This window comes from Lutra lutra, chromosome 4 (genome assembly GCF_902655055.1).
Source record: "Lutra lutra chromosome 4, mLutLut1.2, whole genome shotgun sequence".
Classification (NCBI taxonomy): Eukaryota; Metazoa; Chordata; class Mammalia; order Carnivora; family Mustelidae; genus Lutra; species Lutra lutra.
In genome coordinates this window covers 39,585,953-39,707,551 of record NC_062281.1, presented here as the reverse complement: position 1 = coordinate 39,707,551, position 121,599 = coordinate 39,585,953, and the positions used below count along the sequence as shown (strand labels likewise).

General features: G+C 43.7%; 1 protein-coding gene, 1 non-coding gene and 1 pseudogene across 2 annotated transcripts; all 3 read left to right on the top strand.

The window, feature by feature from the left end:
* The first annotated feature begins 41,154 nt into the window (after positions 1-41,154).
* LAPTM4B (lysosomal protein transmembrane 4 beta) lies at positions 41,155-119,527 on the top strand. The gene is made up of 7 exons (XM_047725852.1): positions 41,155-41,403; positions 71,313-71,424; positions 90,957-91,030; positions 91,369-91,491; positions 94,404-94,502; positions 99,003-99,098; positions 118,400-119,527. The coding sequence occupies exons 1-7, from the start codon at positions 41,305-41,307 to the stop codon at positions 118,475-118,477; spliced, it is 681 nt and encodes a 226-aa protein (XP_047581808.1). The 5' UTR covers positions 41,155-41,304; the 3' UTR covers positions 118,478-119,527.
* On the top strand, positions 84,752-84,885 carry LOC125099539 (small nucleolar RNA SNORA70). The gene has a single exon (XR_007127252.1). It is a non-coding gene; the product is annotated as a small nucleolar RNA SNORA70 (small nucleolar RNA).
* Positions 84,786-85,288, top strand: LOC125097807 (60S ribosomal protein L10-like; annotated as a pseudogene).
* Positions 119,528-121,599: the final 2,072 nt, after the last annotated feature.

The window sequence follows — 121,599 nt, the reverse complement described above, 5'->3', positions numbered from 1 at the left end:
ACCCAGGCGTCCTTTCTGAGGTCAGGTTTTAGTGTTCCCAACAAAGCAGAAATTTTGAAATCTCAAGATGGTGCTCAAGAGCAGCAGTGAGGAATGTTCAGACTTACATGTGATACAGCCTTCTGGAAGAAATCCCTGCCATCCCATGGACTGTTTTAAACTAGAGACAGGCTGACAGAAACTCAGTAGCCTGCTATCATGCCTGTACTGCAAGTATCGGTTACAAGTTTCCATAGAAAAATTGCCCTACGGTATAATCTTAAAAAAATAAAAAAGCCTTACGATTCTTTCTAAATGCTCTAATAGGAGAAGGATTTCTAACTTCAGCATCAAGACAGGAAGTACATTGTGACATGTTTGCTGACTATTAATAGTTACAGTACAGAGATTATGAATAGGCTAACTGAAGAAAAATTACAGCAGATTCAAGGTCTTCCCCATGATAATGGCATTCTTACTTGTATATGTATGCTTTTTTAATTTATTGTATCAAAGCATTCAAAATGAATATATGTAACATGTACATAAGTTATAAAGCATAATAAAATGAACACCTCTGAAACCACCATTCTGGTTAAGAACTAGAACCTTACCAGCAGAGGGGATATCGGGGGTGAGCCTGACTTTTGCTGTTGTTCACTTAATAGGGTCAAGGGTGGGGGGTGGGCAAGACAAGGCATTGATGAAGATGGGCGCTCTCCGGTGCCCTAAGCTGGCCCTGGTCCTTTCTCGTGCCCAAACTAGCTGCGGGTGCAGGTAACTTCTAGCCTGTCTGGGAAGGGAGTCACGGCCTCGCTGGCGCCCCTTCCTCAAGTAGTTCCGCAGCCATCTGCTGGGAAATTGTAAATACATGCAGGCACAATGACTGTGAATGGCTCCCCCAGAGCTGCGTTGTGCGCATGCTCCACAGCAGCCTTCCATGAGGAAGGAGGGTAGCCGGGCTCTAGCTAGCAGGAGCTCCTCCTCCCCACCCCACCCCGGAAGTCAGAAGAGCAGCCTGTGGCCCCATTCAGAGCGCAGATTCCTTATGAAGTTTCTTGAGGCGCTGCCGATTCTGACAAAAACCACAAAAGGGGTTTCTGGCAAAACAGCAGGAGCTGTGAGTAACTTAAGATAGTGTAATTATGAATGATTTGTCTTTGAAACTGTATAATAACTTACTAAAATACAGGATTACCTGGAGATACTGCAACTATTCCCGTTTCTCATCAAAGTTGAAATGATCACAGTAACATAAGATGGAAGAAAACCCACCTTAGTACTGGAAGTGGAAAGGGGGACACCCAAATGCCAAAACCTTGGGGGCATTTCTGTTACTAGCAAACAAAAGCCAATAATTTATCAACAGAATGAAACACTGCTAGTGTGTGAAAGATGCCAGGTGTGGGCTGATATCAGGAAATCCAGTAACACATTTCATTCCATCACAAACCTAGAGCAGAAAAAGCCTATGATCATGACACTGCTGAAGAAATACTTTCACAAAATCCAGTAGCCATTCCCAAATTAGATTTAAAAAACAAAAGGGAAATACTAAAGTCCTCTCAATTGAAATCAGAGCAAAGCAGGGTTACCTGCTAGCCAAGATTGTCTGAGCGGTATTAACAGATTATTAACAAAATTATTTTTTAATATTATTTATTTATTTGACAGAGATCACAAGTGGGCGGGGGGGGGGGGGGCGGGCAGAGAGTGGGGGCGGGGGCAGGCTCCCTGCTGAGCAGAGAGCCCGATGTGGGCCTCAATCCCAGGACTCTGGGATTATGATCTGAGCCGAAGGCAGAGGCTCAACCCACTGAGCCACCCAGGTGTCACTATTAACAAAATTATTAACAGAAAATTTTAAAACTGCCCTAATGTCAGAAGAGAAAAAGTATTTATTCCTGATTGTACACCAGCAGAGCTCAAGAGATTTTTTTTTTTTTTTTGACAGACAAAGATCACAAGCAGGCAGAGAGAGAGAGAGAAGGAGGCAGTCCTCCCACTGAGCAGAGAGCCCGATGTGGGGCTCGATCTCAGGACCCTGGGATCACGACCCGAGCTGAAGGCAGAGGCTTTAACCCACTGAGCCACCCAGGTGCCCCAGCTCAAGAGATTTTAATAAAAAGCTATAACCACTAGGAAAAGAGTACACTCAAAAGGCAGATATACAAAAACCAATAGAATTTTCTGTACTAGACTAAGCATCTAGAGAAGAAAGAGGGGAAAAATTCAATTACATCACATCTAGAAGCATCATATTTAATAAAATTTTCAAGAAAGGTATAAGACCAAATGGAAACTATAAAGTCTTTCAAAACAGGACAGATAATCTAACAAATGAAAAGCATAGTATTAAATGCGTCTGAAGGAAAAAGGAAGGTGGGCCCAGCAAGGCTTCGATGTGCCAGCAGAATTTGTTCTAGAACAGTACTGAATAAGACCATGTCCGGTTAGTTCACTGGGATTCCTGGAACTACAACAAGCCTGACTTGGCTGCTCAAAAAAATATTTGTTCAATGACCACGTGAATAAACGGATCCGTATTTAGCGTGTTGCCTATTTTCTAAAGAAGGTGGGCTGAACTGAAGATTGTCGCCGTGTGTCCCTGTGCTCCCGCGAACAGTGAAGAAGCAGCACTTTCCTCCTGTGGCACAAAGTGTCTCCAAGGCTCAGGGTCCTGTGTTAGGAACAGGGATGCCACAGTCACCTGAGCTTCGAGACAGATAATTGCTCGTCCCAACCTGGATGACAAACAACAGGCAGGTGATGGTGGGCAAGGGGACAGCGGCCCCCACCGGAGAAGCGCAGAGTGCCAGGGGAGCCAACAGTAAGCCCAGGTTTAGTTTGAAAAGAAACCGCGAAATCCTTTTCCAGAGTGTCTGTACCATTTTACATTCCCACAGTAGCAGAGGGAGCAGCAGGCGGAGGGAGATGCCAGACCCCCCTGAGCAAGGAGCTCGATGCAGGACTCTATCCCAGGACCTGTGCTAAAGGCAAAACTTTAACGGACTTAGCCACCCTGGCGTCCCAGCAACACCATTTGATAGTGTCATTTTTTTTTTTTAAGATTTTATTTATTTATTATTTGACAGAGAGAGATCACAAGTAGATGGAGAGGCAGGCAGAGAGAGAGAGAGAGGGAAGCAGGATCTCTGCCGAGCAGAGAACCCGATGCGGGACTCGATCCCAGGACCCTGAGATCATGACCTGAGCCAAAGGCAGCGGCCTAACCCACTGAGCCACCCAGGCTCCCCGATAGTGTCATTTTTTTACACATTGTAATAAGGCTGTGGTAATACCCCATCGTAGTTTTAATTTGCATTTCCCTGATGGCTAATAATATTGAACATCTTTTCTCCTGCTCATTGGCCATCCATCTTCTTTGGTGAAATGTCTGTTGATTTGCTCATTTTCTCGTTGGGTGGTATGTTTTGACTACTGGATTTTATTTTATTTTTTTTTTGACAGGGAGAGATACAAGTAGGCAGAGAAGCAGGCAGAGAGAGAGAGAGCAGGGAAGCAGTCTCCCTGCTGAATAACTTTATTTATTTATTAAAGATTTTTATATTTGACAGAGAGAGAGGCAGAGAAGGAACATAAGCAGGGGGACTGGGAGAGAGAGAAGCAGGCTCCCTGCTGAGCAGAGAGCTCAAGATACGGGGCTTGATCCCAGGACCCCAGGATCATGACCTGAGCCAAAGGAAGACACTTAAGCTTAATGACTGAGCCACCCAGGCACCCCCAAGTCCTCTGTATTTAATGTGCACATGAATAGACAATGCAAACCACTGCTCATCCCATGCACAGGAATAAACCCCAACGGATCAACAATCCAAACATAAGACACCAGACTGTTCAAGTACTAAGGAAAACATGGACAAATTCCTATATGATGTGGCTATAGGGAAGGACTTCTAAAAGTCTTTTTTTTTTTTTTAAGATTTCATTTATTTATTCGACAGAGAGATCACAAGCAGGCAGAGAGGCAGGCAGAGAGAGGGGAAGCAGGCTCCCTGCTGAGCAGAGAGCCCGATGCGGGCCTCAATCCCAGGACCCTGAGATCATGACCTGAGCTGAAGGCAGAGGCTTTAACCCACTGAGCCACCCAGGCGCCCTAAAAGTCTTTTAAAGTAAATTACAAATAGCATCATGTATCAACTCAAAGTACTTATAAGTGTGATTTGGGGGATATGAAGAATAAAAAGTGTCCTGAGAACTGCAGAGTGGGACCAAGACAGTGTCCTCTCATCTTGTTAGAAGGGGGGCGTCTTATGTGCCTTCACGGCAGGAAGCAAAGGGAAATCCAACTGAGGACGATGCAGGAGAGAAAAGCCAAAGACACACTTCGGCTGAGACGCTAAGCTCCAATATGGGCCACGCTATCCCTTTGCTGGGCTTGAATGCAAACCCAGAGCTGTGGGCAGTCTTTTTAAGGCCGTGAGGGGCAGGTGGGATATCACGTCCAACCTAAGAGCTAAAGAAGATGATGGTGCTGACAGATACCGAGGACATCTTTGACTCCAAGCAATTTTGCTGGTAAGTGCTCATGACTGACCTCCTGTCCTCCGGCCCTGGCTGTCGGCCACTGCCCACCTCATGGCAGATTGATTGATTGATTGATTGATTGATTTTTAAGATTTTATTTATTTGACAGAGATCACAAGCAGGCAGAGAGGCAGGCAGAGAAGGAGTGGGGGAAAGCAAGCTCCCCACTGAGCAGAGAGCCCAATGCGGGGTTCGATTCCAGGACCCTGAGATCATGACCTGAGGTGAAGGCAGAGGCTTTAAAACCCACTAAGCCACCCAGTCGCCCCATCAGGGCAGATTTAAAAACCTTCAGGAGGAGGGGCCTTTGGCTCAGGTCATTATCCCAGGGTCCTGGTATTGAGCCCCGCATCAGGCTCCCTGCTGGGGTCGGGGGAGTCTGTTTCTCCCTCTCCCCTCCCGCTGCTTGTGTTCCCTCTCCCACTCTCTGTCAAATAAATAAATAAAATCTTAAAAAAACAAAAAAACCTTCAGAAGGAATCTGAAACCACCACAAGATGGCGGTTTGAACACAGGGCATTCTCGACCCCCACCCCACCCCTGCTATTTTCCAAATGAGAAAGGGCTAGAGAAGTGGGTTCTAGGCTGGCCCCCAGGCGCCACCCTTGGAAGCACCAGGTTCAAGAGGACAATGCCAAAAATACAAAGTATCTTCTACATTAAGCATTTGCTGGTAGCAGTGAGACTCTGGAATCAGCCCAGGTCCCCATCAAGAGGTGCTCCTGGAGTAAACCACGCTCAGGGGTGGAGTTCTACACAGCTGTGGGAAAGAATGACAGTCCCAATCTACGGGTGTGATCACCAGGATCTATTTGTCAAACGAAGAAAGAGAGGTACTGCTCTTCGTACCCCTGAACGTGCCCTCAGGTCTTTCAGAAATGGATTCCAATTTCCCCTCCCCCTATTACCTCAGACTGCTGTACTATCCTCCCGCCCTTCTGCCTCTTTTCGCTGCCTCCTCCCCTGAGTTGCCTTCCCATCTCCACATAGCCAAATTCGAGGCAGGCACAGCCCTCCAGAATTTCCTCAGTGACAGAAATGTCCTATATCTATGTTGTCACACACAGGAGCCACAAGCCCCATGGGGCTGATGAGCACTGAACAGGGGGCCATTGCTGCTGAGGAACTAAATTTCTAATTCAATTGTGTTGTGTTGTGTTTCAAGATCTGCACAGGCAATCACTTCAAGGTCATTTTTTAAAGAAATATTTTTATTTATTTATTTGACAGAAATGGAGATCACAAGCAGGCAGAGAGGCGGTGGGGCGGTGGGAAGCAGGCTCCCTGCTGAGCAGAGGGCCTGACGCAGGGCTCGATCCCATGACCCTGAGATCATAACCTGAGCCAAAGACAGAGGCTTAACCCACTGAGCCACCCAGGCGCTCCTCAAGGTCAGTTTAAATACCGTCTCCAGTAATCCTTCCCTTGTCTCCTTAGTCCTCATCTCTAACTCTCTTCCTCTCTCACGCGTGCGAGTGCATGCGCACGCGCGCGCACACACACACACACACACCCCACAACCCCCTCTACACAGCCCTGGACTGCGTCTCTACCTGTCCAGAGGTGTTCTCATTACGCTCCTTATCACGCTGCCCTATCTCCCTCAGTGGATTCCTGTAAATTCCTGGAGACTTCCTCGTCCACCATCTTTCAGCTTCACCCCCCACCCCCAGCAGTGCCTTCCACACTGCAGGAATGGAAGAACCATCCATTGCATAGACTGTTTTTAAATGGCAAGAATACTGGTTAATGCCCAAACATTGAGACTGGCCGATGTGCCATTTCAAGTCTGGATCTGCTCAAGTACAGAGTCCCATTCTGAGCTTAAAGAGTAAGAAAGGTAATTGAGAAGTTCATCTTTGGAATTCATTGAGAATTTCTTGAGGTTACTCTCATCTCTTGCTGTTCTTCTCCTTGCACTGACTTCTAGAGGAGACTGATACCAAATTGCTTTTGAGGTAACAGAAGTGACTTCTGACTTTCTGACACCTATGGTTCTGTTCTGCAATGCATGCTGTTCCTCAGGAAGAACAGAGGAAAACTTTTCCTTGCCCTGTAACGGTCTATCAGATTTAAGGGATTGCTTTCCCTGCACTATCTTCAACAATAAGCAAAGGCTTTTTTCAATTAAACTTCTTTACTGTGAGACAAATGTAGATTTGTATGCAGTCCTAAGAAATCATACGGAACCCTTGATCCAGTCTCCCTCCAAGAGAGCATCTTGCAGAAAAACTATAGTGACAATATTGCAAACAGGAAACGGACACTGATACACTCCACCATCTTATTCTGATTCCCTCGGTGTTAGGCACCCTTCTTGGTGGGTATTTATGATGGTGCAAGTTTATCCTGTGTAAGATCCATGAAATCAGCAGCAGTCAAGGTACACAATAGCCCCTCACCATGCTCCCCCCACTTATAACCACACCCTCTTTCCCAGCCCCACCCCTGTCCCTCACCCATGGCAACACGGGCTCTGTTCTTTATAATGTTGTCATTTGAAAAATGTTATATAAATGGAATCACATGGTATGTACCTTTGGGGAGTAGCCTTTTCCACCCCGCATAATTCACTTAGGATCGATCCAAATTATTGTATCAAAAATAGCCCATTCCTGGGGTCCCTGCGTGGCCCAGTCGGTTAAGCATCTGCGTTTGGCTCAGGTCATGATCCCAGGATCCTGGGATCCAGTCTCTCATCCGGCTCTCTGCTCAGCAGGGAGCCTGCTTCTCCTGCCATGGTATATACGTACCAAGGTCCTTTAACCGTTCGTCCATTGAGGAACAGTTGGATTGTTTCTAGATTCTGGCTATTACGAATAAGCTGCAATAAACATTTGTGTCCATATTTTTGTGTGAACATAGGTTTCCATTCCTCTACACTAAACACTCAGGAGCGAAATTGCTAACTATATTACACGGTAATTGCTTGTTTCGTTTTATTAAGAAACTGTTCAACTCTTTTTCCAAAGTAGAGGTCCCATATTACATTTCCCAACAGCAAAGCTTTCAAAACAAAGGCCAATCTGAAAGTAAGTTCAAGTTCTGTTGACAATCAGGTGTCTTATTCAAGTAAATTCGACCAAGGTAAGGCTTTAGACTACGGTAAGCTCCGGTTTCCACATTAGATTCTGCTGCTGCATAACAGACCATAAAATCCCCCCAGGGACAATTGGTTGGTTTGTTATCACCTAAAGATGGATTGTGTCATAATAACTGAAGTGAATGTTACATTCTGAATATTCATCTCCTTAGGCAACCTACAGGTCACTGATAAAAAATGTGATGAGGCCAGGCGGTTCTGGGCTGACAGTGGGCATTGGAGATATATTAGCAAAATAAGAAAGGTATTTTTCAGGCAGAAATGTTAAGTACTATTGAATTTAATGCTGCCCACCCCAGAACGGCAAATACTGCATGATTCCACTTACAGAAGATACATAAAAGGGTCAGACTCCTAGATAGAAACAGAGAGCAGAAAGGTAGTTGCCAGGGGCTGGGGGAAGGGAGAAATGGCTATTCAATGAGTACACAGGTTTAGTTATGCCAAACAAGTAAGTTCTATAGATCCACTGTACAATGTTGTGCCTATAATCCACAATACTGTACTGTGTACTTAAAAATTCAGGGATGCCTAGGTGGTTCAGTCATTAAGCATCTGCCTTCAGCTCAGGTCATGATCTCAGGGTCTTCGAATCCAGCCCCGCATTGGTCTCTCTGCTCAGCGGGGAGCCTGCTTCTCCCTTTCCCTCTGCTGCTCCCCCTGCTTGTATTTCCTCTCTTGTTGTCTCTCTCTCTGTCAAATAAATATACAAAATCTTAAAAAAATAAAAATAATAAAAAATAAAAATTTGTTCAGAGGGTAGGGGTGCCTGGCTGGCTCAGTCAGGGGGGCGTGCGGCTCTTGATCTTGGGGTGGTGATTTCGAGCCTCATGTTGGGCGTAGAGATTACTTAAAAATAAAATGTTTAAAAATTCTGTTAGGAGGGTAGATCTCATGTTGTATTCTTACCACAATAATAAATAAATATATCTTTAAGACAACCTTGATGAAAACTGAGATCATGAGATTGTCTCTGACAGAGTCTGAGAGAATGAGAAACTTAGAATCCTGAACAGAAAGTACAGTCCCGGCCGTTGCCTTTTCTTGCACAAGGAGGATAAGAGGCTGGAGGATATGACAAGTCACATGCCTTGAAGACATCAAGGATAAAAGCAGTAGTCAGTTGGGGGTAAAAGTCTTTCCTGGAAAACGTATAGTACTCTGTATACTATCCTCAAAAATGTAAATATTTTATGGACAAGGAGCTCTCTTTCTGAGAACTTTAATGATTAAATGTTATAAAGCTTTTAACTTCGATGCTGTGTAATACAGTAATAACGGATGTGTGGACTCCAAATATTTCATCACATAAATCATATAAAATATGAGGTGACGGTACTTTTGCAAACTAACAAAAAAACACTAGTTTTCAGCCAATCTGTATACATCAAAGAGCACAAAAGTAAAGATAATGGGACCTTCACATATCTGACCAAAGCCTGGGCTGAGGTTTTGAATGACAGAAGAGGAGAGATCCCCTTCAGAGCCCCCTCTTGCCCCTGAGAGGGGGGCTGAGCCGAGGATGGGGACAATGTAATTGTATCCCAACCCCTCTTATCTCTGGACATGTCCTGTCACCTTCACCTGTTTGTTTGTTGTAGGAAATCGTATTTACTCATTGCATGTTTGTAGTAGGAAATCAAGTTTTCTAACAGTTAACTCATTCTCTGTGACTTCACTGATCTCTTTAAAGTTAACCTGAGGGGCGCCTGGGTGGCTCAGTAGGTTGAGCCTCTGCCTGCGGCTCCGGTCATGATCTCGGGGTCCTGGAATCAAGCCCCACATCGGACTCCCTGTTCAGCAGGGAGCCTGCTTCTCCCTCTCTCTGCCTACCTCTGCCTGCTTGTGATCTCTTGTCTGTCAAACAAATAAATAAATAGGTTTAAAAATAAGTAAGTAAATAAATAAATAAACCCCGCCTTTCTGGGTCCTTGGGAGGCATGGTTGGTAGGGCTTCTGGCTCAGGTTGGGATCTCAAGGTTGTGGGGTTGAGCCCCTGGTCAGACTCTGTACTCAGTTCAGAGTCTGCTTGAGATTCTCTCTCCCTGACCCTCTGCCCCTCCAATTTATTCAAATAAATAAATTTGAAAATAAATAAAGTTAACCTGGCCAGTATAAAAACTGTCCAGAGCTTGGAGTTAGGAAAAATGCTCTGATTTCCTCCATGTAACCAGTTTTAAAACGGAGAAAAATAAAGAGTGATGATAGCAGAGATGTGATTAACACACAATTCAAGGGTGCCTGGATGGCGCAGCGGGTTGAGCAGCCAACTCTTGGTTTCGACTCGGTCATGATCCCTGGGGATTCGTGAGAATGAGCTGACCTTGGGCTCCATGCTCAGTGGGGAGTCAGCTTGAGGATTCTCTCCCTCTGCTCCAAGCCCAACTCACGCATTCTCTCTCTCTCCCTCTCTCTCAAATAAATAAATCTTAAAAAGAAAACAAAAAACCCACAGTTCATAATTTAGACCCCTTAAGAGTACATCACACATTTGGGGTGCCTGGGTGGCTCAGTGGGTTAAAGCCTCTTCTTCAGCTCAGGTCACGATCTCAGGGTCCAGGGATTGAGCCCCGCATCAGGCTCTCTGCTCAGCAGGGAGCCTGCTTCCCCCACCCTCTATCTACCTCTCTGACTATTTGTGATCTCTGTCAAATAAATAAATCTTAAAAAAAAAAAAAGAGTACATCACACATTCAATTGTTCTTACAACAAAAGAGTCATTGGTGAAATACACCTATTGATGGTAGGACGGGTTATGAGTTGATCCCATACCCATGAACACCAGATCTTATTCACAGTAATAGCTATCACTTAGGGAACACTGGTTCTCTGGTATGCGCTTTGTACTTTGTCCTCAGATGCTCACAAATCTCAGGAAGTCGAGTAATTAGTCCCAAATCCCAGAGAGGCTGCACGTTGGAAAGGAGCAAGGAGAGCCAGGGTCTCAGCTGCCTCACTAACTCCCTATTTCCCAACCCGGTATCCTGTGAAACGCTTCTGGGAGTTATTACTAGTTAAGTCTCAAAGTTGAGTTCCAGAGTGAAGGTTCAGGAATTCCAGCATGTTGTTTCCTCTTGAAGGAGCTTACCATTCACATCAACGTGGTGAAGCTTCAGAGAAGCCTTGTGTTAAAGTGTTTAACTCTATTTCAGTTAGTTACCCCAAATATATATTGAGAACTTGGAACTTTTTTTTCAAGGAATGCCTGGTAGCATATCCTGAAAACTTACTGTAACAGAAGCTGAGCTGAAGTTTTCCCATTGTCCTGGAACTGACCGCTGAGGTCTATAGCTGAGGACTGAGGAGCACCAAGAACCCCACATTCTGGGGTGGCTGGGTGGCTCAGTTGGTTAAGCGTCTGACTTTGGCTCGGGTCACGATCCCTGGATTCTGAAATCAAGTCCACCATCTCTGGCTCCTTGTTCAGCAGGGAGCCTGCTTCTCCCTCTACCTGCTGCTCCCCCTACTTGTGCTCTCTCTCTCTGACAAATAAATACATAAAATCTTAAAACAACAACAACAACAACAACAACAAAACACATTCTGAAGAGAACTGCTACCACTGGGCACCATTCTGATCCATGCCCTCCCATCTTGTCAATACTCGATTTCCACCCAAAAAGACTGTGGAGGGGAGATGGGAAGAGAGTCACAAGATTGGAACGTTGTCGGCTTCAAGCAGTGCACTGTGGCTTTCCTTCCCTTCTCGGTGAGGTGGAAGGAGGAGGCGTTCTCCGCCACCACCCCAGCCAAAGAAAGAGGTATTCCAAGAGAAACTCTTCTGAAGATTAGGGTGCCTGCACTACACACAGAAGCCATTGGCACAGACCAGTTGGGTTGGCAGAGAAGCAGAGAAAACCCTTCTTAGGATTCTCCAAAGAGATGGAACCAATAAAATGTGTGTGCTTGCACAACACACACACACATTCACACAATGTGGGTGGGCTCGTCCAATCAGTTGAAGGTCCTAAGAGGAAACACACACATATACGAGATTTTAAAATGATTTTGAGGGGCACCTGGGTGGCTCAGTGGGTTAAAACCTCTGCCTTCGGCTCAGGTCATGATCCCAGGATCCTGGGATCGAGCCCCACATCGAGCTCTCTGCTCGGCAGGGCGCTTGCATCGCCCTCTCTCTCTCCCTGCCTTTCTGCCTACTTGTGATTTCTATCTGTCAAATAAACAAAAAAATCTTTAAAAATTAAAAAAAAATGATTTTGAAACAGACTTTTTTTTTTTACAGCAGTTTTTGGTTCACAGCAAAATTGAGCAGAAGTTATAGAAATGTCCCATCTACTTATGCCCACACATGTACGGACTCCCCTATTATCTCCCACCAGGACGGTATGCTTGGTGGGGGAGGACAAGGGACACATGATCATCATCTGAAAGTCCTTAGCTCACCTTCGGGTTCACTCTAGCCATGGACCTTATATGTTTTCGGACAAATGTATAGTGACATGTACCTATCATCATGGTTTCACGCAGATTATTTTCACTGCCCTAAAAATCCTCTGTCCTCCACCTACCTGTTCGTCTCTCCCTTCACCCCAAACCCTGACAACCACCAATCCTTTCACTGTCTCCATAGTTTTGCCTTTTTCAGAATGTCATATTGTAGGAATCATACAATATGTAGCCTTTTCTGATTGGTTTCTTTCACTTAGTGATACGCATTTAAGTTCCTCCATGTCTTTTCCTGGCTCGATAGCTCATTTCTGAGAGAGAGATTTATTTTAAGGAACTGGCTCATGCGGTGGTGGGAGGTGGCAAGTCTGAAATGTGCGTGGCAGGCGGGCGGGTGGGCGGCCTGGAAATCCCAGCAGGAATCAGCAGGAATCAGTGTTGCCGTCTTGAGTCCAAAGACGGTCTGGAAGCACAATTCCTTCTCTTGTGGGGATCTGGGCTTTTCTCTTAAGGCCTTCAACTGATGAGATGAGGCCAATCCACGTGATGGAGAATAATCTCCTTTACTCAAAATCTGCTGATTTAAATTAATCACATCTTTAAAAATGCCATCACAGCAACATCTAGACTTGTGTCTGGCCAAAGAACCAGGCGCTGTAGCCCAGGCGAGTGTCCTGGGTTCATTTTAATTAACCATCACAGCCCCCAAGAGAAGATCAGCAGACGGAAAAAGGCTCAGAGCCTGTCTTTCCTCACAGCTGACACCCTAACACATTGGAGAAAACTGGAGTATGGTTGGTGGGGAGGTCCCAAGCTCGATCACAAGCCCCCTCTTCCCCTCCAGGAGGGAGCAAGAAAGAAAGAAAAGCAGAGACAAGCTCTGTCTACCTCCGTACCCCTGAGCCGTTGTTAGCCTGCTGAGGGCAGGAAAGGGGAAGAGGGAGTGGGATGAAGTTTAAATTGGAGCTATACAGGGACTAAGCTTTAAGGACTGGAAATGGCTGGGAAATGATGGAATCTTCTGGATGTCTCTACAGGACAGAAAAGCAAGAAGCAACAGAAAACAGATGACAGAAGGCACAGATGGAACGAATGAAACCACTTTGTGTTTAGAACCTATGGCCCTATTATTAATTAATTAAAATGGTGTTATCTTGTTTGGGAGACCCTATTTCATGTTATATGCCCCATTGCACAGACACTAATAAACTAGTGACATATTGTTTGAGAGACCTTCAAGTTAGGACATAGTTCTTTAATTCATTTCTATCACCACCACTGTAAGAAAGGCAGGTGAACAAAGATTTAAGAAATATATATGTGGGGGCACCTGGGTGGCTCAGTGGGTTAAAGCCTCTGCCTTAGGCTCAGGTAATGATCTCAGGGTCCTGGGATGGAGTCCCACATCCAGCTCCCTGCTCAGCGGGATGTCTGCTTCTCTCTCTCCCTCTGCCTGTGGCATGCTTGTGCTCTTTGTTAAAAAAAAAAAAAAAAAGTAAGTAAATAAATAAATAAATGAAATCTTTTAAAAAAAGATTCTCTCTCCCTCTAGCCTTCCCCTCTGCCCCCTCTCCCCTCCCTGCCCCAAGCACTCTCACACTCAAGAAGAAAGAAAAAGAATCTGTATAGAGAGATGATGGTAGCTGGGGGCTTTCCCGCCACACCAGACCTTAAACATAAGAACCTGGCACTGGGAAAGATAACACCATGTGACACCGTGGGGCTCAGCTCACTTCAAAAACCTCCATCAATTTCTACAATATTACAGTTCAAAGGAAAACAGTACAGAGTGTTACAAAGACACATTCCAGGAAAGGGAATTAGAATTTATATCTAGCCCTTATTATCCAATTGTTCATTCCTTTGGGGCTATAAAACTTAAAAGGGAAGAATGACGGAGTAATTTTTAAGGAGAAATTGGGATGATAATGAGAACATTAAAAATCTCCCACTCTGTCCTTCTTGTTCCAACTGGCGGCTCCATTGAGATTTATTGAATACTTACCATAAAAAGCACAGCGTTAAACATGTCTGAAGGGAAAAGGAAGGTGGGCCCTGCAAGGCTTCGATGTGCCGGCAGAATTTGTTCTAGACACGGCACTGAGTAAGAGACCGTGTCTAGTTAGCTCACTTGGGCTCCTGGAACTACAACAAGCCTGACTCTGCGGCTCAAAAAAATATTTGTTCAATGACCACATGAATAAACAGATCCGTGTTCAGCGTGTTGCCCATTTTCTAAAGAAGGTCGGCTGAACTGAACAGTGTCGCCGTGTCCCCTGTGCTCCGGAGCAAACAGTCAAGAAGTGGCTGAAGCTAGTGTCATGGGAAGCATCAGCCACAGCCTTGATCATGTCCTCTGAGGGCCAGGCAAGCTTGGGATTGGAGAGTTGGAATAATTCCAGCTGCCTCTGGGGCAGAGGAGCTGTCCCTGGTTGTATGGTCCCTGGCCCTGGGGTGATCTAGGTCAGGGGCTCCGCCAGCCTGGTGTGCGACTGTCAGGTAAAGGAGACAGTTCAGGGAATGGGCCCTGGATGGCTGGGAGATGCCAATGACCTTGGCTGTTAGTTTGGTCTTAGGATGAATAGCTGCCAGTAGGGCAAATACAGAATCTCAAACAGAATCTCAGCCTGGCCCACGAGGTGCTCCAGGCTAGGATAGAGGTGTGGAGACGAAGGAGCCTGGGTCCCCAGGGACCGCACGCTTCCAAACGGCCCTGGGCCGTCCAGCTCCGCGTCCATTCCACATGTGAGAGAAATCGGATTTCCACCCTGTAAAGCCACAGTGATCGCGGTTCTGTCATGGGGAGCCCACATCATGCCAATGGATAGAGGCACCTAACGAAATTAGGGTAAGTCAGAGAAGACTGGCCTGGGGAGGCGACAGCAGGGTGAGACCTGGGCAGACGGATCACCGTAGTGAAGAAGAGCATTTGGTTAGAGGGACCCGCGTGAATGAAGAAGGCCTGGGGACGAGAAGGGTGCCTCAAGCATGGGCCAAAGAACATTTGTATGGCGGAAGCCCACAGTGCAGCTTGCTGGTGGGGTGGGGGTGAGGGTGGGGGGTCCGACAGGTGGGAAGACGAAGAGTGTCCATGAGTGATGGAGCCAGGGGACAGCAGGGACTGAATCATAGGAACCTTGTATGCCCTGTGAAGTGACTTAGCTTTAAAAACGCTAGGAGGGGGCGCCTGGGTGGCTCAGTGGGTTAAGCCGCTGCCTTCGGCTCAGGTCATGATCTCAGGGTCCTGGGATCAAGTCCCGCATCAGGCTCTCTGCTCAGCAGGGAGCCTGCTTCCCTCTCTCTCTCTCTGCCTGCCTCTCCGTCTACTTGTAATCTCTCTCTGTCAAATAAATTAAAAAAATAAAATAAAATAAAATAAAAATGCTAGGAGGCCCTCTAAGGGTTTCCAGCAGGGGGGCGACACGACCAGATTTGTTTGAATTCCAGCCATTCTGTGGTCAATGGATCAGAGAAAGGAACCAGAGGAATGGCAAGGACACAGGTAAGAGGCTGCTCCGGGTGACCAACTCCTCCACATTGCCCAAGACTTTCTTAGGCTTCGCGTTGGAAGTTCTGCATGCTGGGACCTCCCCGTTATCCTCCAACCCTGAGTAGCAGCAAACAGGAACAGCTGGTCACCCTAAGGCCGCTGTAGCACTCCAGGTGAGAGGGATGGCAGCAGATGAAGGGCGCAGAGAAGGCTCCAGGGTATTTCATGGGGAGACAAACACCAACTGTCTGCTAGGGTGGACAGAACTCCCTCAGGCAGAAATGACACCAGGGAAAATTTTAGGGGTAGGCCAGAACTTCAGAGCCACTGAACTCCAGGAGAGGAATAAATCATGATAGTCAATGTCTAAGAAACGTCTTTTCTCAAAAAAAAATAAAATAATAATAATAATAATAATAACATTTTGCTTGGATGCAAACAATCCCATTGTCCGTCTCCATGATTCTTCTTGCTACCATTATCCTCGTTTGATGATGGACATCAATTGACCTACTCACGGATGGGACACTGAGCACCAAAAGAAGCACAGGAGAATTCTGACCTCTTATTCTGTAGAATACCACAAGGATGGGCCATCTTTTAAATAAGACAAATGTGGGGGCACGTGGGTGGCTCAGTGGGTTAAAGCCTCTGCCTTCGGCTCAGGTCATGATCCCAGAGTCCTGGGATGAAGCCCCACATCAGGCTCTCTGCTCAGCGGGGAGACTGCTTCGCTCCCCGCTGCCTGCCTCTCTGCCTACTTGTGATCTCTGTCTAATAAATAAATAAAATCTTTTAAAAATAAATAAATAAGACAAATGTGGACACATTTGCTTCAAACACTTAGGAATTCTGTCTGGCTTCTGTTGCTGCTTGTCTCACTCTTCTCTCTTATCTAAACAATCCTTCTCTGGAGTTGTCTGGACTTCTTGAGGAAAACTGTATTAAGATGAACAGTTTTTAATTATTACTTTTATTGCAAGTTGTGTACATTCCCTGGAATATATAAGAACAGTAACTGCAGGGGCGCCTGGGTGGCTCAGTGGGCTAAGCCTCTGCATTCGGCTCAGGTCATGATCTCAGAGTCCTGGGATCGAGCCCTGCATCAGGCTCTCTGCTCAGCAGGGAGACTGCTTCCTCCTCTCTCTAACTGCCTTTCTGCCTACTTGTGATCTCTGTCGAATAAATAAATAAAATCTTTAAAAAAAAATGGTCCCCTGTCAAGTCACTAAGCATATTAGTCATAGTGCAGAAGAAATGTTTAAAACAAGATTGGACGGACTTCAAGATAAACTGTGTTGGAATTGTGTTGTTAGAAACAAAACAGATAATGGAAGGGATAGTTGACTTAATAGGAGATAAATGATACTTAGGAATTTTATTTCAATCATCACTCAGTTGGACAAACAAACTCTCAAAACGTATTTTGGAGGGAATTTAGTATGAAAAGTGCTAACTGACTTTTAATAATCTCACCAACAGCTACGCAAGAGATCTCTTCTAAGTGTTAGCCTCTTGAAATCACAGAATTACACACACACAGATCACCCACCAAGTATTTGTTTAAAAGCTACTACAGTGCTCCATGAGCAGGCATTTTTAAACTGAAATTTTTTATTTTATTTATTTATTTATTTATTTTTTGGTCAGAGAAGAAAGGAAGTGGAGGCTTGCATAGGGCATGTTTATGCATAGGTCCTAGAAGAAGAATGCCACTTTCATCCATATTCCATGCTCTAAACTCAGACATAGAGCCTCACATAGCTGAAGGAAACCTGAGGAATATGATCTACCCATGTAGTAGAGTACCCATGAAGTAGAGTGCCCGGCAGGACTGAAGACCCAGTAACTGTTGAAGGTCCCAGAGATGATGCTACTCTTAGAATTCCAGCTTCCTCCTGCTGGGCCATGCTGTGAGACCGAAGGGCCATATTGGCATGGATAACGTCAGTGTGGAGGGTTTTCCTCATCTGCCCAGTGAGGTTATCTCTTAATCTCTGTATACCTGGGAGAAATCGTCCCTTTGCCCCCAGGGACTCTTACCACGGTCCCTGGACCTAAAAGGAACATGAGCTGTTCTCCACTACTCATCTTCAGAACAATAATGGAGACAGCTACTAGCTGCTTCAAGCTGGGTGTGTGTTTCATTTTTTTTTTTTTTAGATTTTTATTTATTTATTTGATGGAAAGAGATCACAAGTAGGCAGAGAGGCAGGCAGAGAGAGAGAGAGAGGAGGAAGCAGGCTCCCCACAGAGCAGAGAGCCCGATGCGGGGCTCGATCCCAGGACCCTGGGATCATGACCTGAGCCGAAGGCAGAGGCTTAACCCACTGAGCCACCCAGGCGCCCCTGGGTGTGCATTTCTTATTGGAACATAGAAAAGAAATATTTACTCAGTTACCTGTTTCTTTTTTTTTTTTTAAGATTTTATTTATTTATTTGACAGAGGGAGAGAGATCACAAGTAGGCAGAGCAGCTGGCAGAGAGAGAGGAGGAAGCAGGCTCCCCACTGAGCAGAGAGCCCGATGTGGGGCTTGATCCCGGGACCCCGAGATCATGACCTGAGCCGAAGGCAGAGGCTTAACCCACTGAGCCACCCAGGTGCCCCTCGATTCTGAGTTTCTGAAATATCTTGTGATATCCTCCAACCTTGCACGTTGTGTCGGGTCTTGAAAGAGCACAATGAAGAATGTATTGATGTAAATAATTGATGTAAATAATCTTTTAAGTGGGGAGTGGCAGGCAAATTGTTGCCCAAAAACAATCCCAAGAAAACCGTAAAATAAAATGAACTGCAAAATAAAAACTGTCACACAACGGGCACTTTATCAGAATAATAGAGGCTTGGTGAAAAGTTAAATGGGCTAACTCTTAATGAACATTTAAGTCAAAAATGGCATATTTTTTTGCTTTAAATCCTTTAGCCAATAAAAAAAAAAGCTACCAGGCTTTCAAAGGGGGCATTTACACAGTGATAAGCAAAATGTACTTTGAGGAACATTATAGATTCATTTAGTTCATTTAAATGTTTGTCATATTTTCATTAAGTCGCAAAACATCCTTTTCTCCCTCTGTAAGGAGCATGTTAAGACTATAAGTGGTGTCAAAAAAAAAAAAAAGACTATAAGTGGTGTCAAAGCAAATTTAGAGTTCTTCAAAAATTTCTGTTTTCAAAAAAACTGAGTATTTAAGAATTTTGTCTAATACTGTTTTTTTTTTAACTTTTTTTTTTTTTTTAAGTAATCTCTACACCCAAAGTGGGGCTTGCACTTATGATCCCAAGATCAGGAGTCACACGCTCTACTGACCAAGATAGCCAGGCCCCTTCTCGAATACTGTTTTACCATCGTTTCCTCCTTTCCTCATTACTGCCCAATTCACCTTTTTGTCTTTCTTTAAATGCACTTTATTTTTTTTAAATTTTTTTAAAGGATTTTATTTATTTATTTGACAGACAGAGATCACAAGTAGGCAGAGAGGCAGGCAGAGAGAGAGGAGGAAGCAGGCTCCCTGCTGAGCAGAGAGCCTGATGCGGGGCTCGATCCCAGGACCCTGAGATCATAACCTGAGCTGAAGGCAGAGGCTTAAACCCACTGAGCCACCCAGGCGCCCCTAATTTTTTTAAATTAACACATAATGTGTTATTTGCCCCGGGCATACAGTTCTGTGAATCATCAGGATTACACATTTCACAGCATTCACTATCATAGCACATACCCTCCTCAATGTCCATAACCCAGCCACCCTATCCCTTCCCACCCACAACCCGCCAGCAACCCTTGGTTTTTTTTTCCCTGAGATTAAGAGTCTTTTATGGTTTGCCTCCCTCCCAGATCCCATCTTGTTTCATTTTTTCTTTCTCTACGCCCTACAACCCCCTCCCCACCCTGTCTCTCAAATTCCTCATATCAGAGAGATCATATGATAATTGTCTTTCTCTGATTGACTTATTTCATTCAGCATAATACCCTCTAGTTCCATCCACGTTGTTGCAAATGGCAAGATTTCATTTCTTTTGATGGCTGCATAGTATTCCACTGCATATATATACCACATTTTCTTTATCCATTCATCTGTTGATGGACATCTAGGTTCTTTCCACAGTTTGGCTGTTGTGGACATTGCAATGCACTTTGTTTTTTTAGGATAGTTTAAATCTGCAGAACAATGGTGACTATAATACAGAAGTCCCCATATACCCATCCTCACTTTCCCCCATTAGCACCTTCCGTTAGCACAGTACATTTGTCTTAATTAATGAACCAGAATTGATTCATTCTTATTAAGTAAGATACAGACTTTATTCAGATGTCCTTAGCTTTCTTCTGACAACCTTTTTCTGTTCCAAGATCCCATCCAGGATATCACATTACGTTTACTCGTTACATCTCCTTAGGCTCCTCTTGACTGTGACAGTTTCCCATTTTCCTCATGTTTGATGACCTTGACGGTTTGGACTACTTGTCAGATGTTATGGAGAATGTTCCTCAAGTGGGATTCGTTAATATTTTTCTCATCACGAGACCGGGGTTAAAAGATCATAGAGACAAAATGCCATTTTCCTCACACCGTATCAAGGGTATGTGCCATCCCCAGGATTCAATCACTGTTGCTGTTGACCTTGACTACCTGGCCAAGGTTTGTCAGGTTTCCATGTTACTCTTTGCCCCACTTTCCATACTGTGCTCTTTGGAAGAAAGCCACTGTGCACAGCCCACACTCACAGAGTGTGAAGTTATGCTCTATCTCCTCACAGATGAAGTATCTACATAAATTATCTGGGATTTTCCCATACCAAGGGATGTATCTCTCCTTTCCTACTTATTTATTTATTCAATCATTTATTTATTTCAGTATGGACTCAGGGGTACGAGCACAGTTCATTTTTCAAGATGCAAATTTCTCCCCACAGGGAAAACAAGAGAGGATGCCAAACATTTGCAGAAACAAAATGCCCTCAGCCTTTTCTCCAGCACATCCCCGGAATGCGTTAAATCCTCTCTGCAGCAAGGGACTTGGCACAGGTAAAGAGGGATTGCTCTCGGTCATCAAAAATGGCTGACTCACTAAATTAAAATACCCTTGCGAAAACTTCCCTGGTATTTGCTTAATCTAAATCCGCCATTTCAGGGAGGAAAGGAAATTTAAATGCACTCTTTATTTCTGAGTATTACTTAAATCACAGCAAAATATAAACAATCAATGAAAAATAAAAAGACAGGAAACCTCCCTCAGACTACTAAGACAAAACTAAAACACACCAACAATAGCAATGCCAGTCGATGATTTGGTCAGACTTCGTGGCCAGGAGCCTTCGGAATCTTGTGGCCCCAAGAACTTAGTTTCACTACGGGTCTCACCAAGTCCTAAGGCCAGCTCAAGGTAGCTTCCAGTGAAGCTCCTGCCTGTCAGGGGGACCCCCACAGGTAGCACTCACCTTCAGAAAAGCACTGCAGACCATGGTCTTGGGTAGTTACTAGGCATTTCCTGACTTGCGAAGGTGTCCGTGCCCTACTGAAAGACTAGTCCTCTCCACAGAAGTGCCCTGCTTTCTTTCCATGCCATCACCTTCAACACCTCAGGAACTTTCTCCTCACACCTGCTATAGCTGCCCTGTACTTCACACAGACGGACAGGCGGCCGTCCCCTCTGGGTCTTTTCCTTATCAGTTTTGGGAGGTCCCACCTTGTGAGGACAGAGCTCATTCTGAGGCAAATTGTCTGCTCTGTCTCTCTGGGCCTCAGGTTCTCTAGTGTGAAATAAAGGTACTGATTCAATTGACTCCAATGCTTTCCAGCTCTGAAATGTTACTATCTTGTTTAATCTTTAAGACCTGAAGTAATACTATTTCCCAATTCTTCCTGAGAATAACTGGACAAAACAGTAATGTGGTCATTAAAGAGTGTCTTATCTTTCCCTCAGTTCCTTCGTCTGACTGATTGGCGTTTTTGATGATTGTGTGATGTCTATACCTGGATATAATAAATTGTGCTTCTTCTTCTTTCTTTCTTTCTTTTTTTTTTTCCCAAAAATGTGCTTCTCAATTTTGCCTTCAAAATGATATATTTTTTCCCAAAGTGGGATTTTTATTTTGATAGTTCCTAGCCTTTTTCAATGACTAATATACTAAGGTATAAATGTGGACTTTTTAAAGGAGGGAATAAAATCCGGCAGGGGTGTGCAGAAAGTTTGAACTTATTGTATTTGTAATACTTAGTTCCTTAAAAAAAAAAAAAAATGGGAGCAAAGCCAGCAGAATTTGAAGATGTGATGAAATCTGAGCGACGGTTCTATCAAGTGTTTGTTCTATTACCGTGACTATCATTTTTTTTTTCAAAATTTGTGTTTTTTTGTTTTTTTTTTTAATTTATTTGACAGACAGAGATCACAAGTAGGCAGAGAGGCAGGCAGAGAGAGAGGAGGAAGCAGGCTCCCCGCTGAGCAGAGAGCCCGATGATGCAGGCAGAGGCTTTAACCCACTGAGCCACCCAGGCACCCCTACTGTGACTATTATTGACTTTACTCATATCATCTTCTTAAGAATAAAACTTGACATCTCATATCCCTATTTTTCCTTTTGTTGACCATTTAATTGTCTGGTATTTGAACACACAGAGCCAGACATTAAAATAGGACAGGGAAGAGGCAGCCCCATCGTCTAGGGCCTTTTTGTTTTACTTTTTTTTTTTAAAGATTTTATTTATTTATTTGACAGACAGAGATCACAAGTAGGCAGAAGCAGGCAGAGAGAGAGGGAAGCAGGCTCCCTGCTGAGCAGAGAGCCCGACGCGGGGCTCGATCCCAGGACCCTGAGAGCATGACCTGAGCCTATGGCAGAGGCTTTAACCCACTGAGCCACCCAGGCACCCCAAGGACCTTTTTCTTTGAAACTCCCATTAGGCTCTAGCTCTTCTGTGAGGCTTTTCTTTTGGCCTTGATCTCCTGCGGAAAATTTGTTAGTCAACTTCCCTGGTGTCTTTTGCTATAGAGACCCCTTTGAGGCACTTAATCCCTACTTAGGAACTCTGGGCTTGTCCAACAAGCCACATTTTCCTGTATGGGACACTGACATTCTGTACCCTCAGGAGGGGCGAGGTCACTCCCCGCTAACAAACAACCCCACGGTCATTTCTTGCCCACACTCCATGTCCAAAATAGGTTGGCTGTGGCTCCCACCCAGTGGTCTTCACTCTGAGACTGTGGATGGCACAGTCTGACCTGTCACACTGCCTGTCTCCAGGTAGAGGAGGAAAGAGCCCTATAAGCCACATATGATTACTAAAACTTCCACCCACACATTTTCAGACCATATTATTGGACATAATAATGCAGTTGGGTGGGGATCTCCAATCTTACTGGTGGGAAGGGCACCAGGGAGCAGGAATCTGATCATTTGAGGAATATATAGTGACACAGTCTTCCACACGCTCTTGGGAAATGTTTCCTCTGCTGGATTGTGGACTTTCATCTTTCAGCTAACAACCAACCGTCCTGTGAGCTCACCAGCTGATGCTGCCAGTATCAGCAGTGTTGTCCTCTTAAGGAACTATTCGTACAAGCATTTAAATATTTTATTGCATTTTAGCCCTTATTAATTTATAACCATGGATGGAAAATGGAAAATTAAAGTGCCGATATGAGTCATAAGAAACATAGGTCTCAGAAATTGAAAACACTTGCGAGGAGACCTTGGGTGTGCCTTAGGCTGTGATACCCCAGAGGTTTCCTGCCCAATCTAGACTCCTCATTAGAGAAGCAAATATATTAAGAAACTTGTAAAAAGCTAGAGCAATATCATCAAAGCTAGTGTTTAAAGGTTGGGGCATAGGGGCACCTGGATGGCTCAGCAGTTAAGTATCGCCTTCAGCTCAGGTCATGATCCTGGGGTCCTGGGGTCCTGGGATCGAGCTCCGCATCAGGTTCCCTGCTCAGCAGAGAGAGCCTCTTTCTTCCTCTCCCTCCGCTGCTGCCCGTGCTTGTGCTCTCTCTTTGTCTGCCTGTCTCTGTGTCAAGTCAAAAAATAAAATCTATATAAAGAATAAAAGAGGTTTTAACTCTCTAGGAACAGAAATTATTGCATCAAATTGGGACATCTTATTTATGGGACATCTTATTTATGGGACATAAATTATTATTGGGAGATCTTATATATCCTTATTTTCAGGAACACCTTATATAGGAGCTCTCGGTACTGGCTGACTTTTTTACTTAGTGCTTTATACATGTGCTTTGTTTTTTCAGATTCAAAATCCCTGGGGAGAGGCTCTAAGTGGCAGAATGGAGAATGCACTCAAGTTCTGTGAGACCATCCCAGATCCAAATCCTGGCCCGGACACCGCTTTGCAGTGAGACACTTAAAGTCCTTCAGCCTCAATTTCTCATCTGAAAAATGGGCGGCTTAATCCCTAGCTCTCAGGTTTGTTGTGAGCCTTACCTAATAAATGTAAAACACCAGCAGGTGCTCCACAATGTTAATTTGTCTAAGGCTACCATTTACTACACTTTCTCTGTGCAAAACATCTAACATGCTTTGCTCTGTGATAACCTCCCAACAACCATAAATGTAGGACTAGCAGTCCCATTTTAGAAAAGTCTGAGAGTTTAAGCGATTCCCCCAAAGACACAACCATTGGCAACTTATGTCTTGAACTCATGCCCATTTATTATGAGATGCTACAGACTGAGAAAGGGGAGATTAACTGGTCTTTCTGCCTCGGAAAATAAGTCATTGCAAGATTCTGCCTTTCTAAATCATCAACGAAAATAAATTGTACTTGATAACATTTCAGGGTTAGATTCACATTGCCTAGATAACTTGCCTGCTTGTTCTCAATGCATCTCCCTCCCTCCCCCTGCTCTTTTGAGTTGTGTGGTAAAATGCGCACAACACAAAAGTTAGTCTTTTAACCATTTTTGAACTTAACAATTCTGTGGCATTATGTACATGTATGTGTTGTGTGACCATTACCCTTACCCATTTGCAGAACATTTTTATCATCCCACAATTCTGTACCCATGAAACACTAACTCTCCATCCCCACATCCCCCAACCATGGGTAACCTCCGATCTATGTTCTGTCTCTATGAATGTGCCTATTCTCGGTACCTCATATGAATGGAATCTTACAGTATTAGTCCTTTATGACTGGTTTATTTCACAGGGCATGTCTTCCAGTTTCATTCGTATGAGAGTATATATCAGAATTTCATTTCTTTGTAGAATTTAAACAAAAATTGAAATAAAAAAGAATTTCATTTCTTTTTTTTTTTTAAAGATTTTATTTATATGACAGACAGAGATCACAAGTAGACAGAGAGGCAGGCAGAGAGAGAGAGAGGAGGAAGCAGGCTCCCTGCTGAGCAGAGAGCCCGATGCGGGACTCGATCCCAGGACCCTGAGATCATGACCTGAGCCGAAGGCAGCGGCCTAACCCACTGAGCCACCCAGGCGCCCCAAGAATTTCATTTCTTTTAAAAGTTTTGTTATGGGCCACCTGGGTGGCTCAGTTGGGTGGGTGACTGCCTTCCACTCAGGTCATGGTCCCAGGGTCCTGGGATTGAGTCCCATATTGGGATTGCCCTGCTTCTCCCTGTCCCTCTGCCTGCCGCACCCCCTGCTTTTGCTCTCTCTGTCAAATAAATAAACAAAAATTTTTTTTAAAATATTTTATTTATTTATTTGACACAGAGAGATCACAGGTAGGCAGAGAGGCAGAGAGAGAGGGGGAAGCAGGCTCCCTGCTGAGCAGAAAGCCCGATGCGGGGCTCGATCCCAGGACCCTGAGATCATGACCTGAGCCAAAGGCAGCGGCTTAACCCATTGAGCCACCCAGGCGCCCCACAAAATCTTTCTTAAAAAACGTTTTATTATGGCAAAAAAAACACATAACATGAAATCTACCATCTTAACCATGTTTAAGTGTACTGTTCTGTAGCTTTAAGTATATTCATGTTGCTGTGAAACAGATCTCCAGAACTTTCTCATCTTGCAAATCTGAAACTCTATACCCATTGAACAACAATTTCCCATTTCCTCCTCCCCACTGGCCCCTGGCAAACACTGTTCTACTATCTAAGAATTTCGCTATGTTCAATAACTTTTTTTTTAAATTTATTATTATTTTTTTTAATTTTATTTTTTATAAACATATAATATATTTTTATCCCCAGGGGTACAGGTCTGTGAATCGCCAGGTTTACACACTTCACAGCACTCACCATAGCACATACCTTCCCCAATGTCCATAACCCCACCCCCCCTCTCCGAACCCTCCTCTCCCCATCAGCCCTCAGTTTGTTTTGTGAGATTAAGAGTCACTTATGGTTTGTCTCCCTCCCAATCCCATCTTGTTTCATTTACTCTTCTCCTACCCCCTTAACCCCCCATGTTGCATCTCCTCTCCCTCATATCAGGGAGATCATATGATAGTTGTCTTTCTCCGATTGACTTATTTCACTAAGCATGATACCCTCTAGTTCCATCCACATCGTCGCAAATGGCAAAATTTCATTTCTTGTGATGGCTGCATAGTATTCCATTGTGTATATATACCACATCTTCTTTATCCATTCGTCTGTTGATGGACATCTAGGTTCTTTCCATAGTTTGGCTATTGTAGACATTGCTGCTATAAACATTCGGGTGCACGTGCCCCTTCGGATCACTACGTTTGTATCTTTAGGGTAAATACCCAGCAGTGCAATTGCTGGGTCATAGGGTAGTTCTATTTTCAACATTTTGAGGAACCTCCATGCTGTTTTCCAGGGTGGTTGCACCAGCTTGCATTCCCACCAACAGTGTAGGAGGGTTCCCCTTTCTCCGCATCCTCGCCAGCATCTGTCATTTCCTGACTTGTTCATTTTAGCCATTCTGACTGGTGTGAGGTGATATCTCATTGTGGTTTTGATTTGTATTTCCCTGATGCCGAGTGATATGGAGCACTTTTTTATGTGTCTGTTGGCCATCTGGATGTCTCTTTGCAGAAATGTCTGTTCATGTCCTCTGCCCATTTCTTGATTGGATTATTTGTTCTTTGGGTGTTGAGTTTGCTAAGTTCTTTATAGATTTTGGACACTAGCCCTTTATCTGATATGTCATTTGCGAATATCTTCTCCCATTCTGTCAGTTGTCTTTTGGTTTTGTTCACTGTTTCCTTTGCTGTGCAAAAGCTTTTGATCTTGATAAAATCCCAATAGTTCATTTTTGCCCTTGCTTCCCTTGCCTTTGGTGATGCTCCTAGGAAGATGTTGCTGCAGCTGAGGTCGAAGAGGTTGCTGCCTGTGTTCTCCTCAAGGATTTTGATGGATTCCTTTCTCACATTGAGATCCTTCATCCATTTTGAGTCTATTTTCGTGTGTGGTGTAAGGAAATGATCCAATTTCATTTTTCTGCATGTGGCTGTCCAATTTTCCCAACACCATTTGTTGAAGAGGCTGTCTTTTTTCCATTGGACATTCTTTCCTGCTTTGTCGAAAATTAGTTGACCATAGAGTTGGGGGTCTATTTCTGGGCTCTCTATTCTGTTCCATTGATCTATGTGTCTGTTTTTGTGCCAGTACCATGCTGTCTTGATGATGACAGCTTTTGTAATAGAGCTTGAAGTCCGGAATTGTGATGCCACCGACTTTGGCTTTCTTTTTCAATATTCCTTTGGCTATTCGAGGTCTTTTCTGGTTCCATATAAATTTTAGGATTATTTGTTCCATTTCTTTGAAAAAAATGGATGGTACTTTGATAGGAATTGCATTAAATGTGTAGATTGCTTTAGGTAGCATAGACATTTTCACAATATTTATTCTTCCAATCCAGAAGCATGGAACATTTTTCCATTTCTTTGTGTCTTCCTCAATTTCTTTCATGAGTACTTTATAGTTTTCTGTGTATAGATTCTTAGTCTCTTTGGTTAGGTTTATTCCTAGGTATCTTATAGTTTTGGGTGCAGTTGTAAATGGGATTGACTCCTTAATTTCTCTTTCTTCTGTCTTGTTGTTGGTGTAGAGAAATGCAACTGATTTCTGTGCATTGATTTTATATCCTGACACTTTACTGAATTCCTGTACAAGTTCTAGCAGTTTTGGAGTGGAGTCTTTTGGGTTTTCCACATATAGTATCATATCATCTGCAAAGAGTGATAGTTTGACTTCTTCTTTGCCGATTTGGATGCCTTTAATTTCCTTTTGTTGTCTGATTGCTGAGGCTAGGACTTCTAGTACTATGTTGAATAGCAGTGGTGATAACGGACATCCCTGCCGTGTTCCTGACCTTAGCGGAAAAGCTTTCATTTTTTCTCCATTGAGAATGATATTTGCGGTGGGTTTTTCATAGATGGCTTTGATAATATTGAGGTATGTGCCCTCTATCCCTACTCTTTGAAGAGTTTTGATCAGAAAGGGATGCTGTACTTTGTCAAATGCTTTTTCAGCATCTATGGAGAGTATCATATGGTTCTTGTTCTTTCTTTTATTAATGTGTTATATCACATTGATTGATTTGCAGATGTTGAACCAACCTTGCAGCCCTGGAATAAATCCCACTTGGTCATGGTGAATAATCCTTTTAATGTACTGTTGAATCCTATTGGCTAGTATTTTGGCGAGAATTTTTGCATCTGTGTTCATCAAGGATATTGGTCTGTAGTTCTCTTTTTTGATGGGATCCTTGTCTGGTTTTGGGATCAAGGTGATGCTGGCCTCATAAAATGAGTTTGGAAGTTTTCCTTCTATTTCTATTTTTTTTTTTAAAGATTTTATTTATTTATTTGACAGACAGAAATCACAAGTAGGCAGAGAGGCAGGCAGAGAGAGAGGGGGAAGCAGGCTCCCTGCTGAGCAGAGAGCCTGATGCGGGGCTTGATCCCAGGACCCTGAGATCATGACCTGAGCTGAAGGCAGAGGCCTTAACCCACTGAGCCACCCAGGTGCCCCTATTTCTATTTTTTGGAACAGTTTCAGGAGAATAGGAATTAGTTCTTCTTTAAATGTTTGGTAGAATTCCCCGGGAAGCCATCTGGCCCTGGGCTTTTGTTTGTTTGGAGATTTTTGATGACTGTTTCGATCTCCTTACTGGTTATGGGTCTGTTCAGGCTTTCCATTTCTTCCTGGTTCAGTTGTGGTAGTTTATATGTCTCTAGGAATGCATCCATTTCTTCCAGATTGTCAAATTTGTTGGCGTAGAGTTGCTCATAGTATGTTTTTATAATTGTCTGTATTTCTTTGGTGTTTGTTGTGATCTCTCCTCTTTCATTCATGATTTTATTTATTTGGGTCCTTTCTCTTTTCTTTTTGATAAGTCTGGCCAGGGGTTTATCAATCTTATTAATTCTTTCAAAGAACCAGCTCCTAGTTTCGTTGATTTGTTCTATTGTTTTTTTGGTTTCTATTTCATTGATTTCTGCTCTGATCTTTATGATTTCTCTTCTCCTGCTGGGTTTAGGGTTTCTTTCTTGTTCTTTCTCCAACTCCTTTAGGTGTAGGGTTAGGTTGTGTACCTGAGACCTTTCTTGTTTCTTGAGAAAGGCTTGTACTGCTATATATTTTCCTCTCAGGACAGCCTTTGTTGTGTCCCACAGATTCTGAACTGTTGTGTTTTCATTATCATTTGTTTCCATGAATTTTTTCAATTCTTCTTTAATTTCCTGGTTGACCCATTCATTCTTTAGAAGGATGCTGTTTAGTCTCCATGTATTTGGGTTCTTTCCAAATTTCCTCTTGTGATTGAGTTCTAGCTTCAGAGCATTGTGGTCTGAAAATATGCAGGGAATGATCCCAATCTTTTGATACCGGTTGAGGCCTGATTAGGACCAAGAATGTGATCTATTCTGGAGAATGTTCCATGTGCACTAGAGAAGAATGTGTATTCTGTTGCTTTGGGATGAAATGTTCTGAATAGATCTGTGATGTCCATCTGGTCCAGTGTGTCATTTAAGGCCTTTATTTCCTTGTTGATCTTTTGCTTGGATGATCTGTCCATTTCAGTGAGAGGAGTGTTAAAATCCCCTACTATTATTGTATTATTGTCGATGTGTTTCTTTGATTTTGTTATTAATTGGTTTATATAGTTGGTTGCTCCCATGTTAGGGGCATAGATATTTAAAATTGTTAGATCTTCTTGTTGGGCAGTTCCTTTGAGTATGATATAGTGTCCTTCCTCATCTCTTATTATAGTCTTTGGCTTAAAATCTAATTGATCTGATATAAGGATTGCCACTCCTGCTTTCTTCTGATGTCCATTAGCATGGTAAATTCTTTTCCACCCCCTCACTTTAAACCTGGAGGTGTCTTCGGGTTTAAGATGAGTTTCTTGTAGGCAACATATAGATGGGTTTTGTTTTTTTATCCATTCTGATACCCTGTGTCTTTTGATTGGGGCATTTAGCCCATTAACATTCAGGGTAAGTATTGAGAGATATGAATTTCGTGCCATTGTATTGCCTGTAAGGTGACTGTTATTGTATATTGTCTCTGTTTCTTTCTGATCTACTACTTTTAGGGTCTCTCTTTGCTTAGAGGATCCCTTTCAATATTTCCTGTAGAGCTGGTTTGGTATTTGCAAATTCTTTCAGTTTTTGTTTGTCCTGGAAGCTTTTAATCTCTCCTCCTATTTTCAATGATAGCCTAGCTGGATATAGTATTCTTGGCTGCATGTTTTTCTCGTTTAGTACTCTGAATATATCATGCCAGCTCTTTCTGGCCTGCCAGGTCTCTGTGGATAAGTCTGCTGTCAATCTAATATTTTTACCATTGTACATTACAGACTTCTTTTCCTGGGCTGCTTTCAGGATCTTTTCTTTGTCACTAAGACTTGTAAATTTTACTATTAGGTGACGGGGTGTGGACCTATTCTTATTGATTTTGAGGGGGGTTCTCTGAACCTCCTGGATTTTGATGCTTGTTCCCTTTGCCATATTGGGGAAATTCTCTCCAATATACCTTCTGCTCCCCTCTCTGTTTCCTCTTCTTCTGGAATCCCAATTATTCTAATGTTGTTTCATCTTATGGTGTCACTTATCTCTCGAATTCTCCCCTCATGGTCCAGTAGCTGTTTGTCCCTCTTTTGCTCAGCTTCTTTATTCTCTGTCATTTGGTCTTCTATATCGCTAATTCTTTCTTCTGCCTCATTTATCCTAGAAGTGAGAGCCTCCATTTTTGATTGCACCTCATTAATAGCTTTTTTTATTTCAACTTGGTTAGATTTTAGTTCTTTTATTTCTCCAGAAAGGGCTTTTATATCTCCCGAGAGGGCTGCTTTAATATCTTCCATGCCTTTTTCAAGCCCGGCTAGAACCTTGAGAATCGTCATTCTGAACTCTAGATCTGACATATTACCAATGTCTGTATTGATTAGGTCCCTAGCCTTTGGTACTGCTTCTTGTTCTTTTTTTTGTGGTGAATTTTTCCGCCTTGTCATTTTGTCCAGATAAGAGTATATGAAGGAGCAAGTAAAATACTAAAAGAGTGGCAACAACCCCAGGAAAATATGCTTTAGGCAAATCAGAAGAGATCCCAAATTGTGAGGGGGGAGAAAGGGGATAAAAAGAGGTTCAGAAAGAAAAAAAAAAAAGAAACAATTAAAAAAAGAAAACCGATAAAGAAAAAATATAAAAAGGAAAATATATATATATATATATATATTAGATAAACTATTTAAAAAACGTTAAAAAAGAAAACGGTAAAAGTTAAAAAAAAATTAGCAGAAGAAGAGAAAAAAAAACTGAAAAAGAAAAAAAAATTAAATTAACTACAAGGCTAAAGAATCATGGGGAGAAAGCCATGAGTTCCGTGCTTTGCTTTCTCCTCCTCTGGAATTCCGCCGCTCTCCTTGGTATTGAAACTGCACTCCTTGGTAGGTGAACTTGGTCCTGGCTGGGTTTCTCGTTGATCTTCTGGGGGAGGGGCCTGTTGTAGTGATTCTCAAGTGTCTTTGCCGCAGGCGGAGTTGCACAGCCCTTACTCGGGGCCGGACTGAGTAATCCGCTCGGGTTTGCTGGGTTTGCTTTCGGGAGCTTTTGTTCCCTGAGCGCTTTCCGTAGAGTTCTGGAGGGCGGGAATGAAGATGGCGGCCTCCCGGTCTCCGGCCGGGAGGAGCCGAGAGCCCGGGGCCCCACTCCTCAGTGCACCCTCAGAGAACAGCGCCCAATGACTCCCGTCACCCTGGCCTCCGGCCGCGCTCCGAGCTGACCGAGCCTGCGACCGGTTCAAGGCAACCCCGAGCTGAGAGTCACTCCTCGGCTCTGTCTCTGTAGCCGGCTTCCCCGTTCTAATACCGGTAAGCTCTGCGACACTGAGACACCCCCGATCCTTCTGTGACCCTGTGGGACCTGAGGCCGCGCTGACCCCACCTGGGCTTCACCCCGGTTAAGCCTCTGGAGCGATGTCCCTCAGCAGAACAGACTTTTAAAAGTCCTGATTTTGTGCTCCGTTGCTCCGCCGGGAGCCGGGAGCCGGCCCCTCCCCCCGCGGTCTATCTTCCCTTCGCTTTGGATTCACTTCTCCGCCAGTCCTACCTTGCAGAAAGTGGTTGATTTTCTGTTTCTAGAGTTGTTGTTCTTCTTCTCTTCGATCTCCCTTTGGATTTGTAGGTGTTTGCAATCTTTAGATAAGCTATTTAGCTGATCTCCTGCTACCTGAAGTAGTCTCAGCCTGCTACTTCTCCGCCTTCTTGACTCCTCTCCCTCGCTATGTTCAATAACTTTTATAAATGGAACCAGACAGTATTTGTCTTTCTATGACTAGTTTATTTCACTTAGTTTATCCATGTTTAGCACGCGACATGATTTCCTTCCTTTTGAAGGCTGAAGAATATTCCATTGTAGGAGTATACCACCCTTGGTTCATCTGTTCTTCCATGATGGAACCCTGGGTTGACACCAGCTTTCGGCTGTTGGGAATAGTGCTGCTACAACCATGGGTGTCACCCCCACTGGTTTTGTATGACAAGAAAGTACCTCCCCCAGACCCTTGTCAGCTGGTTTCTGGGAGTTCAGCCAATGGGAAGCACTGGTAAAAGACTAGAGGGTGGTGCAGGGGAGAAGTCAAGACATCCTCTTTTCTCTCTGCTTTGGGAGGTGTCCCCAACAGTGGCCACACATCTGACAGTGGCAGTGCTATCTCGGTCCGTCACCCTTCCTGCCATGGTCCAGCTCTAGTCAGGTGAGCAGGGGTGGCTTCCTTCCTCCTTTTGCCAATATGTGGGCTGCCTCTTTGTCTTTCCTCTGACTTCTCACCTAGGTGCAACTCTGCTGTAAAATTTAACTTTTCTTTTGATGGTGGGACACAATACAATGACACTTCAGGATAGAGGAAAGGCAGAATTCTTTGTTACTTATAGCTCCAAATGAAAGAAGACAGCCAGGCAGGGTGTCATGCAGTGGGGAAGGGTTTGCACCCGTGCACGGGGGAACAGCAAGTTGGAACTGTAAGAGATGGCTTATGGGGACGCCTGGGTGGCTCAGTCAGTGAAACGGCTGCCTTCAGCTCAGGTCATGATCCCAGGGTTCTGGGATCCAGCCCCATATCCGGCTCTTTTTTCAGTGGGGAGACTGCTTCTCCCTCTGCCTGCCTCTACCCCTGCTTGTGCTCTGTCTCTCTGACAAATAAAATCTTAGAGTGAGAGCTTATGCATGGCAAGCAGGCTGAAGTTAGCTAGGTTGTGAGGGATCCTTGGGGGTTGGGTATTTCGAAAAATTCTGCAGACCCTATCTCTTAAGTATCTGGGGCCTCTAGGCTTGGGTAAGTGTGTCTTTTTTTTTTTTTTTTAAGATTTTATTTATTTATTTGACAGAGAGAAATCACAAGTAGGCAGAGAGGCAGGCAGAGAGAGAGGAGGAAGCAGGCTCCCTGCTGAGCAGAAAGCCCGATGTGGGGCTCAAACCCAGGACCTGGGATCATGACCTGAGCCGAAGGCAGCGGCTTAACCCACTGAGCCACCCAGGCACCCCAGGTAAGTGTGTCTTATAACCAAGGTGTGTTAGGGTCTGATAAGGGAAGTAGTTGGGGTAGGGGCTTAGCAAACAGCCTACAAGGGGGAGTTTAGAGCTTTGAGCTAGGACTACAAAACTGGGACAAAACAGCATTTGGAAACTATTACACAACCAAGTCCCTATATTACCTTCCCTCTGTGTGGAATTTCTAGAATGGCCCCTGTTTCCCTGCCTGGACTCTGACTGATGCAGATGTATTTGATTACATTCTAAATCATTACACACCGATAAACAACTATGGTATCGTATTAATATCACCAGGGATCAGACTACTGTTGCTTCATCGTTAGCCACGCTATCTACCATGAACGAATCCCTCCAGCCATCTTTGGCCCACTATTTCATGAGTTTCTTAGAGGCAGGGTTTGTGTCTTATGCATTCCTTCTCACAACCCCCACCCAGAAACTGACCAAAACCCAAATGTGTGCTTTAATAAATACATGATTAATAATGTGCATCTCTGAGAGCACATCAATCATGAGTTTTGACTTCCACCTTGGCTGCAATTCAGGCCTGGAGCCAGCTCCTCGCTCTGACCTTCATAGTCCTGCCCCCTGACTTGGACAAGATCCAGATTCTTCGATGAATCATCTGACATACTACTTACTTTCTTCCACACATTCCTATAAAATTTTTATCACAGCTTCCATGAAACAGTTCTTTGTTATCGGACAGCTTTCCCTTTTCTTGTTATCAGTTGTTTTTAATCTCTAAGAGAGACATGGGACCTATCTCCAAGGCCAACCTCATGGGCATGTGACCCTGGCGGTAGCACAGGGTCCCCCTCCTTAGGACATCCCACACATGGTTTCATGTTGCCTTTTTGGAATGCTTAACACTTTTTTTTTTGTTTTAAAGATTTTTTTTATTTGAGAGAGAGAGAATGAAAGAGGAGGAGGGAGTGAGAACATGGGGGAGGGAAGGGTCAGAGGGAGAAGCAGACTCCCTGCTGAGCAGGGAGCCCCATGCAGGACTCGATCCTGGGAACAGGATCATGACCTGATCTGAAGGCAGGTGCTTTAACTGACGAGCCACCCAGGCGCCCGAAATGCTTAATACTTTTAAATGAGAACCCCACCCCTATTCTCACTGTTGTACTGGAGCCCACAAATAATAGAGCCAGTCTTGTCTGTCTCATTTGTATGTGCCTAAAGCTTGTGACATTAATTGATCATGGAGGCATATGGATTTAATATGGGTTCAATATTTAGTTCAGAAGCTCCCCATTTTCCTTAGGAGATTTGCTCCAAATCTCTCAGTATAACATGGGATGAAAAGCTTTTCATCTGCTGTTACCTCCTCTGCCTATACTGACACCCCTAAAACTTCCTCAGCCCCATCTTCTCTACTCTGCACCCCCTCCCTTCAAATGTCAACTCCCAGCTATCATACTACCTGCTGTTTCTAAATTTGTGGGCTTGCTAGATGCTGGACCCTTGCATGTACTTGCCCCCATCCTGTCCGAGGTTGTTCTCTGCCTGTCTCCCTAGGCAGCTCCAACTTATCCCACACATAGGGATCTAGAGGTCACTTCCCTGGTCTTCCCTGAACTGAGAGGTGGGGCTCTCATAGCACCTTGTAGCATTTATCTTGCTATTATGTTACTTTCCACTTTTTTCTATATTTCCCTCTTGAAGTTGTGAGATCTCTATAGATAGAAACTACCTCATGTTCTCCAAGCTGATAGCCATGCTCACTCAGCTCCAAGGATGTACCCGGAAAGTTTTCATTCACCAAATTCATGACTGCATGAATGCACAGATCCCTGGCTTATTTGGAGAGTGTGTGAGGAGACCGATTAGGTTTTCTTTGGTACCACCAACTGTTGAAGTTTTAGAATATAGGTGAGGTTTGGTGGGGTGAGGTCTGGAGCCGATGACCAAGAAAGAATTGAGACACCTTTGGTGCAAGATGGTGGTTTATTACAGCACGGGGACAGCACCCCTGGGCAGGAGGAGCTTCGGCCCCGGGTTGCAAGGAGTGGCAGGTTATGTATCATGGGGGTGGGGGAAGTAAGGAGAACGGAGGTTTCAATAGAACTTTTGTTAGGTCCACCAATAATGGGTCCGTGATTAAAGGAGTGAGACTGATATAAAGCGAAGGTCAAGCAAAGCTTTATTCCGCGCCAAGCATCGAGAATCAGACCAAACGTTCTCGGGCCGCGCCTCTTACAGAGAGGGTGACTCCTCTCTGTTTCACAGACTAGCTTTTAAGGGCAAAGGCCATGTGGTTGGGCCTGGCCACGCACGGGTGGCCAATGAAATTGTAACACACAGAGAAAGCTGCACAGTCATGTTAGGTCACACATAAGTGACCAATTGAATTACAATTTACCCTAGTAGATATTTGAACCAGCCTATATCACCTTGGTCAGAATTGGCACCCAAAAGGTGTCCAAAGGGCGGGGCCCATACTCCTTGGTAACTAGGGAGACAGTATGCACACTTTACTGATTGAATGTCTCCACCTGACCCAACTCATCCCTGCATTTGGGCTGTTATCTCCACCTGATCTCACCCACTCTTGTATTTGGGCTTTGTTACCTGGGACTGGTTTCCCTGACTTGCTTTTAAGTAAGTTCCCCTGGGGGGGGGTGGGCACAGGGTCAATTTAAGTTTTACTGCATAAACAACAAAATGGCAGTTCAATTGGGGTGGGGCCACTCAGGCTGAATAGGCCATTACACTTTCATATGCTAAACCACCTACAAGATACCGGATACCAGAGGCCTTGCCATTGCCAAGGTCGTTTTGCCCTTTTTAGCAGGCTATTAAGATAGTTGGGAGATTCCTAAAGAATCACAGATGTTCCACCCAGGAGTGGAGGGGGGGGGATGTTGCAAGGTCTCAGCCTTTTGCTTTGTCCTCAGCTACCCTTCTGTTCCGTCATCACCGACGACTGAGAAGTACTTACATCATCGAAGAAGACATTTCACAGCACCCTCCGCTGTAGGCACGTGGGGTCCTTTTCCAACACAACCACGGAAGGCACTGCCTCTCTTTGTCCTTTCCAGGATAGCTAGACGGTAGTAGCTCCTTGAATTTCTCAGCCTTTGAAGTGGGGGTTGGTTCTGAGGTTTCTCGTGGGACAGACCCTTACCCAGGTCCTAGAGGCAGCTCCAGGGAGACTTTCCCTACCTCCAAAGAGTATCAGGCCCTATGCAAATCCTGGATCAAGTGTTTCTTCCTTCCCCTCTGTGTTCCTTGTCTCTGTTCTGTTCACTCTTTCAAGGCCCAACTGAAATGTTAACTCCCCACATTTGTCATGTAAATGACCCCTATCTGCTTTCCCATTGCATTTCCTTTTCACCTGTAGCGGTACTCAGCAGAAGTTCTGACTAGCAACGTGGAGACCACACAGTCTGCTTTGGGAGTGGGGGAGGGCGGGGTGGGGGCAGAATGCACTCGTCTTTGCAGCTTTTCTGTCTGTATTTCCTGTACCCAGTCACCACTCAAACTGACCTTGGTATACTGGATCACAGCAGATAGACAAATACAATTAGTCCTAGAAAAGGAGAGATTTGGAAAAGGAACAGAGAGTGCCTTTATCTGATGGAAGGAAAAGTTTCCATCAATTCACTGGAAAATGCACTTGGAAGAAGGGGGCGAGGGGAGGATTCAGGGAGAGAAAAATGGGGACTTCGAGAAGGCAAGGGAAGGGACCTGGGTGACAAAGAAGTTGCAAGGCCTTAAGTCCTAAAGGTAAGAAGGCTTTAACATTTGGTAAGGATGCAGTCAGGCCCTGTCCAAGGACCAGAGAGGGTCCTTTCCCAAGGATGGAAGTGAGCCAGAAGAAAACGAGAGAAGAGTTTACCGAATAGTGTGATAGAGTACAGCAGACAGAGTGTCCGGGAGACTCGGAAAAAGAGAGGTGAGCCTTCTGGTCGCTTGGGGTTAGGGGTCTATATTGGAAAGGGGTCTAGGGTACATGTTCCTTTAGGAAGCCAGGGTGGGGTCAGATCAAAGACAAGCGCCAGGTAAACGATAGATGTTATTCCATAAATCACCAAAGGTGGGGATACTGATGCCAGTGTCCACAGAGGTTTGTTTGAGGTGAATGTCCTGGAACATGTTCAGCATTAGGGATCTTTTTAGATGTTATCAGGTGTTTGGGGACCTAGGGTGAAATGCAGAGAAAGAAGAACTTCCGTGCTTCCCCCTTGGCGTGAGAACATAGTTTCTCTGGTTTACTCAGATGCAAGGTGAATTTACTCACTCCAGGTGAATTTACAGAGCACGAGTAAATGGGGCTTTTCTAAAATGGAGACCCTACTGTTTGTCCATCTCCGTAACAAAGGCACTATGGAGACAGAGAAGAACGGCGGGAGAGGTGGGCTCTAGCAGGGAAGAGCATGTGTGGCCCCAGACGCTGAGGCACCCAGAGTTGAGAACAAACTGATTTGTCTAAAGAGCGGTCCAGCTGTGATGGGTGCTCCAGTAAATACCTCGCTGTTTGAGAACGGCTGTGACTAACTTCCTTGGGAAGCCTCTGGGGTTTTGTTCTTCTGGTTTTGTTTTTCTGGTTTTGTTTTTGCCAATCCTCCCCAATCCTCTCGCATCTAAATAACTACAACTCCAGAGACACTGACATTATGTTTTATTTCATAAACTTTGCTTGCAGATGGTCTGTTTCTCTCCTGATCTCCTTTCTCCAGCCAGATTTTCTCTACTCTCCATCTCTCCTTTTTTTTTTTTTTTAAGATTTTATTTATTTATTTGGCAGACAGAGATCACAAGTAGGCAGAGAGAGAGAGGAAGGGAAGCAGGCTCCCTGCTGAGCAGAGAGCCCGATGCGGGGCTCGATCCCAGGACCCTGGGATCATGACCTGAGCTGAAGGCAGAGGCTTTAACCCACTGAGCCACCCAGGCGCCCCCTCCTCTCTTCTAATGCCATGTAGCAAGTGTCTATAAATTCAGATCTTGCATAGTAAGCTCTGTGAAATACAAAATTCCCTTTAATCAATGAATCATTTGCCTAATGAACCTGAAATCCTGGTGGGGAGGGCAAAGCTGGAGGTAATTAGAGGAACATGTTGGTAGTTTGAATTTGGAAAGTACCACTCCTCAGCCTGATTCTCTATTTCCATCCTGCGCAGAGCACTCCTGCTTATCCCACAGCAGTTTAAAAGTACCTATGGAGGGGCGCCTGGGTGGCTCAGTGGGTTAAAGCCTCTGCTTTTGGCTCAGGTCATGATTCCCAGGGTTCTGGGATCCAGCCCTGCATCTGGCTCTCTGCTCTGCAGGGAGTCTGCTTCCTCCTGTCTCTGCCTGCCTCCCTGCCTACTTGTGATCTTTGTTGAATAAAGAAATAAAATGTAAAAAAAAAAAAAAAAAAAAAAAGTACCTATGGAGGGGGGTGGTGCGCCTGGGTGGCTCAGTGGGTTAAGCCTCTGCCTTCAGGGGGGTCATGATCTCAGGGTCCTGGGATCGAGCCCCGCATCGGGCTCTCTGTTCAGCAGGGAGCCTGCTTCCCCCTCTCTCTCTGCCTGACTCTGCCTACTTATGATCTCTCTCTCTCTCTGATGAGGAAGCAGGAGGCTGGCTGAGGACAAAGCAAAAGCTGGCACTTTGCACCCCCTCTCCACCACTCCCCTCGGTAATATGTGTGACATTCCTCAGGCACTCCTGGCTGCCCTAAAAGAAAAATAGTTAACTTGCAAAGATCACAATCCTGCAAGACAGGAGTTTCCCTCTGTCTACAAATGTCCTAGTGATTTACAACAAAGAAGCTATCTTATCAATAGCCCAACTTCCAGAGACAAATAACTCAGTTCCTCAAGCCCTAATGTTGCTCTCCCCTCCAGAAAAACTGAAGGAGGTTGGGGCTGAAGAAAATGTAAATAAGGTTAAATTTCTTCTAAACCTAAAACTCACTGACAAGGATGTTTGATAGGAGGAATGTGACATTCCACCAGGAAACTCCCAATTGTCTTCGTGTTAGTGTCTCATCAGAGGGAAAAACAGCCTTGGCTTAACAATAACTAGGCCTCCAATATCCTGACAGTCTTCTTTACCGTGACAGCCCTTTTTAACATCCCCTTTTTCCTCACTTACCCAACTCCTGTGTATATGATCAGCCACTCCTCAGGATAGCGGGGCCGCAGCTCTTCCTGTCCACGGGTCCCGTCCCCGTGCTCTAATAAACCACCATTTTGCACCAAAGATGTCTCAAGAATTCTTTCTTGGTCATCGGCTCCGGACCTCACCCCACCGAACCTCACCTATGTTCTAGAACTTCATCATCTGTCAAATAAATAAATAAAATCTTAAAAAAAAAAAAAAAAGTACCTATGGGTATAACAACATTAAATGGGAAGACCCCAGAGAGAAAATTATCTCAGGTGTGAGAGAAAACAGAAATTTGTAGTCACAAAACAAAACAATAACTGATCTTCATCCTCTTTTCTGATGATCTCCCACATGTTACTTATTACTCCCAATTAAGGGCCCACATCTGACAATCTCTGGCAAAGACGCCCCAGTCCCTTTGGATCCAGGTTTAAGCGACACACTAAGAATGTGACAGCTTTACAGTCTTATCAAACTAACTGGTCCTGCACGGAAACCATCTGATCGCACATTCTCCTTCCCTCCTATATAACCCGTCCTTAAGAAATTTAAATCTGGGGGGCGCCTGGGTGGCTCAGTGGGTTTAGCCGCTGCCTTCGGCTCAGGTCATGATCTCAGGGTCCTGGGATCGAGTCCCGCATCGGGCTCTCTGCTCAGTGGGGAGCCTGCTTCCCTCTCTCTCTCTCTCTGCCTGCCTCTCTATCTACTTGTGATCTCTCTGTCAAATAAATAAATAAAATCTTTAAAAAAAAAAAGAAATTTAAATCTGACCAGTTTTTCTCTTGCTCCAAGTCCGAAAACCAAACACGCACTAATTAACTCATGAGATGCTTGGCTTGAACGGTGATTAGATGCTAACCCAGGACGAGGGTTCAGAGGGTTCTTTGAGACCAAACAACAAATGGGAGGAAATAACCCCCAGCTGGAGTCCTATCTTTCAGTACCCCATCACGGTCCGTGTTGTGGCCTTCAGAGCCCATGCGGTAGTAATTGGCTTGATGATTGTTTCTTCAGAGCTGCAGTCCTGATTAAAAATGCTGCCCGAAGCACAGCGAGGATGTCCTTGACACACATCCTATTTTCTGGGAAAAAGGTTGCTACCACGGTAATTGAGCTGGGGAGCGGAGACAAATTGCTCCCGGCTCCAGCAGCGGGTTCAAAGGACTGCTGTTGACCGGAATCGCACACACCCTGCAGTTTTCCCTCTCGCAGTTTGTAAGATAACAATGATAGTATTTGCATCTACGATGCAAAACTGGAGTGGAAGGGGAGAAACCACAACTGACGAGACTATAAAAGAATCCAAAACGCGGGACAGAGTTACAAAAATGACCACAGGAGAGAGGGGGAGGCCCGGAGCTCCCCCGCGGGGCTGCTCCGGGACCGGCCGGGGACTGCGGAGGGGGGGGGAGGGGTGCGGGGTGGTGGTGCAGGATGATTGATTTATCTGCCCCGGGCCGGCGGCGCCCGCAGCTGGCTGGAGCCCACGGTGACATCACTGGCCCCGGCGCGGGTCACGTGGCCCGCTCCCCTCCCGCTCCTCCTCCTCCCGCTGCCTTCGGAGCGCAGAGTCCGGCTGCAGCAGGCGCCCGGAGCTCTCGGGGGAGGCGTAGGCCACTGGCGAGCGGGACCCGCGGCGGCAGCGGCAGCGCAGGGATTCCGGAGCGACGCGGTCGACGCTCCTGCAAACTTGGGCGCGCGCTCGCGCTACGGCGCCCGCAGCCGGAGCGATGAAGATGGTCGCGCCCTGGACGCGGTTCTACTCCAACAGCTGCTGCCTGTGCTGCCATGTCCGCACCGGCACCATCCTGCTCGGCGTCTGGTACCTGGTGAGCGCGGCGACGACGCGCGGGGGGCGCACCTGCCGGGGAGACCCTCCCCCACCCCGGCCCCCGCCCCGCGCGCCCTGCACCCGCCCCCCACGCCAAGTGTGGCTTCGGTGTCTGGCGACGCCGGCGCTAATCTGCCTGAAGTTGTATTATTAGAAACTTAATTCCCTGCGCGAGCCTGTCCGCGATCCCTGGCTCGGCCAGCCTGTGGCGGGGGTCCGGTCGGGGGCTGTGTGGCCGCGGCCGAGCCCGCCGCTTCCGGGAGAAGTGCTCCTGCTGCCCCCGGCCCCCGGCGGAGCCGCTGACCACGTGTTTCCCAGCCCTTCCTTTCTTCTCCGCACCCGGTGGGCCGCGACCGGCAGGGTCGTGGGGTGGGTGACAGAGTGCATCGTGTCCCCCACTGCGGTCAGCCTGGCGGCCGGACGTACCCATTCTCCCTGCCCGCACCTGTCTGGCGTCGGGTTTGCTGACCCGTCTGCTGCGCGCGTTCGGGTCCCGAGGAGAGACGGTTGGGGCGGGTTCTTGGATCGCTCGATGCCCGAGCCCCTCCACGTTTGGTGAAAAGCCGTTACTCTAGGAAGGGATTTGCTTGTGGTTTACTGCGTTTCAGTCCGTCCCGGGAAGCCATTTTACACCCACTTACTTTCCTGCCCGTTGACAGGTGATCCCTGTACCTTTCTTACCGGACACAGCCAGCAGATCTGATTTTTTTTTTCCCTTTTTTTTAGGTCGGAGCTTTTAAGGACTTGTTTGTTTGGGGAGCAGTGATTCTTAGGGGCAGTGAGGAAACCTGATGGAGCTTTCTGGCCCTGTGCCTGCTCCAGGTTGATTGTTGGCATCCCAGGACCGCATGCACCAGCAGAGTCGGATTCCGTTGCATTTCGGGTTTTGTGACATCACTATGGGGAGTTAGATCCGAGCCACTGTGCAGTGGATACCACTGCATCCTGAGGAAATCATGGTGCTAAGACGGCGTATTGAACTTTTTTAGTGAGAATAAATTCTTGATCATAAAAGAGTTTTTTCTTGTTGTTGGTTCATAGTCACTTTTTCGATGTAATACGAACATCGTGTCGAATTGTGTCGTTGTGCCATATTAAGCCAAACGTTTTCCCCCAGGTTTATGGTGTTCCCTGCGCTATTTATAGTTTCAAGTTTCCTTCAGTCAGTGCCTACACAGGCCACACAATAGACATTTTTTTGGCCTTAAAAGCTTTCAAACAGATCTTTGCTATGAGTGAATTCTTTTTGTGCAGTCTGAATGCAGATAGAACATCAGCATCTTGGCTCAACGCGGACTTCGCTAGGAGCCAAGAAATGCTTTACAGAAATTTTAAATTACAGCAAAAGGATGGTAGGTGGACTCAGAATAGGGCTCTTATTGATGGTCAAGATGGACTGTTGTATATAAATGTCTTGGGTCCTCCTTGAAAATATTCAAAACTGCAGACTTGCAAGTACACCAGCAAATGTAATTTGTAAAATCTAGGGCACTGCATTAGGCAAATGTACTTACACGATCTACAGGAAAGATAAATCTACTTGAGCCCTGTTGTTGGCTGAAATCCAACCAGACAGCATTTCTTTGAGAAAAGGAGAGCATTCTGCATGCTTTGTCTGCTGTTTGAACATGCTCTTTGTGGAAAGTAGTTACGGCTGTGTGTGTTGTAGCATTTGGAAACAGCATGGCCTTTTGAAAGATAATTAGCTTTGTAGCAGTTGGAAGGATGTGCCCTTCGGTAAACCTAATAATAAATGGGAAACCTGGCTTTAGTACTAGTACTGTTCCTAAGAAGTCTTTTGCATTTTGTAAAACAATTTAGACTTGCGAGTTTCACTCATACCTTTACGTATAAATTTGGTTATCCAAAACTTGGTTTCACATGAACCTTTTTTTTTTAAGTTTTTATTTTATTTATTTATGACAGAAAGATACAGCGAAAGAAGGAGAATACAAGCAGGGGGAGCTGGAGAGGGCTCAATCTCAGCGTCCTGGGATCATGACCACAGCCGATGGCAGACGCCTAGTGACTGAGCCACTCAGGCGCCCCATCACATGAACATTTCTAAGATGAAGGAGCAGGGTCACTGAGAGCAAGGCACCTCTTCCTCCCTCTCACTGCACCAGCCAGCTGGATGGCATAGGGTCAGTTACCAGGCGGGGAGAATTTTCATGAAAAAAAGGATAGGGCTATGGGAAGATACTCAAAACTCTTTAAATTAATTATTGCCTGTTACAGGGGCGCCTGGGTGGCTCAGTGGGTTAAAGCCTCTGCCTTTGGCTGGCATCGCTTTCTACTCAGCAGGGGGCCTGCTTCCCTTCCCCTCTCTCTGCCAGCCTCTCTGCGTACTTTCGATCTCTGTCAAATAAATAACTAAAAATCTTCATTAAAAAAAAAAGATTGCCTATTACACCAGAAAGGTAAAGTGGATCTTTGTCATGCATTTTCTAATTGCTGTTTCCTACCCCACTACCATTTACTAAGGCCCTGTGTGCCACGTATGATACCAGATGCTTTGCATACGCTCAATTTTTACATATTCCTGGTGAGGTAGATTTTCTAAACTCTGTTTTATGGATGACAAAATAATGTAATTAAAAAAAATAGAGGCCCAGAGAGCATAAGTGATTCACATACAGGCCCATGGTGGGGTTGTGGTCCCTGTGATGTTTTTAGTCAGCCGGTTTCCACTTGTTCTTACCTTCTAAAAGTTCTGGGTGTGTTTTGCTGTTGCTTTAGAATAACAAAAGGTTCCTTCAGTCCAGTAATAAAGCATATTGATTTCAGGTGTTTATATTGGAGATGAGTTCTTTATTTCTTCCTTTTAATGAGGCTTAATTTACATATGGTGGAATCCACAGAAGTGTACAAATGCTGACAAATGCATGCACTTTGTGTACCCCACACGCCTAGAAAACATTTCCAAAACCTCAGAAAGTTCCCCTGTGTCTCTTTCCACTTAATCCCTGCTACCCCTTTACCCTCACCCTAAACGACAGTTTTACTATTCCTGAGAGTGGAATTATACTTTATGTGTTTTGTATCTGGTTTATTTCACTTAGCATTACTGTCCTTTAAATTCAATCATGTTAATTGGGAGTATATTAATAGCTTGATGCTTTATTGCTGAATATTTATTGTATGACTAAATCACAATTTATTTGTCCATTTGCCAGATGATGGACATTTGGGTTATTTCCACTTTGGGGCTATTATGGATAAAGCTGCTTTGAACATTATTGCACAAGCCTTTTTTTTTTTTTTTTTTTTAAAGAAAAGATTTTGTTATTAGAGAAAAGGGGGTGAGGGGAGGTGGGTGGGGAGAGAGAGAAGCAGGCTCCTGCTGAGCAGGAAGCTCAATGCAAGGCTCCATCCCTAGACCCAGGGATCATGACCTTCGCTGCAGGCAGCTGCTTAACGACTGAGCCACCAGGCCCCCCTCTTGCACAAGACATTTTGTGGACATATCTTTTTATTTCTCTAAATACCTAGCAGTGGAGTTGCTGGATATTGGGTAGAAGTACGTTTAGCTTTATAAGAAACTGCCAAGCAATTTTCCAACGTGGTTCTGTTTTACGCTCCAGCCCTCAACGTGTGAGGTTCCAGTTGTACCACATCCTTGTCAGCATTCAGTGTGTCAGTCATTTTAATTGTAGCCATTTTGGTGGGTATGTAGTTGCAGCTCTTGGTCGTTTGAGTTTACATATCCCTTAGGACTGACGATGTGGGGCAGTGTATCTTTGCTTATGGGTCAGTCATAGATCTTCCTTTGTGAAATTGCCTCTTTTAAAATTGGGTTTTATTTTTCTTTTCCTTAATGCTTTGTAAGATCTCTTCATATATTTCAGATTCTGGTCCTTTGTTAAAGATTTCATTTTGTGAATGTTTTCTCCCAGGGCAAGGTTGTCTACCCACTTTCTTAATGGTATATTTTGATGAAAAGTTTGTTGTTGTTTTGAGACAGAACGAGACGGGGTGGGGGGGGCGGGCACACAGGTGCACAAGTGCTGGTCGGTGGGGGGAAGGAGGGCAGTCAGAGAGGGAGAAGCAGACTCACCGCTAAGCAGGGAGCCCAGCTGGGGCTGGATCCGAGGACACTGAGATCATGAACTGAACCAAAGGCAGACACTTAATCAACCGAGCTACCCAGGTGCCCCAGTGAACAGAAGTTCTTTTTTTTTAAAGATTTCATTTATTCATTTTTTATTTGACAGAGATCACAAGTAGGCAGGGGGTGGGGCGTGGGGGTGGGGCGTGCAGGGAAGCAGGCTCCCCACTGAGCAGAGAGCCAGTTGCTGGGCTCGATCCTAGGACCCTGAGATCATGACCTGAGCTGAAAGCAGAGGCTTCACCCCCTGAGCCACCCAGGCACCCCAGAAGTTTTTAATTTTAAGTTCAGTTTGTCAGTTTTTTTTTTTTTTTTCTGGTTAGTACTTTCAAATACAGGAAAAGAAGAAAAGAAGAAAAAAAAAGATAAACCGAGAAATCTTTGCCTAACCCCAGATTGTGAAGATACTCTCGTATATTTTTTCTAAAGCTTTATGGCTTTATTAGCTTTTATATTTCCATCTGTGAGCCACCTCTGATTTTTGTGTTAGAGTTTTGTTTTTGTTTATTTTATTTATTTATTTTTAAAGACTTTTTTATTCATTTATTTGACAGAGAGAGATCACAAGCAGGCAGAGAGGCAGGCAGAGAGAGAGGAGGAAGCAGGCTCCCTGCTGAGCAGAGAGCCCGATGCGGGGCTCCATCCCAGGACCCTGGGATCATGACCTGACCCGAAGGCAGAGGCCTTAACCCACTGAGCCACCCAGGCGCCCCAGTTTTTGTTTATTTTATTTTATTTTTTTTTAAAAGATTTTATTTATTTATTTGAGAGAGAGACAGTGAGAGAGAGCATGAGCGAGGAGAAGGTCAGAGAGAGAAGCGGACTCCCCGTGGAGCCGGGAGCTCGATGCGGGACTCGATCCCGGGACTCCAGGATCATGACCTGAGCCGAAGGCAGTCGTCCAACCAACTGAGCCACCCAGGCGTCCCAGTTTTTGTTTATTTTAAAAGGCAGGTTAATCGCTTAGCCTAAAAAGAAGTAGAATGATTATATAACCCTTAATAACTGTAAATGTTTTCAGAGAGACAAGTAAGATGATTACCCATCTTCTCAGGGAATGAAGACGGATCTGTCGTGGGTTGCAGAGGGAGCATAATAGAGCACTTGATGAGGGCTGATTGCTGTATAGTCTTCTGGGGTTTCCACTCTTTCTTCATCAAAACTTCCTGTTCTAAACCAGAATCCATGAACTTCCTCCCCAAGTTCCCCCACACACTAGCCTTTCTCCCACCATCTCTCTGGACTCCTCAGCTGCCGCACCTGTTTTTCCTGCCACCATGATCTCTTCCTTGATTCGCTGTCGGTGTCTTGTCGGTTTTTGTTCTGTCTCCAGATTACCTCCTTATTCTGTCCTTTCTTCTTCTCGCTATCGTTCACCTCATTTAGGCTCCCATTAGCACTCACTTGGCTGTTAGAATAGTGTTTCTGTTTCTAGCCTTACCATTAACAACAACCCTTTTTTAAAAAGTCTATTATAGACGCAGTTCCCAGAAGTATTTTTCTCAGACACAATTACGAACTTGTTGGCCTGCTCCTAAAAACTTTGGCTGTCTGTCCTAGGGAAGTCCGTGTATTTCATGACCTGCGTGTTGTAAGCCGACTTCAATTGGCTTAAACCGTCAGTGCTGTGGTTTCTGATGCTGTGGTTTCTGACATCTCTTTTTCCCTCCCACACCTTCCTTTTCTGATTACCTTTTCAGCAAGTCATTGTAAAAATCCCGAGGTTCATTCTGCTTTTGACAAACCTAAGTTATCTGTCCATCCCTGAACCAAACAGGCCAGGGATATATATGTGACGAGGATCTCCGATGAATTTAGGTCTGGGTTATTCTCCTGCCCTTAAACTGTTGACTAGAGAGAGATGTGAGCTGGGGATAGGATTAACTTTGCTCAAAACACCAGTTCCAAAGCAGAGGGATGAGTCATTTCCCAGAGAATCTTGAGATTGTTACTGGGAGGAGGACAACCAGAACAATGTTTCCTTATCATTAGGCTAAATAAAGCCCCCATTTTTTATGGAATGTGTTTTACCACAGGGACCTGAATTTCTCATGAAATATTCACATAAAACTTCTTCCTCTGTAATTTCTTTCATTGTTTGATTACGTGATTTTCTTTGAATGTTTTAAAAGAGGTATACGGGTAATTGAAAGCATCTGAACTTGACACATGGGATGAGTATGCCTTTGTCTATGTCATCCTTTTCATCATCACTTAAGTGTGTTTTAGGCATGTAGCCTTTGAGCACATATGTACTGAATGCCTCTTTGTATTGTACCCTATTCATAAGGTAGTTGGCCATGTATCAGATTATAAAGGATAAGAGATGTCAGAGTAGCTAGCGTCCTTAGCTTTACAACCTGACCTTTCAAATAACCAAGTGGTTCACTTTGAAAGTCCCACTGTGCTAGTGTACCCAAGCCTGATGGATTCTCTTTGTATCCTGAGAAATTCTGGTGCGATAAATACTGATACATATATATATATTTTGGCCTGGGTGATAATACTGGATAGTAAAACCAACAGCTTGTATTTGTAGAATGATTGATGGTTTTTAGTGGGCTTTCCCATTTATTCTTAGGTAAACCTTAAAGCAACAGGTCGGGGCCTATAGGTGGTCTCATACGCTCATTTAAGATCCATAGTTTCCTTTTAGCTGTCAGATTCTATGACTTAACCTTTAAGTCCAGGACAAGATACGAACTAAATACATAGTACTTACCTAATCCTTACTGCCTAGTGTTTTCCCTAGTATACTAGAGTGTAAAAGCCTGAAAGACTAGGTCATAGACTTTCTGTGGGCAGCAGGGAGGCTTTGCAGAGTTAGGAGCAAGGGTGATAGGATGAAAGCAGTTTCTTTCCCCCAGTGTAAGACTGTTCTGTTTTCTCTTGGTCAGTAATGCACTGTATTTATTTTTTTCCTCCTTAACATTTGACTCCCTTTACCCATTTCTCTGACCTCCCACCTCCTGCCTCCGGTAACCCCCATTTGTTCTCTGACCTCGTTTTGTTTCTTTAGAGTCTGCATGTAAGAAGAGAGGTGGCGTTGTCTTTCTCCGACTGACGTATTTCACTTAGGGTGACATCCTTAAGGTCCATCCATGTCGTTGCAAATGGCAAGATTTCATCCTTGTCTTATGCTGAGTAATACTCTGTCGTGTATAAAACGTCACAATTTCTTTATCCATTCGTCTGTTGATGGACACTTACAGTGTTTTCATATCTTGGCTGTTGTAAATAATGCTGCAGTCAACAGGGGGGTACAGATGTCTTTTCAGGTTGGTGTTTCTGTTTTCTTAAATACCCAGAAGTGGAATTGCTGGGTCATATGGTGGTTCTGTTTTTCATGTTTTGAGGAAACTCGATGCTGCTTTCCATAGTGGCTGTACTGGTGTACATTCCCACCACGAGTACACAAGGGTTCCCTTTTCCCCACATGCTTATCTATACCTGTTACCTCTTTTTTCTTTTTGATATTAACCATCCAAATAGATGTGAGGTGGCATCTCCTTGATTCTGATTTGCAGTTCCCTGATGATGAGTGATGTTGAGCAACTTTTCATATACCTGTTGGCTATCTGTCTTCTGTGGGAAAATGTCTATTCAGTTCCTCTGCCCATTTTTAAATTAAATTTTTTTTGCTATTGATGTATAGGGGGTTTTGATACATGTTGGAAAGTAGTGGCTTATTAGATACATGATTTACAAGTACTTTCTCCCAGTCAGTAGGCTGTCTTTTCATTTTGTTGATGGTTATCTTCGCTGTGCAGAAGCTTTTTAGTATGATGTAGTCCCACTTGTTTTTGTTACTTTTGCTTTTGGTGTGAGATTAAAAAAATCACTAAGACCTGTGTCAGGGAATTTATCACCTGTATTTTCTTCTCGGAGTTTTAAGGTTTTACGTCTTGCATTCAAGTTTTTAATCCATTTTGAGTTAATTTTTAAAAAAAAATTATTTATTTATTTATTTGAGAGTGAAAGGGAGAGGATGAAGGGGGCTGGAGGGGGAGAGGGAGAGAGAGAATCCCAAGCAGAATCCCCACTGAGCGGGGGAGCCTGGCACCGAGATCATGGCCTGAGCCGAAAGCAAGAGTTGGAAGCTTAACCACTGAGCCACCCAGGTGTGCCCATTTTGAGTTAATGTTTGTGTGTGATGTAAGATAGTGGCCGAGTTTCATTCTTTTACATCTGGCTCTTTTCTGAACACCATTCATTGAAGAAACTGTTCTTTTCTTACTGTATATGCTTGGTTCCGTTTTGTAAATTAATTAACCATATATATATGGGTTTTTGTTACCTTCCATGATCTGTGTGTCTTTTTATGGCAATACCATGCTGTTTTGATTATTATAGCTTTATAATACAGTATGAAATAGGGAGTATGGTGCCTTCAGCTTTGGTTTTCTTTCTCCAGTTTGTTTTGACTATTTGAGGTTTTTTGTGATTCCATACAAATTTTAGGATTATGTGTTCTATTTCTTCGGAAGATACCATTGGGATTTTGTTACAGATTATATTGAATCTAGCTTGCTTTGGGTAGTACGGACAGCTTAACACCATTGATTCTTCCAATCCATGAGCATGGAATATCTTTCCATTTATTTATGTCTTCATAGTTTTCAGTACACAAGTCTTTTTACCTCCTTGAGTGAGTTTATTCCCAGCTGTTTTATTCTATTTGACATAATTGTAAATGGGATTGTTTTTTATTTCTGTTTCCAATAGTTTATCAGTGAATAAAAATGCAACATGTTTTTGAATATTGATTTTTATATCCTCCAACTTTAATGAATTCATTTATTCTAACAGTTTTTTGATGGAGTCTTCAGGGCTTTCTGTATGTAATATGTCATCTGCAAATAGTGACGGTTTTACTTTTTTCTTGCCAATTTGGATGCCTTTTATTTTTCTTGCCTGTTTGTTGTGCTTAGGACTTCCAATACTACGTTAAATAAAAGTGGTGAGAGTGGGATATCCTTCTTTTGTTCTTTGATCTTAGAGGAAATGCTTTTAGCTTTTCACTGTTAGTATGTTAGCTGTGGGCTTGTAATATGTGGCCATTTTTATGTTGAGGTATGTTGCCTCTATAACCAACCACTCTGTTGAAGAGTTTTCATCATAAATGTATGTTGAATTTTGTTGATTAACTTTATCTGCATATATTGAAATGATCATACGATTTTTAGGTTTTGTTTTGTTACTGAGATACAGTACATTGATTTGTGGAGGTTGAGCCATCCTTGCATCCCTGAGGGAAAAAATCCTCCTTGGTTATGATACATAATTCTTTTAATATATTGTAGAATTTGGTTTGCTAATATTTTCTTGAGGATTTTTACTTCTGTGCTCATCAGAAATCGTGGTCTGTAATTTGCTTTTCTTACAGTATCCTTTGTGGTTTTGGTATCAGGTCAGTACTGAACCTCATAAAATTGAGTTTGGAGGAGTTTCTGCCTCTTCTGTCTTCTTGGGAGAGTTTAAGAAGGATTGGTATTATTTCTTTGAATGTTGGGTGGCATCTTTGTTAGGAGTTTTTTTTTTTTAAAGATTTTATTTATTTATTTGACAGAGAGATCACAAGCAGGCAGAGAGGCAGGCAGAGAGAGAGGAGGAAGCAGGCTCCCCGCCGAGCAGAGAGCCCGATGCGGGGCTCGATCCCAGGACTCTGAGATCATGACCTGAGCCGAAGGCAGCGGCTTAACCCACTGAGCCACCCAGGCGCCCCTGTTAGGAGGTTTTTGATTATGAATTCAGTCTCCTTACCAGCAGTCAGCCTGTTCAGATTTATCATGATTCAGTCATGGTCATGGTAGGTTGTAGGCTCCTAGGAATTTATACATTTTGTAGGTTGTCCAGTTTGTTGGCATATAATTGTTCATAGCAGTCTCTTATGATCCTTTGTATTTCTGTGGCATCAGTTGTAACATTTCCTCTTTCATTTCTGATTTTATTTGAGTTTCTTTTTCCCCTGGTAAGTCTAGCTAAAGTCTGGTCAAGTTTGTTTTCAAAGAACCAGCTCTTAGTTTCATTGGTCTTCTTTATTGTCTTTTTTTTTTTTAAGATTTTATTTATTTATTTGACAGACAGAGATCACAAGTAGGCAGAGAGGCAGGCAGAGAGGCAGGCAGAGAGAGAGGAGGAAGCAGGCTCCCTGCTGAGCAGAGAGCCGGATGCGGGGCTCGATCCCAGGACCCTGGGATCATGACCTGAGCCAGAGGCAGAGACCTTAACCCACTGAGCCACCCAGGCGCCCCCTTTATTGTCTTTTTCATCTCTATTTCATTTATTTCTGCTCCAATATTGGTTTTTTTCTTCCTTTCATGACCTTTGGGCTTCCTTTATTGTAGTTCCTTGCAGTGTAAAGTTAGATTGTTTGAGACTTCTTATTTCCCCTTTTTTTTTTTTTTTTTTTAAGATTTTATTTATTTGACAGAGATCACAAGTAGGCAGAGAGGCAGGCAGAGAGAGAGGGGGGAAGCAGGCTCCCTGCTGAGCAAAGAGCCCGATGCGGGCCTTGATCCCAGGACCCTGGGATCATGACCCGAGCCGAAAGCAGAGGTCCTAACCCACTGAGCCACCCAGGTGCCTGAGACTTATTTCTTGATGTAGATGTTTACCACTGTGAACTTTCCTCTTAGAAGTGCTTTTGCTACATCTCACAAATTTTGGTATGTTATAGTCCCATTTTTATTCATTTTAAGATTTTTAAAATTTTTTCTGTTGATTTCTTCTTCCACTCTTGGATGGTCAGTAGCATGTTGTTTAATCTCCACATACTTATAACTTTTCCAGGTTTTTTTCATGTAATTTCTAGTTTCGTACCACTGTAGTCAGAAAAGATACTCGGTAATGGTTTTAGTAATTTTAAATTTGTTAAGATTTACTTTGTGGCCTAAGTATGATCTTTCCTGGAAAATGTTCCATGGGCATTAGAGAAGAAGGTGTTTTTTGTTGCTTTGGATGGAATAGTCTGTGTATAGCTGTAGTCCATTAGGTTTAATATGTTATTTAAGACCAATGTTTCTTTTTGATTTTCTTTTTCTTTTTTTTAAAGATTTTATTTATTTATTTGACAGAGATCACAAGTAGGCACAGAGGCAGGCAGAGGTGGGGGTGGGGGGAAGCAGGCTCTCTGCTAAGCAGAGAGCCCAGTGTGGGGCTTGATCCCAGGATCCTGGGATCATGACCTGAGCTGAAGGCAGAGGCTTAACCCACTGAACCACCCAGGTGCCCCTCCTGTTTTCTATCTACATGATCTATCCTTTGATGTAAGTGGGATATACCCACCCGTATTGGTGTCTGTTTTTCTCTTCAGACCTGTTAATATTTGCTTTATGTATTAGGGACTCCTAGGTTGTATCATAAATATTTACAAATGTTATATTTTGTTGTTGGATTACTCCCTTACTATATAATTATCTTCTTTGTCTCTTTTTGTAGCCTTTGTTTTAGAGTCTATTTTATCTGATGTAAATATAGGTGCTCCAGCTTTCTTTTGGCTTTCATTTGTATAGAATATCTTTCCATCCTTTTACTTTCAGTCTTTGTGTGTCTTTACCTCCAAAGTGAGTTTCTTATAGGCAGCATATAGATGGGGCTAATTTTTAAATTCATTCAGCCACTCGGTCTTTTGATTGGAGAATTTAGTCCACTTGCATATAAAATAATTATTGATAGGCATGTATTTATTGCCATTTTCTTAATTGCTCACTGGCTGTTTTTGTAGTTTCTCTTTGTTTTTTCTTTTACTTTATTTAGCGGTATACTTCTTTTCCCTTTATCTTTTGTGTATTCATTATTGATTTTTGTTTTGTGGTTACCATGAATCATACATAAAACCACTTTTATATGTAAATGTCTATTTTAAGTTGATAACAGCTTCTCCGCTTTTTTACTGCTTTTTGAAGTCACATTTTACACCTGTACTCCTCTACGAATTATTGTAATTAAAGACATTTTTACTACTTTTTTGTCTTTAATTTTTTTTTTTAAGATTTTATTTATTTATTTGACAGACAGAGATCACAAGTAGGCAGAGAGGCAGGCAGAGAGAGAGAGGAAAGGAAGCAGGCTCCCTGCCGAGCAGAGAGCCCGACGCGGGGCTCGATCCCAGGACCCTGGGATCATGACCTGAGCCGAAGGCAGCGGCTTTAACCCACTGAGCCACCCAGGCGCCCCTTGTCTTTAATTTTTAAAATATTTTTGTTTATTTTAGAGAGAGGGAGCATGCATGCACACACATGCAAGTGGGAGGAGGGGCAGGGGAGAGAATCTTCAGACTCCAGACTGAGGGTGGAACCTGGTGTGGGGCTTGATCCCACACCCATGGGGGATCATGACCTGAGCCACAACCAAGAGTTGGCCACTTAACCTGAGTCACGCAGGCACCCCAATTTTGTCTTTTAACCTTCATACTAACTTCATAAATGATTAATCCACCATGTTTACTATGTATTTACCTTCCTAGTGAGATTTATCATTTCTTATGTTTTCTTGTTTCTAAGTAGTACCTGTTCTTTTTCCTTCAACCTTTCTTGGGAGGCTGTTGTAGTGGCAGTGGGCTCCTTTAGTGTTTGCTCACCTGGAAAACTCTACCTCCCTTCACTTCTGAATGATAACTTCACTGTGTAGAGTATTCTTGGTTGGAAGTTGTTTTTCTTTCAGCACTTTGAATATATCGTGCCTCTGTCTTTTAGTCTGCAAAGTTTCTGCTGAAAACTGCTCATAGTCTTGTGGGGGGGGTTCCCTTGAATGTAACAACTTGTTTTTCTCTTTCTACTTTTATGTTTATTTTTAAAAATATTTTATTTATTTATTTGGCACAGAGAGAGAATACAAGTAGGCAGAGAGGCAGGCAGAGAGAAAGGGGGAAGACTTCATTTATTTGACAGAGATCACAAGTAGGCAGAGAGGCAGAAGCAGGCTCCCTGCCTAGCAGAGAGCCCGATGTGAGGCTTGATCCTAGGACCCTAAGACCATGACCTGAGTTGAAGGCAGACGCTTAACCCATTGACCCACCCAGGTGCCCCTCTTGCTGCTTTTAGTATTCGGTTTTTAAGGGATGCTAAAATAGCAGGCTGTTTTAGGTGGCTGAAAAACTAGAAAGGATGTGTAAGAGTCCTTCAGATACGATGTATAGAAAATACCAGTTCTTTCCACCATCAGTCTCTCATTGGCTAAGGGTGTGCATAATATGGCTGGGGATTTTTATCAGTTAGTGAATGATACATCTAGACTTGACATCTAGATTTTCTCCATCTGAATTCAGGAATCAAATAGATTTGGGTAGTGAGGTATACTGAATTTTTGAGAGATGTCCAGTGAGCCCTTTTTACAAAGCATAGGTACCCTCTGCTACCACCTAATATAAAGGATCAAGGGTAGCTTTATAAAATATTGGCTGGGGAAGATTTCAGTGATACGTGTTTAGTTATTTATTTTTTAAATTGAAATACAATTAACATACGGTATTATATTCAGGTGCACAGTATAATTCAAAAATTCTGTACATTTCTCAGTATTCAGCAAGATAATGCCCCTTACGTATTTGCCCATTCCCCCAAGCCCCTTCCTTGTGGTAACTACCAGTTACCAGTTTGTTCTCTGTATCCAGTGATATCTAATATGTTTTTCAGCTTTTGTTGCACATTATGATAGATGTTCTGCAGGATGTTTTAAAGATACGTTGGCCATGAAATAAAGATTGCCATCAAACCTGTCATTAATATCAACTTCTCTGGGACCCACTCTAAATACATCTAATTAAGTATTAAAGTGGTTAATATGAGTTTTGCACTGTGATGTGTATTATGTTTAACTAAATGTACAACAACATACTTACCTTGTTAACTTACTTTGAATATTTGTCATAAAGGAAGAGGCCACATTTTTCTCTTCTCACCCTGTCCCCTTCGGGGCAGATACATTATTGTCCATAAAAGGATGCTAGTAGTAGGGCGCCTGAGTGGCTCAGTCGTTAAGAAGTATCTGCCTTCAGCTCAGAGCAGGATCCCAGGGTCCTGAGGTCGAGCCCCGCATTGGACTCCCTGCTCAGTGGAGAGTCTGTTTCTCCCTCTCCCTCTCCCTGCTTCTCTGCCTACTCGTGCTGTCTCTCTGTGTGTCAAAAAAAAAAGTCTTTTTAAAAAGGGGGGGCGCGCCTGGGTGGCTTAGTGGGTTAAAGTCTCTGCCTTCGGCTCAGGTGTCATGATCCCAGGGTCCTGGGATTGAGCTCCGCACTGGGCTCTCTGCTGGGCAGGGAGCCTGCTTCCTCCTCTCTGCCTGCCTCTCTGCCTACTTGTGATCTCTGTCAAATAAATAAATAGTCTTTTAAAAAAACTTAAAAGGATGCTAGTAGAAATAATATGTGAGCTCTAGCAGCACAATTTACTACTTTTTACTTCTCTCCCAGCTGCCTTGGCTCTTAGTAGAGCTTCTGGAGCCTTAAGAAGAGTTCTTGAAAAGCTGTAAACTGGTTAAGCTATTTTTACTTGAAGAAAAATAAAAATTAAGTGAAGATCACACTTCTTTAGTTGCTTTTAACAACCTGCTAAAGGTTTAGAGTTGCCTGTTTGCAGTTGCAACTTCCAAGGGAAAATTACTTCTTGGGAAAATGTGAGCACCAAAAGATGCTTAAAAGAAATAAAAATTTTTATTAGTAAAAATAAGATTGAGCTCTTTTATAAGCTTGAGCTGCTACAATTATATAGTACTAAATTAGTATTGAATGATTTGAGTAGTTAAATAACTTTTTATGAAGACAACCTGGTGAGTCCAACTTCATAGAAGAGATTAATATTCAGGGCTAAAAATACCAATTCACCAATCTGAGTCAGTATGTCTTCTGATTGGGCTTAAAGAGAAGGGTTTGTTTCTGGATAGTCCTCTATTGAGACCTCGGTTTGAATTACCCCAATCTTGATCTAGCACTGCTAGTCTAGGAGTTTGTTTGTTTTTTTTTCCTTCTTGCCTTTTAAGGTATCATTGGATTTTCTGATATCTGTTCTTTTCTCTTTTGTGTTATATTAATTTTAACCTTTGTATTTGTTATGGTGTAGCCAAAATTTTGTAACAGATTTCAAATGCAGTACTTAGGCAAGATTTAAGTTTGTCTCATGTAACATTCCAGGGTTGGTAGGCTTTGTTCTATGAGGTCACTCAGAGACCTCTTCTGCTGGGGCACCTGTGCCATCCCAAATGCACGGATTCTTCCTTCTCTGGTTCGGAGGAGGCTACATCCTTTAGCCTTGTCTGCATGGCTGGAAACAGCTCACCAGTGCTTTCTAACCTGCTGGAAGGGACAAAGGACACCTGGAGGACAAGCAACTTGTTTTTTTTTAAGCATGTGAAATGGAAATGGCACACATTGCTTTCACTTACATACTAGTCGTCCAGAGTAAGACCTATGACCTAACTGCAGGGGAGGCTGGGAGATGTTATATGCGCTGGGCATTTATGTATCGGGATAAACCTGTGACTGTGAAAGAAGGGAGAACAGATTCGGGGGACATCTACTAGTCTGATGTGCCCCCGAAGGGTGGCCTAATTTTTAAGATCCTGTTGCCCAGTGGGCAACCTGTACTGCCTGCAGGAGGCTTTCTTTAATTTCCAGTCTACAAAGTGGTACTACTGGTCGGTTCTCAGAACTTTGGCTTTCCTCTCCAAATTGGAGTTAATAATACTAAAAATAAATAATCATAAATTGTTACTGAAAAGTATCACAAAACACTTTAAACAAGTCATAAAAATAGTTATGACAAATGGAAAAAACTAAGTATACAAATGCAAATGCATTTTTCCCAAGGTGTGCTGCACTAATGGGGTTTTTAATGGGCTGCATAAGAATTTTTAAAAAGATAAAATGAAGGCCGCACAAATAGCATTTTCAGTGTGAAACTGCATATGGTCATCTATATCAGACATAAAAGGCAGCTAGCTTATAGATTAGAAAACTGTTCATTGTGCTTATGGGTTAAGGATTTCCCATTTTGGAAGAAAATAATTGCAGGAAATTTAAGCTTAGAAGTTAATGCTGCTACTGCTACTTACCCAGTTTCTTTCTTCCCTTCTTCCCTCCCTCCTTGCTTCCTTCCTTTTCCGTTAACAGATTTTTTTTTTTTTTAAACTGTGTGTTAGGAAGTGTGTGGGGTGATGGGGATACAGTGGTGATTCAGCACTTGCCAAAATCAAATCTGTGGTCTAGTGGAGGAAATAAATATTAATCCGAATTAATAGAAATAGTCATACAGGGAATATTGGCATGTAAGGGTGACGAAGATGGTAGAGAAGAACGTGTGGCCTTGTGATAGTGATGAGGGAGCAGGAGGCTGGCTGAGGACAAAGCAGAAGCTGGCACCTTGCACCCCCTCTCCACCTGCTCCCCTTGGTAATATGTGTGACATTCCTCAGACACCTCTGGCTGCCCTAAAAGAAAAACAAATGGTTAACTTGCAGAAATCACAATCCTGCTAACACAGGATTCTCCCTTGGTTTACAAATGCCCTTGAGATTAACAACAAAGAAGTTACCTTATCAATAGCCCAATTTCCAAAGGCACATAACTCAGTTCCTCAAGCCCTAATGTCACCCTCCCCTCCATAAAAACTGAAGGAGGCTGAGGCAGAAGGAAAAGTAAATAAAGTTAAATTTCTTCTAAACCTAAATCTCACTAACAAGGACGCTTGATAGCAGGAATGTAACATTTCCACCAGGAGATTCCCGATTGTCTTTATGTTAGTGCCTCATTAGAGGGAAAGTGGCCTTGGCATGATAGTAACCAGGCCTTCAATATCCTGACAGTCTTCTTTACCCCAATAGCTCTTCTGAACACCCCTTTGTCCTCACCTACCCAACTCCTGTGTATATAACCAGCCACTCCTCATATCCCCGGGGCAGCATCTCGGTCTGCCCACGGGTCCTGTCTCCATGCTCTAATAAACCACCTTTTTGCACCAAAGACGTCTTAAGAATTCTTTCTTAGCAGTCGGCTCCCAACCTCATCCCACTGAACCTCACCTAGGTTCAAGAACTTCATCAATAGGGCGTGTTGGAGGGTTTGGGGATGGGAGTGGAAGAGAGTTGGAGAGCCTGGTGGTCTTTGTCTTCAGCTGCAGTAGTCAGTCAGCTGATCGTCATGGTGCTAACATACCCAGATTTAGTCCCGTCTTTTCTGTTTCCCTTTCCTTTGCTGCTATCCTTCATGTGGACTTCATTGTTGCTTACCCATTTTTCCTGTCTGCTCTTTTGGGAAGTTACACTCTGTTTCTGTGATTCTGGTTGTTCACTCCGGAAATGTTGACATGTATAATCGTCTGAAGTTAATAATATTGTCACCTTTCTTTTGAATAAGTCCTTCAACTACAGTCATGCGTGTGTGTGTGTGTGTGTGTGTTGGGGGGGGTGTCTTATTTATTTATTTATTCAAAGAGATTTATTTATTTATTTATTTATTTGACAGATCACAAGTAGGCAGAGAGAGAGAGGGAAGCAGGTTCCCTGCTGAGCAGAGAGCCTGATGCCAGGCTCGATTTCAGGACCCTGAGATCATGACCTGAGCCGCAGGCAAAGGCTTTAACCCACTGAGCCACCCAGGTGTCCCTTGATACTTTTTTTTTTAAACTAAAAGTAGCAATATCGGATATCGACATCACCTTTAAGAATGTTCAATTGCCTAGATTCATAGTAAAGAATATTTAAGACATACACTTTAAATGCTTCTTTATTTCTATATATAAACAGTTCAGCATTATGATTATAAAACATGTCTAAGAGATGGTTAGACTGTATCATTGCAGGTGATTTTAATTTGACAGTTAAGACTGCTTAAGAGGTTAGCTACCAGGTTATACTTCAGTAGCTTGTTTTCTAGAATTCCAGGCTGTGTTTCAACTATAGAAATACATGTTTTTTGTCTCTCAGTTTTTTAAAAGATTTATTTATGTATTGGGGCGGGCTGGGGGTAAAGGGAGAGAGTGAGTCTGAGTCCTAAATAGACTCTGCACTGAGTGAGGAGCCCAACACAGCTCTGTTTCGGGACCCAGGACCTGAGCTGAAACCAAGAGCGGGATGCTCAAGCCTCTGAGCCACCCAGGCGCCCTTGTCTTTAATTTCTTACATTTGTTTTTGCTTGGGGATGTTTTGAATATATTGCTATTTCGTTAGAAGATTTTAACTCTATAAAGTACAATGTAACAACCCTGTTCTTGAATTGGATACAAAATTTATAGTCTAGTGGGTGAGTCTGTTACAGACTCTGCACTTTGATTATCGAAGACATTGCGTTTATGAGTTTCCCTCTCATGAATCGCTGCAGGAATCAAGTGTTCTTGTATATATTAAAACTAAACAGGGAGTAAAGAATATAATCACTTCAAAGAGTCTTTCAAAGAAGCATATTTTATGGTAATCCAGGTTGTTGGAATAGGATGGTTACAAATAAGGACTAACAGACCTAATGAATAGAGCCAATCAACACAGAGACTGTTGTTTGCTGTACAAAAAATTAATTAGCCATTTTGCACTTTATATCTTTTCCAAATGCTAATCTTCTGACCCTTTATTTTTTTTAAAAGATTTTATTTATTTATTTATTTGACAGAGAGAGATCACAAGTACGCAGAGCAGCAGGAAGAGAGAGTGGGGGAAGCAGGCTCCCCACTGACCAGAGAGCCTGATTCGGGGCTTGATCCCAACACCCTCAGATCAGGACCTGAGCCGAAGGCAGAGGCTTAACCCACTGTGCCACCCAGGCACCCCCTCCTAACCCTTTAGTATGTGATACTTTTTCTTATTTCTTTTTTTAAGATTTTTTTACTTTCAAGTAATGTCTGCACCCAGTGTGGGCCTCGGATTTACAACCTTGAGATCGAGAGTCCCGTGCTCCACTGAATGAGCTAGCCAGGCAATCTTGTGATACTTCCTCTTATGCAGAGTTTGTCTCCATAGCCTGTTCCAAAACAGGCTCCAGGTAAGGTCAGTCTTTTCATATTCAGAGATCCAGAATGTTCTTCAAGATGTGAAAGGGAGCATGCTTGTTCTCCTCAACCACATCCTCTACTTCCAAGTCTCCTGGAGGCTCTTTGGACAGTATTTCTCTCTTCTGGCCTCGAGGCCTCTGGGGAACCAAACTTTGCCTTCTGTCCAATGTCCAGCTACTCATTGATCACATGGGCCCTGTATTCTGAGGGCATCAAATGGCGCCTCAAGCCTGAGAGTGATGTTCAGAACACAACCAAGTCCATTCGGAGAAATGAGCATGCTTCTGCTGGGGTGCCAGAGCAGTTTGCTTTTGCTTGCTCTGAACAGCCTTGAGGGTGGATAGCGGGAACACTCCCTTGGAAAGAATTCTGAGCATGCGCCAGGGGATTGGTTGGCCCATTCTTGCAGCTGGAGTCTGTAAACTGGGTGTGGTGGTTACTAGATAAAGCCTCTCAATTATTAAGCCTCAGCTGAGAACTCAGACCTTGTGTGGGGTTTCCTCTGCTGGCTGAGCATGCTTGTTTGTGGAATGGAATAATAATAGTCACACTTCATAGGAGAGCAAGACTGCTTCAGTGACAGAAGTTTGTATGTGTGGTGGTGGTGGTTTCTTGAGGAAGACCTGTTCAAATGATGGCACTGTGGGCTACAAGGTGAATCAGGAGAAGCTCCTTGAATTGGGGGGAAAACATTTAAAAAATTTACCTATTAAAATGTGGCTCTAATAAAAGGTACAACTTCCGTTTTACTGCTTAACCTTTTTCCCCTGAGTGTAACCTGGAGACAGCCCTTTGGTTTATTATAGCTTCAGCAGCGTAAAGCATCAGCTGTGATTATCATTCAGTTCAGAGGACTGACAAGAGTGGCTCATTTTTATGTCCTAGGACTGTCTCTTGATATACTCAATTTTTAGTCATTTAGTCTGATACCCTAAAATTATTTGTGGTGTAATCTTTTGTCTCTCAAGATTTCTAGAAGTCTGTTAACATTCTGGTGTTAATAATGTCATCTCCCTGTGAAGTCTTTTAGCTTCTCCCTGAGCGAGTATAGCAGAATTCCTTTTCTCTGTGAAGGAAACATCCAGTTTGACTGTCGCCCCCACTAGACAGTAAGCTACCTTGTGTTTGCCATATGTATGTGATGCTTAGCATAGTGCTTGGCCTCTATTTCTTGCCTAATCATTTCTGAACAACTGAATGAATTGCTTATTTATTTAAAGATTTTATTTGGGGCGCCTGGGTGGCTCAGTGGGCTGAGCCGCTGCCTTCGGCTCAGGTCATGATCCTAGGTCCTGGGTTCGAGCCCCGCGTCGGGCTTTCTGCTCAGCAGGGAGCCTGCTTCCTCCTCTCTCTCTGCCTGCCTCTCTGCCTGCTTGTGATTTCTCTCTGTCAAATAAATAAATAAAATCTTTAAAAAAAAATAAAGATTTTATTTATTTATTTGACTGACAGAGGTCACAAGCAGGCAGAGGCAGGGAGAGAGAGAGGAGGAAGCAGGCTCCCTGCTGAGCCCGATGCTGGGCTCCATCAGAGGACCCTGGGATCATGACCTCAGCCGAAGGCAGAGGCTTTAACACCACTGAGCCACCCAGGCGCCCCACTGAATGAATTATTTAATGAATGGTACTGCATTCTGCATTTTACTTGGCTGTTGATCTGTTTACCCCACCGAACTACCCATCTTTGGGGGCAAGGACCATGTGTTACTCCTTGTATAGCCCACTTTCAAACAGAGCATTGGGGACATAGTAAGTGAATTGATTTACTCCATTTCTTAGGCAAATAGGATTTTACCAAAAATCTAGAAAGTATTTACCACAGTTGATGGAATTGAAATAGTAAGTGTCAGAAACTTACGTCAGTATCAGAAAAGGACCATATAGATGGTGTGATTTGAACATGAAAGCATGCGTGGATTAGAGTTCTAAAATTAGATTTAAAGGTACTTCAAATACAAAGTTCAAACCTTCATTTCATTTTGATTTGTCTGTTGACGTTGGACCCAAGTGAAAGGCACATCTGCCATTATTATCTTTTTAAAATTACTATTTTTTAAAGGGGGTGAGGGGCAGAAGAGAGTCAGTCTTAAGCAGGCTCCACACCTAGCACTGAGTCCCAGGTGGAGCTCAGTCTTACAAACCTGAGATCATGACCTGAGCCAAAATCAAGAGTCAGACTAAGCCACCTCAGTTTAACTGACTGAGCCACCCAAGTACCCCTGCCATTATTAGCTTTAAATTTTTTTTTTCAAATATTGGAGTTTAAAAATTATCCAGCTGGGGCACGTGGATGGAGCATGCTAGTCCTGGTCTTGGGGTCATGATGAGTTTGAGCCCCCACGTTGGGCATTGAGATTACTTAAAAAGTTTTTTTTTAAATTTGCCAATTATCTGAAAACATCTGATTATAATGTATATTTTTTATTTTTAACTATTTTTACTGTATTGCACACATACACAAAATGCACCAAATACAAACAACTTGGTTATTGCTAAACAGTTATGTAAGTCTGACTCTTCTCTTAAAGGTCACCCTAGAGATGACAACATAAACTCTTGACTTTTTTTTTTTTTTTAAGATTTTATTTATTTACTTGACAGATCACAAGTAGGCAGGGAGGCAGGCTCAGAGGGGAGCAGAGAGTCTGTTGCGGGGCTCGATCTTTCTTCATACATCTTCATCCTTTTCTCTGACATCATTTTTCTTGTGCCCAACCAAACCCTTCAGTGCTTTCTTTACTGCTAAACTTATGGTAACACATTCCCTCAGTTTTGTCCAAAAGGATAACTCATTCATTTTCTTGCGTATTGTCTAATGGGCTAAACTCATCTGCTGTGTTCTTGATTTGGCTACTGCAGTTTTTAATTCTAGAGCCTTTTTTTTTTAAATTAAAGATTTTTATTTATTTATTTGACAGACAGAGATCACAAGTAGGCAGAGAGAGAGGGGAGGAAGCAGGCTCCCCGCTGAGCAGAGAGCCCGATGCGGGGCTGATCCCAGGACCCTGAGATCATGACCTGATCTGAAGGCAGAGGCTTTAACCCACTGAGCCACCCAGGCACCCCCTAGAGCCTCTTTATTTTCAAATCTGTCCTATCCTTTTTTTTCAATGCTGCTAGTTCCCTTCCAAAATTCTCCTGGTATTTTTTCTTCATAAACATATCCACTTTAAAGGGCATGCTCAGTAACTTCAGTGTCAAGAGTACCTATATTTCTCTTGTCTGTTTTTTTTTTTGCTGATTCTTGTTCTGAGAGTCTTGTCTTTTCCTGTCTGCTGTATTCTGGACATTGCATTTGAAAAATTAAAAAAAATAATTCAAAACATAGGATGATTATCTTTCTGCACCAGGATTTTAATAGTTTTTTAGTAAGGGTCTAGCACCTGGGGAGTGGCTTAATTCAGTTTCAAGACTCAGATGTTGCAAAGGTAGGCTGTGTCCCTATAAAGGTTTATCTCCTAGTTCACCTTCCTCCAGTGGTGAGACCCCCTCCAGGGTCTTAGGGTAAAGTCCTGGGGGATCTGCTCCCACCCCCACCTAGGAGGCCCTTAACTATCAAGTCAAGGCCCAGTGAGGCTGTCAGGGGTGCTACTCAGGCTCTTAGCTCCATCTGTCTTTTCCAGAATCAACAGATGCCCCTGGGGTATTTCTGCCTCTGCTGGATCTTGGACCAGTAATCTTCACTGCCTCTTTAGCTCTCATGCCTTCTCACAGAAGGCCTTCTCACAGATGTGGGTATTTTATCCAGATTTCCTAGTTGTCCCCAGAGAGAAATTGGTTTGTATTACTTACTTTGCATTATCAGAAGTGGCAGATCCCTTAATTACTATTACTTCATTTTTACTCTGACATTTCTCTCCTGAAATACCTATTTCCAAGATTTGACCTGAATGCCTGGCCAAATTTACTTGTTGGTCTTCTTTTAATAATGTTTTTTTTTTTTTTTTTTAAATTTATTCGAGAGAGAGAGAGAGACAGAGTAAGAGAGCATGAGAGGAGACAGAGGGAGAAGCAGACTCCCCATGGAGCTGGGAGCCCGATGTGGGATTTGATCCCAGGACTCCGGGATCATGACCTGAGCTGAAAGCAGTCGCTTAACCAACTGAGCCACCCAGGTGCCCCAATAATAATGTTTTATAACATTTTATATTAAAAATATTTTTGAAGTTTTAATTATTCCTAATTCTAAAAGCAGTTTATGTTCATGTTAGGCACTCTGGAAAATACCCAAAAAAGTACAATGGTAATTAAAGGTACAAGTTCTCTACAAACCTAGTACCTGGTTTATATATAAAATTGTATGTTTAGTGTTCTTAGCCTGTGATTTATATATATGAACATATCACATATAAATCATAGAATTGAAATAATAACTTTTAAAAAAAGATTTTACTTACTTATTTGACAGATAAATCACAAGTAGGCAGAGAGGAGGTAGGCAGAGAGAGGAAGGGAAGCAGGCTCCCTGCTGAGCAGAGAGCCTGATAGCGGGGCTTGATCCCAGGACCCTGAGATCATGACCCAAGCCGAAGGCAGAGGCTTAACCCACTGAGCCACCCAGGTGCCCCAAGTCATATAACATTTTTATATTTTAGTTTTCATTTAACATACTATGAACATTTTTTATTGTTAACACTTTTAGAAATACGATATTTAATGCTTAGGATTTTATTATTTGGTAGCAGTATTATTAAGCCATTCTCCTACTTTTGTTTCATATTTTCATTATAGATAAGTATACAGTCATTTTTGGACAGCACTTTCTGTGCGAATTTCTGGTTGTTGTGTAATTATTATCTGAGTGGGTTTGAGTGTTACTAAGGTTCTCTTATTGAGGTTTTTAAAAAATGAGCTGATAATTACATTTAACATTTTCAGTTGTTTAAATGAAAGCTGTAGATATCACTATTCCTTTTTTTATTTTTTATTTTTAAAGATCTTATTTATTTGACAGATGAGAGGTAGGCAGAGAGAGAAGGGGAAGCAGGCTCCCTGCTGAGCAGAGAGCCCTACACGGGGCTCGATCCCGGATCCCAGGACCCTGAGGTCATGACCTGAGTCTAAGGCAGAGGCTTTAACCCACTGAGCCACCCAGGCGCCCCTCACTGTTCCTTTAGATGTGATACATGCTTTAAGGGTAAAGAGCATTTTCGATGCCTGGAGAATATACAAGGGCCTAACCATTTAAGTGATTGGACAGAAGTTGAATTTATTTACATATGGAAGTAATCATTGTCAATAACAAGGAAAAATTATGGGAACGCCATGGGAACACTTTGTAAATAGAATGGGAACAGTTTGTACACGACCTACCAAAACAGACTAAGGAAGTCCAAGTGTAAGTGAGCATTAGCTGAACAAGATCATAAATATGCCTGCTCTTCTACGTTTACATCAGCGGTGGTAGTTACATAATCTGCTCCTGACAAGTCCTGGCGTTGTCTTGGTTCTCGTTTGGGGTGACATTTCATTCTTAATCAGAACTGATGATTGGATGATTTTCATTTTTTCTCTTTCAGGAAAAAACCTGGGTTCTTAGGGCTTTGACATATTTTGACCTTCTCGTGTGGCTCTGTGTAGTAGCCACCATGGCTAGTCCTTTCCTGGCTCCTTTGCATAGACCTCAGTCCTCCGGGATCACGCTGTCACCCTACTGTTTTCACTGTATTCATCACCTGTGGCCTGCTGCATTCCCATCCCACAGTAGAGGTTTATGGCCCAGTAAATATGTGTCAGCACACATTTTTCTTTCTTTCTTTCTTTTTTTTTAAGATTTTTATTTATTTGATAGAGAACACAAGTAGGCAGAGAGGCAGGCAGAGAGAGGAAGGGAAGCAGGCTCCCTGCTGAGCAGAGAGCCTGATGCGGGGCTCGGTCCCAGGACCCTGGGATCATGACCTAGCTGAAGGCAGAGGCTTTAACCTACTGAGCCACCCAGGCGCCCCAGCACACATTTTTCTAATGAAAGTTTCATTCTGTGATGAAAAGAGCATAGTGGTGACTAGTCTTCTGTGATTGGTAATGCCCTTATCATCACATCTTTGTTTTATCAATATCCCCTCTCTCTGGACTATTTTGTGAAGAACTAGGGCAGCTGGAAGGGCAGTCGGCCCCAGGACTGTGGTCTGTGGCTCCTGATGACTTGTGGTACAGAGGAGATGATGACAGTGAGCAGAGCAGCTGGGGCACAGCCGGGGACAGTAACCAGGGCCTACTGTGGAGCGAGAACATTGAACCAGTGGCCAGAGCTCTACTGTCAGGAGAGTTGAGATGTGTGCGGACTGAGCCGGGGAGAGCAGGAATGTCGCCAAGGCTGGGCATCAGGTGGTCAGAGCAAAACTGAGGGCAGGCCTGGGCACCAGAGGTGGGCTAAAAACAAGTGGAAAACACGATTCTTTGGACATCCTGGAAGTATTTTTCCAGCACAGTGTGTCTAAAATCAGCCTCCCCTTATTCTCTCTGTGATCTCCCTTGTATCTGGTAGTAAGGTATATCCCATTGGCCAGCCTTGAGATCTCGAGTTTTGTTGGCGTCCCATCATCTTCGCATTAGTCCTTCACGGTGGCTCTGCCGCCACTGGGAAAGGCCTCGGCTTTCCAACTGTGGCTCTTCCACACTAGGACCTGAGGTGAGGTCACTTAACCTCTGAAAGTTACCTGTGTGACCACAGTCTTGAGAATTGGAGGGAAGTGGAGAAACTCCTTGTGACCCCTCAGGCCACCGCCGGTGCAGTGCTCTGCAGCTCTGGGCCGCCTCCTGCTTCGCCTCCCCACCTCTTCTGGTTCGGCCTTCCTAACCACAGGACTCTCTGATCGAGGCTCATCCCAGCTCAGAAAGCTTCGTGGCATCTTCGTTAACCATGAGCATGAAGCCCCAGGCCCCTGTCCTGCTCCTAAGGACTCTCCACTCTCTGGCCTCAGTCTGCATTTCTTTCCATTTCTTTTCTTTCTTTCCTCTTACTCTTCTTCTTCTTCTTTTTTTTTCTTTTTTTTAAAGATTTATTTGTTTATTTCAGAGAGACAGAGAGCTATCGAGCATGAGTAGGGGGAGGGCCAGAGGGAGAGGGAGATAAGCAGACTTCCCTTGAGCAGGAAGTCTGATGCAGGGCTTGATCCCCTGACCCCGAGATCCTGAGCTGAAACCAAGAGTCCCCTGCTCAACCAATGGAGCCACCCAGGTGTTCCCCACCCCCCACCCCTGCCTCCACTCCCTGCCTGCACTTCTCTTCTCATGCCCTTACACTTAACTTTGCGTGCTGTGTCCAGCCACATGGAGCTGCTTTGCCACATTCAGGACAGGCCCCTATCCAAGCATCCCTACTCAGACTTGAAGGTGCTCTTTCCCACACCACTGCGGTTCCAAGACCTTGCTGTCTTTCCAGCCGCTGTCCACGTGCTCCCATCTCTGCCGCACCTCCCTGGGCCCCTGGTCTCAGCCTCAGGCTTCAGTAATTCCTTTCTCTGAGCTTCCATTCGTCTTCCTCTGGATTCTTGGCATGCTTACTGCTGTATGTTTTGTGGTATTGGGGCACATGACTTAACTAACCTCTCGTATTCTGAGTCCTGGTGAATTCTTCCCGAGCGCTTAGCACAGTACCCATCTGTTGCAGTCAGTACTGTTGTAAGTCAGCGGGGCATGGGGATGGTAACACGCTGACGAAGGGCTGACAGATGCTCCACTGAGTCTTCTTAGCTCTGATGGCAAACACACGTTGACCATGTATGCCTGAGCTTTTTCTGGGCTCTCAGTTTGTTGCGTTGGTCCATGTGTCCATTTTATGCTAGGGCTACACTGTTTTGATGACTGTAAATTTGTAATAAAATATGAAATCAGGAAAAAGACAAAGAGTCGATGGGTGCGTCGGAGCTAAAAGGACAGGAAAGCAGCAGCGTCGCACTGGCCTCGATTGGCGGACAGCTCGAGTTCCCAGCCAGCCACGAGCCTTTTTGTGGTTGCTGTTGAGCTGGGAAGAGGCAAGCCAGCTGACTTGAGTGGCCGTTATATGCCAGTCACCCTCCTAGATGTTTTACTTGATTCACTCATTTGAACCCCAGTCAGATTGCATTCTTCCCTTTCTTAATTAACTCTTCACTGGCTTCTTGTTAACACTTAGAATAAAGTCCAAGCTGTATCACTAGCCCTGCAGAATCCCTAAACATGTCCTGCCTTTCCTTAACAGGACGCTTGTGCCCTGCCTCCTCACTTCACCCCTCCCTAAGGCTTTGCCTACGAATCCCAGGTCTGTCTGTCTTTTGAAACCTTAAAATCCACCCGTTAAGGTAGCTGTGAATTTGCTGTCTTTGTGTGGTGCCTTTTTCAAAAACACATTCTTAGGTTGTTTTATCTGGTTTTATTTCTGTCCATAATCTTTGGACTGTCTTTTGCAGAGACAAGAGTACAGAGGGAATGAAATGCCAAGAAAACTGGACAGTGTGTATAAAAGCTCACTTTGCCAAATATGACATGCCAGTTGTGGGAGTGCTCGTGCCTTCCTTTGAGCTTTAGATGTGTTCTGAAAAGCTTTCTTCAAGTAGAGTTCTGCTAACCACACTCCCTTTAAGACGGGCTATGAAGTTTCTTGTATCTCTGAAGGGAAACAAGAAACTTGTAGTTCTAATAACCACAGTGGAGAGGGAGATTGGTGGATAGCAGTAGGATGGACACTGACTCGTCACTATCTACCCTTCTGCCTTGGTGGCTCAGTTGGTTGGACGACTGCCTTCGGCTCAGGTCATGATCCTGGAGTCCTGGGATTGAGTCCCACATCGGGCTCCCAGCTCCATGGGGAGTCTGCTTCTTCCTCTTACCTTCTCCTCACTCATGCTCTCTCTCACTGTCTCTCTCTCAAATAAATAAATAAAAATCTTTAAAAAAAAAATTTTTTTTTAACCACATGCTTGTATTTATTTTTATTAGCTTTATATATATGTATGTACATAGAGGTACATGTATATATGTATTAGTTTTACATACATATAATGTATGTATGTATACTCTGTGACATTGCTATTCATTCTCATTATTTTAATTTTTTTTCAAAAAGCAGTCAGACCATATGAGACAGTTTGGGAAAAAAAGAGGAAGAAAAATAATTATTCCAAATCCTACAATAATTCTATTTTTTTTTAAAGATTTTATTTATTTATTTGACAGACAGAGATCACAAGTAGGTAGAGAGGCAGGCAGAGAGAGAGAGGAAGGGAAGCAGGCTCCCTGCTGAGCAGAGGCTTAACCCACTGAGCCACCCAGGCGCCCCTCCTACAATAATTCTAAAACAACCTTGGTATTGCCACTGAAAAATGAATTCTGGGGCACCTGAGTGGCCCAGTCGGTCGAGCGTCTGAGTCTTGATTTTGGCTCATGTTATGATCTCAGTCTCCTGGGGTCAAGCCCCATGTTGGGCTCACTCCCCAGCACAGTCTGTTCTTCCCTAGCCCCCTCCTCCATCCCACCCTGCTCTCCCTCTCAAATGAATGAATGAATGAATGAATGAATGAAACGTTTAGGGGGAAAAAAAGAAAAATAAATTCTGGGGTAGATGTTTTGTAGAACAAACAAACCTGACACTCCCCTTAAACCTTTTCCGTAAATAGGTATACCAAATACAGATTTTATAGTAGGATATTCCTTTATTTACTGTTGTTAGTAAATGCATTTCCTCCATAATCTTCATGGTTATTCATTTTATCCTCCCCATTTTGACAAGAGTAAAACTCCAGAAAAAGACACCCCAGTCTCGTCTCAGGCCTCACCTATGCTCTCCCCACAACTGCCCCCCAGCCCCGCCACAGCTGGTACACCTGCCCACAGCGGGTACACGTGCGCAGCATGTGGTAAGGGCAGTTAGGAAGAACAAAGGAAATAGAAATGCAGGAGTAGAAGAGCCAGAATTTCCTAGTTGGTCGGATGTGGGAATAAGGAAGATGGTAAGCCCAAAGATTACCAGCTTCCAAGTATAAACAGGAGGCTAAGAGATTGGGTTTTGGAATTAAAAAATCTCTGGATTCAGATCCCATTTCTGCAGATCATTAGTGGTCTGATCTTCAGTAATGTTCTTCGCCCCCAAGCCTCAGTTTCCTCGTCTATAACATGGGGATAATTTAGTGCCGAGGTCACTAGGTCATTGGACGGCTTAAGAGAGAGACTCCACGTACAGCACTTAGCGTAGTGCCTGAGTGTTTTCCACTTTTAATTATTAATGGTGATGGTATTTTTTTTTTTTTTTTAAGAGAGAACATAAAAAGAGGAGCAGAGTTGGGAGATGGTGAGGGAAGGTGATTTCCGTTCAGACGATCTAAGTTTGAAGTACCCAAGGGACGTGTGTATTCTGCGGTATCCGGAAGGCAGAGCCTTGGGCCTGGGGTGGAAAGGGGCTCACCTGTGCTGCAGTGGGGGGTTGGATCCTGGCTCTGCTGCCGTGGTTTTGTACCATTCTCTGACTTTTGTGTCCTAGCTGGTCTCAAAACTCACATTGTCTGACCCTGTGGAAATGTTGGATCACCTGGAAAGACTTGTGGTTGCTTATCAGAGCGCACTTGGCTAACTGGAGTCTGTGTGTGTTTCCCACCTTGTTGGGCATCAGGACTGCTGTGTGTGTCCGGATGGGTTGCTCACCTGCTCTAGGGTTTCCGCCCTGAGGCGGCAGGAGGTGAAATCTGCTGCCCTTCCCTGGCTGCCAGGATGTCCTCAGGCACCCTGGGGGTGGTGGTGGGGGTGGGGGGTCGTAGGGTTGGATGGGGGACCCTCTGCTGATGTTAAATTCCATGTGGTCAGTTTAAGTTCTTACGATAGGGACCATTTTCTGGGGTGCTTATTTCTCTCCCTGCAGGTCATCAACGCTGTGGTGCTGCTGGTTCTGCTGAGTGCCCTGGCGGACCCGGACCAGTACCACTTCTCAAGTTCTGAGCTGGGAGGCGACTTTGAGTTCATGGATGATGCCAGTAAGTACATCAGATAGCAGCTGTCGTGGCTCTTGGGGTATTTTTCAAGGGTGGGGAATCTTGCCGCCAGGTCTTCCTGTTAAATTACAAATATTGATTCGTGGGCCCATTTGAACTGATACTTCCCTTTCTTTCCGTCGTTACAAATCAGATCAACAGATACTTACGTGCTGCTTGTGTTCTGCTGCTGTTCTAAGTTCAGGAGTCTAAGTAGATGTCTCTCCTATTCCTTTTTTTTTTTAAATTAAAAAATTTTTAAATATTTTAATAAACATATAATGTATTTTTATCCCCAGGGGTACAGGTCTGTGAATCGCCAGGTTTACACACTTCATAGCACTCAGCATAGCACATACCCTCCCCAATGTCCATAACCCCACCCCCCTTTCCTGACACCCCTCCCCCCTTCCTTTTTTTCACCCCACCTTACATTAACTTTCTTTGTTTAAAGAAAGTTAATTTTTTAAATTACTGCTCTGTTGTTTTTTACCCTGGGCCTTTTTAACCTTTAAAAAAATTTTTTTTAAATTTTTTAAAAAAGATTTTATTTATTTATTTGATAGAGATCACAAGTAGGCAGAGAGGCAGGCAGAGGAGAGGAGGAAGCAGGCTCCCTGCTGCGTAGAGAGCCTGATTTGGGGCTAGATTCCAGGACCCCAGGATCATGACCTGAGCTGAAGACAGAGGCTTCAACCCACTGAGCCACCTAGGTGCCCCATAGCCTTTTTTTTTTTTTTAAATAAGATTTTATTTATTTGTCAGAGACAAAGTGAGAAAGGAAGCACAAGCAGGGGGAGTGGGAGAGGGAGAAACAGGCTTCGCCTGGAGCAGGGAACCCAACACGGTGCTTGGTCCCAGGACCCTGGGATCATGACCTGAACCGAAGGCAGGTGCTTAATGACTGAGCCACCCAGGTGCCCCCACCTTTTGGCCTTTTTAAGAGGATGTGGAGTAAATGGCAGGAAGCAGGGTCATAAGGATCATGCATATCTATCTCATTGGTTCTTCTCTTAATGTTTCTGTATTTACCTTTCTTCTAGGAGATGATCATTCTCTGTTCCAGAAGCTCTGTTGCTCATTATTTGGTGGACTTGGGCCTTTTTCCAATAAGTAGAAACATACACAGGAATGTGGATGTGTGATAGACCAGAAGGAGGCTGGGCCCCCCCAGCTTTAAGGTCATAGACAACTGAACATTTTATAATTATAGTCATGCTGTGTCCACACTGCCTGAAAGGGGCAGTGTTGTGCATAATCCCAAACAAAAGATCATGCAAATGTAATTGTCATTGGCTTTGGAGAACTGTAAATGCATTTTAAGAAAAAGGTTGGGGCAAAATGAGTAAGGTGGGGAGACAGTGACTCAAGGTACAGTTTTGGGATAGACTGGGAACATTCAGAAGACTGTGAGGCTTGTGGGTTCTGTTCCCAGGGTGAGAACATCGCTGTTCGGTGGCTTTTAGTAATTCAGCGGTTATGCATTGATGTGTGTTTTATGCAGATCCCTTTCATTGCTGAGAGAGGAGGATGCATTTAGGAGACTGGTGCGTGAGTATAGAGGTCTGGAGACTAGTTCGGGGGTGTTTCCCTGTGATCCAGGCTGCACTGAGGATGGGGAAGAGGGTGGGTTTTGGAGGTAGAATTGATAGACCTTGTTAGTGTGGGTGAGGAAGGGAGGGAGGAATCAGACGATCCCTGCTTTCCAGCTTGAATAAAAGACTGATCTCTAGGGGGAAGAGAGTCTGGGTTCGGGAGATGAGTACTTATCTAGGGAGGGAACTTGGCTTCGCTTTGAGTAACTCAGCGAGGTGGTTAGGAATCTGTGCTCTGAAGCAGAAGACCTTAGTTTGAATCCTGACTGTGCCATATATTAAACGTGTTAACATGGGGCTAGTCAGTTACCTTTGTGTGCCTTCCATTCCCCCACTGAGAGATAGGGCTGATCATAGTATCTGCCTCGTGGGATTGTCGTGGTGATTAAATCAGTTAGTACATGGAAAAAAAACCCACATAGGATGGGGTCTGGCCCATAGTAAATGCCAGTATATTTTGCTCTTTTACTAACCATTCTTACTTAGGTATGCTGCAGCTAAAACACGAGCTGTGGAGAGATCAAAAAGGTGGTTGGGGGGGGCACCTGGGTGGCTCAGTTGGTTGGGTGACTGCCTTCAGCTCAGGTCATGATCCTGGAGTCCTGGGATCGAGTCCCACATCAGGCTCCCAGCTCCAAGGGGAGTCTGCTTCTCCCTCTGATCTTCTCCCCTCTCATGCTCTCTCTCTCAAAGAAATAAATAAAATCTTTAAAAATAAATAAATAAATAAATAAATAAATAATAATAATAAAAAAAGGTGGTTGGGTATGTGACTTTGTAACCCAGAACCCTGACGTCTGGGCTGATGTAAATTTGAGGACATCAGCCTAGAAATGGCATTTATGTTAAGGACATAGTGAAGGGGAAGAAGGAAAAGGAAGGGGTACCGGATTGAGCCCTGGAGGAGCCCCATCAGTAGAGGCCAGGACAGGAGCCCGGGAGCAAACCAGTAATGAAGTAAGCAGAAAACCAGGAGACGCTTTTCTCTTTTCTTCTCTCTTTTTTTTTTTTTCCTTCTCTTCTCTTTTCTTTTTTTTTCCTTCTCTTCTCTTTTCTTCTCTCTTTTCTCCACTCCTCTTTTCTTGTTTCTTCTCTTTTTTTTGTTTCATTGAAGATTTCTTTTTTTTTTTTTAAGATTTTATTTATTTATTTGACAGAGAGAGACCAAGCAGGCAGAGAGAGAGAGAGAGAGAGGAAGCAGGCTCCCTGCCAAGCAGAGAGCCCGACGCGGGGCTCGATCCCAGGACCCTGAGATCATGACCTGAGCCGAAGGCAGCGGCTTAACCCACTGAGCCACCCAGGCGCCCCGAAGATTGCTTTATTTTAGATTTTAGAAAGAGGGAAAAGAGAGAGCATGAACTGGGGGAGGGGAGAGCGCAGAGGAAAAGGAACAAGCCGACTCCGTGCTGAGCGTGGAGCCCGATGTGGGGCTCAGTCTCCTGGGCCCTGAGATGATGACCTGAGCCAAAACCAAGCGTTGGATGCCCGGCCTGCTGAGCCACCCAGGCGCCCCCAGGGACGCTTTCTGTCACCTTCTACCACCATAGCTTTGTGATCCGTCCCAAAGAATCAGGACATTATATTCTCCTGGGGTGTGGAACCTTGTCAGACTGAGACGGGACTTCTGCTATAATGTTGCTGCTCCTCATGATTTTGAATAACCCTGTTATTCTTAACAGATTCTTCCAAAAAGTATAATGAGTTCCATTAATATTAAATTAGTATCTCTGCCTTCCTTCCCCTGAGCTAAAAGACTATGTAAGCTGTAGACAGAATGTTTGGTTGACATTTAAAAACAAATTATCGTTTCGCTGTTTCCAGTAGCAGGATTCCATTTCTAAAGTAATTGAGGTTAGAAAAGGAAGTTTTAAATGATACAGCTATAGTGTTCTCTGGATCCTATAGTAATACTATATGCCTTGATCTAATTGCCAGAGATTAAGCTGGGTAATGAGTCTCTGACAGTATAGGCTTAATTTAGCTGACTTAAATGACTTGCTGGTACTTAAGAGTTTAAAATAGTAGTTGTTCTCTAATGTCCTGGATATTAATTCCAGTGCATTGGAGGTTTCTCTCCTATGTCATATATTTAAAAGAAATGAATGAAGAGTTTGTAATTATTGTTAGGACTCTATCAGTCATTTAAGTTACATGTTATAAAAAGGTACAGAAGAGTGGATAGTGACTGGAGTAAGTCTTTTTTTTTTTAACTTTTTTTTGCTTACATTCCTTTTCATATGGTTAGATCGCTTTTTTTTTTTTTAAACAGGACATTTTATTTTCTTTTTTTCTTTTTTTTTTTTTTTTTAAAGATTTTATTTATATAGCAGAGACACAGCGAGAGTGGGAACACCAGCAGGGGGAGTGAGAGAGGGAGAAGCAGGCTTCCCATGGAGCAGGAAGCCTGACTCGGGGCTCGATCCCAGGACCCTGGGATCATGCATGACCTGAGCCAAAGACAGACAGACACTCAATGACTGAGCCACGCAGGTGCCCCTGGGTCTCCTTTTTAAAAAAGATAGATATTTATTTGAGAGAGAGAGAGAGAGAGCAGGAACAGGGGAAGAGGGAGAAGGAGAAGCAGACTCCTTTCTGAGACTCCCTGGGATAATGACCTGAGCCAAAGACTAATGCTTGACTGAATGAGCCACCCAGGTGCCGCAGGCCCCACCCCCCACTTTAATGTGGAGCTTGAACTCACAACCTTGAAATCAAGACCTGAGTGAGATCAAGAGTCAGATGCCTAATCCACTAAGCCACCTAGGTGCCCCATCTCCTTTTTAAAACAAATTTTGTAGGTCAAAATTCATTGTGTTTGACAAGCCTTTCTATATTTAACTCACACATGGATAGAATTAAATAATTCTTGAAATGGGTACAAGCAATTGCTTTTTTTTTTTAATACTTTATTTATTCATTTGACAGAGAGAGATAATAAGTAGGCAGAGCAGCAGGCAGAGAGAGAGGGGAAGCAGGCTCCCCGCTGAGCAGAGAGCCCTATGTGGGGCTCGATCCCTGGACCCTGAGATCATGACCTTAGCTGAAGGCAGAGGCTTAACCCACTGAGCCACCCAGGTGCCCCAGCAATTGCTTTAAATAGCAATTTTAAGTTGATATCTTTTTGGAGTGGTGGTGGTGATATGCAGATTTTATCCAGGACAGAGAAGGAATGTGTTTCACTTTTCCATATGGTATTTTCCTAAAATAATCTGGTAGAATAAGATTTATTATTTACATCAAAACAAGGCATATGGGAGAATCCTCTGGGATAAAGAAAAAGTAGGATTTCTCTTTAAAAAAAAAAATCTGGTCCTTTAACATTTGTATTTTTATATATGTTATATGATGCAAAAATATTAGTGATAATACATATTTATAATTTATAAATAAATATTTTTATGTTACCCCCCCCCAGTTGACTACACTAAGAAAGCATGAGGAACTGTCACAGGTTGGAGGAAACTAAAGAGACACAAATAAATGTAGTACAAGATCCTGGATTGCATTTTGCAACAGAAAAAGGACAATAAAAGGGAGACATGTAAAGTTCACATAATTTTTGTAGTTTAATTAATAATATTATAAAAGTGTTAATTTCCTGTTTTTTTATTTTTTAAAGATTTTTATTTATTTATTTGACAGAGATCACAAGTAGGCAGAGAATCAGGCAGAGGAGAGGGGGAAGCAGGCTCCCCATGAGCAGAGAGCCTGGTGTGGGACTTGCTCCCAGGACCCCAAGATCATGACCTGAGTCAGAGGCAGAGGCTTTAAACCACTGAGCCACCCGGGTGCCCCAAGCATCTGACTCTTGGTTTTGGTTCAGGTCACGGTCTCAGGGTTGTGAGATTGACCCCTGAGTTGGGCTCCCCACTGGGTGTTCAATCCGCTTGGGATTCTCTGTCTCCTTCCCCCGCTGTCTCTATCCCCCCCAACATGTGCATGCCTCTCTCTCTCTCTCTCTCTCTCTCTCTCTTCATTAATTAATTAAAATCTAAGAAATTGGAAAGCCCAAAGAATTATTGGCTAGGGCTTTCTATATGGCTCTTTTTTTTTTTTTTTTCATTTTTAAAGATTTTATTTATTTATTTATTTGGCAGAGATCACAAGTAGGCAGAGAAGCAAGCAGAGAGAGAGGGGGAAGCAGGCTCCCTGCTGAGCAGAGAGCCGTATGTGGGGCTTGATCCCAGGAACCTGAGATCATGACCTGAGCTGAAGGCAGAGGCTTAACCTACTGAGCCACCCAGGCACCACTCCATATGGCTCTTGACATCACAGAGTAGAGCTCTCCTTGCTCTGTCATGGAGAGGATCCCAGGCTGCCTGCCTGCTGTCTATTCACATACCCCCATAGAAGCCTGGCAGTCCGTCTGCACAGCTTGTCCACTGTGCATAAGGATCCCCACAGTCTTGAAGTAGACCTACCCATGCAGCAGTTGGGGAAGTAGAGCCATAGGAACCTTCCTGGCCCTTTACTTTCATTATCCATCATCCACCCCCCACCCTCCCATCTGTATATTTACCTTTTAAATCACGTGGCTCAAAAGGTTGCATATTCTACACATTGACCACATCTTATTTTATTTTTTAAAGATAATTCAATGAACATTGTCAAGGGAGATTTTTTTAACTAAGATGTAGATGTACGAAGACCACTAGGGATAATGAAGTGACATGGATAATCAAAGCCACAGAGACTGTCCTAGACCTGAAGGAGTGGTGGGAGGCTGTGGTTACTGGATCTGGGAAGAAGAGACTCTTACAGGGTTAACCTCTTCTTTAGGATGAGTGGCCTCTGGTCTAGGGCCACAGCCCAACCCAAGGCACCCTCTCCTTGCCTCTGCTCTCCTGTCTGGACTCCTGACTGGAATCCAGTCAGGCCAGAGGGCACGGGAGGCTGCTGATAGCCCATGCAGGTCTGCCTTTCTGGGCCAGAGAACCAGATGGTGAAAGGCCAATGAAGACCTCTGAGAACAATCATTCACTCGCTTACCTGGGTGTTCACGTAACCTGACTGTTTGGCTTGGTGTGCATTTCCCCACTTTACCTACAGGAGTAAGGAACTTTGCTAATGGGGAATCTGGGTGGTTCAGTCGTTAAGCATCTGCCTTCGGCTCAGTTCATGATCTCTGTGTCCTGGGATTGAGCCCTGCATTGGACTCCCAGGTTGTCAGGAAGCCTGCTTGTATTGCTTCTCTCGCTGTGTCTCTCTCAATAAAATCTCACCCCCCCCCCCAAACTTTGCTTAGTGTCTTTTTTAAAGTTATGTACGTTAAGCCAGGATGCCTGGGTGGTTCAGTCAGTTAAGTGTCTTCCTTCTGCTCAGGTCATGATCTCCGGGTCCTGGGATCTAGTGTCACATGGGGGGCTCTGCTCAGTGGGGAGCCTGCCTCTCCCTCTGCCTCTGCCTGCAACTCCCCCTAGTAAGTAAAATAAGTAAAATATTTAAATAAGTAAAATATTTAAATAAGTAAATATTTAAATAAGTAAATATTTAAGTAAATAAATAAGTAAATATTTAAATTTATAAATAAGTAATAATAAATAAGTAAATAAGTAAGAAGTAAAATATTTAAATAAGTAAATATTTAAGTAAATATTATAAATAAGTAAAATATTTAAACATCTATAAGATTAGAGTCAGTTCCTTTTTTTAAAAAAAGGTTTATTTATCTGAGAGAGAGAGGGAGAGAGCGAGCGGGCAACGGAGGGGCAGAGGGAGAGAAAGAATCCTGAAGCAGATTCCTTGCAACTATCTATAGGATCAAGATGGAGAAACTACGAGTCTAACCTCATTCTTATATGAAAAGTTTGGGAAATATAATTACATGTTTTGAGAAACAAAGGATATAGAGTGCCTTACCTTTAAAATATAAAATATTTAAAACTTCAGTTGAAGACACCATAGATTTTTAATAACTTAAACATATTTATAAATATGTGTGCATATATATTTTGACAGAGGACCACAGAAAGAGGGCTAAACCTCACAAAAGTTACTCAGACACTTGTTAAAGATGGTAAGGACAACTTTAGTCAAGAGGGGTAGTGTAGTAGGGGAAGGAGGTCAAGCTCAACTCCGCCTCCAGCAAGGATGAGTGAAGTGGGATAGCCATGGGGCAGGTGGGGGTCAATGGATAGAAATTGAGCAGAAACAGCAAGGCTGGAGAGATTGTTGCTAGACAGCTCAATAGGATTCTTGCCGAAGGCAAACCAGAGTGGCACATTGTAGAGGCTGGGGGATGAGGAATTTGATCAGATACCAGGATGATCCGATACCAAGGAGAAGGGTTTTCAGTGAGCTGAGTCAGCAGGATTATTGCTGAAACTAGACGGGATAGGCCATGGGCAGGGCAGAAGGTGTTTGGAGGAGAGCGTTGTTATGTGTCTCCATCTATCTGAGGAGTCGTTTCTGCTTCCAGCACCACGCTGCAAGGAAGTCTGGAAGATGCAGATTGTACCTTTCTAGCCTCTGCAGAATAGGCAGACCCACTAGAAGGTGGGAGTGAATGCTCAGTGCCAGTTCCCCACTGCAGACATGCTATAGCGTACGGTGAGCCTGATCTGTCCTCCTTTTTCAGAAATCTTCCAACTATTCTTTCTTATTTTTTCTCCTATGCTTAAGCATCAACTTATCCAGTTCTCAGGTAGTTCTGTTGCATATTTGTTAATAACAGATGTTAAGCTTACTGATTAACCTAGGGAGAAGTGAGTGATACCTTACATGTGGTATTTTGTCTAGTTACACGTTTTTTAAAAAATGGCATTATTGAGGGGTGCCTGGAAGGCTCAGTCATTGACCTGAGCCGAAGGCAGATGCTTATGATCCCAGGTGCCCCGCATCGGGTTCCCAGGTTGGCAGGGAGCCTGCTTCTCCCTCTCCCACTCTACCTGCTTGTGTTCTCTCGCTGTCTCGCTCTCTGTCAAATGAATAAAATCCTTAAAAAAAAAAAAAAAAGCATTGTTGAGGTAATAATTTATATACCATAAACTTAACCCATTTAAAATGTACAAGTCAATGAGTTTTAGTGAATTTACAGAGATAATGTAACACTTTTAAAATACCTGATTACAAGGTGCCTGGGTGGCTCAGTCGTTAAGCGTCTGCCTTTGGCTCAGGTCATGATCCCAGGGTCTCCTGCTCAGCAGAGAGCCTGCTTCTGCCTCTCCGACCCTCCTGCTTGTGTGCCCTCTTTCACTGTGTCCCTCTCTGTCAAATAAATAAATAAAATCTCAAAAAAAAATCTGATTACAGGGGCACTTGGGTGGCTCAGTTGATTAGTATCTGACTCTGATTTTTAGCTCAGGTCATGATCTCAGGGTTGTGAGATGGAGCCCTGTGTTGGGCTCCACACTGGATGTGGAGACTGCTTAAGATTTTCTCTCTCCCTTTGCCCTACTCCTGCCCAGGCTTAAATGCTGTCTAAAAACAAGTTAGTAAATAAAAAATGAAAATGTCTGGTTACAACTTACTAGTTAATACAGATCTTCTTCTTCTTCAGTGTCCCATGAGTAATGTTTCCAGAACTTTTTCTATATGTATAGATTGTACATATTTAAATATACAGTGTTACAGTATCCATACAATACCCAGTGCTCATTACAAGTGTCCTCCTTAATCCCCATCACCTGTTTAACCCATTCCCTCATCCTCTTCCCCTCGTAACCATCAGTTTGTTCACTACAGTTCAGAGAGTCCGTTTCTGGGTTTGTCTCTCTCTCTCTCTCTCTCTCTCTGTTTTCCTTTGCCCATTTGTTTTGTTTCTTAACTTCCACATGTGAGTGAAGTCATATGGTATTTTTCTTTCTGTAACTGACTTATTTCACTTAGCATTATACTTTCTGGCTCCATCCATGTTGTTGTAAACAGGCAAGATATTAACTCTTTTTCGTTGAGTAATACTCCATTGTATATATGCCAAATTGTCTTTATCCATTCATCAGTTGATGGACACTTGGCTGCTTCCACAATTTGGCTATTGTAGGTAATGTAGGTAAACATAGGGGTGCATATATCCCTTTGAATTCTTTTTTGTGCTTTTGGGGTAAACACCCCAGTAGTGCCATTACTGGATCTCAGGGGAGTTCTGTTTTTAACTTTGAAGAACCTCCATACTGGTTTCCTCAGTGGCTGCACCAGTTTGCCATCCCCACCAGCAGTGCACGAGGGTTTCCTCACCAACACTTGTTGGTCCATATGTTGTTGATTTTAGCTATTCTGACTGGTGTGAAGTGGTATCTCACTCTGGTTTTGATTGCATTTCCCTGATGATGAGTCACGTTGAGCATCTTTTCATGTGTCTGTTGGCCATCTGGATGTCTTTGGGGAAATGTCTGTTCATGTTGTTGCCCATATTTTAATTGGATTATTTGTTTTTTGGATGTTTAGTTTGATAAGTTCCTTTTTTTAGATACTAATTCTTTATCGAATATGTGATTTGCAGATACCTTCTCCCATTTTTAGTTCAGTTCTTGTTGCACTGTGCAGAAACTTTATTTTGTCATAGTCCCAGTAGTTTATCTTTTGCTTCCCTTACCTCAGGAGATGTATCTAGAAAAAGCGTTGCTACAGCCGATGACAGAGAAATTACTGCCGGTGTTCTCCTCAAGGATTTTTATGGTTTCAGGTCTCACATTTAGTTCCTGATCCATTTTGAGTTATCTTTGCATATGGTATAAGAAAGTGGTTCAGTTTCATTCTTTTGCATGTAGCTGTCCAGTGTTCCCAACACCATTTGTTGAAGAGACTGTGTTTTTTCCATTAGATATTTTCTGCATTGTTGAAGATTGACCATATAATTGTGGTTTTATTTCTGGGTTTTCTATTCTATTCTGTTGATCTATGGGTCTGTGGTTGTGCCAGTACTATATTATGTAGTATAATTTGAAGACTGGAATGGTGATGCCTCCAGCTTTGTTTTTCTTTTTCAAGATTGCTTTGGCTATTTGGGATCTTTTGTGGTTCCATATAAATTTTAGGGTTGTTTTTTTCCTAGGTCTGTGAAAAATTTTGTAGTTTAATAGGGATTGCATTAAATCTATAGATCATTCATGTTTTTTCATTAAATGTCTTTAAAAATTTAAAAATAAAGTTCTTTTGCTTTCTTCACCATGTGGTCTAGACACATATGTATCTTGGTTCTCTGGTGAACATAATCACACCAAAAAAATGTAAATGCTGTTTATTAGTTTTTCTTTCTCATTCTTTTTTTTTTTTTTTTTTTAAGATCTCATTTTTAAGTAAACTGTATAGCCAATGTGGGCTCAATCTTATATCCCCGAGATCAAGAGTCACTTGCTCCACTGACTGAGTCAGCCAGGTGCCCCGGTTCTATTTTTATATAGAGACTTAATTATGTCAGTATATATCTCAGTATAAGCATATAGCTGGCAAGAGCTAATTTCCTTATCTTAGAGAATAGGGGGTTAAGAGAGAGTCTCTGAACTTGACAGTTTAAGCAAATTATTGAAATAACTAATCCTTCCTAACCTTTTATAGCTTATTTTAATTCCTAGGGCCTGACAACATGGGTAGACCTTGCAAACGTTATGCCAGACACACAGACACAAAAGCCACATATTATTTGATTCCGTTTGTATGAGATGTACGGAATGGGCAGGTCTATAGAGATGGAAAGTAGATGAGTAACTGCCAGGGGCTGGAGGAAGGGGGAATGGGGAGTGACTGCTGAGGGTATGGGGGATTTTTTTGGGAGTGTGAAAATATTCTGGAATTAGTGGTGATGAGCTGTGCAGCTTTATGATTATACCAAAAACTCACTGAACTATACATGGTTTTAAAGAGTAATTTTTATGGCATGTGAATTAAATCTCAATAAAAAAAAAGTATGAGGAAGAAAACAACCCTTCCAAATAATCATGTCCTCCAATAAATTCTTTATTCCCCTTTTCTGAAAATAATACTGTGCCCTCTGACCTCCCTTAGCTCTTCGTCAGTTACCTCCTCTTGAATTCTTCCCTCCCTCCCCAGTAGATGCTGAGCATCAGAAGAGGAATCTAGAGGTTCTCTAGATTATGTCCTTAATGGTGTTCATTTCCTATTACACACCTGTTGAGTATTCAGGAAATAAATGCTGAGTTTGAGAATAACGTTGTGGGGGGGTCACCTGGGTGGCTCAGCTGGTTGGGCGACTGCCTTCGGCTCATGTCATGATCCCAGACTTTCAGGATCGAGTCCTGCATCAGGCTCCCAGCTCTTTGGGGAGTCTGCTTCTCACTCTGACCTTCTCCTCTCTCATGCTCGCTCTCACTCATTCTCTCTCAAATAAATAAATAAAAAAAAATCTTAACAACAACAACAACAAAAACATTGTAGGGGCGCCTGGGTAGCTCAGTGGGTTAAGCCTCTGCCTTTGGCTCAGGTCATGATCTCAGGGTCCTGGGATCAAGCCCCACATCAGGCTCTCTGCTCAGCAGGGAGTCTGCTTCCCCCTCTCTCTCTGCCTATCTCTCTGCCTACTTGTGATCTCTGTCTGTCAAATAAAAAAACCCTAAAAAAAAAAAAATTAAAAAGAATAAAGTTGTAAATTAGCAAGGTTACCAAAAAACTCTTCCCGTCTGAATCTGCTTCAATAAAAAGTTGTAAACAGTTGCCACACACATAACAAAAAGTGTATTAGAACCTCTCTTCTGTTTTAATGGAATAAAACTAGTGCCTAATTGCATCCTCCTCCCCAAGCTTTTCAGTCTCAGAACGTGGGAACCCTATAGTAGGGACTTGCAGGACCTGTGTTTTCTCTTTGGCCCTGTGGGCATTCAGAGCTTCGTATTTGGGTCAGTAGCTCATAGTGTTGCTGCAGATCCATCTGAAAATAGTTCTTTAGACCTAACAGTGAGAATAGACCCCAGATAGTGTTTGTTTTCATAAACTGCGGTGCCAGGAATGTGGCCAAAAATGAGAGAAACTTGAGACGAAACAATGACTTATGACTAAGGAAGTAAGATGGGAACATCAATCAAGTAGTTATCTAGCTAGCTTCCAAGTTTTATGGAGAAGAACCAAATCAAAGAGATATAAGGGAAAGTGAAATTAGAAATAAGGGTATTTAAACAAAGGCATTCCATGACATTAAGGCCAAGAGACAACAATGCAAGAAATGATTTGGATCATATGAAAACATACATACCAACAAGGCCTACATACACCTTTTTTTGTATCAGAGGTCAGCATAGTAATGTTGAAAGAAATAAATTGGGAAAATGACTTGGAACATTGATGATAGACAAAAAGGGATTGTTCTTAATATATTCAGGAACTATAGCAAATTGCATTAGGAGAACACTTTCAGTTACAAGAGATAGAAACCCAGCTCAAATAGGAAAAAGTGGGGGGAAAGGAGCAGAAGAAAGAAATGGGAGATCTGGGTAATTACTTGGGAAAAAAATACTGTGTCTCACCAATAATTGACAATACAGTGACTTATAAAGAAAGAGAAAGGCATTTCAGAGAACTCCTTTACATGCCTATTCTGTTTCAATGATTGACTAAGTATCAGAAAACATGGTCTAATTAGCCTTTTGTGGCCTGTGGTGTAGCTTTTCTTAGGATCCTTTTCAAATTAGAACTGCATTATTAAAGCAGGAATTTAATTAAGGGAACAGCTGAGGACAGCGTGCTCGGACTGGATTGCTACTGGGAGCTCCTTGTGCGAAGAATAAGTAAAGGTTGTCCCTGTCAGTGAACAGTACTATTACTGATCGTAGAAATCCATACTTTCTCTGCAGCCAATTAAGCCGGCTGTGCTCTTTTTCTATGGGCGCCCAGTGTGCCATGGCTGCGAACAGTAGGCTCCTCGGTAGTGTATGCAGCCTGTTGATTGTACGGGTTGCCCTAAGGGACCTTGGAGACAGCCCTTTTGGTGGATGCTGGGGTCTGACCTCATGGCTATCTCCAATTTAGGCTGCAGACAGGTATGCGGGGTGCCTTTGGAAAGCCCCAGGGCACAGTAGCCAGGGTCCACATTGGCCAAGTCATCATGTCCATCCATACCAAACTGCAGAACAAGGAGCATGTGATTGAGGCCCTATGCAGGGCCAAGTTCAAGTTCCCTGGCCGCCAGAAGATCCACATCTCCAAGAAGTGGAGCTTTACTAAGTTCAATACAGATGAATTTGAAGACATGGTGGCTGAAAAGCGGCTTATCCCAGATGGCTGTGGGGTCAAATACATCCCTAACTGTGGTCCCTTGGACAAATGGAGGGCTCTGCACTCATGAGAACCTTGGCACTACCCCTTCCTGTCATATTCATGCCCACCAGTAAATTCAACTTCCTGTAAAAAAAAAAAAAATCCTTACTTTGTTATTAGAGTAATAACCTCATTTACATGACGTAATTAAAAGGAATGAATTAAAAATGAATTTTAGGGGCTCTTGGGTGGCTCAGTCAGTTAAGCGTCCAGCTTTTGATCTCAGCTCTTGTCTCGATCTTAGGGTCGTGAGTTCAAGTACTGTGTTGGGCTCCATGCTGGGTGTGGAACCTGCTTAAAAAATAAATAAGACAAATAAAAATAAAGGAATTTTAATCCCTCAGAGTAACTCATGTTCACGATGGTGCCCTATGCATTATTTCAGAGGAATCAACCAGTGCTCTCGTTTGCTAGGAGAGAAGGCACGTGAGCCTGCTTTAACTTAACCCGCTCTGTGGTTTTATTCAGTTTACACTTTGATTCTACCTAAGGGATTTCACATGCTTGTCATATATTCAGTCTGGTCAGTGTGGTTGGTATAATAATTTGTACGAACAGAATATTGAAAATTTCCTCATCTCAAATTAACGTTTTCATAATTGTAAGTAGTGTGTCATTGTGCTGGGTAATAGGATACCTATTACAACTTTATTTGTGCCTTTTAAATTTCTCTTCTTTGACGGGGCGTGTCTCAGTTGGTTAAGTGTTTGCCTTCAGCTCAGGTCATGATCTTGGGGGATTGAGCCCTGGGGGTGCTTCCCCCCTCCTTCTGCAGCTCCCACTGCTTATGCTCTCTCTGTGTCAAATAAATATCTTCAAAAAAATAAATTTCTCTTCTTTCAGAAAAATGTACATTTAAACATTATGATTATGTGAGATTTAGTTCTGGAGTTTATTTTTACTTTAGGATATGCAGGTCATATCAATTTTTGTGGTTATATTAATATTTAAAATTTTTGAATACAGCTTTGAGTTTGTCTACCTATCTGTCTTGTTTAAGATCTGTGAAGTAGCAAATATCCTCTAAATGGGCTGGCTTCTGTTAAATTACTGTTTTTCTTTCTTTTTTTAAATTAAAATTTTTAAAAAAGATTTTATTTATTTATTTGACAAAGAGATCACAAGTAGTCAGAAAGTCAGGCAGAGGGAGCCTGGGTGGCTCAGTGGGTTGGGCCGCTGCCTTCGGCCTGTCGTGATCTCAGGGTCCTGGGATTGAGTCCCGCATCGGGCTCTCTGCTCAGCAGGGAGCCTGCTTCCCTCTCTCACTCTCTCTCTCTCTCTCTCTGCCTGCCTCTCTGTCTACTTGTGATCTCTCTCTCTCTCTCTCTGTCAAATAAATAAATAAATAAAAATCTTTAAAAAAAAGAAAAAAAAAGAAAGTCAGGCAGAGAGAGTGCGGGGAAGCAGGCTCCCTACTGAGCAGAGAGCTTGATGTGGGGTTTGATCTCAGGATCCTGAGATCATGACCTGAGCCGAAGGCAAAGGCTTTTTTAACCCACTGAGCCACCCAGGCCCCCCTAAATTAATGTTTTTCTCATTATAAAATATGCTTGTACAGAATTTGGAAACTGTCTCAGTTGGCAAGAAAATAGTAAACTTTTGCCTGAATGCAGGTTTCAAAGGTCACTATAAATTCAGATCGGTTTTGCACATAGCAAGTACATACTGATGTCCAGCTCCTTGGAGGGCTGCTGTGTGGCTTTCCCTGCACTTTGACCTGGGTCACTCTGTGTGATACCTCCTTCCCAGCCGGGCCCTATACTGCCTGAGAGAGTTGACTGGGGGGTTAGACTACTTGGGAAGAATATCCCACTTACTAGCTGGGCAGCCTTGGGTAAATTACTTGCCTTCTCTGAGCCATCTTTTTCTTATCTAAAATGGGGATAATATTAGTACTTATTATCTGTGGCTGGTCTTTTATTTTTTTTTATTTCTTATTTTTTAAAAGATTTTATTTATTTGACAGGCAGAGATCACAAGTAGGCAGAGAGGCAGGCAGAGAGAGAGGAGGAAGCAGGCTCTCCACAGAGCAGAGAGCCCGATGAGGGGTTCGATCCCAGGACCCTGGGATCATGACCTGAGTCGAAGGCAGAGGCTTTGACCCACTGAGCCACCCAGGTGCCCCATCTCTTAGGTTTCTTCTAGGGATTAAATGAAATAACACAACAGCCCAGTTCAGTGAGGAAAGAAAGCATATCTATGAAGCTGGGAAATAAAGCAGGCGATGGACATCCCCCTCTGGTCATAGCTTTCTGTAGGCAGGAAGAACCTGATAACCCTCACTGCTTTATTGCTTCACATGCAAACGAAGGCAATAGAATGCATCCGTGTTTATTTACATATGTGGCTCCCTACAGAGAGGCTTGCCCTTTGCCTGTAAGGGGTTGTTAGGTCAGCTTCGTTTTGCATGGAAAATGCATTTGGGTTTATTCCCCCACTGATCTGCGAGGATGCTGTGAGGCATACATTAACTTTCCTTGTAGGTATCTTTTCCCTCATAAGAGGGAAAAGCTAAGTTAATGTAGCATAAAAATTATTAACGACAAAATATGTATGTATTCTGAAAGAAATCATGACCTTTTTTTTTTTTTAAAAAAGATTTTATTTATTTCCTTGAGAGAGAGAAAGAGTGGAAATGAGAGAGGACACGAGAGGCGGAGAGGGGCAGAAAGAGAGGGAGAAGCGGACTGTCCGCAGAACAGGGAGCCTGCCGTGGGGCTCCATCCCAGGACCCTGGGATCATGACCTGAGCCGAAGGCAGAGGCTCAACCCACTGAGCCACCCAGACACCGCAGAAACCATGATCTTCTAAGTACTAGCTAGGGCTAATCACCCTCTGAGTGATATATATATTTTTTTTCTTATTTGAGAATTAGATTTTCATTCCTTTTTTTTTTTTTAAAGATTTATTTATTTATTTGACAGACTATGGTTACAAGTAGGTAGAGAGGCAGGCAGAGAGAGGAGGAAGCAGGCTCCCTGCTGAGCAGAGAGCCTGATGCGGGATGGGGATGCGCGGGATGGGGATGAGGGGATCAAGCCCCGAGGACCCTGGGATCATGACCTGATCCAAAGGCAGAGGCTTTAACCCACTGAGCCACCCCAGGCGCCCAGATTTTCATTCCTTTAATTAAAGTGACCAGCATCATTATGAATTTATTGCACTAAATCTGTAGATTAATCTCAGGAGCCTTCGAGTTGTTTTTTTTTTCTTAAGATGGCGAATGGTCTTTTTTGATATATCTGCATTTTATGTAGACCTCCTACTTAAAATGTCCTCTCATCTCTGAAGCTGAGGATACAGAGAGGAAGGTTCTAGAAGTGGAATGTTTTCCTTTGGAGAAATACTTGTAGGAAGTGACAGGCCAGGTTAGGTCATTGGTCAGCATTCAGAGCTGAAGTAGAAGCCTCAGAGTCTTAGCAGAAAGAGGCAAAGATCTGAAATCCACCAAGCGAAGATTAGTCAAGTTCGGCCTTTTGATGCAAGTGCTGTCTCAGCAAGTCATATAAGCTCCGAGCCTGGTTGTGCAGTGTGCTTGGTGGGAACAGGTCTGCCTCAGAATCAGGAGTACTAAAAGAGGTGTCTGTGAAGTGCCTCGGCCCACTGTCCGCACCGTACAGATCTTTACAGCGTGGGTTTTTGTGAGCACCCCACATGGGAACCCCAGTCATGTGTCGTCATCTGAATCCCTAAAGATACGGTAACATGACCTCTTGAATAAATGTTCGCTTAGTCTCTGCTGTGATGGCAGGCATTGTTCCAGATCAGCACTGTTAGATAGAAATAGAGCACAAACACATAATGGAATTTAAAATTTCCTAGCAGCCGCATTTAAAAACACAGGTGAAATTAACTTCAATAAATTTATCTTAGCTCAGTATATCCAAAATATTTTAGCATGTAATCATACAAAAATTATTAATAAGATACTTCACTTTTTTTTTGTTTTTGTTTTTAAATCAGGAGCTGGAGTTCTGGAGTACATTTTAATTTTACAGCACATCTTAATTCAGATTGAGCCTGCTGCAAGTGCTCAGTGCCTCCCTGTGGCTAGTGGCCACTATGGTGGGCATCTGTCCCCTTTTGTGTGTTGGGTTGTAGGAGTAAACAAGATACAGAGAGTTCTTTCCCCCAGAAGGGTTCTTGCATGGGGAGACAGACAATACACAACAGACGTAAGATTGTAGTGATAAGTGCTATAAAGAGAATACGACATTGGGACGCCTTGGTGGCTCAGTGGGTTAAGCCTCTGCCTTGGGCTCAGGTCATGATCTCAGGGTCTTGGGATCGAGCCCCACACTGGGCTCTCTGCTAGGTGGGGAGCCTGCTTCCCTCTCTCTGCCTGCCTCTGCCTACTTTTGATCTCTGTCAAATAAATAAATAAAATGTTTAAAAAAAAAAACACGATACCAACTCGGGAGGAAGTGTGAGGGCTGCCTTACCTAGAATACTCAGGGAAGAGCTGTTGGAGATGTTGATGTCTGAGCTATGGCCTGAATGATTAAAAAGGCAGAGCTAGGGGTGCCTGGGCTCCAGTCACGATCTCAGGGTCCTGGGATCGAGCCCCCGTCAGGTTCCCTCTCTTCCCCATTCCCCCCACACTCACCCCACTTGTGTGTGTACTCTCCCCCTCAAGAGGGTAAATCTTAAACAAATAAAAAGGCAGAGCTACTCCCGTGAAAACATGAGTGATGTTGCCTCTAGTCAGCAGGAACTGCAGATGCAAGGCCCCATGATGGGATGTTCTCTTCGTTGTACTTAGGGAACCAAGTGGTGTGGCTGGATTGTAGGAAGAAGGAAAGTAAGAGACAAGATTGGAGAGGTAGACATGCTCTAGAAGAAATACAGACATAAAGGCTGTGATAAGAAATTGATATTTTAAATGAGATGGGAAGCCAGTGGAGGGCTTTATTAATCTTTTTTAAAGATAATATTTATTTGAGAGAGAAACAGAATAAGTGGGAGGAGGGGAGAGGGAGAAGCAGACTCCCAGCTGATCAAGGAACCCAAGGTGGGACTCAATCCCAGGACTCTAGGATCATGACCTGAGCTGAAGGCAGACATTTAACGGATGGAGCTATCCTAGTGCCCCCAGTGGAGGATTTTTTTTTTTTAAGATTTTATTTATTTATTTGACAGACAGAGATCACAAGTAGGCTGAGAGGCAGGCAGAGAGAGAGAGGGAAGCAGGCTCCCCGCTGAGCAGAGAGCCCAATGCGGGGCTCAATCCTAGGACCCTAGGATCATGACTTGAGCTGAAGGCAGAGGCTTTAACCCACTGAGCCACCCAGGTGCCCCCCCACCGTGGAGGATTTTAATAAGGACTTAATAGTTTATAACTATTTAATAATGAGTTTATAAAATACAGGTGAGACACTCATGTTTCAAAACTACCTGATTTATTACATATCTCATTCAGTGAACCAGAATTCCAAACTTTTTTTTTTTTAACATATGTATCCAATATCTCTTTCCCATTTTCAAAATAAACTTATGTGCAAGTCAGCATGTTATCTGTAGACACTTATGTGATTTAGGGAGAGTGCCTTTTGGACATTTTCTATCCATTAACTTTTAACTTTTTCAAATTCCAGAAGAGCTCTGGGTGTTCGACTTAATATTAAATTCTCGCTTACAACGGTTTTATAAACAAAATGCCTTTGAGGAAAGACAGAAATTGTGAAAACAATGGATCTCCTACTGATTTTCCTCTTTCTTTCCTAACCCTTTGGCAGACATGTGCATTGCGATTGCAATTTCTCTTCTCATGATCCTGATATGTGCCATGGCCACTTACGGAGCGTACAAGGTAATCGGCTTTGAATTAGGGGGCTGTGCCTTCTCCTTGGTCCCTTACCCTTGTAGCCTGGGCAGCTACTTGTGAGAAGGAAAAAGTGATTCTCAGTTTCCTCTAAGAGCCTTTGAAGTTTCAGTCTCATATTAATATTCTGTGGAAAACCAGAAGTGTTCATAGAGGCCTGTTGGTTAAGCTCCTCAGTGTGGTTGACCAGTTGTCCTCAGGACCTGGCTTATTGAATGTCTTGTCCTCCTCTTCCCTTCAGAGGAAGAAACAATTTGTCTGAGTTGGGAAAAAATAATATTTTATGATACTGAATGCAACAACATCATCTTTTCTCTCATATTTAGCAACGTGCTGCCTGGATCATCCCATTCTTCTGTTACCAGATCTTTGATTTTGCCCTCAACACCTTGGTTGCCGTCACTGTGCTTGTTTATCCAAACTCCATTCAGGAATACATACGACAGCTGGTATGTGGCCATCCCCATCACTGTTCCCTTCAGGATCTGGTTGTGTGTACATACACACACACACACACACACACACACACACGAATTTTTGTGTTTTTCCACTTGCATCTGAGTTACTGATTAGAGATTTTTTAGTGTTATCTTTTAGGTTTCTGGTTTCTTAGAATGCTTTTTGGAACAACATAACTTCTTGAGGTTGATAAGGGGGGTGCTGCGATGAGTGTATTAGATGTACCTACGCACATTACAAACTAGTTACTAATTCTTACTTTTGTAAAATGTAGTTTGCTCAGTTATCAGCAGAGGATCGTTTTTTGGCCTCTGCTCTTGTACGGAGAAAGTGGAACTGTACTGTACACTGGTTCCCAAACTTATTTGGCCATAGAACCCCTTTCCTGCTCAAGCATCTCTTTAGGCCTCATTTTCTGTTAAATGTTCTTTGTGACCATCTGAGCAAAAGTGGGTAACTGGGTATTCAGAAGCTGGGGGAGAATGTAATCCTCTGTGCCTTTGTATCTCTCACCTTTGTTAAGATTGTGACTGTGCCTTAAAATTTAATTTCTTCAAAATCTTAGCATGTTTCAAAGGGAGAGAATGTTGACTCTTTGAAGGTTTGCATTGTTTGTGCGCATGGGGGATGGAGCAGGGTTTTTCTGGGACGGGAGGTTCAAGGCTGGGGATTTGACAGGACAGGGGAGGCTGGAAGTTCAGTGGAAAAGAGAGAGGGGAGGGGTGGAGGGAGGGCAGGGAGGAATGGCCCCAGCCGAGTTTGTGATCTCACGGCTGGCACGCCCAGGTCGCATATCCAGTACTCAGCAGACCTAGAGGAGTGGAATGAAAAGCCTCTAGTGTTTTTTGCTCCTTAAAAGTGTTCTGTTGCCACTGCTGTTGTGATTGTGATTCTTAAGCTGTTAGCAACAGCTTCCCTTTGCTTTAGAAAACAGGTCTGTGTTTTGGTATCCTAGAGTGTCGAGAAAAAAATACTGTGTATTTCCCGTGTGCTACTCTATATTCTCTCTTATGGTAGAGCTGGAGTGTTTCTGCCTGAGAGGGTTGCTATGTGACGAGCAGTTAGGAGAATGACCTCAGTCTTTAAGGACTTGTGTTTTTATTCTCTAATGATGACCCAGTGCCGGGTTCCTCCAATCAACCTTGGACATGTGGAGGAAACATGACCTTCCCATAGCCTGTGACAGGAGGAGCCAGGAAAGGGCGGTGCCAAGTTAGGAGACGCCAAGAAAAGCCCTGTGGCGGCCTTGTGATCCCTTGAAGCGTGTGTTGTTTGCTCCATCTGTGTATTGTGGAGACTTAGAAGCAGCAGAAAGCATGGAACATGCAGGCGAGCCTTGAGAACACTCAGATGGCTACCTCGACTTTCTGCCATACCCCACGCTGCTCAGTCACTTCATACTCATTTGCTTTAGAGCCACCGGTGGTAAAATGATGTTGGTGATGCTGATAGTAAGCACAATGAGTACAAAAATGAAATAAAATCACCACCTTTTATTTGTAATTACAAACCAAATCATCCAAGTGAATGTCTTCAGTATGTTCTACTTTAAAAGCAGTTTGAGCTGAAGGCGTGAGGCCCACGGATGATGAGGCTGCCTAAGGATGAAGGTAAAGCTGCGTGGACAGCGAGGCCCACTGACAGGCCGCCATGTCTGAAGGGACGCTTACCTGAGGTGGGGGAAGAGCACCCCCTTCACATGAACGCCTGTTCTCCTCATGCATGGTCTTGTAAAATGCAGTTAAAATAAATTGCGCCTCTGTTTTACAGCTCTTGACATAGAAACTGTGTTCACTTTTCTGAGGGAAAGAGTGTGGAGGTCTTTGTGGAAGGACCCACGTACTTCCACTTTAATCCCTTTTTTTTTTTAAATTAGACATAGTAACAGTATGGTTTGTGTTGATCTTAGGAATTGACACCAAGTTGACACCAAGTTGTTTTATTCTTACCTGTAAGATTAACAGTACGCAAACCCTTCCAGTCTGTAAGGGGAAGGACCAGTCCCATGAGCTGATCACAAAGAATGACTCAGATTTTATCTCTTCGGGTTTTGGCCCAAAGTAAGTGGAGATTGAAAACCATTAGGTGATGTTGACCGTGGGGAGGAGAAGTTTCTTTCCATTCTCCTTTAACATTTGGAACCTCTTTGTTACATTTCAAAATACTGCTAATGTTGAGTCCAAAGCCGTTGGATTGGATGATGAGGAAGAGGTTAGGGGGATGTGGCAGCTGGGGGTGCTGTCCATGCACCATGCTCCAGGCTGGGGACGTGGAGGGCTTCCAGCGGTCTGTCTGGCCACACCCAACCACAGGAGCCGTTTCGGAGCCTCCTTAAAAAGGTTTCCTTTGACCTGATAGTTAATCAATGTGGCCAGATGGTAGGACTTGATCTTCTTCTTCTTTTTTTTTTTTAAATGCTATAAATACCTACTAGTGTAAAAGATTCTGCTCCTTGAGAAGTAACATCAGCAAAAAAAATGCTCTGTATGAATAAGACTATTTTAGTAGGTTTTCCCTCCTTGCCCTGTGCAAGCCCCTTAGTTGGTCCGCCATTTGCAGTGAATCTCAGTGTCACAGGTAGATGGAGAACTACTGACTTCTGACTTTCTGTGCAGTAAGGAGGGCACAGTTACATTTCCAAGTCTCGCGAATCTTCTCTGACTTGACTTTTCACGAGTTACTGCGGAATTACGAGCACACTGGCCTTTCTCTACACGCTGTCACTGTTTCATTAGAAGTGGGCTAGGAAGTGTGTAGTGGTCTAATAATAAATAAATAATAATTAAATAATAACTGTCTGCTTCAACTGATTGCTTTTTAATAAGCATATCTGGTTAATGCCTAAGGGGTCTAATCTGGAATGACTAATGAAATTTGTTAACAAGGCACTTTTTATTTGCAGCCTCCGAATTTTCCCTACAGAGATGATATCATGTCCGTGAATCCTACCTGTTTGGTCCTTATTATTCTTCTGTTCATCAGCATTATCTTGACTTTCAAGGTAAGGGTGAAGATTTTACTTACAGCCTAGATACTGTTAAATGTATTCATGAATGCTAAGAAAGTAAGCAAACTTGTTAGTTCTTTATGTTGCTTTAGATTTCTGAACTGCCTTTTGATTGCCTAATAGTTCGTTTCTTCTCTTACCTGTGTGAGAGAGAAATAGTAGCCACGTTCCCGCAGGCCAACCAAGGGTTATTCCAAAATCCATTTGGAGGGGAATACATTCACCACCTTAGGTAGTGAGTTGGATATTGCAATTGCCGTTACAATGTATGCACATTGTTCTGTAATTTGTTTTTACAATGTAATACAGTCTTTTTTTTTTTTTTTTTGACAGAGATCACAGGTAGGCAGAGAGGCAGGCAGAGAGAGAGGAAGGAAAGCAGGCTCCTTGCTGAGCAGAGAGCCCGATGCGGGGCTCAATCCCAGGACCCTGGGATCATGACCTGAGCCGAAAGCAGAGGCTTTAACCCTCTGAGTCACCCAGGGGCCCCTACAATGTAATATAGTCTGAACAGTGTTCTCTCACAATCTGGTATATGAATTTATCAATATTTAATAAATTATTTTTGGACATCAAGATGGTTTCTGCTTTTTTACTCAGTAGTGCTATTATTTTTTTTTACGACATCTTTCATATACTTATGCAGGTATTTCTTCCAGACAACATTTCTTAAAATTAGAGGGTGTGCATAATTGGAGAGCTTCTTTTGGGGTGTCCGACGGCTCCCCCCGAGATGAGGTGACCGGCACCCCAAGAGCACTGTTTGCTACGCCCTCAGCAGTTGAGTGCTGCCGGCTCTTTTTCATCTCTGTGAACCTGATGATAAAAACATAACTGCACTTGGTGCTTGTGTGCTGCTATGAAGTAGAAAGTTTCTAAATTATTACTATACTTTGAACTTTTAATTCCTAACATCTTTTGTTGTCTTTATGTTGGCCTAAAATTACCCAGTTCTTAAACAGCCAAGCTTCGATAAGCTCAAAGAAGCTGCATTTAGAGAGAATAGTCTTTTGAAGCAGATAATAGGAAGAGGAGTAAAACGATGATCCATTGGGAGTCGTCTGAGTCAGCATTTTCCGCATGAACTGAACGCGCTCCTACTGTGTTGCTCAGTGCTCGGGATGGGGGCGGATTTTATACGTGCATATTGAGGCTTCCTGCCCCTTCAGTTCACTCTCCTCACCCCAACCTTCTGGCTTCTCCGTGGGCCCTGAATACGGTCCCTTGCCCTACCTGGCAAAAGGTCACAAACTCTGAAACCCCTGTTCCTGACAATTTGTCTTCCAAAGGCAGACTTTTTTTTTCTTTTCTTTTCTTTTTAAGGCAGACTTTTCTTTAATTTCTGCTTGTTTGGTCCCTCCCTCATGCTTTCAAATTGCGTGTATATCTTATTGCAGATTTTACCATTTTCACATGTGGGAAGGTTGGTTGGTTGACCACACTACTTTCTGCCATTACCAGCGCAGAAGCCAGAACCTCCTAGTGCTCTTGGAGGCATTTTAACTTTGTAAGCGTTTTCCTTTGTCTTAGAAATGCTTTACCTTGAGATGTTGAGTCAGAGTTCATTTCTCTCATTGCTGTTTCTGTCCGTGTGGCCAGAGCCTTGTTTTTTTTTCATTTAATAACCAGCAGTAATGGTTAAGAAAACATGCTGTGGGGGTGACTGTGAAGTTTGAGTGTACAAGTGGTTGAGAAGACGCATCATTCATTCATTTTTTTTTTTTTAAATAAATATTTATTAAGGGTCTCCCATGTGCCAGGCCCTGTTCTAGGTACTAGGGTTAGGTTGTGAGTAAGAACAGTGTCTGCCCCGTGGTGCTTTTATAAATTGCAAAACACTAAATTACAATGATTGAATGAAAGGTACAATACAGACCTATCTCTAGCCTGTAGGAGATGCGCCCTTGTCTCAGTAGTGACCTAAATTCCCTGGTACTGTTTGATAAAGTTTATCACCACACGGATTCCTTACGAGCCCAAACCAAGAGACGATTTGTCACTGCATGTTTATTTGGGAAACATACTAAATATTTAATTCTCTTGAAATTGAGTAAGATGACAGAAATGTCAAGAAAGAAAGAAGGTCATTGACGTAAGTTACTGGGTTTTTAGAGACAATAGGCCAGAGGGTTTCTCCCCCCCCCTGCCGTGATCAGTAAGCGAATGCACATGGTGGTGTCAGGAACCCTTGAGAATGCTGGCTGGGCTTGTGAAGCCTCTGCCCCCAGGTGCCTCCCCTCTGCCGTTTAACACTTGCGTTGTGGACCTGTCAAGTGCAGAGGTCTCACCTGGCCTCAAAGAGTAGCTACTGCTCACTGCTAAAATCATGGATGCCTGTAGTCTTCTCACAGAACACATAATGAGTACGTGCAAACATTTGTTTTCGTTTGTACTGAAGTTCTCAGAAAGTCTAAGGTTCTTGTTTTCTCACTAAAGGAATGACGGCATTGAGTAAACTGAAGGTTTGAGTAAAATGAACATATTATGTGCATTGTTCAAGAAATAACTCCCTTCCTGTCTCTCTTTTTGTCATTGCTGATACCCAGTTTCGGATTATTGCTGTCCAGAAACATTTCATAAAGTACCATTTTACACATTTTCATCTTCACATCATCACAGAATATCTAAATATGAGAAATAACCACCATCAAGGATGAGTGCAGCCTGAGACAGCATTCTGAGTATACAATGGAATATTTTACCTCAGTCTTCCAAGAAATGTCAAGAAATGTTGACAGGCATTCCTTTTGTCCTTTAACATCTTCTTTGCTATAGAACAACTTTGTTGCGATGTAATTCATATATCCTAAAGTTTACCCATTTAAAGGGTACAATTCAGTGGTTTTTAGTATATTCACGGAGTTGTGTGAACCCAGCTCTGTGGTAAACAGGGTAACTTGAGGACATTTTCATGACCTGCCATTATCCCTCATCCTCATCACCCCCAGATCCCCAACACCTGACAACTACTAATCAACTTTATCTCTCTATAGATTTGTCTATGGGGGACATTTCATATAAATAGAATTATACAGGGCACCAGGGTGGCTCAGTTGGTTAGGCGACTGCCTTCAGCTCAGGTCATGATCCTGGAGTCCTGGGATCGAGTCCCACATCGGGCTCCCTGCTCCCTGGGGAGTCTGCTTCTCCCTCTGACCTTCTCCTCTCTCATGCTCTCTCTCACTGTCTCTCTGTCAAAAAAAAAAAAAAAAACAACAAAAACTATACAATATGTGGTCCTCTGGGACTGACTTGCTTTGACTTAGCATATTTTCAGGGTTCGTCCATGTTGTATATGTATCAGGATTTCTTTCCTTTTTACGGCCGAACGATATCCACCCCGTGAATATACCACATTTCGTCTAGCTGACCATAAGTTGATGGGCGTTGCAGTCACTTCCCCGCTCTGGCTCTTAGGAATACCGCTGCTTGAGCATTCGGGTACAAGAGTGCGTGTGGGCACATGTTTCCTTTCTCATGGGCATACACGGAGGAGTGGAGCTGCTGGGTCATACGGTCACTCTTGAACCCTTTGAGGAGCCACCAGACTTCTCCAAAACATCTGCATCATTTCACATTGCCACCCACAGCGAACGAGGGTTCCAATTTCTCCACGTCTTTACATTTTTTTATTAAAAAAGTATAAAGTGGGAAAGGGATTTTGACGTCCTCTAATTCTAATCCACTCCTAGGTGCTCAGAGTGGAAGGGCAAGAGGCTCATAGTCTGCACGTCTCCCATGAACTTGTGCTTTATCCTTGGCTTTATTCTGGGCATTGATTTTAATGGTCTTCTCTGGATATTTCAGTGTGAAGATGGAGATGATTTAGTATTCTCTATTGACCACAAAGCAAATTTATATGCTGTGAATGTTTTTTAAAAACTAACTTGAATGTGATTAGTTTCATCATATATAATCATGTAGAATAAAAATTCTGAAAACGGAGATTAAAAATGTGATGAGAGGAGCGCCTGGGTGGCTCAGTGGGTTAAAGCCTCTGCCTTCGGCTCAGGTCATGATCTCAGGGTCCTGGGATCGAGCCCCGCATTGGGCTCTCTGCTCAGCGGGGAGCCTGCTTCCCTCTCTCTCTCTGCCTGCCTCTCTGCCTACTTGTGGTCTCTCTATCTGTCAAATAAATAAATAAATCTTAAAAAAATGTGATGAAAAATGGGTTAACACAATGATTGATCTGTGACATTGAGGGCAGCAAGTGTTTGTGGCAACTGTGCCTTCCAGCTACATTTTCTCCTGCTCTCCCTTGTCCCCTCCACCACTGCCTACCATCTTGGGGGAGGGCTGCTGTGATAGAATAGGCTACCAGAAAGTTATATACCGAACATTTGTAATTGTAAAGAGTTCTTGATTTAGTAGAGTTACTATGTGCACTTACAAGTTAGTAAATAAAAGTTCTGTAATACGGTTTTCTTTGTGGGGGGACTGAAAATTGTCTGAAGTTTGGAAATCAGAGACCTAATAATCACTACTAACTTACAGGGTTACCTGATTAGCTGTGTCTGGAACTGCTACCGGTATATCAATGGCAGGAACTCCTCTGATGTCCTGGTTTATGTTACCAGCAATGACACTACGGTAGGTATGAAGTCATTAAACGTGGAGATCTCTATGCATCTACTGTATGACGGCTTCTAGATGTTTCTAGTGTGTTTGCTCTATTTTTACATTGTTGAAACAGACTTAAATGAGCTGCTTAGTCAAAAGATTCATAGTAGAATGAAATGTGGTTTATTTTCCTTAGAGGATATTAAAATGTAGATAGCTCATGTATTTTATTTAAATAAGTTCTGGCTTATTTTTAAAAATATTACAGATGCATAATACATGTACTTTCCCCATATTTATGTATCTCAAACCTGATTACTAAGCCAGGATATAAAACTCTAGATACCAGTTCGGCTTAGTATGACTGCTGTCTGACTTGACATGTGAATTGGAACCCAGAAATGTGGTTGTAGAGCTAGAGAAATGAGAATAGCAGAGGATGCTACATTTTTAAGGCTTGTTCTGTTCTTAGTTGTTCATACTTAAAATTTTTAAATCTATTTAATATGATTATGGAAAACCTGTCTTTACTGGAAGAGTCCTCAAAGTCATTTGTTCTTTATATAGATTATCTTAAACTGCCTGGCTCATAAGAAAAGTATAAGTCCTCTAGGTATTAACCTCTTCGTGTCCCATCATCTTTGTGTTCAGCACGGTGCCTGACACAGTGCTTGGAACAAGTAGGTGCTCAAGGAGTGGTTAATGCAAAAACGACATGAACGTGCGGGATGGCTCCTACTGGACAGGATTGGAGGGGATATAGAACTGACAGCACGCATGGAAGGGTAAATAGCAAGGGCGTGTTAAGTCTAAACCAGAACAGAGTTTTACATATTTGTTCTTTTTTTTAAATTGTGGTGAGTCACTCTGTGACCTCACTGAAATAATTTAACCTGTCCCTGACTTGATTTCTCTGTATATAAAATGGGAATAAAACAGTTTCGTTCCTTATATTACATATATGTGTATCAGCTGATATACTGAGAACATTGTGGAATTTCTGAGAGAAAGCATGCTGCACGTGAATAGTTCGTGTTCACCCAGCACGTCCTGAGTTGGCTCGCATGTGTTTGAGCAGTGGTTTAAGAAGAGGCTCTGCCACCACCAGGTGCACAAAGCCCAGCATGTCAGACGCTGAGGTGGCTCTTGGGGTGGGGGTGTTGGTTCTGCAGAATCCTGTGTCCTGATCACAGTAAACACATGTTTTCCTTCAACCCTTTAAAGAATTCCTCTTGGTCAGTAAGTCTCTTTAAAGAAATAGCTGTTTGTAATGATCACAACTTTGGTAAAATTACTGGCTTAAGGAACATTTTCCTTCATTCTGAGTTTCTGGATATTTAGTTACCTGTAAGTTTCTTTCTTTCTGCCTTTTTTCTTAAACAAGAAATCCCAGGGTATGAGAAATCTAAACCAAGTTTGAGATTTTTGAGTCTGAGGAACCAAGAGAGTTGCTAAACAGTAAAGATGCATCAGAATGTCACCTGAATGTTACAGTTGTGAGCCTTGAGAAGTGTCGCAGGGACGATAATGCCTGTGCCTCACACATTAGTGTTAGTGTGCTGTTGGGGGCGGTTTGCTCACGGCTTTCTGAAGGGTCATGTGTATTTTTAATGGAAGCCAGGTAGAAGGGCTGAAAAGGTATGAGTTGTATAGATAGACCTCCAGATCCAAGGATACTCTGAAATTTGTAGGAATTGGGGTGCTGAGAGAATTTAAGAACCATGAGTAAATCCTTAAAATGCATCCAACTTGGCTTTTTAGAGGAAGCTGCTATTTTCTCCCATTGAACGATTCAGAATTAGACGTGGAATAACAGGGAGGTTTTATTCAAACTAACATAAACTCAAAATAGTTACACTTTTCAACTGGACTTCCCTAGCTCCTCTAATAATAGACTTTTTTCTTTAGAAAAGCTTCCAGGTTGCAGGTGATTTGGAATTGCTAGGATTTGGGACCATAGACTCAAGCCAACTGTGATGGTTTCCTGGTGTGTTGACAGGAGGGGCTGGGGAATTGTTCAGCAGTGGTTACTGGTCATTATCTTCTTGGTCATCATGCTCTACCAACTTGACATTTTTAAGACAGGAAACTGAGTTGCTGATAATGTTTCTACTTTCTCAAAGTTCCCAGTGAACCTTTCTTTTTTCTCTGTGTATGTGTGTGTGTGTTTCTTAAAGAAGCGTATTCCTGGGGAAGAGAGATTTATTATTTCTCATAAGTAGGTTGTAATCTACTCCAAAATGTAGGCTAAATATACAACCCGAATCTCCACTCTTCTGACAGTATTTTGAAAGATTTTTTTTAAAAAAAGATAATGATGTTGTGCTTTTTTTTTTTTAGGAGTCCTTATTATACCTAACATAATAATTCCTTAATAGTATAAGATATCCATTAAGTGCTCAGATTTCCAGCTGTCTCATACATGTTTTTCTAGTGGTTTATTTTAAATAGGAGCTATGGGTCAATCTGTATTTTAAGACTCTTAATTTTTTGTTACGGAAACTAGTTCATCCTACAGACTACATTTGTCTGACTGCCTGTAATGTAGTCCTCTGTATTCCCAGTAGATCAGCGCTTGGATCTAGAGGCTTCCCATACTCCTATCCCCCACCCCCCCCCTTTTTTTTTTCTGCAATATTACTTTATAATTGATCATTTGTTCTTCCAGCAAGAGGCAGATAATGTCTGGCTGATTCTGTCTTTTGGGATGTCAGCAGCCATGAATATCTAACACCTGGATTCAGTGATTCATCAGGGTTTGCAATAATAATTACATGCCATCACTCCTTGTTCATTCATTAGCTGGAATATTTCTATAAAGAGAAACTTTCCCTCATACATGATTTGCTTACCCAGTGGTACTTGTGACCTGGGTGAATATACTTGGTTTTGTTGTTTATCAGTTGTCCCAATGGCGAGTTGATCTGTCATTCTCTAATGGTGACCAGTGAAGGTTTTTTTGTTTGCTTATTTGTTTTTATGTAACACATGAAGTCCTGAAAAGAGGTCTATTAGGAGAAGAGCTGGGGGTGTCCAATTGAAAAGTAAACTATCTTGGGGTGCCTGGGTGGCTCAGTGTGTTAAGCCTCTACCTTCGGCTCAGGTCATGATCTCAGGGTCCTGGGATGGAGCCCCACATCCTGCTCTCTGCTCAGCAGGGAGCCTGCTTCCCCCTCTTTCTGCATGCCTCTCTGCCTACTTGTAATCTCTGTCAAATAAATAAATAAAATCTTTGAAAAAAAAAAGTAAACTATCTTGATATATTTTACCAGTAAGCCTAAAGAAAACCTTAACCTATTATTCCATACCCTTTTGAGACTTTCAAAGGGAAAAAAATAAAAGCTTTCTCTAAAAACCTAGTACATTTTAGTTAATACCCTTATTGATGCTCAAATTGTACTATATTTGGGCAGTGGGAGCCTCTTCAGGTCGGCCCCCAGGTCTTTTGACAGAACCATGCTGCTTGGCTGTCTGGTTGACAGGATCCTTCCTGCTCATCTTGTCCATTTATAATCCCAGACCCGGAATCAGCCATTTCTTCAAGGAGCACTGCTTCTTTAGGAGGAGACCATATCTAGATTTTCAGGGTCAAAGAACATCATTCTTTTTAAGCAGGGCTCCACATGTTCGAAGACTGTTTTGACTCGAATGAAAGGAGTTAATGCTTGCATTCCAACTTTAAAACTCTAAATATACCAAAGCCACACTCTGAGACCCCAAGTGGGGGTTGGAATGATCTAGTTCTGTCATTTTCCCTGGTCTTCATCGCTGTATTAAGATCCTCGTAGCATGTAATAATGTGTGCTGCTCTTTTGTCCCTGTCTTATTGGGAATCCACACTGACATAATATGTTGCCTTTCACTTCCTATCAGATTCTAAGCCAGATGGCTTTTCTCCCAGGCTGAATAGTCTCAGGGTGACCTCTGTGGATGCATCCTCTGGGGGCTCTTGTTGGTAGAAAATAAATGTTCCTTTTTTTCTCCTCTAAAAAAGAACACATATTATTAGCCGGATATGTAGTTTCTCAAACACTACTGAGACGGAGGATGGATGAGTTACCAGATATTGGAATCATTCCCTGGGTTAATCTAACCTCCAGTTTCCCAACCAAACCATAGCAAAACCTTGGAAAGCAATGCTTAGGACATAGGGTCACACAAACTCTATTAGTTCATAATGCTCTATGATCTTCGGTATTTTTTTTTTCATGGTGCCCATAGGTCAAACGGAATACCTAACTGTCCATTGCATTTTAAGTAGTCAGGTTCAAACAACTTAAGAGTAGAAGTGAGTGTGATACCTGCCACGTCTTGCTGTGTTTTCCTTGGAATTAAAAAAAAATGCCACAGTGCCCCCTTGAGTCGCTGCATTCCGTTACAGGGTACCCTAAGCACCCTCCTCACGCTCTGAATATATGTTATGTAATACCACACTCTCTCCCCTGCCTCCACCAAAATTTGGCCCTAAGAGGAAAAATGTGTTAAATACCAAACATGTAGATTATAGAAATAGATTTTCTTCACATTAAAATTTATGCAAATCGAGATTTAAAAACTCTTCTAATCTGTCTTGCTAATACTAGTGAAGATTGGAATCCTAGTAATACCCAGTATTTAGTTAAATCCCAGAGTAGGGAACCACGTGATTCCTTTGGAGTTGGAGCACTCTAAAAGCAGTGAGATTACTATTTAGCCAAAATGGCATCTCATTGACTTGAGTAATGTAGGAAAATTCCTATTTAGGGATAAATAGGAAAATCATAAACTTCGTAGAGCCTGTTGCGTCATGCCGTTTTGTGGGTGCTAATCCAGATTAACATTATATACGAGTTTATTGTGTTGACTTCAGAAAGTATTTTGCTGTGTGGCGCCTTGCTTTGAGTCTGAGTGGTTGAAGAACACAGTTAAGAAAATGGCAGCGGGGGCACCTGGGTGGCTCAGTCCATTGAATGTCTGCCTTCAGCTCAGGTCATGATCCCAGGCCTTGGGATCCTGCCCCCTGAGCCCACATCAGGGCTCCCTGCTCAGTGGAGAGCCTGCTTCTCTCTCTCTCCCTCTGCCCCTCCCCACCATGCTCTGTCTTTCTGATAAATAAATAAAATGTTAGAAAGAAAAAAAGAAAGAAAGAAAAGGGAGGGGAGTCAGTGACCCAGTGGAAGCCAGATTATCTCCCTGGTAGCCATTTCCGCTGAGGGACCTGAGATTAACAAAAGGCTGACCTTGGGCTGTCAGAAAAGCCACAAAACAAATTCCTATTGGGCTGAGGGGGTTGGGGGTTGGGTGGGATTTAGTAGTGATCCTAACAACTTTCAGAATTTGTGCATTAAAAAATTCTACTGCTTTTTTTCCTCCTCCTCTTGTTTTTTAAAAATCAGGTGCATTTCTGCCTAGGTTGGCTATGGTTAGAAACAATTTCCTGACGATGTAACATGAGTCCCTTTATTCTCCCCCTCCTCCCCTCCGCTGTAGAGAGAGGTAAAGGGAAGGGAATAAACTAATTGCCAACAGGAGAGATTTTTAGTTAGACTTCAGAAGAAGGTCCTTCATGCTGGAGAAGCTAGACTGATGGCAAGATGAATCACTGATTCCTGTCTTGCAGATTTTTTTTTTTTTTTTTTGCAGATTCTTGAAAGGTCATCACTTTAAGAAACAGTTTAAGAGAGGGCTTCCCCCAGAAGACGAGTTACTAGGCTGGCTCTCAAGCTCTCTTCAAGTCCTGGCCATTTCGGATTCATTAAACATACTTCACCAGGGGGCGCCTGGGTGGCTCAGTGGGTTAAAGCCGCTGCCTTCGGCTCAGGTCATGATCCCAGGGTCCTGGGATCGAGCCCCACATTGGGCTCTCTGCTCAGCAGGGAACCTGCTTCCCTTCCTCTCTCTCTGCCTGCCTCTCTGCCTACTTGTGATCTCTGTCTGTCAAATAAATAAATAAAAAAAAAATCTTAAAAAAAAAAAAAAAAAACAAAAAACATACTTCACCAGCAACACACACCTTTCATCATACCTCTGCCTGTAACAACCAGAGGGTCCAGAAGCATTGGGGGGTTGGAGAGGGCAAGGTTCTTTTTTCTTTTCTTTTCTTTTCTTTTTTTTTTAAAGATTTTATTTATTTATTTGCGAGAGAGAGACAGTGAGAGAGAGCATGAGCAAGGAGAAGGTCAGAGGAAAAAGCAGACTCCCCATGGAGCTGGGAGCCCGATGCGGGACTCGATCCCGGGACTCCGGGATCATGACCTGAGCCGAAGGCAGTCGTCCAACCTCACTGAGCCACCCAGGCATCCCGAGGGCAAGGTTCTTTAAGAAGAGGACTTTCTGTAGAGTTTGAAACAGTAGCCTGTGGGTTAGACTCAGAAACTTCTGGCATACCACCTACTGGAATCCAAAAAGGGGGGGGTCTTACTTGTAACATTTCAACGGTATGTCTCCTTTTGCCTTGTAACTTAATAGTTTGTATGATCTCTCCTCCTCAAGCTTCCCCCACCCAGCCTTTAATTTTAAAAGGCCAAGACAACGGAGAAGTTGATAGAGATTTGGTAAAATCTCAGAGAAGCAGAGAGAGCAGTTAGGAGACGATCTCCAGAGTTAAGGTTCCTGTGAGGATGGAGATGCTCAGGGTCTGATCAGGGCAACAATTGAGAGAGTGTGAGGAAGAGGGGAAGGATTTGAGAGAGCTGGAAGAGGTAGAAATGAAAGTTGATCATTGAGGGTCTGTGGAGTGAGATGATTCTCAGGGGTATCTCTTGTGTATGACTCTACCTGCAACAAAAGCCCCTTACTCTGAGGCTAGGACAAGACCTTGGAAGTTAGCTGCCCAGCCACCTTTCGGTGCGCTGTCTCCACAGCTGTTCCCACAGAGGCCATCTACCTGAGGGCTGAATAATCCAGTGATGCTCTGCATTTTGCATCTGTTAACACCTCCCCAGTCCATGGCTTCGGGAACACAGCTTTTCCCCAGACACTTGAGTAGCAGTCGCCATCTGCCAGGCTCTAAGCTGGGTGCTTCGTGTAAATGAGCTCATTTTGTCTCTCAAGAGCCCTTGAAGAAGGTTCTCCTAATCCCTGTGTACAGGAGAGTGACCCCCGGTTACTTCCCCAAGATGACAGGGCTCACGAGTGGCAGGAGGGACCCTGTGCCCTGAGCAGCCTGGCTCCTGTCTGTTCTTAGGCACCCACTTCCCCCTAGACTGTCGTCTGCTGAGATGGCAGCCAGGACCAGGGCTTCTCAGCACCGGTGCCTGGCACGGGCCTCCCTGGGGCGAGGAGTGAAGCAGCCACACAGCTAATTCTCAGGGAGAGTCGCAAACTTGAGCAGCAGTAGGACTTTTTAATATCCCTCGCTTACTTTCGCTTTTTAGCACAGTGGAAGGGATGGGAGGGTGACTGAGGAGAGTCGGAAGAAAAGCACAGGTTAAAAGGCACCTTTATAACAGCGAGGCAGCCTCCTCCTTCAGAGTTGTGCTGTTGAACAGTCCACTTCTGGTGACGCAGCCGACAGCATCCTCCTGATTCCTGCTATGTGCACACAGCTGCAGGGGTGCCCACCCGCTGGTCCGATTGAAAAGGCTGGTGCACGAGATTTCCTCCTGAAAGCTCTTCACCTGCTTTCAGGTAGTTTCCACGGTTCTAGCTGGCATTATATGACATTAACTCTGCTCATACTGCTTCCCTCCATTAGTAAAATACAGCACTTTAAAAAACATCCCGGTCTGCTAGAAATTATCTGTGACCCATACCGCTTTTCAGTCCTTTCCAGCAAGCATCTGGACTGGTTAGTCAACACATAGATATTAGAAACCTAAAAGTTCTGGAAGAACACTTCAGACAAACCCAGTTTTCCTTGTGACCTTGGATAAGAGGATATTAATTGTTTAATTGTAACCCTTCTATAATAATAGTAAGCAAAAGCAACTTATAGTAGTTTTACGGTGAATTGATATAGTTAACCTCTGTTTTCATTGTATTTTACTTTAAAACACGTACAGAAGTTGACTGACTTACCACTCACGTCTGTAGTAGAGTTCATGCTGATTTTTACTCGAGGAACAAAGGAGACATTGGATTTTATTTTTTAACTTAGAAAATTTTCCAGGTATATATCTTAATGAAGCAATAAGAAAAATGTATAAGATGTCCGTGCAGCATCATTTTTAACAGCAAAAGTATCAAAGCGCATTGTTTAATAACTGGGGAGTGGTTTGGTAAAATAAGGGTCCATCCCCTTGACAGAATGTCTTTATTGTCATAGAAATTATTATGAACTACAAACGTAGTAACGGAAGAAAGGCTTGTGATGTTTTAAAAAGCGGAATACCAGGGGTCGCCTGGGTGGCTCAGTGGGTTAAGCCGCTGCCTTTCGGCTCAGGTCATGATCTCAGGGTCCTGGGATCGAGTCCGGCATCGGGCTCTCTGCTCAGCAGGGAGCCTGCTTCCCTTCCTCTCTCTCTGCCTGCCTCTCTGCCTACTTGTGATCTCTGTCTGTCAAATAAATAAATAAAATCTTTAAAAAAAAATAAAAAATAAAAAGCGGAATACGGAAGTTTGTATTGCAGTTAACAGCTAGGAAGAAACGAAGCTTATAGGCACAAATTAGATTGTAATAGAAAATTAAACACTGATTCGTTGGATGCTGGAAATCAAAGCAGGAGACATTCCACTGATGAGAGGGAGGGAGGGGAGCGTGTAGGGAAGGGGGAACTGGGTAAAATGGGAAAGAAGCTAAGATGTGAGGTAGTGAGCAGTTCCTACAGCTTCCTTGGCAGCCTCGGGAAGGAACAGTGTAGAATTAAGGAGATGGCGCGGTAGGTGGCGTCGCACGTTCAGGCTGGGAGATCAGGCTGGGGGAACGCCGGGGAAGCAGCCAGGCTGTTTTTCAGAAGGTTACCGTGGTGATGGCCTGCCAGCCATTTCTTCCATCTCCTCTGTAGTTAAATTAGGTATTTTTCTTTTAGAAAAAAGTATACGCTTTTAAAGATGTATTTATTTAGATACAGTTATTTAAGCATTAGATATTTAAGTGCTCAGAAGGTTTTTAACGTTCAGTTTGAGCTGCTGTATTATTTTGGTATTTCCAGACCAAATACCTCACTAGGGAGAGTTTTTGACCCAATTTGAACTATTTGAAGTATGAGTTCTATATTATGAGTATAATCTATAAAAGAATTTGAATTGTCTGCTGAGAATTAAGAGAAATAATGACTTCTTCCTATAATACCAAATAAGTACAATTTATAGTAGTTTTGCAGTGAATTGAGGATAAAATCCTCTGTCTTGCTTTTGGAAATGATTCCGTTGGCTGGCAGGGCTCGGCAGGGGGATTTCTCACTAGAACCTCCCAAAGTCTGCTTACCTCATCTCCTGGTGTGTTGGATTCACTGGATACAAGATGCCGCCAGTTGTAAATGGCACCGTTATTTTAGACGCTGTCGATTACAAGGCAAAGCCTAAATTCAGATGTTCAAATGTACAAAAACAGGTACCTTAGAATTTTTAAAATGGAATTATGTGTATGTCTTTGTTTACTTACTTATATTATTGGTGAGGATATTTTAAAAGTTTGAAAATAGTTAATCTAGATTCCTTAAAGATAACCCAGACTTTCTGTTTGTGATAACCCTGTGTCAAGTGTCCAAATGGTTATTTCAGTTAACTGTGAAGACTTGTGAGTCCACTACCTCCCCTTCGCTGTGTGGTGTGCATAAAGGCAGCTCCTCTAAACAGGCAGGTGTGGTGCGACCAATTTAAGACGAGCATTTAATTTAACGGCTGCCTGTTTTTGTTTTTTTTTGTTTTTTTTTTTTTTTTAAAGATTTTATTTATTTATTTGACAGAGAGATTACAAGCAGGCAGAGAGGCAGGCAGAGAGAGGAGGAAGCAGGCTCCCTGCTCGATCCCAGGACTCTGAGATCATGACCTGAGCCGAAGGCAGCGGCTTAACCCACTGAGCCACCCAGGCGCCCCATAACGGCTGCCTGTTTTAAACAAGATACATTGTGGACTGTTCTGGGGTTTAACAAATGGTGAAGAAGAGAAAATTTTGACTTCCTGTGAGTAATTGAAATGGACCTTTGGAAGAGTTCCCTAAGTGCCTCTAAATGGTGAGGTGGTTGTAAGGCTGTATAATTTCACATCTGACAGTAGCCGGTTTCCAAGGGCCGAATTCAGGGTACTGCTTTCCCTCAGAACAGGCAAAGGCGAACTTTCTCTATAAAGAGCCAGAGAGTCAGTATTTCAGGCTTTGTGAGCCATATGGTGTCTGTCGTAACGACTCGGCCCTGCTGGTGTACTGTGAGACCAGCTGTAGATAATCCATACGTGAGTAAGTGTGGCTGTGTGCCCATCGAATTTCATTTGTGGATGCTGAAATTTGAATTTTACATAATTTTCACATATCACAGGGCGTTTTTTTCTTTTAAACCATTAAATGTTATGAACCATTCTTAGGTCGCAGGCCACACGAAAAACAGGTGGCAGGCCAGAGATGGCCCTCAGAGTTCCCAGACCTCTGCCTTAGTGGGAATTTCGGCCAAGTTTTCTAGGCATTTGTAGGACAACTATTTGAACCATCCCGAGGAATTTAATGGTCCTGGCTTTTGGCCTTGAAAGACCTCCGAGTTGAATTTTCCCCTTCTACAAGTGAGTTGGCAAAGAGCAGCCCCTAATCCTTTGGCTCTTGCAAAGGATATCTCTTTCCTGAGAAAGTTACAGTTCTCCCATATTTCTGATTTTGTCTATGGATTTGAATCAGGCTTATATTTAACAAACTATAGTAGAAAATCAATATAAGAATAATTTGCTTGTAAAACAGTCACTAAAATTTTGGAAGAGAGTAGTTAAAGCTGTTAAATGCATTGTCATTCACTTTTTTACAAGGATTTGTTCCATAAATGGTTGTTTTAGTTTACTATCAAAAAAGAATAGTACATACTTTCCCCTCTCTCTCTCTCTCTCTCTCTCTCTCTCTCTCTCTTTCCTTCCCACTCTGTTCCTTTCTTGCTGTATCCATCTGTGTCTAGCCATCCATTCGTGTATGGAATGAAAACTTTATATCCCAGTTAATTTCCATTTTGGCTATTTCTGGGTCATTTTGACACTTGGAGTGTGTCCAGTACCATAGGCCATCTCATCATTCCATAAATGCATGGGATAAAGAGTTGAGCCTCTGTTCATGCCTGTACTACTATCCACTAAGCACGTTGCTTGGATTTATTTCACTAATCTTGTAAGAGAGAGACGGTTATGGCCCCTGCGTACAGATGGAGAAAAGTAAGGGTTTAAGAGGTTAAGTGGCGGGCCCGAGGCCTTGGAGCTGGGATGGGTAGACCCACATGGTCTCCACAGCCCAGGCTCTCAGCACCACCCCAGTGGGCGCCAGGCTTCTTGATACGGTGGCAAAGAGGAAAAAAACAGTGTTTGTGTGGGGCGGTCTTGTGACTGGACTTCGGCTGAGAAGGTCCTCGCTTCCCCATGGAAGAGAACTTCTGTTCATCAGCTTCCTCCACTAGCAGATAACCCGTCCGCTGGTTCAGGCCTCGTCCGTTTCGGTTGGTGTGGTGTCCTCAGTGCCGGCACACAGTGGGACCCACGCTCATTGACGAAATGAACCAAAGTATTTAACAAATCATCTGTCTCTCTTCTTGATCTCCGTTGGAGGAAATTGCTTAGGTTATATGAACCAGATCAGCTCTGTGCCCATACCCCCAACCACCCAGCAGTCATCCCCGAGAGAGCACTCCGAGGGGCTCACTCCATTTCTTCCTCGTTGCGGTGGCCAGTGAGCCTGGGAGTCCTCACTCAGCTTGTTAACGTTTAGTCTCTTAGGTCTTTTCGGCTCTGTTTTCTCTTCCATTTTTTTTTCTCTCTGTTGCTGCCAGATTGATCTAAATCATAAATCTGATTTGTCAACCCCTTATTTAAAAGTCTTGGGGGGTTCTGCCATTTCTTACTGCAGCATTTCTCAGTGGTGATGTCACCCATTTTGCTATGTGATAGCCTTTGTGACTCGTGGGGTAATACTTAAAATAAGTTTGCCAGGTTTTTTTTTCTTTTTTTTTCTTTTTTGCCTTTTCAGTAAATAGGAACAGATCCAGGATTACCCCTGCAATAACATCAGTCTCCGCTGCTTGTGTTCAAAATTTCTCTTGAAACAAGAGGAGGGAGCAGAATTATGACTTCGTCCTGCCAACTCTCTCTTACTTGTGAGGCAGCTTTGAGGCACTGTTAATGGCTATGTTGAGGCTGGCTTTCGTGAATACCGGACCCCTTGCTTCCCACCCCGTAGCTCCCCAAAGCAGACAACACAAGAGAAGTCTCCGTTCCCAGTGGTATTTTCTGTAGTTTTTCATATTTTGTGGGTAGAGAAGGGCAGTTGATTTTGTAAACAGAATCTGTGTGTGCCGACAGAGGAGAGTTCTCATTACATGAGAACGTTACCAAAGCTCCCAACGGTCCCCCACAGCCCCCCAAAATGGTGAGGACCACTGGTTACTGTGAAAGAAGGGGCCACTTTCCTGTCACTGCTTGCAAGACCAGCTGGGATCATCATGCCTGTTGTTCCAGGCTCATCTCTGTAATGCCACTAATGCTCTTAGCTCTCCAGGTAGCAGACTGCCTACACCTTTACCTGGGTGTCTCGGTCTTTCATGATGCACAGTTTGCATGTGCCTTCCCCCACCCCTGGCTTGAGCGCTGCTAGGCTGACACAGGGCACCCTGCTCCCAAAGACAGCCTGTTACTTCATCTCTGCCTCTCAGCCCCCTGCCACTGATAGGAGCCAGGATGTATGTGGGCCAAGAGCGAGTGCACGGATATGCTGTTTCAACCAGACCTTACTTTGGGTTTCAGAATTACAGCTCTGTGCCCACCCCCCTCGGGGTAAAAATGGCATCCATTTTTCATGGACAAAGAGTGGCTTTTGTCACCATTTAGTTATTTTGTTTAGATTTGGTAAAAGAGGAGATAGGAGGTAGGGATGGCAGATCCCGTTGTAGGGGTACGTGAGTGTGCTGTCCATGTCTAGCTTTGGAGATCAGAGGAATCCTGAGTGGGCTGTTGCCCGGGGGAGGTTCTGCCACAACCTTAGCTGCTTCATATTCAAGAACAGGAGTATCTTCAGGATTCTTCAGAGAGGGGCTGTTTCAGATAGCTGGTTAGTTCACTGACCTTCCATTACAGGCCTTTATCTGGTCATGTGTTTGCTTCCACAAATAGGGCCCAAAGCAGCTTCAGTTTTAGCTTTGAACGTGTTCTGCTACCGCCAGAGCTGAGAAGGGGAAGAAAACTTCTGTTCTAACCAAGTAAACAAATGTGTACATAGATGGCTTACTGGTTATCACTTACTTAAGGAGAGCATGTAGCTGAACTAGTTACATAAAATGATAACTGTTGTTTTTTTTTTTAATATTTTATGTATTTATTAGAGCAGGAGTGTGAGAGCGAGCACTAGTAGGGGGATGAGGGAGAGGGAGAAGCAGGGTCCTCCTGAGCAGGACGCCTGATGGAGGACTCCATCCCAGGACCCTGGGATTACAACCTGAGCCGAAGGCAGATGCTGAACTGACTGAGCCACCCAGCTGCCCCGAAGATAATACTGTCTTAATTATCTTGCTATAGTTGGGGGATTGGTGCCATTCACTGAAAACCCAAATGCCTGTACTCCATGTTAGGTGTGTTAACTCCCTTAGATCCTTACAACGCCGCTTGGAAGCCTGTGATGGTCTTCATTTCAGATACCCAAACTGCAGTTCAGGCAGATTCAGTAACGGAGAACCATAAATCACAGAGCTAGAATTTGAACTGAGGTCTTGTGTTTGACTGTCCACCACCATATTACCTCTAGAATTTGATCATGGCCACACATCTACTGAGTGATAGAACTCACATGTGAACACCCCTCAAGAACCAGTTCCGAGAAAGGGATATGGAAATATAAGACTCTCACCTTCTAGAAACTTTTCGAAGAGGAGAAAGGTAAATGTATATGAGACGGTTAATAGTATAGAATTATCGATAATTTAGTTGATAAATTACATAAGTGCTTCAGGAAAGTGATTTTGTGTCTTGAGTTCACTGGAAATGTGTGATTCTTAGGACTTTTAAAGATTTTATTTATTTGACAGAGATCACAAGTAGGCAGAGAGTCAGGCAGAGAGAGACAGGGGAAGCAGCCCGTTGCGGGGCACGATCCCAGGACCCTGAGATCATGACCCGAGCCTAAAGCAGAGGCTTTAAACCACTGAGCCACCCAGGCGTCCTGATTCTTAGGACTTCTTAAATCTACAAGGAATCTGGAAATCTATCATTGTAGTGTTTTTGCTCCAAGAACTTACTGTCCTGTAATTGCATGGCATGACGATGTAGAGAAGAGTGTCGTCGAGGTTGGACTGTTTCAGATCTCCGTGTTAGAACTGAACTTAACTTGGGCCTTGGGTTGTTTGGGTTTATATGGAGCAACGTAAGAAAGAAGAGCATTCCAGGAGAGAAGAGTCATGAGCCGGAGTGGGATTGGTAGCGAGGTGCTGTGCCTGGGAGGTCTGGGAGTAGATCAGGTCGGGTAGAGGCAGATACTGGGCTGAGCAGTTGGGTAGGACAGACCAGGGCGGGAGCAGCACAGAGGGTGTGGTAGCAAGTGAGGGAATTGCTCATTTTCTCATCGCACACGTGTATCTGTGGGGCTACTTCTGGGCACCATAGTTTTCTAGTTCCCACCGGTGCACGGGGTGTGCTGCATTGTGCTTTAATGTGGAGTTGGGAGCTCAGAGGACCGGAGAAGAGTCTCAGGCAGGGGTGCGGCCGGTCCTGATCACCGTCTCCAGGTGAGCATGTTTCACCCGAGATACTAACTTTGGCCAGCACCATATTCCCCCATTGCTTTGTTTGTGTCTGTACTGCACGGGGTCCGAATCTCCAGGGATGGTTCTTTGAGAATCTGATGAAAGCTCTGAATACTCTTCCCAGGAAATAATTGCACAGACACAAAATTTGGCCTGTTGTGAATGTCTGAAGACATTTGTGTGACTTACATGGAATAATTTGGACGATGTCATCTTAGCAACTATAGAGTTCCAAATAAGCCTTCAGTGTGCCTAAGCTCTAATAGCCTAAGTCCCATAGTATCCAAAAATCTCCTATTTTTACCAATAAATAGTTCTTTTCTCTTGAACATTTTTATCATTTCTTAGTATTTGATGGAATGAATTTGTTTTCCGAGCTTTAATCACTGGTGGATGTATGGCCAGCTGGAATCGCTTCTCTGTTATATTTTGCAACCTTTGATGTTAATTTATTTCTCCCTCCAACTGTTCTATATATCAGTGTAGCTAGGAAAATGAAGTTCGCTCTGGTAACACTCTGAGTATTTGTTGAGTTGAATTGAAATGACTGAGGAGTTGCCTTTCCCACAAGCACACTGTAACCGAGCGAGAGAACTCCCAGTTAAAGAGACACTCCAGACAGAGTCTAATCTTCTAATGAACCGCTGCCTTCTGGGGTCATTGGCAAGAGGGATTTTTCCATCTGCAAGGAATAAAGTTACACTTTCACACAGTCACTCCATGGTTGAGCTCCTATTAAGACAGATTCCAAGGAACAGTACTTAGATTAGAATTTCATTGTATTGAATATAGCTTCAAGTAAAGTGGTTTGTAGCTGAGATTTGTAATGTGTCTTTGTTTGCCGACTCACTGAGTAGCTGCCACGTACCAGACAGTGACTTCAGTTGGAAGTAGGCTGTGACCTATATTCTTAGTCCTGAGAGATTACTTTTTAGTCATTCATTATGAATGACTAAATTTCGAAAAGTGGAAGACGGAGTTTAACTAAATGCCAACTTCTAAAAATGTCAGAATAATCGGATTTCAACCAGTTTTGTTGCATGGCATCTTAACTAGCATGTTCTGTCTTAATTGACCCTACTGCAGTTTTCTCAGATTTCCAAGTACTTCATTGATCTTAGTAGAAAAGGACAATAGGAAGTGTTTCTAGTCAGTATCGACAGCCTATAATAGAGGAAGTATGGTGGCCCTGATGGCACCAACCCCTTCCTTGAAATTGTCAATAATATTAACATCATTTATATTTTAAAAAGATGACATCACTTCCGAATGTAAAATTTAAGACTCCATTTGGACAACTGTCAGTGAAAAGAGCTTGAGGTACTGTGTGAAGACTGTTCTTCAGGCTGCATTTAGTATGTGGTGGTGAGGAAGCAGAGACAGGTGAGGTGGTCACAAGCCCTGGTGAAGGGACAGACTCTTCTGTCTGTAAGATGCCATACACCAGGCATCTTGACTTTGGGTAAAGAGTCCAAGGCTGTAGGATATTTGAGACAAAAGCCAATATTGGGATATTAAAATTACGATATAAAGTGAAACTTTTTTTTTTTTTTTAAGAGAGAGAGCGAGCACAGGCAGAGGCAGAGGGAGAAGCAGGCTCCCCACAGAGCAAGGAGCCCAATGTGGGACTCGATCCCAGGACGCTGGGATCATGACCTGAGCCGAAGGCAGCTGCTTAACCAACTGAGCCACCCAGGTGTCCCGAAACTTTTTAAAACAAGTTTGAAGGGGTGCCTGGGTGGCTCAGTTGGTTAAGCACCTGCCCTCAGCTCTGGTGATGATCCCAGGGTCCTGGGATGGAGCCTTGTGTCAGGCTCCCTGCTCAGCGGGGAGCCTGCCTCTCCCTCTCCCTCTCTCCCGCCCCCACTTGTGTGTGTTCTCTCCCTCTCTCTCAAATGCTTTTATAAATAAATAAAACAAGTTTGAAGATAAATTGCAAGAAACAGTGACAAACTACCTAACTCAGTGTGAAAGCAAGTCTGTTGTGACAAAAGGCAAAGCCTGGGTTGCTCAGTTGGTGAAGTGACTGCCTTCAGCTTGGGTCATGATCCTGGAGCCCCCCGGCATTGAGTCCCACATCGGGCTCCCTGCTCAGTGGGGAGCCTGCTTCTCCCTCTGACCCTGCCCCCTCTCATGCTCGCTCTCCCTCTCTTTCTCTCAAATAAATAAATAAAATCTTTAAAAAGGCAAAGTTAGAGTACTTCTTTTTCTTTTTGAAAAAAAAAATCTGTTTAATCTTTGTACATTTTGCAGAATCTTGAGTGTTGCATTTTGCTAGGGAAAGAGAATAAATTGGATGCAGCGGCTGATTTCACTCCCTTTTAAAAAGTAGCTCCGCTGTGTTTGAGGGTAATCTCTCCAAGGGTAATCGAAGATTTTAATCAGGTAATTGTTTAATGAGGCTGAGGAGCATAATGCTGGAGCTCAGTCATGCAAAATTTAGTATTTCTAGTTTTGCTCACAGCTGTGCCACTGGTTATAAGTTACTGTATCTAACGCGTGCGCGCGCACGCACACACACACACACACGTGCCAGTGTGCAGATGCAGGGAGATGTGGCTTTGTTGTAGAGAGTGCACTCTTCTCCCTGGTCAGGCTGGGACCCTCACGGAGATGTTGCTGCCACACACTGGGTGAAGGGCCTTTGGGTGGAAGATGGGGCTCTGTTCATGCTCTGACCCCCGCCCCTCTCTCACTGGGGTCCCAGCAGGCGCTCTGCCTTCATACTGCCCTCCCTTGGCCTGTGTGCTCACCTGTCTACCCGCAGCACCACCTCGTCTCTCTGGGCCTGATCCCTCTTCCCCAGACGCCTAAAGTGTTCCTGTGTCTTCTTTGATGTCTTGTTCACACCCATGCATTGATCATGCCCGATTTTACAGCTTGCCTCTGGTCCTCTGTTAATCATTCTTTCTGCAACCTTCTCTGTTCCATTGACTGGGTGGTTTCTGTCTCCTAATTGGACCCTCACCAGTGCCAACGTCCTCTGCCTGCAATGCCAGGCTGCACTTGCCCGTCGCGTGCATGTACAAAGTGTCCCACGGCCAGCCCAGGCGATGCTTCACTCGTTCATTCCACCAGCATCGGAGTTCTGTGCCCAGTACGCACTAGGCCCGACTCCGGCATTAAGGAAGACTGGGCTTCAGCTCAGCAGAGGCTCCGAGACTGGGAGAAGAGGAGAATAAGTCGTCAAGTAGGTTAAAGTAGAGAGGTAGGGGTGTGTGTGTCTGTGTGTCTGTGTCTGTGTCTATGTCTGGTGTTGCTGGGAATAGCGTATGACAAAAACTTGGAACAAAAAACTCCAAACGTGAGTGTGTACCTCTGGAAGCTAAAAGGATAAATAAGTGGAAATGCAAACATTGATAAATATTTACTGTTTTCAGTGTAAGTGATCTCCATAATTTTGTTCTTTTCCATTTGTGAATGTTCTTTCTCTTTGCACAAAGCACTTGAGGTGGGTAAGGTTTTCATTTATCTCATCTCTGAATGCCTAAGGGCAGGGACTGTCCTTGCTCTTAATTACCTTGTACCCACAGTGCCTGCCATCTAGTAGGTGCCTAGTAAATGGTAGTTGACTGAAGATAGGCTGATTCTACTGAGTTCATATTCCCCGGTTGGTTTTTTACTCCAGAATCAGTCGGTGTTATGTTGCCAGTTCATGAACCATTCCAGGCACTTGTTTTTGTACTTGAGATGTGAACAGGAAGGTTGTCAGTCAGCACAAGTGCTTGTTCTCTTTTGTTCCTCTTCAGCCATGTATGGATGGTATCCCCCTTCTCAGGTGTGCGCCAAGCAGTGTTAACTACTCTGTAGACCTCCAAATCTCTGGCATCCCTGTATTACAGGTGTAGAAATGGAGGTGAAGTAAATTACTCGAGGCTCTGCTGAGAAAATGTGGCCGATCTCCCCATGAGTGGTTCCCATGTCAGTCAGGTGCCCACCCTTATCATGTGCACATGGTAGACATCACCCAGAAGCCTTTTTCCTCTCAAAAGACAGTTGCTTCCTTTCTAGTCCTAGAGACACAGCCCTTTGGTCCTCCAGGTACTTTGACATCCAGGCTCATGTGAACAGGGTTAGAAAACCTAGAAAGGGCCCGAAGTCTCTTCCCACTTTCTCCTATAAGAAGTCATCTCGGGGCACCTGGCCGGCTCAGTCGGTTAAATGTCTGCCTTCAGCTCAGGTCGTGATCCCAGGGTTCTGGGAGGAATCCCGCATCGGACTTCCTGCTCAGTGGAGCGCCTGCTTCACACACTCTCTTCCCCTGCCCCTCCTCCCTGCTCGTTTTCTGTCTTTTCTTGCAAATAAATATATAAAATCTTAAAAAAAAAAAAAAAAAGGGAAAGAAAACGTCTCCTGGAAGTGTGGCCACTTGCTGGCGAGTTGAAATTTGGCACAGGTGATGACCAGCATTCTGTTCGTGAGAGACCCGTTGCTGTGAGCGCTCAGGGGATCGGTGGTGCACTAGTGCGCACTAACCTGGGTGTCCGCTGTGTGTCTTCTCAGGTGCTGTTACCGCCGTGCGATGACGCCGCTGTGAATGGGGCTGCCAAGGAGCCGCCGCCCCCTTACGTCTCTGCCTGAGCCAGCAAGCGAGGCGGGACTGAGCACAACGACTTCAGTTCCAGACGTCGGAGCAATAGTCCTTTTTTTCACTTCTGGGATGAGCTCTCTGAACTTCGTTGTTGCTGAAATGCTCCAGTTTTAAAATGTAGACGTTAAGTGAAACCCTCCTTAGTTTTAAGCATAAGCTGTGGCTAGAGCACGGTGATGGACTCAGTGTAGAGTCCTCTGGAGGGGGGCGTGCTGGGCTTCTGTTGTCTTCCCCGGGGTTCCCTTCCCAGCAGTCCGGATGAGCCCCTCGCGTCAGAGGCAGGGAATTCATCATCACACCTTCCCTTTGTGTTCCCTCTGTTTTGAGAGTGTAAAATAAAATGAGAATTAGACGATGCTTTTCTTAAGCCATTCCAGTGTTGGAGCAAACCCTTCACACCTTACAGAGCACGAGTGTCCGTTGTGTGATTATTGCTCTAATGACAGACGTAGGTGTCCCTGTCTATATAAATAAAACGAGAATTTCCTTAAGATTCTTTATGACTTAAATTCAATGACAGTTTTGTATTTGCTGTTCAAGGATTCTGTCTGCGGGCGAAATTGAGACCTTTGAACAATTCCAGGCAGTGACCACGGCCGCTCTCTGACGGCTGGTGTTGAACACCCACGTCTGGGGTCACGGATGGGCGGGTCTCACCTGTGTCACTGGTGTGGAGCTGATGTGTTTAGTACCACTCGGTGCTCCCTTTCTGCTGGTTTTCCATGCCCACCCTAGTCACTAAGGATTTGCCTAACAGTATGAAAAAAGATTTTCTTCTAATCTCCTTGCAAGGTACAGCATGCTATTTTGAAATTTCGAGTATGCCCAGTCATCTGTTCAAATGTAAAACGGTCTTTAGAGAAATGAGGAGGGGTGCTTTTCTTGTGGAATGTTCTTACCGCGACTACCGAATTTCAAGGAACTTTTATATATTCATATGTGCAAAAGTCACAGCTCTCCTGTTTTTCATTGTTGTATTCATTGTTGAGTGTGCTGTAAATGAAGGCTTTGCAATTAAAGTGAGATTTGCCCACATCTGAGGAAGTAACCTTTTGATTTTGTGGTGATCGTGCTTAGGGACCTTTCCCACTCATAGGTGGCCATGCACACACAGGTTGGCCCAAGGAAGCACCTTTACAACTTGTTCTCCCTCCCTATCCCCCCCCCACACGTGTGTGTGTGTGTGATTTTTTTACCCCCTGTTTCTTTGCTGATAAAATCAGAGCATCTCAGGCCAAGAGAAATGGAGCCCAACAGACCTGAGCTTCTAACACTTCTAAACCCCACCCCTGCCAAGCCCCGTGTGCTCAGCTGTTTCGCATACGGTTGCTTTATGTCCATGATCTACTTTCAATAAACAGTTCAGACTTTACTCCATTCCAAGGGAGATTAAATATTAAATAGAGGAGGTAGGAGGGGGGAATTTTTATCCCTGAGACTCCGCCTCGGTGATTTCTTTTGGTGTATCTCCTTTATAAACTAAACCTAAGAAATCCTCTTCTGGAAGCTTTGTGCCCATAAGATTCACAGTAAGTTAATCATATTAAGAGCTGTTAGGAATGGAAAAGGCCTCTCGGACGGTTTCCCTGATCTCTGGAAGGCTCATAGGACATCACAGTTGCTTGCTTGGGACCTCCCTGTGATTTTCCAGCCCTTTGCCTGATAATTTTTGTGTTACAGAAAATGGCACATGGTTAAGTAGAAGTGTTGATTTTGAGTCTGGGGGCTGTCCTCTGAGGGAATATTGTTCGTGTTATGCTCAGACCACATCAGACCACATCACAGACACCAGGATATTTCATCACTCTCAGGTGTCCCATCTGGAACTGACGAAGCAGCCTTTCCTGACCCACAGCATAACCCAGGCTGTGCGGGAAAGCCGCATGTGTAGTTCCTCTGAGTGACGACCTGTCCTCTCAGCTCCCCTGTGGGGAGGTGGTGATGTTTGGAGCCCATTCCGTGACTCAGCAGTTGACCCTGTCATTCACTCATTGCCAATCCAGTTAAATACTTCTCTTAAAAGCATTTTACTATTTTTTTTAAAGATTTTATTTCTTTTTTGACAGCACAAGTAGGCAAAGCGGCAGGCAGAGGGAGAGGGAGAAGCAGGCTCCCTGTGGAGGAGGGAGCCCGATGCTGGGCTTGATCCCAGAACTCTGGGATCGTGACCTGAGCCGAAGGCAGATGCTTAACCGACTGAACCACCCAGGTGCTCCTCTTAAATGTATTTTATTTAACTTTTTTTTTAAGATTTTATTTATTTGACAGATCACAAGTAGGCAGAGAGGCAGGCAGAGAGAGAGGAGGAAGCAGGATCCCTGCTGAGCAGAGAGCCCGATCCCAGGCTCGATCCCAGGACCCCAAGATCATGACCTGAGCTGAAGGCAGAGGCTTTAACCCACTGAGCCACCCAGGCGCCCCTTAAACGTATTTTAAATCCAACTTTAATAATCTGATCCTCTTCTCTGTTTGCTGTCTACAGTCATTCCCTCATTTGTCCCCATGTCGGTATGCCTCTCAGTCATTCTGCTGATGAGAGCCCCTCAGCCTTTTTCATCTTGACCGTCCTCTGGAGATCCTTATGACTAGATCCTGGATGTTCAGCCCGGCGCCCAAAGGTGTGCAAGTGGACCCACCAAGAGACAGCCCACGTGGGAGATTTTTGGGTCTGTTCTCTGGGCCAGAGAGAAGAGGAAGCGGACACCTTTTGCCTGAGATGTGATCTGTCACCCTAGGAACCGAGCTTCCATTGAACAAGCTGGACAGATTACCAGAATGTCCAGTCATATGGAAGAGTTGTTTTTTTTTTTAAAGATTTTATTTATTTATTTGACAGAGATCACAAGTAGACGGAGAGGCAGGCAGAGAGAGAGAGAGGGAAGCAGGCTCCCTACTGAGCAGAGAGCCCGATTCGGGACTCGATCCCAGGACCCTGAGATCATGACCTGAGCCAAAGGCAGCGGCTTAACCCACTGAGCCACCCAGACGCCCCTGGAAGAGTTTTAAGACCAACAGACCCACCCACCCCTTCCTGTACCTTCTTCCAACACAAAACCTCATGGCAGGATCTCCCCCAAGTCTGGTCTCCTCGTCCCTTCCCCCCGCCCCCTGC

Excerpts from the sequence above, each read along its gene's own strand:
- LAPTM4B (XM_047725852.1), top strand. The coding sequence starts at position 41,305 with ATGAAGATGGTCGCGCCCTGGACGCGGTTCTACTCCAACAGCTGCTGC. Across the intron at positions 41,404-71,312 it reads TGCTCGGCGTCTGGTACCTG|GTCATCAACGCTGTGGTGCT; the intron begins GTGAGCGCGGCG and ends CTCTCCCTGCAG. Across the intron at positions 71,425-90,956 it reads TGAGTTCATGGATGATGCCA|ACATGTGCATTGCGATTGCA; the intron begins GTAAGTACATCA and ends ACCCTTTGGCAG.